Source organism: Suncus etruscus, chromosome 1 (assembly GCF_024139225.1).
Source record: "Suncus etruscus isolate mSunEtr1 chromosome 1, mSunEtr1.pri.cur, whole genome shotgun sequence".
Taxonomy (NCBI): Eukaryota; Metazoa; Chordata; class Mammalia; order Eulipotyphla; family Soricidae; genus Suncus; species Suncus etruscus.
Genome location: NC_064848.1, coordinates 189,213,475 through 189,331,769, shown reverse-complemented (window position 1 = coordinate 189,331,769; position 118,295 = coordinate 189,213,475). Strand labels below are relative to the sequence as shown.

Genomic DNA, 118,295 nt, shown 5'->3' with positions numbered 1-118,295 from the left:
GAGACCATACGGGATGCGAACCAATGACCTTCTGTGTGAAAGGCAAATACCTTACCTCCATGCTATCTCTCTGGCCCCACAACCTCATTTTTTAAAAAAACAAAACCAAAACCAACCGCAGCAGTGAGATGAAACGTCTATGGAACCTTCTTCCAGGTCATTATGAAGTTTTGTTTGTTAAGGAAGGAGGTTTATTTTATTTTATTTGGTTTTGGGGTCACCCCCAGTGGTGCTCAGGGGTTACTCCTGGCTATGCACTCAGAAATCATTCCTGGCAGAAACAGGGGACCATATGGGATGCCAGGATTAGAACCACTATCCATCCTGAATCGACTGTATGCAAAGCAAAACACCCCTACCGCTGTGCCTCTCTTCGGCCCCAAGGAAGGTGATTTAAATATAAAAATGGGCTGGACATTTTGGCAATTTGTTTTACCAGTTGGGTTGAGGGAGGCAGGGGCTTAGGGGACCATGTGGTACTAGAGATGCTAGGAATTGAATCAGAATCTGCTGCATACAAGGCAAGCGCCTTACCCGCTATGCTCCCTTTCCAGCCCTTCCCATTGTTAACTGTTTAGACAAGTACATGGGTACTTTGGCTGCTGAGCTAGGAAATGGTAGGGGTAGGCTTAGTAGCCCATGACAATAGCTGTTGTTTGTGGAATTTCTTCCTGCTCTCCCTGTCCCCCCCATATAATAAGCCCTTGCCTAAAAACTGAGTTCGGAACACACCACCCATGAACCAAAAATGTGTTTCAAGGTGAAATGGAGAATGTCAGCTGTCACCAATAGGCAGTCCCCCCTTGGGCCTGCTGACCTCATTCTCCTCCTAAAAACTAGAACATGTTTAAAAGAAGCCCCGAGATGCTTGAGAAGGAGAGTGGGCCTGAGGAGGGCTGTGGGGAGAAGGAGGGAAAACAGAAAGGGAGGTTGCTGCAGGAAAGGTTGGAAGGTGACTTGAAGTGTAGGTAATCAGGAAGGGAGCTGAACCCTAATCTCATCAGAGAGGACTACACCTCACAGTCAGGTGGGGGCCCAGCGTTATGCTGTGTGGGTATGGAGCCTCGGTTGCAGGAGCAGGTGGGGCCCAGCTGGCCAGGCAGTGGGCAGCACCAGGGGGAAGCCTGTCATGCCCTGGGACACCTGCATTCACCGTCTGTCCCGAGCAGCCACATGGCACTTTGTGGCCATCCCAGACTGGAGCCTGGATTAGCCCGAGGCTCTTGGTGGCCCAGGAACACACGCTCACACCCTTCTCCAGATGCAATGCGCACTCGCTTACTGCCACCGCCATGAACTCACTGCCACTAACATCCTTGTCCTGAGTGACTCCTACCTGCACTCCGGGGTCACCTTGGCGTGGCACCCTCTTCCATACCACCCTGACCCCTTCAGGTGCCTACAACAGAGCCAGATCCTCCCATACCCTCATCAGTGACTTGTCAGGTGACCCACCAGAGCTTGGCTTACTTACATGAGAGTGTGTGTGTGGGGAGAGGCAGAATGACACCCATGGAGGTGGAAGGGGATGAATATAGTGCTGGAGGCCTGGAGGCAGCGCTTGCCTTCCAGAATCCCCTGCAGACCTTACCTGTGCTTCTTTCTGCTGTTCCAGTCTCCTGCCTGGAAGCTTGTCGATGCCTACTTGCCTTCTGATTCATTTTTTTTTTTTTGGTTTTTTGGTCACACCCGACAGCGCTCAGGGGTTACTTCTGGCTATACGCTTCAGAAGTCACTCTGGCAGGCTGGGGAGACCATATGGGAAGCCAGGATTCAAACCACGACCTGCATGCCAGGCACCTTACTTCCATGCTATATCTCACGGCCCTGCCTTCTGATTCTTTTCTTTTTCTTTCTTTTTTTTTTTTTTTTTTTTTTTGGTTTTTGGGTTCACACCCTGTGGCACTCAAGGGTTTACTCTGGTTCTCTACTCAGAAATTGCTCCTGGCAGGCACGGGGGAACATATGGGATGCCCAGAATTTGAACCAATTGTCGAACTTGGGTAGCGCTTGCAAGGCAAAAGCCTACCACTGTACTATCTCTCCAGCTGACCCTTTTTTTTATCCTTTCTTTTTTTGGTTTCTGGCTCATACCTGTAGCACTTGGGGGTTCTTCCTGGCTCTATGCTACAGAAATCACTCCTGGCAGACTCGAGGGACCTTATGGGATGTTGGGATTCGAACCACCATCCTTCTATATGCAAGGCAAATGCCCTACCTCCTTACTATCTCTCTGGCCCCCATGATTCTTTTTTTTTTTAAGCTCTCTTCACTATTTCCCTGCCATTTCCCCTTCCACCCCCCACTGAACTCCATCCCAGTGTGGGGTCTCTGTTTCTTACTCTTTTTGTTTGTTTTGTTTATTTTGGGGTTTTGGCCCATACCCAGTGGCACCTCAGTGCTTACCACTGCTCTGTGCTTGGAAATATCCTGGTTGGTTTTGGGGGAGATATGGGGCACCAGAAAATCAAACCCAGAGTCAGCTGCATGCAAATACCTATTGTACTTCATTCCAGCCCCTATGCCTCTATTCCTTCTTTTTTTTTTTTTTTTTTTTTTTTTTTTTTTGCTTTTGGGTCACACCCGCAGCGTCAGGGGGTTACTCCTGGCTCTACGCTCAGAAATCGCCCTTGGCAGGCACTGGGGACCATATAGGATGCCAGGATTCGAACCACCATCCTTCTGCATGAAAGGCAAACCTCCATGCTATCTCTCCAGCCCCATTCTTTTTTTTATTTTTATTTTTTATGAGTGTATCACTGTCCTCTGTCTCTTTGTGACCACCCCCCAAACCACTCCCCATTTCTCTGCATTCTTTCTACTGCCCCTCCACCTTTATTGTGTCTCCCTGGCTCTCCATGTCTTACTCTCAGAAGGTGCAGCAGGAGGACAGGGCACCCACATATGTGGACATAAAGGTGCCAAGCCACCAGGGCATGGGGAGGGGTTCCCTCTCTGGGATCCATGACTGCAGGTGAGGATGGGAAAGGGGAAGATCAGGGTCTGTTTGCAGAGGGCAGAAGTTGGCCTGTATCCTCTGAGTTCCTCTGCCAAGATCTGGGGGTCTTTAGCCCCCCTAACTCAAAAATCTTGTTCTTTAGCGCTGAGGCCAGGATCACAGGAGGGGCATGGAACTGTGAGTTCACAGTGATGAAAGGGTGATGGCCCTTTGGACTAGCTGTCCAGTTTGCTCTGTAGGCTGGGGGGTTAGGTATCCTCTCAGAAGAGATATTGACTCAAGTGGAGCTGAATTGACACTTTTCTTTTTCCTCGAAGCAACCAAGTTCATTTTACCCACCCAGGCCTTGCTTCCTGCTCCAAACCACGATGGGGACCCCACCCTGTTCCAAACATTTCCGCCCTCTGCCCCCCAGCCAAGGGGCCTCTTCAAACAGCCTCTCAGCCCTGCCCAGGGCTGGCCTCCCCACTGGCCACACAGGAGCCCTCTGTTGGCTATTTGTTTATTTGACCAAGGTGGGGTGAGGACCGTCTCTAACTTCAGATGCCCTAGCAAGCCCTGCCAAGCCCCTCCATGCTCTGCGGCCTTCTGTGCCCTGCATGCGTCCACTACCCTTAGGCCTCCCGCCCCGCCTTCTCTACCCTCCTCATCTAAGGCCTGTTTGTTTTTGTTTGTTTGGGGGCCATCCCTGGAGGGTGATCAGGGCTTATTCCTGGCTCTGTGCTCAGGGATCACTCCTGGCAGGACTCGGGTCCATAAGGGGATTGAACCCAGGTCAGCTGCATGAAAGATAAACGCTTTCCTTACTGTATTAGTTCTCTAGCCCCCATCTGAAGCCTGTGAATTTAGACATTTGAATCCAGTTTCTCAATCCTCCATCCTGGGTTGAAGATGGAGCCAAGACATCCCTTCTTACTTACACCTCTAATCCTCATCTCAGAGAGAGGAAATACCTGGAGGTTATGTTGGAGAACATTTGACTTTGGTCTCCAGAATGTGGGTGATGAACTGGAGAGAGTTCAGTGGGCTGAGCACTGGCTTTGCTTACAAGAAAACATAGGATTTCATCCCTGGCACCACAGGGCCCCCCGAACATTGCCTGAGTGCCCCCCCCAAGCACATTACCAAAAGTAGCTTCTGAACATTGCCAACTGTGGCCCAGAAACAACTAGGAAAGTATAATGTGGCTGGAGCAAGAGTTGGAGATAAGACATTTGCTTTACATGTGGACCCCAGGAGAAGCCCCTGAACACTGCTAATATGTGACCCCAATAACCCTATTCCTTCAGAAAAGAATGTGGGTGAAGTTCTTCCTCCTTCCTCCCTTTTCCCTTTGACCAAGTTCTGAGGTGACCATAGAGTGAAATGTCAACAGAATCAGCTTTGTTTTTTATTTGGCTTTTGGGCCACAACCAGCATTGCTCAGGGTTTTCTCTTGGCTCTGCACTCAGGAATTACTTCTGGCAATGCTCATGAGACCCAATAAAATGCCAGGGATTGAGTTCAAGTCTGCAGCATGCAAGACAAATGTCCTACCCACTGTACTATCTCTCCGGCCCTGGAAGCAGTATTTCCGTTCTAATGGGGCCATGATCTCTTTGTGGCTCCATTCTAGAGTGGTTGCCTGGGGACCCCTGGGATCTTTTTCTCCAGAATGTCATCTGGAATCAAATTCTTATCGTCTAGTACCTGGGAGGTATTAGACAAGAGCCTGCTGGGCCTCAAACCCAGGCCTCTGTCCCCTCCTCAACCAGGCTTCTTCCTGGCCAGCCCAAGCTACTCCTTGAGCCACAGAGCTCATGGTGCAGCTGTTTCTGGGCTCTGGATCACATGTTCCTTACCCCACCCCCATCACTTCCATCTTTACCAGGTCGTGATGGAGCTTCCTGGTTTCCACATTTCCAGCAGGGAAGGGAGTGCTAGTTGCAGCGTCCTCATGACCCGATTCTGAGCGCTGCTGTCCTAGTTAGCAGCTTCCAGAGGAGACGAGGGGGTTCACCATTCTCTGGGTACCACTTGGGAATGGGACTGGGTCTAGGTTGAGGCTGGGGACAGCTATTCCGGGGCTGCAGGATGAGGTGTGGGGGTGGAGAGATCTGAGAGGGGGGGATCAGGAAGCTTCCCCAAATAGCCTGGCCAGCAGCCCAATGTGGGAACCAAGCCTTGAGATGGGGTTAGCCCAGCTGGGGAGCAGCTGGCCAGTTGGCAAGTGGGCCTAGACCTTGAGAGCTGGGCAAGGGGCAGGCAGAAGTCAGGACTGTATGAGCCCCTCTTTTCCCTCTCGATAGAAAGGGTTCCCCTGGAGCTTAGCTCAGGAGATGGGGAGACTGAGACAAAGTCCCTGTATCCTGGCTCCTCATTCCAGGGGCTCTGACTGAGTCATTCAACCCATGTTTATTGGGCCCCTAACATGCCCAGTGCTTACACAATCTGGCCCCAGAGTTATAGAGGATAAAACAGGGAGTCAGAGACTCCGATGAGGTAGTAGGAAGGAGCGGAACCTTCAAGAAAATAAAGGCCTGTTCTGGAGGTGAGAAGGCTAGAGAAGGGTTGCAGGATGCAGGAGGAGGGGGTGCTTTGGCTACAGGAGCAGGTCCAACTGGGAGTTGAACTCCAGGAAGAGAAAGAGCCCAGTGTGGCAGGAGGACCAGGAGCATGGTCAGGAGAGACAGAAAGGCCAGGGAGCCTGGGCATGTGGGCCAGGACCTTTTTCCCCCAAGGATGTTTTGAATGCAAACATTTTCATCCCAAACATACCAACACTGAAGACTTGTTCAGAAAATGGTTTGCAGTTTGAACTTTATTCATCAAGCTTCAGCCCTTCATCGACTTTTTCCACGTTTCCTCTTGGGTCCAGTAACACCAATTTCCATCTTATTTATTTATTTGTTTTGGGTCTCCCAAAGCAGTGCTCTGGTGGCCAGGAGGCCTTCTGATGATTATCCGCCAAGAGGGTTTACAGTTCAATGCAAAGATTTACAGTGTCAGGAATTACCCAGTGTTTCTTTGGGGCTTCCAGGGCTGTATCCTGGGGTGCTCAGGGAATATAATCTGCCAAGGTCTAACTGGGTGCTAATGTGTGCAAAGCAGCACTTTAACCCCTGTACCTACTACTCACACATTTTCTTTTCATTTCTTTTTAATTCCATTTTAGGGATGGAGCAATAGCACAGCAAATAGGACATTTGTCTTGCACACTATTTGGTCCCCAGCATCCCGTATTATCCCCCAAGCACCACCAGGAGAAATCCTTGAGCACAGAGCCAAGAGTAAGCCTGAAACGCAGCTGGGTGTGCCCCCTCTAAAAAATTAAATAAATAAAATTTTATTTTAATTTTACTGAAATTATTTTCATTGGCAACAATTTTGTGTCAGTTAGATGGTGGAGATGCAAGTCACCAGTCTCTTTGGAATTGCTCAAAAGCTCCTGCTCTTAGGGGCCAGAACAATAGTATTGAGGTGAGGTGCTTGCCTTACACAGAGCAGACCTGAGTTCAATCCCCTGCACCCTAAAAAAAACAAAAGCTCTTGCCCTTAGTGTCTGCTATTGTACAGTTGGGTAGAAGTTGTGGGAAGATTTAAATTTGTTGGTTTTATTTATTTAAGGCTTTTGATGGAGGGATGGAGGGGTTGAGATTCAGACATACCCTGTGGTATTCAGGACTTACTCCTGGCTCTGAGTTCAGGGCATGTCTCCTAAAGGTGGGGCCACATAGGATGCCAGTTAGGCTGCATGCAAAGCAAGCACTCATTCTGCTGTGTGCTCTTTTTTGATCCAAGAGGTTTAAATTTGAAAGAGGAAAGATGGTAGAACCTATTCGATAATATAGCTGGCAGGGCACTTGTCTTACATGTGGCTGACCCTGGTTCCATTCTTGGCATCCCATATGGACCCACATGTCCTGCTGGGAGAGACCCCTTAGCACCACCAGATGTGATCCAAAAACAACAGAAACAACAACAAAAGGGAGAGGGATTCACTGTCTGGAGTGCAGTTTCTTTGCATATGGGAGACCCAGGTCCACGCTTTGTCCTGCAGATTCTCCTGAGCCATCGCTTGGGAGCAAAAACCATTGGGAAGCAAAAACATTTAAAAGTAAAGCCATTGGAATCTTCTGTTCATGTCAGCCAATGACAAGTTTCCTCATCTCTGAGTAAAGCTGTTGATAGAGTTACCAGGGGCCACACCCAGCGGTGCTTAGTTCTGGCACTGCACTCGAGAATTACTCCTTATAGTACTTAGGAGACCACCTCGAATTCCAGGGATCAAGCCTGGGTCTGACTGACTCCATCTTTCATTTGAGGTGGACTTTAGCCAGCCAGAGGTAAGTGCTAGGGTCTGAGGATATGGAACTGCTCTGGCTTTGCAGTGCTGGAAGATACAGGGACCTCCTTCTTGGTGCTTAGATGCTTCCAGAGTAACCCCTTGTAGTGCCAGGGCTCCTCCCTAGTACTGGAGCAGGCACAGCTTACACCCCTGACCACTGAGCTCATTCCCCAGCACCAGCAAGTGCTCATAGGTGGGGCATCAGTTAATTTTCTGGAGAACTAGAGTCCTGCTGAAAGGCCTGTAATGCAAGATGGAGGTTAGAACCAGCCCTCTCAGGATCTCTAAGGTTATCCCAGAAGTGGTGGGGGAGCCGCTGGGGCTTTTAGGCAGGAGGAGGCAGGGAGGCCAGTGATGAGGCTGGGAAGGGACACAAACTGAAGAACATCCCAGGAGGCAAAGAGAGAGAGAGCAGTTGTGTCCCTGCCCTGCTCCCCATATCCCCTCATGTCTCTCCCCACAAGCACAGTGAGTGACCTCAGCCCCCTTAGTTCCCTCCCCTCCCTTCCTCCGGGGCCACAAACACCCCAGAGTCTGACCATAGGAATTTATACAGGGTGGAGACCAAGAACCGGGGTGTTTTCCTTGGGGCTTCCTCCTGTCTGGATGCTGCCAAAGGAGGGTCAGGGATACCGTGCAGGAGGTGTGGGCCCAACAGGGCAAGCACACGACTGGAGGCCAGGCAGACCCAGACACTGCCCACTTGTGTGGCATGTGGTTCTAAGCACAGGGTGTGACCCGGGCAGGGCACAAAGCGTTGTTTGTGCTGCGAGGTTCACAGTCCACCTAGGCAGGCCTGGCCCTCGAGGGCAGAGGGAGGTGAGGCTGAAGGGAGAGTGGAGATTCAGCTCCTCTCCTTGACCCCAAGTTTTATCACTTATAAAAAGGAACTTAGGGGGCCGGAGTGATAGCATAGTGGGTAGGACGTTTGCCTTGTGCGCGGCCTACCCAGATTCAATCTTTAACATCCCATATGATCCCCTGAGTCTAACAGGAGTAAACCCTGAGTGCTCCTGGGTGTGTTTCCCCCAAAATAAAAAGAAACTATGGGCCTGAGAGATAAGACAGTGGGTAAGGTGCTTGTCTTGCACATGGCTAACCTGACCTCAAACCCCAGCGCTCTTACCCTCTCCAGGAATGAGACATGGGCAAGAACCTGAGATCCACCATGGGTGGCTCAAATACACACACACACACACACACACACATACATTACACAATTTAATCCCAGGATGCACTGCACTGACCTACTGACAGTGTACCATCTATATTTATGAATTTTTGTTTGTTTGTTTGGGCCACACCCATTTGATGCTCAGGGGTTACTCCTGGCTACGTGCTCAGAAATTGCCTCTGGCTTGGTGGGGGGACCATATGGGACCCCGGGGGATAGAACTGCGGTCCTTCCTTGGATAGTGCTTGCAAGGCAGACACCTTATCTCTAGCGCCACCTCACCGGTCCTTATATTTATGATTTTTTGTGTGTGTGTGGTTTTTGGGTCACACCCGACAGTGCTCAGGGGTTACTCCTGCATCCATGCTCAGAAATTGCTCCTGGCAGGCAGGCACGGGGGGGGGGGGGCATATGGGACGCTGGGATTCGAACCGATGACTTTCTGCATGAAAGGCAAATGCCTTACCTCCATGCTAGCTGTCCCAATATATTTATGAATTTTTAACATTATTCAGGAGACACTTGTAGTAGTGATCATACTCATCTTTGCTAGATTCTTTTTAAATATTGACTCCTGAGCCTGAGAGATAGCATGGAGATAGGATATTTGCCTTGCATGCAGAAGGACGTGGTTCGAATTCCGGCATCCTGTATGGTCCCCTAAGTCTACCGGGAGCGATTTCTGAGCTTAGTCAGGAGTAACCTCTGAGCGCTGCCAGGTGTGACCCAAAAAAACAAATATTGACTCCTATAACTCCTGTACCAACTCTCTAACAGAGGCACTATTCATACTTCATTACCAGAGGGGAAACTGAGGCCCAGCAGGACCAAGGTCACCCTGGAAAGAGGAGAAGAGGCTGTCTTTGAGCTTCAGGAGTAGCATTTTACTGTGCTATTACCCAAAAGGGAGTCTTTGACCTTCATGAAGTACTTAGGAGCACCTCTTTCCCAGGGAACAGAACTGCATGGTGGGGCCAGAAAGATAGCACAGCAGTTAGGGTGCTTGCCTTTTACATGGCTGACACAGGTTTGATCCCCAGAACCCAATATGGTCCCAATCCCTGCCAGGAGTGGTTGATCCCTGAGCACAGAGTCAGGAATAATCTCTGAGCACTGCCAGGTATAACCCCAAAAACAAAAGAAAAAGAATTGCATGGTCTTCTCAGCATGGTCTTGGGAGTTGGAAAGGCCAACTCCATGTAAGAAATCCTGGGAAGTGGCCCAGGAGGGTAACTATGCAGCCAGCTTTGGGGCAGCCCTAGAGACCAGGATAGTTTGGTAATTCTCTCGTGAGCTGTTCACATCAAATGGGGTGCTTGAGGGTTGGAAAAGAGAAGCCCCAAGCCTGGGAAAGCCGGGAATCTCAGCCAGTTATGAAGCTTAGTATGGAACAGAGTGATAATGACTTTAGCCAAGAGACAGAGGGCATAGGCCTGCCATGCCCCATACTAACCCCAGGAGTACATGTGGCGGAAAGAGAGTGTGTCCCAGGAATGGGGCATGTGTGGACATGGCTGGGACAGTTCTGTGATCCCCTCATTCTCTGGTACCTGCCATTGAGATATAGTCACCCCATTTACTGTAACCTGGTAGCCTGGTTGGGGTGGGCGCCCTGGAGCTGGATTTGAAAAGTTCTCTTAATGGCCTGCCGTGGGCTCCCCCTCTGGGCCAGCCTGAGAGGAGAGCTCCTTGATGTGGTCAGCAGCCACTTCCGGTCAGAGTGTGGACTATAGTCACCCTACCATTTTGCCCCAGCCTCAGACCTCCTGAGCACTGGCTCTGTCCTGCCCCAGGTATTCTTAGCATCTCCTCACTCTTTCATTTCCGTCCCTCTAGGGTTTGGGGAAAGAACCTTAAAGCCCAATGAAGTGGGCAGAGGCTGTGGGAAGAGGACTCTGCTGGGCAGAGCAGCCGGAGAACAGCCTCAAGGAATGAAAGTGAAGGCCAGAGAGAGAGAGAGCACAGCTGGTAGGATGCTTGCCTTGCATGCAGCTGACCCAAATTCAGTCTCCAGCACCCCATTTGGTCCACTGAGCACTACTAGAGCCAGGAGTAAGCCCTGAGCACTGCTGGGTATGACCCAAATAAAAAAGAATAAAAAGAAATGAAGGGGGCAGAGAGAATCAAATATCTTCATTTCCTCAGGGGTGCTCTGACCCCCCTCTGGCTCTCTGATGCACTGCTGAATGTTTCTCTAGTGAATGCATCAGAGAGATGGAGGCCAAGGGACTGGGGACCCACTCACTCTGCCTTTCCTTCCCCTCTTGTGGAGCAGTGTGGTGTGGTGTGGTGGGGTCCCTGCAGAGAGCTGGCTTCCGTTAGACTGCTGCTGTACCTCATTCCAGGGAGGGGCACCCCTGACTTAAGCACTTCATTGCCTTGACTCCAGTCCCCCTAGGCTGATCTGCTCTGCCAGGCTACATTAGAAGGTTGAAATAATTTCCGTTGTGTTGGCAACAAACACACATTGGATCCAGCTTGGTCTAGACCAGGGGTCTCAAACTCGAGACCCACAGGCCGCAAATGGCCCTCCGTACAACATTTTGTGGCCCTGCCTTAGAGGAATCTCTTATTGTTTTGTTTTGTTTTAGTTGTTTGGGTCACACCCCCAATGTTCAAGGCTTACTACTGACTTTGCACTCAAGGATCACCCCGACTTTGCCTCCTGCGGCCCGCAGGTAAATTGAGTTTGAGACCCCTTGTAGACTCTAGAGAGGCTGGGGAAGGCCTGGCAGCCTCAGGAGGCAGGAAGGAGTGATACAATCTGGGGATGGGGATGGGGTACAACTGGGGGCTCCACTCAAGGCCCACTTTGCTTCCTGTTCCTTTCTTTTCCAATGTTCCTGTGTGAGGAACTTCTTCCTATCTCTCCTGCTGTTAAAAGATACAGTTTGGGGGTGGCGTGAGGGAGAAGATACCGGTTGTTCTCTTAGCTCAGGGGCTGCTCCCATCTCCTTGCTTGGGGGCTACTCCCTGTGATTCTTGAATTCAGGACCAGACAGAGAATAAATCCTAGGACTTTGGCATGCAAGGCATATCGTGACCCCACTTCACAGGCCAGAAAACTGAGGTGTGGAGAAAGCAGGTATGCTCCCAGCCATAGCTGAGTGCCAGTCTAAATGCATATTGATCTGACTCGAGTTTCTCCACTTCTCACGAGACTTCCAACTTACACTCCCCCAGCTACATGCTCGGCTACTATTCCCCCTTCCCTCTTGCCACCTCTCCAAGACAGCCCAAGCCTGGGAAGGTTACCCCATCTACACCCTGCCTGTCGGAGTTCAGGGGAGCCTCCTATGTGTGGCTGCTCTCTGAAGCTCCCCTGTGCACAGTTAAGGGGATGGTGAGGGTGGCAAAGTATGGGTAGTTAAGGTGTCAGCTGCTGCCGCGCCTTCATTTTGAGCAAAGACTATCAAAGTTTAATGTGATAATCTCAAACTAATTATGGCAAGAAGAGGCCCTCAGGCTTGCCCAAGAGCAGTTAGTTACCAAAGGCGAGAAGGTGTTGGTCCTTCTGACTGTCTCACCCTGGGTGTCTAGCATGCTGTTAAGGGCCAAATCTTACAGTTTTCTGTTGGCTTAATGATTCATTAATTTTGGTTTTTGGGTCACACCCAGCAGCGCTCAGGGGTTACTCCTGGCTCTATGCTCAGAAATCACTCCTGGCAGGCTCGGGGGACCATATGGGATGCTAGGATTCCAACCACCATTTTTCTGCATGCAAGGGAAACAAACACCTTACCTCCATGCTATCTCTCCGGCCCCGGCTTTATTATTTTTATCTTTTTTTTTTTTTTTGAGGGGATCACTCCTACTGGTGTTCAGGGTTTGCTCCTCCTTCTGTACTCAGGAATCACTCCTGGTAGGGCTCAGGGAGTGATCAAAGCACTCAAATTAAGTGCCCTACCTGCTCTGGTCCTATATAATTATTATAATAATAATAATACACTATTATTATTTTTCATTTAAAATATTTACTTATTTATTTTGGTTTTGGGGCCATACTTGTAGCATCCAGGAATTACTACTACTAACCAAGCTCAAGGGATCATATAGGGTGCTAGGAATCGAAAACTGTCTGCAAGGCAAGCACTTTACCACCCATATTGTTCAAGCCTTTTGTTTTTGTTTTTGTTTTGGGGACACACCCAGTGACACTCAAGGATTACTCCTGGCTATGTGCTCAGAAATCACTCCTGGCTTGGGGGGCTATATGGGATGCTGGGGGATCAAACTGTGGTCCATCCTAGGTCAGCCACATGCAAGGCAGTCACCTTACCACTTGTGCCACCGCTCCGGCACCTTGCTCAAGCCTTTTATTTTCATTTTAATTATCTCAACTTACTTCTTACTCTGTCCTTAAGGGTCTCTCCTGAACCAGACTTGGCAGGATGCAATGCAAACACTTTTACTTCTGTACTGTCTCTTTACCCCATATTTTTCTGTTTTATAGGAGATACACCAGTGGTATTTGGGGGTATTGTACTGAGAATTGAACTCAGTATCTTGTACATGTTGCACATCTGTGCTACCACTTGTGCTATCTCCCAACTCCTTTTCTTTGTGGCAGAGGGACCCAATGGTGTTTATTGAACCATTCAGGAGATCCAGTCAGCTCCAGGGATAGAATTCCAGGGTTCCCACATGCAGAGCTCATGCTTCATCCCTTTGAGACAATCCTGACCGGGCTCTGGAGATTATCTGCGGTGCTGGGGATTGAACCTGGGTCTGCTGCTGCAAGACAAGCACCCTGCCCACTGTAATATTTACTCCCTTCTTTTTCTTCTTTGCTATGAAGGTAGATCATGGTAGGGATGGTTGGACCTTCCCAGCTTAAGACCAGAACACAGGACCCTCATCCTCCCCTCTGGTATTGAGAATTTCTCTTCTAATGGACTGTGGCAAGGCTGGTCAGGAGGGGCCTTAGAAATCCCAGCTCCCAGAATTTTCCTGGTAGGGAAACTGAGCCCCAGCTCTGATGCCTCATGTCCTCCCTGCCCAGAAGTAAACCAGTTAGCACCACGTCTGCTGCTGCGTTCCCAGCGCCTGTCTCATTATTTGAGAATTTATGTCCCGCCAGGTCACCGGTCACTATGAAGGACAACTGTCCAGGCTTCCATGAGGGAGGGCAGCTAGGCCAGCCCAGGAGGTCAATGGTGGCAGGAGGTGGTGCCACCCTGCTTGGGGCAGGATGGGGATTTAATTTCAGGGGGATTTGCAACCAGTGGGGTGCCGCCCTGGACACATGGTAGCTCAGGGCTATTTTAGGAGGCAAAAGGCTGGCTCTGAGGGGGAGGGATCTGGGAGGGCTCCTGACAGCCCTTTGTGGGTCTCCTCTTCTGGTGGGAAGTGAAGGAACTGTGATGGGTTCATTTCCCCAAGGTTGGGTGTTTGCCACCCATCAGAATCATACAGACCCCCTGTCACAGCTGGCCTTGAGAAAGAAGCTGCTGGCCAGGCAGGGGTCTATGGCTCTTTGCCTGAGCTCCGTGAATTCAGGTCCTTTAGTGATCCAAGTATCGGTGAGTAGTTAGTGTCCCTGTTCTAGTATCTTTGGGGGGGCTATCGGGGCAGGCCACACCTGGCTGTGCTCAGAGCTTACTCTTGGCTCTGCACTTATCCTTGGGGTTCAATTCTGGCAGTACTTGGCAGCCATACAGAATGCCAAGGATCAAACCCAGGTCAGATCCATGCAAGGCAAGAGTCCTTCATGCTACATTGTCTTTCTAGGCTGTCTCCAGTCCTGGCAGGAGTGTTGCTAGGTACTGAGAACTGAGGTGCCATGACCAGGGGAGGGCCACCCTGCAGGCATGACCCACCAGACAGGCCTCTGTTCTGTGTGTGTCTCTCCATGCTACTCACGTGAGTTGAGACCTTTCTCATCTCTGAGTCAAGTCCCCGATCTTGACAGTGGGGACACCCATGCCCACAAATGATGCCCAAAAGATTAGTGGCCAACTCGGGTTCAATTTCTGGCACCCCTATAGTCCCCTGAACCCACCAGGAATCATTCCTGAGCACAGATCCAGGAGTAACCCCTGAGAACTGCCAGGTTTGGCCCCAAAACAAAAACCAAAAAGCAAAAGATTATTGGGTAAATATCAAGCCTAATTCTCTCTAAAGATGAGCTTCCAGCACCCTTCTTTATCTTTGGTCATTAATGAATTACTTCCAAACAAGAAGTCTAAAATTCAGGGCCAGATTAATACCACAGCTGTTAGGGTGTTTACCTTGCATGTGGCCAATCCAGGTTTGATCCCTGGCATTTCATCTGGTCTCCTAAGCATTACCAAGAGGAATTCCTGAGTGTAGAGCCAGGAATAACCTCTGGGTGTTGCCTTGTGTGGCTCAAAAACAAAAAAAATAAATAAGAAGACTGATGTTCAGAGAGGGAAAGTCACTGGCCTAAACTCACACAGCCGGGCTCAGTTACCCCAGGCACAGCTTCACCCACAGCAGAGCTGGCTCAACCCCCCAATCTAGTGAGTGGATTAGTTGATGTTGTTGTGCCAGGCACCATTTGCAGCTGAGGATTTAGGCGATCATGGCATGAGGCTGGCCAGCAGGACCAGGTGAAAGTCTCAAAGGCTTTATTTAGCCTAAGAGTCATTGTCTGTTGGGGTGGGGTGAGAGGGAGCAGGGCCTGACACCTTCACTGGAGGAGTTGGGTTGGGGGCTCACCAGATGGCACCCCAGCTCTGTTTCCAGGAAGAATCGGTGGTTTCCTTCCTCCATATCCATCTTGACAGGTAAAATGTCCCAAGCATCTTGGGCTCGGCCTTTATAGACTCATCATGTAGAGGCAAGTTTGGAATCAACAGGAATCAATCAGGGCCAGGGTGATTCTGCAAAGAGTTAGAGCACATGCCTTGTATATGGAGGCCCGAGTTTAATCCCCAGTACTGCACAAAGGAGGCCCCTCCAAAACTAAAGTTAAAAAGAGCTCAGCAGTGGAGGCCTTGAGTTATATGTATGAATTCCTGGGTTCTGTCTTCAGCCTCACCCTGTTTCTACTTTTGTGACCTCAGGCAGGTAAACCAGCCTCTCAGGATTACTAGGGCCATTAAATGTCTTGAAAAAGTGTGTGTGTGTTTGGGGGGGGGGTCATGGTGCAAAGAAGTGGGAAGAAGCACACGAATTAGGGCAGTGGTGACATGGTGCCTTAGGAACAGGCAGGAGGGGATACCTTGGAGAAGGTGGTTTAGTGGGGGGAAATGGCCAAGCCTGGCAAGATGGCAATGCAAAATGGTGGGCACCCAAGCCTGGGCATTAGGGGAGAGCTGCACACAGCCCCCTGTATTTATGAGGAGTCCATAACTGAGAACTGGATGGAATGTGCTTGCAGGAGGCCGTGAGTGCCCCCTCCTCGGCATATCAAAGCAGCGGCCAAAGGGCAGTTGTCAGGGATGGGATGACCTCTAAGATCCCTTCCAAGTCCAGAGCAACTGTCATGTGGACAGACAGACACAGGGTGCGCACTGTGAAGGAGAGAGGGGTGCCTAGATCAAGCGAGGGGTGGGTGCTGCAGCATGGCGAGGTGCCCCTGGCCCCTGGTTCCAGGTTTCCCCACCTCCGAAGCCAGTCGCTTCTTAGGCTCTGCTCTGTTGCTCTGTTGTTTCCCTTTGCACACCTGCAGTTCACTCCTGACCTGTGTGCTGTTTCTGGTGGATTTGCTCTTAGGATGGTCCAGACATCACCCATGTCTTCAACAACCATCTCTTGAGCATCTCCGAGACAAGAGCCCACTTTGTGCTGCTCCCTGGAGTACCTGTGAGGCCTGGGCCACATGGGGGAAACAGGTAAGTGTCCCAGCTAGGAGAAGTGCTAAGAGGGAGATTTACCAGTGGGGCCATGGGAAATGGGGCTGGGGAACGGCACTGGTGAGGTGACAGTGGAGCTAGGGGCAAAGTGGCAAAGAAAGAAAGTTGTGAAGGTCAGGTGCCTTCCAGAGGCTGGAAGGAGAGGATCAAAGGCAGGAAGGAGGAGTGAAGGATGGGGGTGGCCAGGAGGAAGTGCTACGGGGTGGGGCAGCAGCCCAGTGCCAGGGTGTTGGGGTGAGGTGGGCATGTCCTAGAAAGCCTGCCAGAAACAGGGCAGGAGATGAGGGCGCTACCTCCAGGCATCTTCTCTGCATGCAGGAACCATTTCTGCCATATCCTGTTCTGGCACCCACTCGTTTCTGCTCCCCAACAATGGAATGATATAGCCAGGTATATATACCCTCAGGAGATCATATCCTCTGCCCCTGCCTCCTGCCCAATCCTGCTTGACTTTATGCCACTGCCCACCATGTGCCCTTCACTATTCCCATTGACAAGACCTTGAGAGGAACCAGAAGTAAAACCCCCCACTGCTGTCACCCCTGAGAAGACTCCAGAGCAGGCACTACTCTGCCCCGTTGCTCCCCTGATTTGCAGAATGTTCCCTTGGAGCTAGGGGTTCACTTCCTGTGTGACCTAATATCCCCAATCCTTTATGTCCTGGTCTATAAAACAGGGTGCAAGTCCTTCCTAGCTTGTTTAGGAGAACCAAATGTGATCCCTGCTGGCGCCCATTGGACACTCCATGACTCTCAGCTTCCTCCACCCTGAGCTTCACCCCCCAAAGGGGCTAGTTTGTAAGGGGTGGAGGAGGTCACTTTGGGGTGCCCTCTCCCCAGCTCTGGGACCCCTGGACTCAGCTGGCTCTCAGACCTGGCTTGTAGGAGTAGGGAGGTTATAGGGTACTCACGGCTCCGCCAGCCCCGCTGCTTGCTGCTGCTCCTCTGGCCCGCGCGCCCCTGGCACCTGCTCTGCGCCCAGCCAACCGGCCGCCGCCCAGGGGCGGGCCCCCGGGTCGCCAACAACGGCTGCCGGACTGGCCCTGTGCGCGCCTCGGAGCCGCAATCCCGGTCAACCCGCCTGGCCGCCGGCGCTGGCGACTGGGGGCAACCCGCTTGCTCCAACGCGAGCCACTTCCAGGTAGGCGTGGACGGCACTGCGCCCCCCATCCCAGCCCCACTGCGGGGACGCTGTGGGGGTGGACCTATTGCTAAAACTCTGCCCCGCCTGGTGTAGGGGACACAAGAGCTCCAGCTCCCATACAATCCCTTGTCAGTACCCTGTGGGGCAGGATAATGTGGGGGCCTGAGACTTCCTACTTTTCTTTGGGTGTCTATAGAACTTATCTGCAAGGCCTAGGCCATCCCAACACAGAGCGTTTTTAGGACAAAGGCCAGGGCTTGTACGAGGGGGGCTTTCCTGTCTCCAGATAGCTCAGAGGCTGCCCATCAACCCTCCTTCCAGCTGGCAGGACTCATCCCTCCAAAACAGTGGGGGATGTCGTGGAAGTGCCAATAGAGGAGCCACCATGGCAGGAAGTATGGTCCAGGGAGAGTGGGTGCAGTTGAAGACGCCCATGAAGTATCTTGAGTTTGGGGTATAAGAGAGCGGCAGAAATATGCCTAAGTTGTATTCCTCCACCTTGCCTGGTCAGAGCAGAAAAGGGCTATCAGGTCCCCTAGCCTTGCTTTGCTGCTGAGAGCCCTGCAAGGAATCAGGCATGGAACATCTTTTCTGTGGAGGTGGTCTGGGGATCACTGGAGGAAGTCTCATTGCCCTGGAGAGGCAACCTTAATTTGGGGGCACTCAGGAAGGTGTCCCCAGGGATACCCCATCAGTCTTGGGTAAGAAGGGAGCAGATTAGGTGGCAATGCACCCAGACTTCCACCCCATCTGCATTTCCTTGGGTGAGGCTCTTGGGGTATTCAGTGGAGACTTGCCCAGTACCCAACAGCCCCAGGAATGGGCCTGTCTTCCTTAGTCCTACCTCCTCCTTGATGTACCCCACAACTCCCTAGGGAAGGTGGGAGCCCAAATCCTACCCAGACCCTGTGAAATTGGGATGGGGGCTACCAGGGTCTTTACCTGCTGTCCCCCCCCCCAATCAGACCTGAGATATTTGGCTCCAGTCACCTGCCTCTCCAACTCTGTACCCCAGTTTCCATTATGAGGCTCATGGGCTTGTTCTGAGGTAAGTTAGCACCAAAGGCCATGGGCACCCACCACCTTTCCCAGGCCATGTAGACAGTGTAGCTTGATATCCCTCAGGCCTCAACTAAGAGGCAGCTGCCTTCCAATCCTGCAACCATTGCCAGAGACTTTGGGAGAGTTAAAAGCCCCTAAAGAGGGGATAGGGAGACCCCCCCGCCAGAGGCAGGTCCTCAGGTTCCTTCTCCCAGGCAGGACCCAGATCCTGGTTGGGTGCAGTGAGGGTTATTGTGGGCACATGAGGGAACATGTCAGGGCGTCAGGGCTCATCAAGGATTTGATGAGGAAGCTGCTCAGGTCGAAGATGTAAGACAGGCTCAGAACCTTTCTCTCCTGTTCATTCTTTGGCAAAAGCATCTCCTTCTCAAGACCAGCTTCCTGAGCCTGTGACTGGAACACCAGCCTGTGGTGCATTCCTTGGTCCCTAACACCCTTTCCCACAGCCTTGCAGAAAGGTAGGCAGAGAATTCCACCCCCACAAGACCTGAGCATTCCACTAACACCCAGGACTGGAAGGTCCATTCACAGCCCTGCAAACAGTGATGGAATTGGGGCCTGAGACTCAGCCCAGAATCCCTAGCTTCCTCATCTCTGGGCCTTCTCCTGCTCCCTCTGGCTGGACACCCAGGCAGACAACCAACCCAGCTTTTCCTACCTCTCCAGCTCCCAGGATCCTGCCTGCTGGGAGGTTGCTTGCTCTTGGGTCCTGCTTTCTTCATGCCCTATGGCCTCAGCCCATCCCTTGGGAGCAGTCAGGCTGAAGGAGAAGTAGCCCCCTCCCGCATACATCAGTCAGCAGATACATCCATGATTCTCTCTGCTTCCTCTGTCACTTACTTCTCTCCCTCCACACATCTCCCTACTGCTAGTAGTGTAGCCCAATACCTCCCAGCTTGGTATTGTGAGTGCCCCCAGGAGCCCTTCTCTGCATCAGTAACTTCCACCACCACCCCCCCCGTCCCAGTGGTTCAGATATTGGGGTGGGTTCAGATGTGGGTAGTCTTGGGACAGGGCAGCAGAGAAGGCCCGGGGCTCCTGAGTCAGGCAAGCGTCAGTTCCGGTCCAGCCATGAACCTCTCGGATCTGGGCTCTAATCCCTGAAGTGGACTCTAGGTTAATAATAGTGCCCACCTCATGCACACAGTGAGCTCAAGCTTTTATTATCAAGAAGTGGTGGCCTGGGCAGCTGAAGAATAAAGGGGGAGGTGGTGAATCTTCTAGAACAGGGGTCCTCAAACTTTTTAAACAGGGAGCCAGTTCACTGTCCTTCAGACTGTAGAAGGGCCAGATTATAGTAAAAACAAAAATTAGGAACAAATTTCTATGCACACTGCATATATCTTATTTAGAAGTGAAGAAACAAAATGGGAATAAATACAATATGTGGCCCGCGGGCAGTAGTTTGAGGACCATTGTTCTAGAAGCAGCTCTTGCCCCGTGTGCTCTGCAGCCTGGCTCTGGGTCTTGGTTCCCTTTGTGGTCAGAGCGCGTGAGACCTGGACCCGTCCAAGAGCAACCCTGGTAGGCGTGAGTCATTCTGGTCCCAGACAGAGGCCACTGAGGAGGCGTTGACTAGCTGCTACTCATAGCAGGAGCCAGCAGACCTGGGGACCCTCAGACTTGTCTGCCCCTCTTGCGTTTTCTGGCTGGGAGGCCTAGTGTACTGGGAGCAGTGGGTTCTGAGGGGACAGCTGGGCAGGCTGACTCAGGCAGGGCGGGCCAAGGAGCCCGGCTGGGGGGGGACACAATTAGCAGCCGGAATCCAGGCAGGCTTGTGCGCCCACAGGCTGTATATCACGGAGCTTTAATCGGCCCCTGGCAGATACTTGTCTGCTCTCTTGAGCCATGTCTCCAGCTTGCATGTCATAAATTGCACCGAGGTTTCAAAATCCCCTGTCCCCTTGCAGGGGGCAGCTGTTCTTGTTGGCATGACTAGAAAAGTCCCATTCCATGAAACTTCTCCCCTGGAAAATTGGAGGCCCCTAATGCCCACCCCACCCCACCCCCCTGCCCTGCCTCCTGCTGAGAGGTGAGGAACACTCAGAAAAGCAGGAGGAGGACAGCCTTGATGGCTTCTTTCTAGATGGGACAGAGGAGAATACTGCTGGGGGCTAGTGCAGCTGGAGGGGGACTTCTTGGGTTATGGGGAACCTTCCAGCATAGCCCCCCCAAGTGTGAGCCCAGGATTCTAGACATGTTGCCCAGGAGCCCAGAGAGTATTGAAGAGGTGACCTAATTAATTTCCATGCCCCTCCAAAGGTGGAGAGGTGGGTTCAGCCTGCCCTCAGCAGAAACAGGGGTCTCCCCCCACTTCCCTTCCTGTTTACTCACAGCGCCACCTGGAGGCAATTCTTGGTACTGACCCCAAACTTCCTTGCTAGGGCTGGGCCGATAATGGAACCTTGAATTCACTTAAGTGGCCCTTTGAGTCAAATCTTTCAGGTGACCATTCCTTTTTTTTTTTTTTTTTTTTTTTTTTTTGGTTTTTGGTTCACACCCGGCAGCGCTCAGGGGTTACTCCTGGCTCTACGCTCAGAAATCGCTCCTGGCAGGCTCGGAGGACCATATGGGATGCCGGGATTCAAACCACCGTTCTTCTGCATGAAAGGCAAACGCCTTACCTCCATGCTGTCTCTCCAACCCCCAGGTGACCATTCTTAAGGACCACAAACCTGGGGGCCCAAACAACAGAGATCCAGATATTATCTTTCTCTCAAATTCGGAGGATAGAAGTATAAATTTAAGTTTAAGGAGCCAGGTACCTCCAAGGGTGAGGGTTGGGAAGAAGTCTCCTCTGGCGTCCTGGTCACCTGTGCCACTCCTGGACTTGGTAGAGCTTGCCTGTCCTCCTTCCCACAGTGATTTGTGTTGGGTTTATCCAAAGGTTGGCCCTTTGGATAAACATAACCACTAGTTAGTGGCTCCTTTTTCTAGGCTAGCTTCCTCTTTTCCAGTCACATCTGCAGTTTTTTGGTTTTGGGTTTTTGTTGGGTTGTTTGCTTTATTTTTATGGCTTTTTGTGCCAAACCCAAGTTACTCCTGGATGGGGCCGGAGAGATAGCATGGAGGTAGGGTGTTTGCCTTGCATGCAGAAGGCTGATAGTTCGAATCCTGGCATTCCATATGGTCCCCTGAGCCTGCCAGGAGCAATTTCTGAGTGTAGAGCCAGGAGTTACCCCTGAGTGCTGCTGGGTGTGACCCAAAACCAAAAAAAAAAGTTACTCCTGGTGCTCGCTTTGGCAGCACATATACTAAAATTGGAACAATACAGAGAAGATTAACATGGCCCCTACACAAGGATGACACGCAAATTTGTGAAGTGTTCCATATTTTTGTTTATACGCTTTAAAAAAAAAGTTACACCTGGAAGTACTTGGGGGAACCATATAGAATGTCAGGCATTGAACCTGGGTCAGCTGCAAGCAGGGCAAGAGCCCTACACACTGTGCTATCCTCACCAGCCTACTGGTCACATCTGCAAATACCTCATCTCCTCATGAGCCTGTATTCTGAGAGGCTAGAGATTGGAGTTACCACAGAAGATTTGGGAGGGGACACAGTTCATAACATAAGACCAGACTCAGACATTCATCATCATAGAGCCACAGAAACACTGACAGCCATGGGGGGTACTATTTCCTCTCTATAAGGGGGGCTAACAGGTTCTCACAGTGACACTAAGAGACACAAAAAGACCAGCTGAGTCTCTAAACTGGGACATGTGGACATGTGCAAATTAATTGCTGACCCTGAGTCAGGGAGATGGTGAAAGGGCTGGAGCATGTACTTATGTGGGTGTCCCAGGTTCCTTCCCTTGCACTGCATGTTCCCCTGAGCATTGATGATAATAACTGATACTCACATGACCCTGGGAAAGGGTTTGTATTATTCAGCTCATCTATGTGATCATGACTAAGGCAACATTACTTTTTGTTGTTGTTGTTGTTTGTTTTGAGGCCATACCCAGCAGTGCTCAGGGGTTACTCCTAAGCAGAAAACGAAAGTAGATGCCCAGATTCAGGACGGAAGTGAACTGATACAGTCTACTCATGCACACACAGCATTCACCCACATTTAAACTCACATGCGGGGCTGGCGAGATAGCATGGAGGTAAGGGGTTTGCCTTCCATGCAGAAGGACAGTGGTTCAAATCCTGGCATCCCATATGGTCCCCTGTGCCTGCCAGGGGCGATTTCTGAGTGTAGAACCAGGAGGAACCCCTGAGCGCTGCCGGGTGTGACCCAAAAATCAAATCAAATCAAATAAGCTCACACGCAATCACACACTCACATCCACACTGGTCCTGGCCCATGGAGAATACACATCATCTCTTCTTTCCAACTCACTTCTCTGAAACTGATATGCTGCCACCCTCACAGTGTCCATTTTTTTACTTCCTTCCTGAATCTGGGCACCTACTTCCGGTCTCTGCTTAGGTTGGGAGGGATATAGCAGGGCCTATATCCCCACTGAGAGCTGTTTCTTTTGTCTGAGTTTGTGAGTAAATGTGCATATGACTACAAGTGAGTATAAGTGTGTATGTGACTTGCATGAGTGAATCTGAGAGTATGAGTATATGTATATAAGTGAATGTGGTTTTTTTTGTTTTGTTTTGGTTTTGGTTTTGGTTTTCAGGCCACATCTGATGTTCAGGGGTTACTCCTGGCTAAGCGCTCAGAAATTGCCCCTGGCTTGGGGGAACCATATGGGACGCCAGGGGATCGAACCGAGATCGCGATCTTTCCTTGGCTAGCACTTGCAAGGCAGACACCTTACCTCTAGCGCCACCTCGCCGGCCCCGTGAATGTGTTTATGAATGAATGGGAACATGTTTGAGTGCATGTGTGTATGCTTATAAAAGCAGACAAGGTAACATCCCCCACACCTCTACCACAGCACCAACTGTGGCTGTGGCCTGTGTGACCAGGTCAGCAGCCTTACACACTACCACGCTTGTCAGTATTGCCAGCCAGACACCACATGTGGGCAAGTGGGGTTCCTGTCCCACACCCAATTCTGTCAGGGAGCTCATGCCTGCCTGTTGTGGATAGACCTGAACTTAGGATCCACAGTGTGTGTGACCATTTACTTGGCAACTCCCTCTCCCAGGGTAACCCTGGGCCTGCGATACCTCAGTCTTCCTTTCCAAGCATTGTTCTGGTCATGTCCCACCAGGGCAGCATCTGCCTCCCAGAGTGCAGGCAGCTGTGATGTCCCCTGTGTCTTACAAAGACCACCCCCCCACTACACATTCCCCAGAAGCCAGAGAGCTCCTGGCATTTCGGGGTCCCTCCACACAGCCTTGATTTATTGGTCTCCCTCTCTCCGTGTGCTCAGGCATGAAGCGACCACTGAGTCCCTCTCCCCTGGCTGAGACGGAGCCCCCCACATCTGGAGCTGCAGAGAACTCCCCGGAACCCCCAGAGCCCAAGGCTAAGCGGGAGCGGAAGCGGCCTTCGTTCACGCTGTGCGACGTGTGCAATATCCAGCTCAACTCAGCGGCGCAGGCTCAGGTGCACTGCGGGGGCCGGGCGCACCAGCGGCGGCTGCGGCAGCTCAGCCTGGGCAAGTCCCCCGCGGGGCCAGGTCAGTGGTCAGTGCTCAGACAGGGGTGGGTAGGATGGGGATTGCTTTACACCTACCTGGTCCACGCCCCTCTCTCTGTGGTCAGGACTGAAGTTCCTTGGTAGCCCACTTTGGTATCTGGACATCCTATCACTCCCCTCCTACGTAGGTTCGAAGCTCTCAACGAGATTCTTGGTCTTGGTGCTCTTCCTAAGAGATCTTTTGGGACCTTGGACTCCTATGCATCATTTAAATATACTATTACTTTAAATATATATATGAAGGGTTTATTTCTAAAGTTTTTTTATTTAGGGCCGGAGAGATAGCATGGAGGTAGGGCGTTTGCCTTGCATGGAAAAGGACGGTGGTTCTAATCCCAGCATCCCATATGGTCCCTTGAGCCTGCCAGGAGCGATATCTGAGCGTAGAGCCAGGAGTAACCCTAAGTGCTGCTGGGTGTGACCCAAAAAAACAAAAAAAATTTTTTTTTAATTTAAAGCACTGTGATCAATAGCTGTCCATAGTTGAGTTTAAGACATACAATGTTTTCAACACCAATTCTACCACCAGTGTCAACCTCCTTCCCATCAATGTTACCAGAATTCATCCTATACACCTGCCTTCCCCCTTCCCAACCTGCTGTCTTTTTTTTTTTTTTTTTTTTTTTTTTTTTTTGGTTTTTGGGCCACACCCGGCGGTGCTCAGGGGGTTACTCCTGGGCTGTCTGCTCAGATATAGCCCTGGCAGGCACGGGGGACCATATGGGACACGGGATTTGAACCAACCACCTTTGGTCCTGGATGGCTGCTTGCAAGGGCAATCACTGTGCTATAGACCACTGTGCTATCTTTCCGGCCCCAACCTGCTGTCTTTAACAGGCACTACTTTAAGTTTGGGTACTCAAGTTTGGGTCTCATAATTTCAGAGTTGTGACTCCATTGTTCGGAATCTTTAGTTGCTTTGAAACTTCCTTCATACCACCACTGCACCTGAGTCCCCTTGACTCCCGCCCATCCCCCATCATTTCATATCAATCTTTTTCCATTCTCTTACTCTATTTCTTCCTTCTCATTATACTCTGGGGCCAAAAATGCTCTAGGCAGGGGCCCAGAGAGATAGCAGAGCTGTGTTTGCCTTGCAAGCAGCCAATCCAGGATCAAGGGTGGTTGGTCCGAATCCCGGTGTTCCCATATGGTCCCCCCGTGCTGCAGGAGCTATTTCTGAGCAGACAGCCAGGAGGAACCCCTGAGGACCGCCGGGTGTGGCCCAAAAACCCCAAAAAAAAAAGATATGTTCTAGGCAACCCCCATTTAAACCATTACATTCCCTCATGCAACTATTCTAAATACCACATATATGTGATATCATCCTGTATTTATCCACTTTCTTCTGGCATATCATTTAATGTGTTATTTTCCAGATCTATCTATATCTTAGTGAAGTGCAATTGATTATGTCACTCCTTCTAGATATGTAGTATTCCTTTGTACATATGTACCACAATCTTCACGATCATAAGATCATAAGAGTTCATGAACATGGGGCTTGGAGAGATAGTACAGCGGGTAAGGGCATTTGCCTTGCAAGCAGTTGACCAAGGACAGATGATAGTTCAAATCCTGGCACCCCATATGGTCCCCCATGCCTGCCAGGAGTGATTTCTAAATGCAGAGCCAGAAGTAACCCCTGAGTGCCATGGGTGTGATCAGAAAAAAAAAAAAGAGTTTATGAACATAGGAGTTGATTCCGACTCTTAGCTATTGTACTAAGTGGCTGCAATGAATAATGTCTAAGCAGCAATTTTTTTTTATGCACAAGCCCCCTGGCAGGGGGGCTTTCAGATGAGCCCCAGTTGTGGGGTTTCTCAGGATCCACTGAGTCCACTGAGGTGGATAGGCATCACCCTTCTGCTGGGCTCCTGGCTTCTGGAAGAAATTTCCCAATTGGGGGTAACTGTGAGGGTGGTCTATATAAGTATTGTGCGGGGGTAGCTGGCTGCCATGTTGACCTCTGGAGAAAATGGGGTGAATACATCTATGAGGGTAATGCCAGCTGGTAGAGAAGCCACCAAGGAAAGCATGAGCCAAAGTATAGGCTGGCAGGGAAATAAACTCTAAACCAGGCCTTAAGTATGCAGGCAGATGACAGGCACCTGAGCCTGTTGGTAGGTTGGCCATTGCACCAGCCTCTCTGAAAAGTGCCTGTTTTTTGGGTAAATGTTAACATTCTAGACTCCTGGAGCACTTGGGCAGGGATCCAGACTTTGCAGCTTCCTTGCCATTAACTGAAAGGAAAATAAATGGGTGATCGGGTCTGAGGACAATAGGAAAGACTGGGGCCAGAGAGATAGCACAGCAGTAAGGCATTTGCCTTGCAAGCAGAAAGACGGTGGTTTAAAACCTGGTATCCCATATGGTCCCCTGAGCCTGCTGGGGGTGATTTCTGAGGCTCTCTGGAGCTGTCACCTAGATTAGGGGCTGTGGGCTGACAGGGCTCATAGGCAATGAGAGGACCTTCTCTGGCTCCACTCAAGACCCCAAGAAGACTGGATGGGAGATGGGGCTACTCCCTCTCTGAGCAGGAACCCTCATCTCGGGGGTCAAAGGCTTCCTTCCTCAGTGCCCCCTAGACCCAGTGTTTCCTCTATGGCACTTCCAGATGCTGCCATGTGAGGAGGCTCATTTCTTTCCCAGGACTGTCTTCAGCCAGTCCTGCAGTCCTACCGCAGCAAGACTGAACTCAGCAACCTGCAGGGGACAAGCCTCACACCCCAGAGACTAAGGCCCTGGGGATTCTGGACACTTTGCAGAATGTTGGCATCCAGCTCCGGCCTTGGGGTTGATATTGGGTCAGTTTAGGGCAGGAGCAGAGGGCTCAAGATATAGGGACAGGGCATAGGGCAGGATGCTGGGCATGGGGTAGGGCACTGGGCACAGGGCAGGAGCACAGTGGGTGACTGGGAGTATTGTGTGACCTTCTCCTTCTGAACAGGGCCTGCCATTCTGCAATTTGCATGGTTCTACTTTTTCCTTTTGTTTTCTTGTTTGTCTGGGAACATACCCAGCAGTGCTCAGGGGTTACTCTTGGCTCTGCACTCAGAAATTACTCCTGGGGGTGTCTGGGAAACTAGTTTATATGGGATGCTGGGGATCATACCTGAGTCAGCTGCATGCAAAGCAAGTGCTCTAGATTGTTGCTATCACTTGGCTCCTTTGCAAGGTTTTTCTGCACAAGTGTCTGACTGCTGTGTCCCTAGCAGTGTTCCTAGCCCTCCGAGAAGTCCATTGCCAGGCTCTCAGAGTAGCAAGACAGGAAGGAAGAACTCAGAGAGGACCCATTTCCATTCCTCACCTCCACCCCCAACTCCTGTGGCCTCTCTTGCTATAGCCTATTATCCTCAGCTAAAAGTGGGAAGATGCCAGCCACTTTTGATCTGTCAAGCTGACTAGGAAGGAGGAGGACATGACTCCTGAATATGACTGAATATGACTCCCCACAGCCATTCAATGCAGGGCCTGCCTGGCCCACTGTCCCTGCATCTGACAAGGGGATGGAGAAGGAGGTGTGGGAAGTGGTGGAAGCTCTGGCCACTAGGATGGGGAGAAGGGCATGGGAGGGCTATTCAGGGTTCACACTGGGGTGATCAGAAAGCTCCATGAATTTTATGGCAAGGACACCAGGGATGGTGCTGGAGGTGCCTTTACTTTCGGGGTATGGGGATCAGAGTGCCAGGTAGAAGCTGTCCCTGCCCCGTGCTGGAGGCCCTCCAGGGCTGCAGGCTAATTATCTGTTTCAAGTCCCAGAGATCAAAGATCCTGTGCTCGGGCCATGCCTGAGTTACCTACTCTATGATGGTGTGTGTGTGGAGTGGGGGATCCCCATGCCTGGTCCCCCATGCCCAACAGATGGGATCACTTCTGTCCCATCAGGAGGCCCAAGAAGCCCTCCAGGCTCTCCCCTTGGTCCCAGCTGCAGTACCTCAGTGGGCTGCTGGCTCCTCCATAGTTCCCCAAACATCCTGACTTGGTCCCCAAGATGCCTGAGAAGCCTGGCCAGTGCCTCCTGCTGCTAAGTGAAAGTGGAGAGAAGTCTGTGCCCCTCACAGCCATCTCCTTCCCTGGGGGTGAGCCTAACCATCAGCACCCCCTCCCAGGGACCACTATGGGAGAAAATTGCAGACTGAGCTCAGCCCCCTGCCCCTCAAAAGACAAAGCTCCCTTCTGTGTCTGGTGGGTTAATTACCTCCAGGCTCGAGTTTCCTTCCTCACCCCACACCACCTCATCCTTCACCCCCAGCTTCCCCTATCCTCTTCCTAACAAACCTGTTTTCAAGGCTGCCTCTGCCAAGCCCACCCTGGCCCTTCTTTGCAGCTCATCTCTGAGGTACTGGCTGGCTGTTCCTGAGATTACAGGTTATTGTCTGGTGGAGACAGGATGTGTTAGAGGGAGGGAGGAGAGGGGGAGGCAGCACTGGCACAGAGTTGGAATGTGAGACAGGACCCAGCCGTGGGCTGATTTTCTCCTCTCCCCCTCCTAACGCCCCCCTACCTTAGGCCACCAGGTGTGTGGGTGAGTGGGGGAGGCAGTTTCAGGAAGAGGAGGGGGAGAAGGAAGAAGCTGGAGAGGGCAAGGCTTGGGGAGGACTCAGCCCTTCTCACCCCACCGCCCAGCACTGCCTTGGTCGAACACTTTGAACACGGGGCAAAGGTGGGGCAGAAGCACCTTTCAGAGCCTCAGTGTCCCCCTCAGCAAAAGGAAGGTGCTCTAAGGGCACAGTGCATAGAGGATGGCTAAGATGGGGAAAGGGGCGGGAGAACTGGGTCCCCCCCACAGCAAGTTCAGAAGCAGAACTTCCAGAGGCAACAAGAACTTTCAGGCAAGCAGAGAAAGGACCCTTCCTTGTGTGAAGTTGGGGAAGAGGGAGGTTGGAGCAGATCTTCCTTCTGTGCAAAAAAAAGCACCAGGCGAGGATCCCAGGGCTGGGAGATGGACACCCTAGTACAGCCCACTGGGAGGTGGACACCCCAGTACAGCCCCACTGCACAGTCTTGCCCCTTGGTCTTCCTGGAGGGCACAGGGAGGGTGTGTGTGTAAGTGGGGTGTGCCTTGTGCTGTGTGTCTGGGCTGGGCGGGACTGGGGGGAAGTCAAGCCTGGCAGGCCCCAAGCTGCTCCCCCTTTTCCTCCCTGCAGCCCTCCCTCTGTCCCCCAGTCCCTCCCCCCCTTCTCTCTGTCACTCAGGCTGAGTTTCCTTGTACTCACTCGGCACTCCTCAGTGCCTTCAAAGACAGAAGATGCTCTTGGGTGAGTGCTGAGGACCCTGAGCCTCTCCCCTTCTTTTCTTGCTATTATACCTCCCCCCCCCCAGTTTTTTCTGGAAACTCCTGCAGTAGATTTGTGGGGTCTGGGTTGAGGGAGAGAGGCACTCTGCATTTGGGGCATGGTGAGTGTGTGGGGCCAACACCATTGCTGCCCCTCTGGGCCACCCCAACCTGCAACTTTCTCCAGGGCTATCACCTGACATATCCGCACACATGGAATTTCCTGGCCCTTTAAGGGGTATTTTGGGGGAACCCTTTCCAGGAGGGAGCGGCAGAACAGGGACTGCTATTTATTCCCCTAATGGGAGTGTGAGCTGAAGCATAAGGTCAGGATTTTGGAACATGAACCGGAAGTGAGTTAAGGGGTGGTCCTGAGATGGGTGTGAGAATCCTGACCACCACCACCACCACCCCTGCCACCCCATGTCCTCTGCCTTCAGGGTGTCTTTCTGGGGGTTCAGCTGTGAGAGAAGCTAATATTGGGAACCTGTGTGTCTGTGCACTCAGCTACACCATGATTGGGGAGAAGCAGTGACTTGAGGTTGTGTGCCTGTCAAAGTGATTTGGGTTGGGGGTGCAGGCCCTCTGGATAAGCTTGAACCTGTGGGACATTATGTGGCCAATATTTCCTATCTCTGTGGGGGGAGATTGTGCACGGAGCCGCCTGGGGCTGAGTGTGGCCTGTGTGTGCATGTGCAAGCAGGCGGCCCCCAGGCACTATATCTGAGTGGGTCTTTGTTGATGGGCCTGTCGGTGCCTGCCTGCCTGTTCGCGCATGTGTGTGTGTGTGTGTGTGTGTGTGTGTGTGTGTGTGTGTGTGTGTGCGTGTTGTGCTGGGCTTCAGGCCACCTCTGCCTCTGGGCTGGTGTGGCAGCCTATCTGCAGTGTCACCACACCTGCCCTTTTTGTGACCTCTTTGTGCTCTGGCATTCTCACTGCAGAAAAATTGTGGGCACCCTCGGAGAGTGGGGGTCGCCTGTATCTTTGTGTATGTCTGTCCCAGTGATGGTTCTGCTCTGTCTGTTATCCTCTCCCATGGGGGCAACTAAGGGGAAGTTGTTTCTTGAGACACCTGCTCTGTTCATGAGCCTGTTGGACCCTGGGGCATGGTCTTCTCAAGTTAGTCAAGTGTATCCATGTTTGTTATTTGTTTTTATTTGTTTTTAGATCACACCTGGCGTGCTTAGGGATCACTCCTGGCAGGCTCAGGAGACCATAAGGAGTGCTGGGGATTAAACCTGGGTCAACTGTGCGCAAGGCAAGCATTCTGCCCACTGTACTATCTCTCTTGGAGAGATATCCAAGTTTTCTCCCCTTTATAGTGTGTAGCCCAGTAGAACTTTCTGGAATGATGTCCAAATTTTTTGTCTTTATTTCTTTTTTTTTTTTAATCATTTTTTTAAGCCACACCTGGCTTCGCTCTGGACTCAGATCACTCCTGGCAGTGCTCAGGAGAACCCTGTGTGGTGCTAGAGATTGCCTTGGTGTGTCCAAGGCAAACATCCTGCCTGCTGTACTATCGTTTGGGATCTGTGTCAGCCTTTTCTCCCTGTAACACCTGTACAACCATCAGTGGCCACATACAATGGTGGGGAGGTAAAAATGATGGCAGATTCAGATGGTTTATTTCCTTCTGATCATTTCCCTTTAAGCAGCCATGGTTGGGTTAGTTCCTTTTAAACATCCACAATGGCCTGTGATGACTCCATTGGCTCTGGGGAGTTTCAGAACCCTCGCTCTGGGCAGCCTCCCGGAACCCACCTCCTCTGTGTTCTTTTCTTCTAGTCATTTCATCTCTCCGTAGCAGGGGCAGGTTAGCCCGCCTCTGGGTACAAAAAAGGCTCCCCTACACACCCACCTTGACTCTGCCCTTCCCACTCTAAGAGCCCTCAGGGCCTAGGCTCACAGATCCAGCTCTTGGAAGGAAATAAATGTCAAAGGCAGCTCTGGGCCCACTCCACTGTTCTCTGGCTCCTTGTTCATCCACCCACCAGGCCCCACATTGCCACCCCACACCTGCTGGCATTCAGCAGTCAGGCAGCAGCAAGTTAATTACCTTTCCTGCCCTCAGGGAATGTGGTGTGTGTGTGTGTGTGTGTGTGTGTGTGTGTGTGTAAGAGAAAGAGCTCACAAGTTCAAGATCTCCTACAGCGATAGAGCTGCAGAGAAAATCTACAGACTTGCAAAGCATGAGGAGTACGATGGAGAGAAAAATGATGAGAGGACAGATGGGGACTTTTGGGGAAAGAATAGTGAGAAATGCTTGCTTTGACAGGTGGGGGAGGGGGACAGGTAAAGGGCTGGGAGGGAGAATAGGCACATTCTGGAAGCAGGCACAGAACACAGCACGAGTGGAGGACCTGGGGGTGAATCCTGGAACTCTGGAAGAGCCAAGAAAAGGGCCATTGTATCTGGAGGGGAGAGGCATGTCAGAGGTCAACAGAGCTGGGCTCTTGGCAGGCCTCAAGAGAGATGGACAGTGGTGAAGATATTCAAGCAGGATGTGTTTTGGGGAGTGTTGTTTGGGGAACCATATGATACTGGAGATTGGGCATTGGCTGAGTAGGAAAAAACACCTTCACCTCTATAATGTCTCTCAGGTCCAGAATGAGTTTTTGAAAGACTCCTCTGGCTGTGCAGGGGTAAAAGAGAAAACTTAAGAGTGCCAGACAGAATCAGGTTGAGGCTAAGGTGAATGTAGCAAGTGTGAGGCCTCAAGTTTGATCTCTAGAGGAGGGAGGGAAGAAAAGAAGGAAGGAGGTAAGGAGAAAGACAGGGAGATAAAGAGAGACAGAGAGGCAAAGACAGAGAGGCAGAGAGAGAAAGAGACAGAGAGAGACATAAAGAAGAGAAGAAAGCGAGTCTGCCCAGGCTCCAAGGGTGAGTTGGGCTGTGTTGGGAGCATAATCCCTGGCCCTGTGTGGTGGGTGAGGGCCTGAATGAGGAAGAGGAGGGACTGGAGGGCCAGGCTATAGCCAGGTGACCCCAAAACAAAAACTAATAACAAAAACCAGAATAATAATGTTCTCACAGAACACTAGGAACTCTCAGCATGGGTGGCAGTATGCGGGAGAGATAATGGGAGGCTGGGTTGCCCCCTAAGTGAGACCACTGATGGGGGGGGGGGTGATGGTGATGTACTTGGTGGCCACAGGATTGTTCTGCAGCACCTAGAAGAGAGAGGCTCAGGCGGGAGAGCAGCCCAGAAATGTTTGGGGAAGTTCAGGCAGGGGGTAGTTCAGGCAGGAAGTTCAGAGGAGGAAAGCACTGAGGGGGTAGGTCATGGCTGTGGGTTGGAATCTTGGAAACTAGAAGTATTTCAAGGTGGGTGTGGGGGTCCGAGCCAGATGCCATGTGTCATTCATGACCCTATGAGTACCTCTACCCATGGCACTGAGCAACACTAAGCCTGGCCTCTATAAAAACAAGATTCTAGGGGCCAGAGTGATAGCACAGTGGTAGGGTGTTTGCCTAGCAAGCGGCTGACCCAGGAAGGACTTTGGTTCGATTTCTGACATCCCATATGGTCCCCCAAGCCAGGAATGATTTCTGAACGCATAGCCAGGAGTAATTCGTGAGTATTACAGGGTATGGCCCAAAAAGCAAAGGAAGGAAGGAAGGAAGGAAGGAAGGAGGGAGGGAGGGAGGGAGGGAGGAAGGAAAGAAAGAAAGAAAGAAAGAAAGAAAGAAAGAAAGAAAGAAAGAAAGAAAGAAAGAAAGAAAGAAAGAAAGAAAGAAAGAAAGGGAGAGAAAGAGGGAAGGAAGGAAGGAAGGAAGGAAGGGATGGAAAGTGGAAGGAAGGAAGGAAGGAAGTGAAAGGTCCGGAAGTCCTAATTTTAGCTGCCCGGCGCAAAGAAATGAAGAGGCGTATGAGTTCCAGCAGATGCTTTAAAAAGTGCTTTTAATACTGACCATTATGAATGGTCAGGGTCTATGAATTCCCACCAGAATCAAAGACCTCGTGGGTCCCTCGTTACCCCCTTATATAGGATGGGAAGTGGGAGGGGAAGAAGAGTCCTTGAGGGCTGGACTTCCGCTACGATAACACCAATGATTCGTGAGGTAGGGGTAGAGGTGGGGCCGAGGCAGTGACGACTTCCTTAAGGGGCAGGGCACCCACCAAGGTTGGTGGGGGGGGGGGCTGATTTCCCTTTTCAATCCCCACTTCTTGTACTGGAGGCTTCTAATCCTAGAAGCCAATGTGATTTTGGGGCCTTTACTTTCTGATATTACTGGTCATAATTATTTGCATGAGCTAACCCTGCATGGGCCAATGGCTACCAGAAGTAAAAAGGCTTAGGAGGGGCCCCAGTAGGAGTATTAGATAGGGGAGAATTCCATGCCATAAAGACCATAAGGGACCATTTAATAGCTTTGTATCTTGGCCAGCTACTCTTGATGGTGCTTGATTTTGTTTTACACATTTGAAATTAACTTTTGTGAGAGTTTGTTATTTTTGTTTAGCCCTGCTAGTTTTGCTTTTCCAGTTACCAATTTTCCTGCAACTTCTGAGCCCTACCAGTAGAGTGCTCAGACCTAGGAGTGCCTAAGAAATGTATGCTAGGCAGAGGGATGGGCTCTGTTCCTGGGATGATGTTAATGTTGGGGAGCACTAATGCTGGGATGCATAAGCCAAATTTTTACCACATATTTATATCCGTTTCGGAGGTAAATACCCTGGGCTAGAGGGATCAGGCAGGACTTTTGAGCACTGAGTACCTTCTACCTGACCCAGGGTTTACAGATTTGGTGCTGTTATGAATAGCAAACAGAAGATTTAAAGCTAAACGGGATTACCTTTTGACATAAGTACAGCTAGAAGAAGCAAAGGTTAGATTACCTAGTGAGACAGGGACAGCCAGAGGCCAATTCCCCCCACCCCCAAGAGGGAGTTAAAGGCTGAGGTTTTGCTTTACACACCCATTTCGGCTCCCCCAAACACACACATGGGAAGTAGAGGACCGGAGGTAAGCAGTTCGAGCCCTTCCTTAGCAAGTGCCAGGGAGAGCATTTTCAGAGTTAGTGAGTGCATTAGGGCTGAAGTGTGCCCGCCGGACCCGTATCTTGAGAGGATTCTCAGTGTGCTTCACTTTTCAGGTTTTAGATGGAAGGCGTGAACCCAGGAAGCATGCAGTTCACCTTGACAGCAGTTCTTCTCACATAGGCTGTGAATTCCACAACGAAAATAAGGAGGTTTCTGCTTTCTTTTCTTCATTTTTGCAACTTAAACAGCTGTTGGGGTAGAGAGCCCTAAACTCCAGTTGCCTTTCCTGCACTGGGTTAGACAGAGATGAAGAAATTTTATTTTTATTAATGACTGTTTTACTTTTTAACATTACCAAGAGAAGCATAATTTTTGCTACCTGCTTTAACCTCTGGGATAGATAGGCATAATGTTATTCTTAGTAGTTAACTTGGCTTATTAATTTCTGCGGCCTTTATTTTCCCCTTATAGTTTTTTTTTCTTTGATGACCATTTTGCTTTAGAGATTTCATTACCCTAGAAGTTATTAGAGGGAACGTGGTCGAAGATCAATCTTCTGTAGCTACTTCAGGCTGACAGGGGACTGCAGTTTCAATCTCTAGATAGGGTGAAATCTTATATTTCCCTAAAGGAGCAGTTAACTGGTTCACTTTTGCAGTTTTAACACCTGAAAAGGATTAGATTAATTATACAGGGGAATATTACTTAACCCACTCAGGCCTTGGAGCAGTAAATAGCACAACTTGAATGGCACAGCTGTTCTTATTGTCTGTAATGATAGCACAAATTAATTAACAGAAAACAAAGCATTATAGCATCATGAATAAACACAGTTTTGAGTTACTTTAGTTAGACTAACAGTAAGAGCATTTTTACATAAGTTACTTCAAAGAAGTGGGTTTTAAGTTAGGCCCACTAGAATTTTAATTAGCTACCAAAAATGGTTTTTCTCTCCACCTTTACCTTGTACCTTACCCGGTATTTGAATAACTTGGCTTTTTTCTTTGCACATATACAGCACTGTTGGAGAAATCTCCATCTGGGGCACCCCCATTACTTACAGAGCTTTTTTGAGGATAGGTTGTGGACACTGCAGGTTTTTCACAGTTACTCAGGTTTGGCTGATGAGTTGGTCGGTTCAGCATGAGGTTCTTCTGGCTGGGCATTTCACCCTCTGCAGGAATTTTAGAGGTGATTCGTCTGTTCCACTCCTCTCCAGGTTTGGAAGAGACTGACCTCGAATTTTCTTCTGAGCTTGAGGGAGAGAGCAGGGCCCACAGGCTGTGATAATCTTCTAGGAAAATTTTCAATTTCCTTACTCAGGCCATTTATTTCAGTCTTTCGCCGGTGCCTGCTTGTCACACCGCCTCAACTCCAATTATTCCTCTAAAAGAGGTTTTTGGGGTTCCCTTACTAATTTTTTTGATTTTCTGTTTGCATGAGGACTACTCCCCATGCAGAGAGAAAAGCCATTTGCTTGTATTCTGTGCAAAGCAACATGATGCCATGACATAAATGGTACTAAAAGGTTCTGGGAGAAGAGAAAAAGCAAATATTACTTAAATTACTTAGATAATTTTAGAATTTTTTTTTCTGCAACGAAACATTTTATACATTTTCAAATAAAACCATGACCAATTTTATAAAACCTCCTGTGATACAAATATTAATGTTCTTGGTAACATATAATGAAAAATTGCAAAATAATATTTTAATTATGCTTAATTCTAAATATAGAAATTCACTTAGTTTTCTAAACAGAAAACACCAGGAATTTACGTTACACAAATTAATGTTGAAAACCAGAAAGAATGAATACTTACTACTTTTGGTAGAACATGCTTAAAAACATTTACATTTTTTTTTAACCTAGAGACATATTAATAATTATTTAGATTGATTATACACATTTTTATTACACATTTTTAATTTTTTTACACCACTTTTCTTTCTGCATGCAAGGCAAATGCCCTACCATTCGGCTCCTCTTTTTCCTCCCTTTTTTTTTTTTTTTTTTTTTTTTAAGCTTTGCCACTTATTCTTTTGTAGTGGTTCCGCTGCTAAAAATTTTCACGTGCACCGAAAAACAAACAAAAATAACAACAGTAATTTGCAACATTTTCTTATTAATTTTTTTAAGAAACCTTTAAGTTAGAAATTTAAATGCTTAAAAAAAAATTTTTTTTTGACTTCCAAACCATTTGCTAGATTTTTCTTTGATATGTAAATGACCTACATTCCTCAGCCAGGTGGAGCTGGGAGGACAATAGTTTGCCCTGGGGCGTGGTGAATTTCTTCACCACGTGGTGAGTTAAAAAGCATTTTTTTTTTTTTTTTTTCGGCTAGAAAAAAAAACGGCCAGTTGCTCTTTTTGGCCTGAACGCATGGCAGGATAGTTGGGGAATTGCAAAGTTCAGAAATTCTCCAGGAAAATTTATTCCCGATGGCCATTTGAGAAATCTGGGATTTGCAATTTCCAACACCCCCCGCCAAGTCCCTAGTGTGGACCTTGCATGCGCCAGCTTCCTGGTTGGGTGGGGAGCGGGTTAGGCGGGTTTCGGGCGCCCTCTCGCCGCGCCGCAGGCAGCGGGGGTTGCGCGTTTCGCTGCTGGGACGACTGACGGGCGAGGGAGACGCGGGCTCACCGGCGGTCGGCCCCTTTCCCCAGGGGTCGGCCCTTGAGAGGGGGTCGGGCTTGCGTCCCGTGGTTAGACCAAAAAAAAAAAACATAGAACACACAGACAAGAAACAGACAGACAAACAGACAGCGTGGCGCCACAAATAACCAAGCAAAATGCGTTCAAGTAATCTCTGCATTCCACAATAAATCCTAGACAGACAACTATGCCAATGACCAAGTTCTTGAGCTCCAAAAATCACAGACAGACAACCTCTTCAGCAGCTCGGAACGTCTTCCAGCTGCTCTTACTAAACCCCTGGGGTACCACCAGGGTCGTGACCTAAGCAGCCAAAGTTCGTCAACCTCTTGCCCATCTGGTATACGCATCAGATGGGGAACCACACACACCTGGAAACGCATCAGGTGGAAGATTCCTTAGTCACCCGGGGGGACTTTAACCCCCCTATGAAACAAAGTCTGCTTCTACTCGGTTTCCACATCGAGCAAAGAGCTCATAACATTTGCCAAACCACCACAAAGCTAGCTTCCCACTGGACACAGAATACAACATAATCTCAGACTAAGACAGACACGAAGCAAAGCGTGCTCACACACACACATACACACATCAGAACTCACCAGACACCTTTTCATAGCTTTGTGCCGGGCAGAATGAGTGAGGACTCCTGGCTGGCTCGCCAAAATGAAAGGTCCGGAAGTCCTAATTTTAGCTGCCCGGCGCAAAGAAATGAAGAGGCGTATGAGTTCCAGCAGATGCTTTAAAAAAGTGCTTTTAATACTGACCATTATGAATGGTCAGGGTCTATGAATTCCCACCAGAATCAAAGACCTCGTGGGTCCCTCGTTACCCCCTTATATAGGATGGGAAGTGGGAGGGGAAGAAGAGTCCTTGAGGGCTGGACTTCCGCTACGATAACACCAATGATTCGTGAGGTAGGGGTAGAGGTGGGGCCGAGGCAGTGACGACTTCCTTAAGGGGCAGGGCACCCACCAAGGTTGGTGGGGGGGGGGGGCTGATTTCCCTTTTCAGAAGGAAGGAAGGGATGGAAAGTGGAAGGAAGGAGAAAGAAGAAAAGGAAGGAAGAAGGAAGAAGGAAAAAAGGAAGGAAGGTAGGAAGGAAGGAAGAAAAGGAAGGAAGGAAGGAAAGAAAGGAAGGAAGGAAGGAAGGAAGGAAGGAAGGAAGGAAGGAAGGAAGGAAGGAAGGAAGGAAGGAAGGAAGGAAGGAAGGTAGGTAGGAAGGAAGGGGGAGGGAGGAAGGCAGGCAAGATTCCAATATACTGTGGTTGGAACCAAGTGAAAGTTGCCTAGAGAATTCCTTAACATCTCTCTTGTACTGGAGGACAGGACCAGGTGGGGGCAAGGCAGCAAAAGGCTTGTCAGAGCTGCTCCTAGGAAGGACCAGACTTAAGGAGATGAGGAAGCTTCCAGGCACTGAGGGGGATAGCACTACCCACAGGAAATGGGTGGGGTATGGTAAGCCTTGGCAGCAAGCCGCGCAGAGAATGATGAAAGGCTCTGGAAGGGTCCTAGACCTTCACCTGGATGAGGAGGAAGAAGTGCCAGCGGAGGTAAGGGGTGAGGGGGGGGCAGCCAAGAAGCAGAAGCAAGAGAGCAACAAGTGTCAGCTTGCTCTCTGGCTCCTGGGTGAGGGGCAGATGTGAGAGGGACAGGCTTCTAAAGGAAGGAATTGGGTCATTCGGACAGGGGGCTCCAACTCAACCACTAACTGACTATGAAACTGAAAATAAAATGATGCCGCCATAGCGAGCACTTGTAAGAGGAATGGGAGGGACCAAAGTGTTAGTACAGCAGGTAAGTTTTGCCTTGCATGAGGCCAGCCCAGGTTCAATTCCTGGTTCCCCACATGGTAATCTGAGCCTGCCAGGAGTGATCCCTGAGTGCAGAGCCAGGAGTTAGCCCTGATCACAGCCAGGTATGGCCCCAAAACAGAAACTAACAACAAAAACCAGAGTAATAATGTTCTCACAGGACACTAGGGGCTCTCAGCATGGGCAGCAGTGTGCGGGAGAGATGGAACCTCAGTCTGAGGTGCCGTGGGCTGAGAGAGTCAGAGGCCACCCGCTGACTGAGGCCCTCAGCCCCTGTGCCACTCCTCTGGGCTCATGCCTTGTTAGAAGAGGAAGAGGCACCCAACCAGCTCATGGTCTTCAGTCTGGGGTGCAGACCCACAGCTGGGTGACCTGTCACTGACCCCCCAGTACTGATATACATGGACATGTGTGTGTACCTGTGTCCGTATGCCCTCAGGGAAAGGGAGTCCTGAGAAAACAAACCTCATTCTTTGAGTGGGATGGGGGTGCACAGCTCTGTGCTAGCTCCTTTCTGACAGATGGCTGTGATTTGTGGGTGCAGACAGGGCAGCCTTTGGGTGAGGGGCGGGAAGGCTAGAATGTTAGCCCCAACCCAGCCACATATTCTCCATGAGCCCCTTCAACCTCTCATCACTACCATGCTGTATAGTGGCAAACTCACCTCTGTCGTTAGTGGCAAAGATGCTGCCAGTCTTTCTGGCTCTGTGTGCTGGCATTGCTGTCCCTACTCAGTCCCCATCAGAGGAGCCTGGAGAAGCAAGGGGGCTATTTGGGATCCCTCTCTCTGCTCTTTGCATGTGCCTGTCCTTTCCTCATAGCTCTCTCCCACTTTTATTTTTTGGGGGGGTCACACCCGGAGGTGCTCAGGGATTACTCCTGGCTCTGTGCTCAGAAATTGCCCTGGCAGGCTTGAGGGAGCATATAGGATGTTAGGAATAGAACTCACGTTTGTCCTATGTTGGCTGTGTACAAGGCAAATGCCCTACCAGTATGCTATCTCTCTGGCCCCTCCTCTCTCACTTTGTTCAGGCCACCTCGGGATCCACTGATCCCCAGCAGATCTCTGACACTTTCTCCTTGTCTCTTTTGCCTCCAGTATCCCACTGGCAAAGCGGAAGTAAGCTTTCCTGACTCAGTTTCCCCTTTAGCCTAGCAAGCAGATGCCTCCCCTCCAACTCCACTTGTCCAGGGTGGTGCCTCCAGTGGGGAGGGTTAGGGAGGCTGGGGGAGGGCAAGAACTTTGGGGTAAATCCCTAAAGGGGCAGGCAAGGTGCTCCCTTGGAAGAAGACAGTCGGAAAATCCTCCAACTCCAATCAGCAACGCAAGCACTACTCCAGCAAGCACTGGATGGAGAAGTCCCCCTGGCTGCACTTTGGCTATAAGCTGAAACCAATGTTCTGTCTCCAGTGCCACCAGGCAAAGCTGGGAACGCCCTCACTTTGGGCAACAACAACTTAGAGTGCCATGCCCTGCTGTGTCATGTGACATCCACCAGGCTGGTGGATTGGGGCCAGTCTGTCCTGGAGGGCCAGGAGGAGGAGGTAGAGCCTGTCCTGCCTTCACGGGCCTCAAGGTGGAGGTGGGCATGGCCAGGGTGGCCCTGCTGAGCACTGTTTTTTGCTTGGTCAAGTAATGGGTGCACAAAGACCACTGTTCTGCCCTGCTGGAGCTGCAGAGATTTAGCCTGTGCCAAGCACTACTGGGCAAGGAGCAAGGTGATCACTACAGTCCCAGAAGAGGGAGGAGCATGTAGGTGGGTGGCCGCCAGAGGCCTGGGCAAGGCTCTGGAAGAGAGGACATCCAGTGGTCTGGGCAGAGCCCCACCTGGCAGTGGCCAGATCACTCCACTCATTCCTTCACCAATGAGCTGACTCTGCCAGACCTTGCTCTGTCTCATCACCACAGTGCAGAAGCCAATCCAGGCCAGCCTAGACCAGAGGGCACAGATAGCCTAAAGGCCTATCTGGCTTACAGATGTGTTTTGCTCCAGATTCTCACAATATTGTTTTGGTTTGGTTTGGGTTTGGGGCCACAACCAGTGACGCTCAGCGGTTATTCTTGGCTATGCACTCAGTAATTGCTCCTGGTTTGGGGGATCATCTGGGACACTGGGGATTGAACCCAGGTCGATCCTGGGTTAGCCGCATGCAAAGCAAATGCCCTACCGCTATGCTATCGCTCCAGCTCCTGTTTTGTTTTTAAGTAAAATGTGAGGCTGGTGAGATAGTCTAATTGGTAAGGTTGCTTTGCATGCACTGATCTGGATTTGATCCCTGGCATCCCAGTGGTTCCCTGTGTCCTACCAGGAATGATCCCTGAGTCCAAGAATAAGTAAGTCCTGAACACCGCTGGATGTGGCCCCTATACAAAAACAAAAAGAAAGTGAGGGCCAGAGAGATAGTATAGAGGTTGGGAATTTGTCTTGCATGCATAAGGAGAATGGTTCAAATCCTGGCATCCCATTTGGTCCCCCAAGTCTGCCAGGAGCGATTTCTGTAGCCTTCAGTCAGAAGTAACCCCTGGGCACTGCCGGGTGTGACCCCTCCCCCCAAAAGTGAAAAGTTTCTAAATTTAGCAAAATAAGATTATAGATAAGAAATCTGGGGTCAGGATGTGGTTCAGTGGTAGAGCACTGTGTGAGGTTCCAGGTTGGATTTCTGGCACTGCATGTTCCCCCAAGAACTGAATCAGAGTAAACCTAGAGCACAGATGGTTCACCCCAAATTTGGGTGATATGGTTGTGCGACAGGGATGTAGTTGAGAGGTTCAATGGTGAGGCTCAGTTGTCACAGGTTCACTTCTGAAGCACTGGGTTCCAACATCCCATGGAGGTGTGATATTTATACCTGGGTTGAAAACTCGCATGTTTTAGAAGTGGTGGGGTTAAAATCCTGGACTCCTCCATTCCTTTACCTTCTCCCTATCTACTTAGAGCTTCAAGTAACAAATGTGGCCCTGCAGACATGCCAGTTGCAGCTTTGCTCAGGTGCTATTAGGTTTGAGTTCTTGGGCTGGTGTGCAGTGGTGGTACTGGCTCAAATTCTCCAGAAAGATGACAGACAGAGCACACAGCTGGTGCTCTGAGTCCCTGGCCAGGAGCAGTGATAATCTCTGAGCAGGAGCATTGGAGGGAGACCCAGGAATAAAGGAGACTGGGAAGGTGCTATAGAAACACACACACAGGGCCCGGAGAGATAGCACAGCGGCGTTTGCCTTGCAAGCAGCCGATCCAGGACCTAAGGTGGTTGATTCGAATCCCAGTGTCCCATATGGTCCCCTGTGCCTGCCAGGAGCTATTTCTGAGCACACAGCCAGGAGTAACCCCTGAGCACCGCCGGGTGTGACCCAAAAACCAAAAAAAAAAAAAAAAAAAAAAACAAGAAACACGCACACTTTCTTTTTTTTTTTTTTTTTTTGGTTTTTGGGCCACACCCGGTAACGCTCAGGGGTTACTCCTGGCTATGTGCTCAGAAGTTGCTCCTGGCTTGGGGGACCATATGGGACACCGGGGGATCGAACCGCAGTCCGTCCAAGGCTAGCGCAGGCAAGGCAGGCACCTTACCTTTAGCGCCACCGCCCGGCCCATACACACACACTTTCTCTGCAGGACTTTTATATAATGTTGCCAACAAAATGTTAAATTTATAATTTACCGCATGTTTTGGTTATTTTTGTCTTGGGCAGTTTTCAGGGCCACATCTGGCTAACTGGTGGGAAAAATCATTCCTGGCTGTGCTCAGGGCCCACATATAGTGCTGGGATTGATCCTTGGTCTCCCTCATGCAAAGCATGTATGCAGACTGTTGAGCAATTTCTCTAGCCACCAAACAGTTTGGTTTTGGTTTTTGGGCTACACCCAGTAGTAATCAGGGATCACTCTTGGCTTTTTGCTCAGAAATTACTCCTAGCAGGTTTGGGGGACCATTGAGGTACTGGGGATTAAAACTAGGTTGGTTGCATACAATGCTAACTTCCTACCTGCTGTACTCCGGCCCAAGATGATAGTCTGTTAATTTTAGTTGAATTTCAGAGCTGAAGCTCAAATCTAGGTCTTTTTTATGGTTTTATTTGGGGGGGGGGGGCATACCTGGTGACGCATAGGGGTAACTCCTGGCTATGGGCTCAGAAATTGCTCATCTTCTGGACTTGGCCTAGATTTGGGCTCTACAAAATCTGGCGTGTGTCTAAGCTTCAGCGTAGAGGACCCTGTCTTGGGAGCTGAGTGCTGAGGGAGGGAGACACAAGTCCTTGAACATAGTTTGTCCTCTCTCCTAGCAGTTCTCTTCCTGGAGAACAGATGACAGCCTTGTTTGCATATGCTCTGTTCCCACACCGTGTCTGACTTTGTATATCGGCTCATAAATGTAGAAGTGCAAAAATAGTTCTACCCCTTTCTTTTTTCTTTGTTTTATGTCTTGTGACTCCCACTGGGCAGTGCTCAGGGCTTACTCCTGGTTCTGTACTTAGGGATCACTCCCGCCAGGGCTCAGGAACTACATGGGTTGCCAGGAATTGAATCGGCATCCATTATGTGCAAAGCTAGCGTCTTCCCTGCTGTACTTTTTTTTTTTTTTTTTTTTTTTTTTTGGTTTTTTGGGCCACACCCTGTGACGCTCAGGGGTTACTCCTGGCTATGCGCTCAGAAGTCGCTCCTGGCTTGGGGGACCATATGGGACGCCGGGGGATCGAACCGCGGTCCGTCTCCTAGGCTAGCGCAGGTAAGGCAGGCACCTTACCTCGAGCGCCACCGCCCGGCCCCCCTGCTGTACTTTCCTGCCCTACCATATCTTTCTTGGTGTCAACACCAAACTCTGAAAGGTCATCGTTAGATTTGGGGACCATACCCGGCTGAACAGGGATCATACGGGATGCTGGGGTTGAACCTGGGCCAGCTGCATACAAGGCAAAAGCCCTACCAACTGTACTATCGGTCAGGCCCCAATTTTCCACTTCTATTTCCCCTAACACAGGTTTTAATGGCCCTGGGCTTATCCCATGCTGCTTGCCATGCTCCCTGCCATGCTTGGGGAGACTATGTGGTACTGGGGATAGACCCAGTTCTCTCATGCAAGGCCCATGCTTCAACCCTCGGGGTCCAACTCTCTGGTCTGAAAAAGGGTTTATTTTTGTTTTGCAATGGCAGCATCCAAAAATTCCTGAATGTGCCCGATTTATTTCACCTTGTTTTCTTTTTTGAAGTCTGGCTGCTCCCCAGATTCTTATCTCTTCCCCCTGTCCTTGCCTCCTAAAGAAGGCTGTGACAACTATAGCGCTGATTTGTGCCTCTTGGGGAAAGTACCCCTCTTCAGCTTCCTGTGAGCCTCCCCTTGCTTGGGTCAGTCTGTGCCCTCACCAGTGTGGGGGTCTGGAGGGGGCAGTGAATGAGAGCAGGGAGACCTGCCTCTCCCTGGGTATCCTGGGTTTGGGTTGATTTTGCAATGAAGTGGTAACCACATGCATTGCAGCAAGCTGTCTCCATGGTGATGTGTGTCAGTCAGCCCTCACTGCACTGTCCCTGCCATGGCCAGGTGGAACCCTAGAGGGTGTTGTCTGGGCAGAGAGCTTTCTCACTTGAACTTTCTGCCTTTGTTTTTTGTTTGGGGCCACACCTGATGCTGTTCAAAGATTACTCCTGGCTCCGCACTCAGGAATCACTCCTAGTAGTACTCAAGGAACCATATAGGATGCTAGGGGTAGAACCTGGGTCATCTGCATACAGGAGGACAAAAGCCCTACCCACTGTGCTATTGCTTTGGCCCTGACTTCCTGCTTCTGTTTCCCCCAAAATGGGCTTTAATGGCCCTGGGCTTGGCCCATGCTACTTTGTTTATTTTTTTTTTGTTTGTTTGTTTGGTTGGTTTTTGGGCCACACCTGGCAGCGCTCAGGGGTTACTCCTGGCTGTCTGCTCAGAAATAGCTCTTGGCAGGCATGGGGGACCATATGGGACACCGGGATTCGAACCAACCACCTTTGGTCCTGGATCGGCTGCTTGCAAGGCAAACGCTACTGTGCTATCTCTCCAGGCCCCCATGCTACTTTGTAAGGGGAGGAGGGGATGGACACAGCAGTTTTGGTTCTGGCCTCACCCCTGAGAGCTCCCAGAGGCAGCAGAAAGGTGGGTATCTCCCCACATCAGACCCTCCCTTCTTCCTCCTGCAGCAGGCCCAGCCTCCAATGCACCCAGTCCCCTGCTGGCCTCCCTGTCCCTGCCCGCTCGGCCTCTGCAGCCCCCGCTGGACTTCAAGCACTTGCTCGCCTTCCACCTCAATGGCAGCGCCCCACTCAGTCTCTTCCCCAACTTCAGCACGGTAGGTGGTGGGTGCGGCCAGGCTGGGAGATGCAGGGGGCAAGTGGAAGAGAGGCTCTTGGCCCTCCAACATCCCCTAGAGTGAGTAGGTGCACCCCAAGAGGGGACCCCTGGACCCAACTTTCTCCTATGCCAAGGAACCAGGATGCTGCCACCCCTCTTGCCTGTAGTACCTGGAAACTGGGTTTTACTTGAGATTTTGTCTAAGGATGTTGGGGTGTCTGTTTGCAATCCCAGTGTGCCTGTCAGTCTCAGTTCGTGTTCCAGCTGGTCTTTGTTATGTGTGATTGTGAATGTGTGTGTGCCCCCATGTTGTCTGAATATGTGATTACCATGTGTGTTTGTGTATCTGGGAGGTTTTCACTTGAACTGCTCTGTGTGCCCACTTAGTGTGTGCATAGCTAGAGTGCTGGGTGATTGAGTCTGTGTGTTTGAATGTGTAAGCTTATGTGTCACATGTCTGAGTGTGTGCTGTGTTTCCACATGTGTAGGTATGGGAAGGCCAGATGAGAGAGCATGGGTTTCACCTCCCTACCTGAGCTGTCAGGAAAGCCCTCCCCCTCCAAAAAAGACATCAGATATAGGGCCAGAGAAATGGCTCACAAGACTAGAGCACATACTTTACATGCTGGAGACCTGGGTTTGATCCCTGGCACTGCATGATACCTTGAATAGTAGGAGTAACCCCTAACCACAGTGTCAGAGATAACCTCAATACTGCCAAGTGTGGCCCAAATTCCTTCCAAAAAGAAAAATCAAATGGAATCACTTATGCACCCTACCCCATCTGGCACGTTCAGTTTCCAGACATAGGGTCTCATAAATGAAATCCCTGACCTCTTGGTTGCAGGTTCCCAAGTCCTTTCAGGGACCCCCACACTCCAGCCTTGCTGTCCCCTGGCTCTCTCATGCTGATGCTGAGCTGATCAAAGCAGTCAGAGTTAGGCCACAGGCCCAGCACAAAGACTGGCTTCCAGAAGAGGAATTTCCAATGGATGATCCCTTACCAAAGCCACAGGCTCGAAGGGCAGCGAGAAAGGTCCAGGGTCCCCAGCCATGGGTCTGTTCTCATATGTGGAATCACATGGATGTCCCTTCAGGGCTGTGAGCTGGGACACTGTCCCCCCAAAATGATACTGTCCCCCCAAAATGACCACAGAATGATTGTGCCCTCCCTCCTCACAGATGGACCCAGTCCAGAAAGCCGTCATCAGTCACACATTTGGGGTCCCATCCCCCCTGAAGAAGAAGCTCTTCATCTCTTGCAACATCTGTCACCTGAGGTTCAACTCTGCGGTGAGAGGGGGAGTCGGGGTTGGTTTCTGGGGCTCCTGGGGTAAGGAGTTGCCCAGGGGTAGTTGTCCTGAGGTTCCATCTCTGGAGGCAGAAGAGGCGCCCCCAGACCTTTGTTGTTCCCAGCCTCTCTCCTCTCTGGATGTGAAGGTGTGTTTCTTTGTGTGAAAATAACGCCCCCTTTTTAAAATCCCTGTTTCTGGAACACACCCTGCAATGCTCAGGGGTGACTCCTGGCTTTGCAATCATCAGGCATCACTCCTAGAGGGGCTCAAGGGACCATATGGGATGCTGAGGATCAAACCTGGGTCAGCTTTGTGCTTTGTGCAAGACAAGCTCCCTACTATAGTACCCCCCCCCAACTGGCCTATTTTTGCTGAATGAGATTAATATGCATGTATGTGTTTGATACCTAAGCTCCTGCCCTTTGAACCATCTCGCCAACCTTACATTTGATTTGGAGGAGGAGACATTTCTTTCCTTTTCTTTCTTTTTTTTTTTTTTTGGTTTTTGGGTCACACCCGGCGATACTCAGGGGTTACTCCTAGCTGTCTGCTCAGAAATAGCTCCTGGCAGGCACGGTGGACCATATGAACCAACCACCTTAGGTCCTGGATCTGCTGCTTGCAAACACCCCTGTGCTATCTCTCCAGCCCCGAGGGGACATTTCTTTTAGTGGAGCTTATAGCTCTATTCCTGAGACCTTTATCCATTCCAGCATTTCTTCTTTGGAGTCCTGAACCCTTTCCCTCTCTAGTCTCCTCAGATATCACTGGCTCCCCCACGGTGTCTCTCTTCTTTATCATACAAGAGAAAAAGACTGCCTGCCCTTCCACTCTGGGTGTTAGGAGCTACTTACTTTAGCATCTCCTGGCCTAAAACTGACTTTCCAGGGGCCGGAGAGATAGCATGGAGGTAAGGCGTTTGCCTTTCATGCAGGAGGTCATCGGTTTGAATCCCGGCGCCCCATATGGTCCCCTGTGCCTGCCAGGAGCAATTTCTGAGCCTGGAGCCAGGAATAACCCCTGAGCACTGCCAGGTGTGACCCAAAAACCAAAAAAAAAAAAAAAAAAAAAAACTGACTTTCCAAACTTTTGCTTTTGGGTAACACTCAGCAGTTACCCAAACTCCTCCAAACTCTGTGGGGGTTCGAGAATATGTGGTGCTAAGGATCAAATCCAGGCCATCTGCATGTCAATTCATCCCTTTGAGCCTTCTCCTAGTCCCAGAGCTGGGGGCACAGACTGTGGTACTCATGGCTTAGTCCTGTATCTCTGCTTAGCATTTACCCTAGGCTCTGCACTCAGAGATTACTCTTCCGTAGGCTTCGGGGACCATTTGGGGTGCCAGGGATCGAACCTAAGTCAGCCGTGTGCAAGGAAAGTGCCCTAATGCTGTACTAACTCTGTTCCCCAGAGCTAAGACCTTAATAACCCAGGACTGTACTGAATGTGCTCTTGTCTGTCATCATCTTGTCAGTTCTCAGGGTGCCTCCCTGAGCTGGAGCGAGGGGCTGTGATTAGATTTTTTTCCAGAGGCGTGAGCAGCCTCGGGAGAGGTTAAGGGACTTCCTTGAGGTCACATGCCTGGATTTAGATCAGGCCTGGCTGACTGCAGGCTCCATTGCTTACTACAGGGCTTTCTCTTAGGTGTGGAGGGGCCTCCTCTGACCTCCCAGCAAAGGTGACTCTGGGGGGTCAGGACATGCTCTGCTGGGGATTCAGTGATGACCTCAGAGTTCATCTTTCTTACATTTGGGAACAAGCCAGGACAGTAGGTTCAAGGAGTGTTGGGACAGAATTGGAGATTTCTTTGAAGCTTTCAGGTTTTGTGAATCATACAAGAAATACTCTATCTGAGGGAAGCATTGCCTTCTTTCCTCCCTCCCTCTCTCCCTCCCTCCCAATTCTGTGCTCAGGGGTCACTTCTTAGGGGACTTGGGGACTATATACAGTGCCAGGGATTGAACTAAGGTTGGCAGCATACAAGCAAGGTTGGCATACATAAAGCAAGCACCTTTACCTCTATATATATACCATCTCCCCGGCACTGTGTCTACTTAATGCCTTGCCCCTGCAGCATGGTCCCTAGCAAAAAGGAGGTGTTTGTAACTATTGGGGGGAAAAAAGCAGTGAATGTTCTGGAGTACACATTTCTCAAAGTGCGGGACTACTGTGCTGTCTCACTGGTGCATTTTGAATCTTAGGAATGGATGTTCACTGAGTATCTATAAGATCATTCAGTTGCCCACTGAATTCACACCACCCAGTGAGGTTAGTATTGTAACTGCAGTTTGTGAGGGAGGAAATCAAGGCACAGAGAGGTGATGTGACTTGCCCCGGGATGCATAGCCTATTAAGTGGTGTCAGAGTCAGAACTGGAAGTCTGTGGCTGAGCTCACAAATGTGTGGAGCTGGTGATAGTATTGACGAGGACCCACCCCTAGGAGGGTCTATCCAGCTCAGGGAGGGGGTGACAGGGACTCAGCCAATGTTGAACCCCATACCCTCTTCTTTCAGAACCAGGCAGAAGCTCATTATAAAGGCCACAAACATGCCCGCAAACTCAAAGCCGCAGAAGCTGCCAAGAACAAGCAGAAACTGCCAAACCTGGCCCAGGATGGGGTGCCAGGCTCCCCAACCCCGGTTCCCACTAGCCGAGCCCCTGAAGAGTCGCAGAGCAAAGGTCAGTCTTGTGCTATTTATTTATGTGTTTTTATCTCTCCAGACAATGTCCTATATTCAGCCTGCAGGTTAAACTCACTCCCCAGCCAGCTCTAAGGCTCAGTCTTTTTTTGGGGGGGGCCACACCCGGTGGTGCTCAGGGGTCACTCCTGTCTGTCTGCTCAGAAATAGCTCCTGGCAGGCACAGGTGACCATATGGGACACCGGGATTCGATTCGAACCAACCACCTTTGGTCCTGGATCGGCTTCTTGCAAGGCAAATGCCGCTGTGCTATCTCTCCAGGCCCTAAGGCTCAGTCTTGAACTCTTGTCTCCTTCACCCCAAATCTGGCTTCTGTCAAGGAGTTAGGGATGAACAAGATATATAGATATAGATATAGATATAGATATAGATATAGATATAGATATAGATATAGATATATAGGATTTTTTTGGACCACACACAGTGACACTCAGAGGTTATTCCTGGCTATGTGCTCAGAAATTGCTCCTGGCTTGGGGGACTATATGGGATAACAGGGGATCGAACTGTAGTCAGCCATGTGCAAGGCAAACGCCTTACCACTGTACTATCGCTCTGGCCCCAGGAATGAACAAGATTTCTGCTTGTTCACTATTGTGCTCTTGGAACATTTTCCTATGCATGCAGCAAAAGACAGAGAACTTGGACTAAGTTCAGCCAATCCCCCACCTGAGCACATCATGCAGATCACAAAAGTCAACTGCACCTCAGAATCCTTCCCAAATCCTCTTCCCGGTCACCCCCTTGGGCTTCCCCTGGCAACAGAAAAGTCTTTCCTCACTTCTGGAGGTCAGAGCCTGTACCAGTGTCACAAAGTTGGCATGGATGCTCTGAGGTCTTATTTTACCTCTATCTTCAAGACGTTTCTAGTTATAGTTTCTGGTGCTTGCTGGTAAGTTTTAGCCCTCTTCGATCACCCCAATTTCTGTTGCTTCCTCACATCATGTTCTCCCCATCTGTTTTCATGTGTCTCTCACAAGGATGTCATTCCCAGGATTAGGCCTCTCCTGCCCCCCAATCTCGTGTGCCCTGATCTTAGCTGATAATATTTGGGGATCCAGATGAACAGAATCTCTGAGGTAATGGATTCGATCACCTATACTCCTCCCCCCAAGCTAACTATGATCCTGCCTTGTTTTTGGTTTGGGGCGACACCCGCTGTGCTTAAGGGTTACTCCTGGCTTAGGAATTAAGCCTGGTGTTGCTCAAGGGATCATATGGGATCCAGGGATTGAACCCGGTTATGACTACAAAGCTGATGTTTGGTCCTTGGGTATCACTTTAATAGAAATGGCTGAGGTAGAATCATCTTATCATGAATTAAATTGGATTGTCTGTGTGTAAGGCAAATGCCCTACCCACTGTACTCTCTCTCCAACCCAATCCTGCTATTTCTTAGCATGGGTCAGTTTCATCTGGCTTTTGATTATCCTTCTAGAACATTCATGAACATTCATGATAAGATTTTTCCATGTGTATGCAGTATTCTGTCCTTTTTCATTGTTGGCTGGCACTCTTCCATATAACTGCACTCTTTTATAAAAGTACATATATATAGGGCCCGGAGAGATAGCACAGCGGCGTTTGCCTTGCAAGCAGCCAATCCAGGACCAAAGGTGGTTGGTTCAAATCCCGGTGTCCCATATGGTCCCCCGTGCCTGCCAGGAGCTATTTCTGAGCACACAGCCAGGAGTAACCCCTGAGCACTGCCGAGTGTGACCCAAAAATTAAAAAACTAAAAAAAAAAAAAAAAAAGTACGTATATATAAGCACATATATTTATCTGTCCTGTTGATAGAGAAAAGTATCTAGTGCCTGGCTTTAGCATGTCCTCTAGGAATACTTTCAGCTAACAACCATAATAGTTAAATACAACTTACAGCTGTAGAATGTCAGAACTGTGAGGACTTTCTGAGACCAATCTTCCAGTTTCATATGGGGAAACTGAGGCCCAAAGAGTCCAAGGTTGCTACCATGAGTTGGTGGTAAAGTCTGGGATTCAGCTCGGGTCACCCCTGTACCCTGCACTCTTCCATGCCTCAAACCATGTGTGGACATCTCATTCATTGCCTTTCACCCCTACATATCTCACAGCTCCTGCCGCGCCCCCTGCTGGTTCCCCACTGCAGCCGCCGCTGACTCCAGAATCGGCTCCCAGGGAGCCCACCCAGCCAGACCTCCTGGACGCTGCCTCCTCTTCCTCTTCCTCCTCCTGTCCTCCCTGCTCCCCAGAGCCTGGGACGGAGGAGGATCCTGCAGGAGTCCCCGTGGGGAGCGGGGACAGCACGGGCAAAAAGGGGCGCCTCTATTGCTCGACGTGTAAGGTGACTGTGAACTCTGCCTCCCAGCTTCAGGCTCACAACACAGGTCAGTACACCCCACCCCAGCTGCAGCCAAGAGGTCTCAGGCTCTGCTCCTAGGGCAGGTGAGAGCAGAGCAGGGATCATGAAGGGTCGGGCCAGCAGGAAGGGGGTCATCCCAGAGAACCCAGGCAGCGTCCATCTCAGCATGGGGAGAGTTAGGGGGTGAAGGCCAAAATCCACCACCAGGAGGCCTGCCTGGAGGAGGTGGGTGTGGCAGGAGGCAGCTAGGAGATTTTGGGGGGCACAGAGCTCCTGTGGTTATAGGGCCACCATGCGCAGAGCAGCCCGGGTGAAGCGGGTGTCTCAAGGCCTTGCAGCCTTCACTTCCCTGCTGAGACTGGCTTGTCTCTCCCCCGCAGGAGCCAGACACCGGTGGATGGTGGAAGGCCAGCAGGGAGCTCCCCGGAGGAGCCGGGGCCGCCCAGTATCCCGCGGTGGGGCTGGACACAAGACCAGGAGAACCGCAGGGGGCCGGGGAGGCCGGCAGGGACCCAGCCCCCCCTTTCACTGTGCTCTCTGTCAGCTCCAGGTCAATTCCGAGACCCAGCTCAAGCAGGTGGGGGAACAGGGACTGGGTATGGGGAGCAGGGGCAGGGGGTAGGGAGTGGTGGTAGGGGTGTGGTACCAGTACCAGGCGAGGAGGGAGTCTGGGGGAGCAGGTGATCTGAGCGGGGTTGGTCTGAGCCTGGCATCCAGAGGGCTCCGGGGAGAGCCATTTCTACTTCCAGGGTAAGGCCAGCCCAGGGTACTTTTCTAGTATCTTCAAAGTCAGGGTAGGAGGGTAACTAAGAATGATGATGGGAGCCGGAGAGATAGCATGGAGGTAGGGCATTTGCCCTGCATGCAGAGGACGGTGGTTCAAATCCCAGCATCCCGTGTGGTCCCCAGAGCCTGCCAGGCGCAATTTCTGAGCATAGAGCCAGGAGTAATCCCTGTGCGCTGCTGAGTGTGACACTAAAACAAAAACAAACAAACAAAAAAGAATGATTGGGAGGGAGTGTGGTCCTTGGGTCTCTGACCCTGTTCCTAGTCTGTGTCCATCTGACAGCACTTGAGCAGCAGAAGGCACAAAGACCGCCTGGCCGGGAAGCCTTCCAAGGCCTGCAGCCAGCACAGCAAACTACAGAAGCAAGCAGCGCTGGCTGTGAGTATCCTCAAGGTATTTGTCTGCAGGCCCTGAGCAAGCCAGGGGTAGGGATAGGAGTTGGACACTGGAGGGCAAGAGCAGGGTTGGAGATTAGCAGGGCTGGGGAGTGGCAGGGCTGGGGATTTGCCCAGTGGGATTTCAGTGAAGGTGGGAAGGGGGGGCTGGAGTGGTCACCTTGGGGAGCTGGTGCTTGGAGAGTGTACCCCTTCCCACCCCTGCACTTGGTCTCTCCTGACTCCCCTCCACCTCCCAGGCAGGAAGACAGCTGCAAAGAAAACCCTTTGGAATGGAGGTTTGGGGGTGGGAAGAGAGAGGATTTCGGTTTGGAAGCCTCCGAGACACGTTTTTTCCTGCAGCCAAAGCCCCAGGCTGGAGCCCCAGGATGAAGGAGGTGGGATTTCCCCAGGGTCAGAACTGTCCCTTCTCTCTTCTCTGCAGTCGAAACTGGCCTTGCAGAAGCAGCTGACCAAGACGCTGGCTGCCCGCCTCCTGCCCAGCCCGCTCCCTGCCACTGCAGCCCTCTGTGCTCTGCCCGGGCCCCTGGCCCTGCGACCTGCCCCTGCGGCAGCCACCACACTCTTCCCAACACCCATCCTGGGCCCAGCTCTGTTCCGTGCGCCTGTGGGAGCTGTCCGCCCAGCTGGACCCATCCTCTTTGCCCCCTATTAGCCTCTTGAGGAGGCCGGGGCTGACTTCTCGGTGGGCTCCAGTATTACACAGGGCCTGGCTGCCTCCAACCCGTTTAAGAAGAGCTGGACTGGACCACAGGGCAGCTTGCCCTCCACCCCTTCATGCCACAGAGACTGGGCATTCAATACCACCCTGGGTCCAGGGTCCTGGTCCTGGGTCAGGACCACGCTTCCTCCACCTTTTCCAGCCTTATAGGACTGTCCTGGGTTCCTCCTGCATTTCCCAGCCCAATGAATGGGACACAACAGCAGTGAATCCCACACTTCTATGCAAACCCCACTGGTGTAGGGACTTCATGTTCCCCACCCAAGATCATTGCACTCACGCCAAAGGCCCTGGGAGTCTTAAGCCCGGGTACAGGTCTGTGATTTTTACCCCCATCTCCCCAAGAGACCATCCCCATTTGCTGGATTCTCTGACAATCTCTACAACTAAGGAGAGTCTCAAGTGGAAGTGAGGTCAGGCTGAGGGGTTAGGGGGAAAGAAGCAGAGGTGAAGGAGTTCCTGGGGCTGCAGGCTCCTGGAGCTTTCCCTCCCAGGATGGGGAGAATATGTGGGCTGGGGTTAGGACAGCCCCATTTTTAGAGACATCAATCGTCTCAAAGTTCTCCCCTTGTCTCCCAATATCTTCCCTTTTTTTTTTTTAGGGAGTCATGGGGTCTCCCTCAGACTATGGTCCTTGCTAATAGCCCCCTTCATCAAAAGCTTGCACCTCTGGCTCGCCATTTAAACAAGTCCCTAGCACCCCTGCATTTTTCTTCCTCCCAAATAGCCCATGGTCCCCCCTGCCATGCAGCTGAGTTTGGAGAGCCTGTGTTGATCAACCCAACACCTATTTTTATGCTGTCAGACCCATCGCCTACCCCTACCTAGCTCTATCCCACACCAGCCCTTCCCCCCTCCCATACCATGGCACTTTGCCTGACCCCATCAATTTTTTTAGGAGTCATTTCCACTGGGAGAAAGAAGGGGAGGGAAATTTTTGATAACAGTTGTGGTTTTATTCTGTCCAATGCATCAATAAATGAACTTTACACCCGAGCCTGCGTGTGACCGGACTCACCCAGCCCCAGGCTGCCACCCCGCTCCCCCATCCCGGCCTCATAGAAGAGGGGTGAGTGTCTGTCACCAGCTTTCTAGACTCTACCACATAGGTCACCGGAGGAAAGAAAGAGCGAAAGGAGCACCATGCCCAGCCTCCACCTGGACAGCAGGCTCAACTCTACACTGATCTAAAGAAACACAGCTACTTGCTGAAAACCTGAAAACCACCACAGCAAAGGTTGAAGTCCACCCTCCATGACTGCTGGCCCATATGGGTAGCAGGAGGCCGCTCTGGGGTGAGCAGACAGTGTGCTTCTGCCCCCTGGTGGTGGGGGGAGGCAGTGTCCCCGCCGCAATAGCACCTTGAAAGGGGAAGAAGGAAGATAAGGGCAGAGCCAGCCAAAAGCGGTTGGTGTGTGGAACGGCACAGAAGGGGAGGCCCTGAAAGATCATCTCAGCGACTCCCATCACTTTACAGATGAGAAAACTGAATCCGAAAGAGGGCGAGGGCCTGGCGGGGGCCCAGAGTCACAAATGACTCAGCACAGTCGGCAAACGAAGAGGCCCACGAGTGGCTACCTGAGCAGGAAGGGGAAGAGCTGAGAGAGCAAGCAGCATCCAAGCTGACTCCTCTGAGTCCTGCCACAGTCCTGGCACGTGAACACCATCCTGGGGCACCCTGCTTCAGGTTAGGGTTCGAATGTGTCACAAACAAGAAGCTCAGAGTGGGACCCTTGAGGGTAGAGCTGACCCCCCTCCAATAACCCCTTCAGAAGTCACCTGGGAACAGAGGGGGTGGAAGTGGGGTGACCTGCAGTTCCCAGAGCTGGGAGGAAGCAAAGGTGGCCAGGTATAACCCGGCTGCCTGCCCCAGTGGGAGCACCACCCCATGGTTGATGACAGCCCAACTGTTAGCTCTGCCCTCTCCTGGAAACCCACTTCTGGAGGCCACCCAGGCTGGATGGGGTCTAGGACAGTGAAATGGTGACGACAGTTCCTCAGCCATCCAGGGAGCCACTGCCCTTGTTTTTGCGGCTCAGGGGGAAGGCGGACTTGCTCTGGGGCTGGGTCATCTTGCTGGCCAGGTAGATGAAGGGCTCCAGGAGGGAGCGTCGGTCCGCCACGGACACCTCCCAGAGTTTCACCTTCTCCGACTTGGCCCAGTGCTGCGCCACATCTGGGTCAACTCGGCGCTGCTCCTGCAGGTCACATTTGTTGCCAAGGACCACAATAGTAACCTGAGGGAGAGGGACAGAGACGAGGCCTGTGAGTGAGTATACTGTGGGCCGTAGGCATGGGCTCAAGGTTGGTTCAACTCCTGGCACTGCCTATTCCCCGAAGCAACATCAAGAACAATCCCCTAGCTAGGGTATCTACAAGCTATGGAGCACCAGTTCAGTATGGTCCAAATCAAAATAAAAATAAAGTTTAGGGGGCCTCGAGGTGGCGCTAGAGGTAAGGTGTCTGCCTTAGAAGCGCTAGCCAAGGAAGGACCGCAGTTTGATCCCCCAGCGTCCCATATGGTCCCCCCAAGCCAGGGGTAATTTCTGAGCGCTTAGCCAGGAGTAACCCCTGAGCATCAAATGGGTGTGGCCCAAAAAACCAAAAAAAAATTTTTTTTTTAAATGAAGTTTAGGGGCTGGAGCAAAAGAAAAACAGGTAGGGTATTTGCCTTGGACGCAGCCAACCCAGGTTCGACCTCTGGCATCCCATATGGTCTTTCAAGCCTGTCAAGAGTGATTTGTGACGCAAAGCCAGTAGCAATTCCTGAATACCACCAGTTTTGTTTTGGCCCCAAAACAAAACAAAACAAAACAAAACAAAACAAAGAAAAAGAATTCTATCCCTCAACTCACTCTCCACCTGCCCATTACTAGGAGCTAGGTATTTTTCTTTTTTCTTTTGTTTTCGGGCACACCTGGCTCTGCACCCTGGAGTCACTTCTGATGGTGCTTAGGGGACCTTATGCGATGCTGGGATGGATTCAAGGTTGGCTATGTATAAACAAATGCCTAACCTGCTGTACTATCATTCTGGACCTTAGCAAGATAGTTGTTGGCTTCCTTCAGTAAGTGGTCCAGAACACTAGTTTAAAGGAACACTTGGGGAAGAGGGGGCAGAGAGTGAATACAGAAAGTAAGGTGCCTACTTTGAATATGGCCAACCTGAATCTGATCCCTGACATTCCATATGGTCTTCCAAGCACAGCCAAAAGTAATTCCTGAGCACAGAGCCAGGAGTCACCCCAGAGTATTGCCTGATGTGGCCCCAAAATAAAAATCAATAAAGGAGTACTTGGGCCCAGGGAACATAACTCAAAGGGCTAGAGCAAGGGTCTTCAAACTACGGCCCGCGGGCCACATATTGTATTTATTCCCATTTTGTTTCTTCACTTCTAAATAAGATATATGCAGTGTTCATAGAAATTTGTTCATAATTTTTGTTTTTACTATAATCTGGTCCTCCAACAGTCTGAAGGACAGTGAACTGGCCCCCTGTTTAAAAAGTTTGAGGACCCCTGGGCTAGAGCATAGGCTTTGTAAGTGGGAGCCCTAGGTTTGATCCTGGGCACTACATGGTCTCCAGAAAACCTACATGGTCTACAGAAAACCTACATGGTCTACAGAAACCCCCCACCCACACTACTAGGAGCTCCACCCAAAAGAAACAAACAGAAAATAAGAAAACACTACTTGGGACCTCCTAAGCTGTCTCAACATGGGATCTCCTGTAGGGGTCAGGCACCCTTGATCCGGGGGGCCCCCATCCTGCACAGATCCCATCCTATATCCTGGAAGTCCATGAGGAATGCACAGGGTAAATTTACCCCCCCAGCCCAGAACTGTGCTTGCCAACCCCCCACCTCCCCAGACCTCTTTCTTGTCCTTGGACTTGTCGATCTCCTTCTTCAGCATCTCCACACGCTGGAAGGACTCCCGGCTGTCTGTGCTGTAGACCAGGACAAAGCCATCCGTGCAAGAGAAGCAGTGTCGGGGCAATTCGGCCCCATCACGGAGTCCCCGTGTGTCATAGAAGCGCACCTGCTCTCGCACCCCCCGGTCAGTCTCGATGGAGCCCACATAGATGTCCTCCTGTGTCTCAATCATCTCAGAACCTGGGAGAAAACCAGAAGAGCATTAGCATGGAGGGAGGGAGGTGGGAAATGCGAGTGACCAGATGGTCCAGCAGACACAAAAAGGAAGGAGTGTAAAGGGTCGCAAGTTCAGATATCAGCAGAATTGAAATGATATGAGGGAAGCTACATAAATCTCTTGCTAACACAAAGCACCAATGGCTGACCTGGAAGTTATACCTCCCTGCCTCCAGCATTGGCTTTCCAGATATGTTCAGTGTGGTTTGGTGGGCAGTTATTAAGCAGAGTTTATTCTCTGGGAATCTGAACACCACTAGAAGCCGCTTTCAGCCCTTGCCTGCTGGAATCCATATGTCCCCCTCCACCATAGCTTCACAACACTCACCCACTACATGGTTCCCATACAGAAGCTGCTCCAAGATTGATGTTTTGCCCACGGAGGCCTGGCCACACACGACCACTTTGCAGCTCTTCCCCATGCTTGGTTTGTGGCCTGGAAAAACAGAAGCAAAGGCGATGAAGGGAAGGAAGTGCACATCAGAACAGAACTGACCTCCCAGAATAGAGCCTGAATGAGTAGCCTCAGATGTCCAGGGACCATTCTAGGTGGGGGAGGTGCTACATCCACTTTTGGGCAGTGAGATGAATGTGAGGCCAGTAACTGGATCTCAGTAGATGTGGCCAGAAAAGGGGAAGAGAGCTGCTGATTTAAAGTCCTCTCTGTTCCTTGGGGCCGGAGAGATAGCCCAGTTTTAGGGCGTTTGCCTTGCAAGCAGCCGACCCAGGACTGGTGTTTCGAATCCAGCATCCATATGGTCCCCAGTGCATGCCAGAAGCGATTTCTGAGCAGAGAGCCAGGAGCAACCCTTGAGTACCGCCGGGTGTAGCCCAAAAACAAAATAAACAAAAAAGTCTTCTGCCCCTGCCTTTAAACCAAGAGATTCCTTTCTGTGCATTGGGGAATCAAGCACCAGCTGCTTCCAGGAGCCCACCGAGGAATAGACAGGAATTCTATTTTGTGCACTTCTGTCTTAAGTTACTTTTCTTTTTTTTTTTTTTTTTTTTTTGTGGTTTTTTGGTCACACCCGGCAGTGCTCAGGGGCCACTCCTGGCTCCATGCTCAGAAATTGCTCCCGGCAGGCACGGGGGACCATATGGGACGCCGGGATTCGAACCGATGACCTTCTGCATGAAAGGCAAACGCCTTATCTCCATGCTATCTCTCCGGCCCCTTAAGTTACTTTTCCTGGGGAAAAGCGAACAAAGAGGGGACTATTCTGCTTTCCTGTACCATTTATTCGGACAATTCTATTGACTCTAAATCACAGCCACGCCCATAGTTCAGATGAAGGACGTGAGCCTAGGAAGGAAGGAAGAAATCTTAGGAGTAAAAAAGCCTTCAGCAAGATCATACTTGCTGCGATTCATCTGGGAGATCATGGCGCCAAGTAAGGCTCAGATCCAAAAACCCCAGAATCAAGAGAGAGGTCCCTGAGTTCGGAAGTTTACAGAAGTCTCAGAAAAGTAGCCCCAGACTACGCCCTCCGCCACGCCCTTCTCCCAACAGTGATGCAAAAAAAAATCCCAAAAGTCTGCAGCGGGCATTTGGAGAAGAAAACGCCTCCTGCAGAGCTCCCTCCCGCGCTTCCACCAAGGAGCATCCTGCCGGGAGCCCAGCGATGACAGAATGTGACAGCCCAAGTGACAGCCATGGGGATCTCCACTGATTTCCCCACCAGGGAATCCGAGGCGGGGGAGACCCGCCCCCCAGACGCGGTGGGCCGATCGCAGCTCCCCAGCTCCGTACCTCCCCGAGGGGGTTCCCGCAGCACCCCAGCCGGGCCCCTGGAGGTGCGGCGGGACCCCTGCAAAAGTAACACGGCCACAAGCACTCGGGTGTCCCTCCTGGGTCGCTGCCGGTTCGACCCGGCCCCGTCCCGGCCACTTCCGCCCAGCGAGATGATTTCCGGCGGCCTAGAGCGGGCGCCGGTCTCACAGCGCCTCCCAGAGGCCAGCGGAAAAATGGACGGGTTGCACTCTAAAGCCAGAGGGCTGGCTGTGGATGGGGAGTGGGTGGGTGTATTTAGGGATCACCTGGACCAGGGTGTTCTGGTGTTTCTGATGTCCAAAGTTTCTTCGTCGAAAGACTGTCATGGGAACACTTCGTTGGTTCATTCGATGTCTTCTGAACCACCTACGCTGTCCTTGCTTACTGAACCGCACCAGAGGTGATCTCAACTCAGAGCTGGCTTTGCCCCCCACCCCCCCAAAAAAAAAACATGAAATAAAATAAAAAATAAAACCTTTGGTGATAAGCTAAGGAAATCAGGAAAGAAACTCAGCCTAACATCTCTTGTTGAGGGGTGGGGGAAAATAATTCAAATATGATCCATCCGTCTCCAAACGTTGGAGACTTGTGAAACTTGGAAACTCAAATTCAGAGAGGTCTGGGTAATCACAACAGCTGGAACCATCCAATAAAAGCTGTGGGAAAAGGTAAATAGGGCTAAGTGCAGAACTGGTCAGGAAGCTGGGTCAATGCAGGTAGGCCTCTAAACATTCGATTGTAGATAAGCCATTGTTTGGCAAGGCAAGCTGGCCAGCCTGTTCCCTCAGGCCCAGCACTAGGAGAGAACTACAGAATTATAATCTAGAGAACTGATCGTTCTCTGTTCTCTCCTCCTATGGGCTCAGCCCTTCTCTCCGAGCTCATCCATCTATCTGCAGTTGGGTGTGGTTTCAGTGGGCCGTAGACCACTGCGTACATATATCAGTGCTTCTCAAATAGGTCAAATAGTGGGGCGCAGCCCCCCAAGGGGAGAGCGAGGCTCCATATAGGGGGGCGCGTTTGACCTCGGCAAACACTGTCATAACAAGCTAAGCCCCGTGTTGATGTCTCTGTATGTCTCTGGAGCTGAGAGTTGCTGCGTCCTGCTTCAAACCCCGTTTCCAAAGCTATACATTGCAAGACGTGCTCATTGGAGCCATTAATCCAGACATCACCTCTGATTCAAAAATCAGCTCAAATTATGTTATATATTTTTGTTTTACAGGTTAAAGTGTTTTTTTAAATATACTATTTACAGTGGCGCGAGGGGGGCGCGAAAAATGTTTTCTACTTCCTAGGGGGGCATACAGAAAATAACTGAGAAGCACTGCCATATACTGAGATACTAGGGCCAATCCTAAAACGCCCTCCTCCCTTTTCAGTTCTGTGGCCTTGACCTATAACCTCCAACTCCAATTTAACCCTCAGAGAACCCCAAGTGTCACAGAAATTATTGGTTTGAAGCAGATGCTATAAAAAAAATGATGATGATGTGGTGCCCCGGCCCTCGATGCGTTTCCAATCCAGACAGCATTCCGCAAAGCCAGTGTGCTACCCAGGACTTTTTATAGGAGTGGCAGGAGACCTTGGGGACACTGGTGCTGGGAGGCGGGGTGTAAACCTCACCCCAAGAGCTGCCTTATAAACTCTTGGGCAGGGTCTGGGGCACCAGGCCATCCACCTTAGGCTTCATGCTGAGATGGCATGAAAACTCCCAGACAGACGGCTGACATGAAAAGCAAGCCTCATCAAAGAACCAGCGTCATGAGGGTGATGAACCAGTTGCATGCTTGGAAGATCCAGGAGGGATGAAAGGCGGCGGGGTGAAGACGCCCTGCGTTCCCCTGGCTTGGTTGGGCAGGGCTCCCAGGGGCCTGATGAAAGCTGGGGGGGACCAGGCTCAGAGTGTTTCTTCCTGCCTTTCCCAGGCGTCAGCTGTAAGCACACAGCGAGGTTGGTTGGCACCAGAGCAGCAATCAGCTGGGACATCTTGCCCTCTGCACTTGCACCAGCCCGGGCCCAACCACCACTTAGCAACTAGCAGCTCCGGCGCCGGAAGAAAGATTGGCAGTTGCTATGGCAACGAGGCTCTGGGCCTACTGAAACGAACTCAAGGCCTAGAGAGGCCAACACACCCCTCCGAGACCATCCCTTCCACTTCCGACCCTCGGGGAAAGTGGCGCCCCCTACGTCGAGGAACCGTGCCTGGGTTCCCGCCCCGGCACGGAGACCACCTTGGAGGACCACCAGCTCCGGGGACGGGAGGCCGCTCTGGCCCCAGGCGGACCCACTCCTCGCTGGTAGACGGGTTCCAAGGAGCCACTCTGGGCGCAGCGCCGCCGAGCCGCTCGATGCTCCGGCCGCCGGAAGTGCTCTGCCCCGCCGGCCTCCCACCCGGCTCTCTGGTCCCGGCGGTAAGATGGCGGCGGCCGCGGAGTGCGATGTGGTAATGGCGGCGGCCGAGTCGGAGCTGCTGGACGCCGATGGGGCCAAGAGGTATGCACCCCGGTGCAGGGCTAGTAGAAACTGGAGGGGGGGCTTGCTCCAGCTCGGGAGAGCTCCGGGAAAGCCGAGCTTGCAGCCTGCCAGGAGGATGCAGCAGCCCCCCTCCCCCACACCCGGCTGCCCCGCCCCGCGACCCCCACTTTCACCCCGTCCGGATGGGGCCCCTGCCCGGGGGGGCGCCCTCCGGGGTCGGCCCTTCCCTCCCGCTTCCGCCCGCCGGGCTGGCGGAGATGGCCCGCTGTAGGCCCGGAGGGGAAGGTCGTCCAGATCGTTGGGGCCTAGACACTCAGGGATTGGGGGGTCTGTTGAGTATTGGGGTGCGTTGGCTGCGACGATGATGATAATGATCATGATAACGACCTTCCTCCCCTCTGGCTCTGGACCCCCTCGACTCATTCACACACACACCCCTGTCTGTGCTGATCAGTTCTGGGGCAACCTTCTGCAACTTCCAAACCCTCGCTCCCTGCACCCCTTCTTCCCTCGGAAATGACATGTCACTCCAGGACCCTCCAGGATCATTGCACCCCTTCTTCCCTCGGGAATGACACCCTCCAGGGTCAAGGCCCCGGGGTGACTGCGACTGGAGATTCGTGACCTGGTGGGGCTCTCCCCGATTCTTGAAGTCGTTTAGGGGGGTTTACTTAAGGGGATCTTTGCTCACTCTGACTCACCACGTCGCACCCTCTCTCCTTCCTGCACCCCTTCCCTCGGAAATTACATCTTACTCCAGGACTCTCCAGGATCTAGGCCGTGGGGTGACTGTGATTGGAGATCCGTGACCCGGTGGGGCTCTCCCTGATTCGTGAAGTCGTTTAGTTTAGGGGGATCGGAGGTTTGCTTAGGGGGAATTTTGCCCAGTCTGACTCACCATGTCGCACCCCCCCTTTCCTTCTTGCACCCCATTCTCCCAGTATAAGGGTTCGTTCAGGTCCCTCCAGTCTCGGAAGGGGCAGCTCGCTATGTGTCGTTGGGCTAGGTCTCCCGGGACCTTAGCTGGGGCCGCTTTTTCAGAAACACTCTGGATTCCGGTCTCACATTGGTGGGGGTGGCACCCTGGGTGCTGCGTCCTCTATATCCTTATACTAACCCCCAAACAGTGAACAGAAAGAGGTTTGGACGTCGGGAACCTCCACATGGTGGTTTCTGTTTTGTTGGGGGTGCCTGCAGTTGCCCCATCTGGCGCTCACCCGGCAAGCTTGGCTGGGGGAAAAGCAGAGGTGGGGTGTCTCGCTTGAGGCCCAAAATCAGAACGGCTGAGATTACCGGGAGGCCTGCTCTATGGTTACCCCGCTGGGGGCATCTGTGTGTGAGACTGCCCCCAGTTCCCCAGCTTTCCCCCACCCCTGCTGGGGGCCCAGAGGGTCCACCAGGGAGAGCCAGGCCAGAGGGTTGGAGAAGACAGCATCCGGTTTAGCTTGCTCTGCTTTGCAGTTTTCCTACTTCTGCGAAGGTCTGGAGAACAAAGCATCTTCCGCATCATTAGGATTTTACAAATGGGGTGTCTGGAGGCCCTTTGCATCTTTTGGGTGGCCTTACCTCGCCTACTTGACCCATTGCATTCTGCTGCCTGTCTGGTTGGTCAGGTATTGGCCAGAGGACCTCATGAAACTGGAAGGTTGCCCAAGTGGTAGAAGGTCCTAGATTTGATCCCTGGCCACCGCCACCACTATGCTGTCCACCCAGCTTGCCTGGCGTAAACCCCACAGCAGTTGAAACAGTTGTGCAAATCAGAAGAAAAAGTACAAATCATGAGGCGCTATTTCTCCCAACATGCGGTTAATTGTGAAGATTTATTTCACTTGGGTGTAGAAAGACTGCGGGGGGGGGGGGGGTGTCTTTGTAATGTAAAATGGGAACTGGGCTGATAACTTCTGGAAACATCCTCCTCAAGCATAAATCTCTGATCCAGGAGTTGCCCCTATTTAGGTTTTTTAGGTTTTGCTTCAAAGACTACCTAAAAGGAAATATTTTTTCCTTTCAAAAAAATCATTTTGCGGGCCGGAGAGATAGCATGGAGATAAGGCCTTTGCCTTTTATGCAGAAGAACGGTGGTTCAAATCCCGGCATCCCATATGGTTCCCTGTGCCTGCCAGGGGCGATTTCTGAGCATAGAGCCAGGAGTAACCCCTGAGCACTGCCAGGTGTGACCCAAAAACAAAACAAACAAAAAAAATTATTTTGCATAATCCAGAGACCAGAGATGCAGCTCAGGTAGTGGCCAAGCAGACACCTTGAGTTCTGACACGGTATAGCCCCCTGAGCTATGTCTGGTGTGGCCTTCACAGTAATTTTAAATAAAAACAAAGAAAAGTCTAGCTAAAGTGTATATTCTGTCGTAAAATTAGGGTACACGAACATGATATATTAAGAAATACAAAGTAGTGACCAAAGCGGTGGTGAAAGCAGTAAGGGATCTGCCTTGCCCGAGGTAGCCTTGGACCAGGGGTCCTCAAACTTTTTAAACAGGGGGCCAGTTCACTGTCCTTCAGACTGTTGGAGGGCCAGATTATAGTAAAAACAAAAATTATGAACAAATTTCTATGCACACTGCATATATCTTATTTAGAAGTGAAGAAACAAAATGGGAATAAATACAATATGTGGCCCGCTGGCCGGAGTTTGAAGACCCCTGCACGGACTGGTTTCAACCCCCGTGTCCCATATCCGCCAAGCTGGTCACACCCATTAGCCCTTAGGGGTTACTCCTGGCTCTATGCTCAGAAATCGCTCCTGGCAGGGTCAGGGGACCATATGGAATGCTGGGATTCGAACCACTATCCTTCTGCACGCAAGGCAAACACTACCTCCATGCTATCTCTCTGGCCCCAGTAGGTGAGGTCTTAACTGGCCACAAAACCAGCCTATTAATTAGGCTATTTAAATAAGCGTAGCTCTGGGCAGGGTCAAAGTGGGTGCTTACCTTCCTGTGATTGACCCAGGTTCAATCCCTAGCATCTCACATGTTGTCAAGCAACCCCAGGAGTAAGCATGTGTGGCCTCCCAAAATTAAAAAAAATAAAAATAAAATAATGAGGTAACAGGGACCTGGAGATGGCTCACAGACCTGTAATGCATCCCACCCTGGCATTACATTGTTTCCTGAGTACCCCTGGGAGCTGTCTGAATCCACTCCTCTTTTCTTTTTTCACACCTGGTGGAACCATATGGTATGCTGGCAATCAGATCTCATCAACCAGGTGCAAGGCAAACTTCTAGTTATACTATTACTCGGACAACTAAAATGTAGTCTTACCTGCTTCTAAGAAAAAAAAATTATAAATAAATTTAAATAAACTTGTGGTCCTGCTCCTCCCTTCCTATTTTACATATTTATAGAAACCCCTTTCAGACATTGTAAAACAGATATGTTATCACTTATAATGGGAACTAATTAAAAACTGTTTTGACTCTGTTATCAAAGACAGCCAGAGGTGGGCCAGAGAGTTGGTCCTGGATTAAGGCACTCACCTTTTCTCCCTCTGACCTTCGTTTGAATCCTATACTTGGTGTATGATTCTCCAGCACTGCCACTGGTTACTGCTGAGTACAGAACCTGGAACAACCCTGAGCAGTACAGAAACAAAAAAGATAGTTTAGGAGGATAAGTATCTGTAAGAAATGCCTTGAAGTTCTTTGTTTGTTGGGGTTTTGATGTTTTTTGTTTTTTGTTTTGAGCCATACCCAGTGATGCTGAAGAAGTTATTCCTAGCTCTATTCTCAGGAATCACTTTTGTTTGTTTGTTTGTTTGTTTGTTTTTGGGCCACACGGGGTGACGCTCGGGTTTACTTCTGACCATACCCTCAAAAGTCGCTCCTGGCTTGGGGGACCATATGGGATGCTGGGGGATCAAACTGTGTTCCGTCTTAGGTTAGTGCGTGCAGGGCAGACACACCACCACTCGGGCCTCTCAGGCATCACTCCTGGTAAGATTTGGAGGACCATTTGGGATCCTGGGGTGAACTGCTTCTTGCTATACAAGTGACTTGTCCACTGCTCTTACTGTTCCAGCCCTATGTACGGTTTTCTTTTTTTCTTTCTTTTTTTTTTTTTGTTTGTTTTTGTTTTTGTTTTTGGGTCACACCCAGTAGCGCTTAGGGGTTACTCCTGGCTCTACACTCAGAAATTGCTCCTGGCAGGCTGGGGGACCATATGGGGGATGCTGGGATTTGAACCACCGTCCTTCTATATGCAAGGCAAATGCCTTACCTCCGTGCCGTCTCTGGCCCATCATGTGTGATTTTTTTTTTTTTTTTTTTTTTGGTTTTTGGGTCACACCCGGCGATGCTCAGGGTTACTCCTGGCTGTCTGCTCAGAAATAGCTCCTGGGAGGCACGGGGGACCATATGGGACACCGGGATTCGAACCAACCACCTGTGGTCCTGAGTCGGCTGCTTGCAAGGCAAACGCTGCTGTGCTATCTCTCCGGGCCCTCATGTGTGATTTTCTGATGCTGAAAATGGTGTGGGATTTAGAGGTTAGAATGATTATTTTACACTTTTTCTGTAACCCAGAACCCTCCTGTGTAGCCAAAACAGAGGGCAAGGGATAGACTTTCTTACGAATGCTTCTTCCTGTCTGACTTGGTTAGTCATTTGTCCAAGTTTGTCTTTTGTTACAGTGTCTGTCAGTTCACTTAGGGACAGGGGAGCTGATGGATCTCTTGGGCAGTTTTTGTGAAGTCCAGTAGATAAAGGTGTCTTCCTTTCCTGATTCCAGGGTCAAAGGTATCTGGTATTTTGCTGCAGTTTGCAGAGTTGTCACAGTCACATAGGGTTGAATGGGGGCACTTTCGGGACACTGGTTGCAACATTTTCAGTGACTGTTTATATCCTCAGACTCCTGTTTCTGTTGAGAAAGGAAATGGAAAGTCACATGTCCTACAATTTTTTTTTCTTTTTTTAATTTATTAATTGATTGGCTTTTGGGCCACACCCAGCAATGCTCAGGGATTACTCCTGACTGTGCTCAGAAATCACTCCTGGCGAGCTTGGGGGACAACATGGGATGCCAGGAATCGAACTGGGTCTGTCTCAGGTCGGCCACATGCAAGGCAAATGCCCTACCACTGTGCTATCTCTCTAGTCCCTATTGTACAAAATTCTGAAAATTAGCCACATAGTAGCTGAGAGGGAAACTAAAAATGTCTTAGTTGATATTCCAAAATAGATTAAAAGTTCTGTACATGAAGATCATTTCCCTTTGTTCACCAGAACAGATTAAAAGCTGCTTAAGAGCCAAGGGTTTTATTTTAGAGGTTTTTCATTTCATTTAGTATAAGCCTTGTATTTCTGAGTGGTCTTTTTTTCTTCTTCTTTTTTTTTTTTTTGATTGGTTTTGTTTTGATTTGGGGTTTGTTAAGTAATTACTTCCTAGCTCTGCACTCGGGGATCACTCCTGGCCTGGCTTTGGAGAACTTATAGCATGCCAGGAATCAAGTCCAGTTCAGCTGCATTCAAGGCATGCATCCTTATTGTTCTAGCTCCTTGGTTCTTTTTTTGGAGGTGGGGGTTGGGACATACCTGGCTTACTCTTTGACACTATGCTCAGGGATCACTCCTGGAGGTGCTCTGAGGAGTATATGGTACTAAGGGTGGACCCAAGTTGGCTGCACACAAGGCAAACTTTTCACCCTGAGTGCTCTGGCCCCAAGGCCTTCTGTTTTCCAGGAAGCTGCTGGCAATTTTACCTAGTATATGAATACCTATTTGAGTGAAGGCTCTGGTCACATTTCCTGGAGGGGGTAGACCTTGGCCTTAGTCTCTATAACTAGTGTTTATTGTGCTAAAATGGAAGGATTTCAAGTTTCTCAGTAGAAGAAAATTCTGCTCCATATGTACTGCCTGTTGTGATTGGTTGGTGAGGTCTAAAAGAACCCGTGTAAGCTGCATGTTTAGGACCCTGGGGACCTTACCTGAGTCCTTGAGCTCTGTTTTCCAGATGGACAGAAACAGCATAGAGCAGGAGCAATAGTAAAGAAGGTCTACGTTTAGCTTACCCAATGGTCAACCCAGGGTAGATCCCTGGCACAAAAAAACAAACCATATAGTTTGATCCTTTGTACCTAGATGTTATAAACCCTCTGTAAATTAAATTTGTCTTTTATTTCTTCAGTTGGTTTTTGGGCCACACCCAGCAGTGCTCAGGGCTTACTATGGCTCTGTACTCCTGGGTTACTCCTGGAGGGATTGAAGGACCATACAGGTGCTGGGGATCACACCTGAGTCTGTAATGTGCAAGACAAGCACCTTACCTACTATCAGGCTCACCCCTACTTTTTTTTGTTTTGTTTTGTTTTGGGGCCACCCCCCTAGGTACTCAGGTACTCATAGCAGATTCAGGTGACCATCTGGGATGCCTGGGATCGAACCCAGGTCAGCCACATGCAGAATAAACGACCTACCCACTGTGTTACCACTGTGCTCCAGGCCTGCCCCCCCCTTTATTTTACCTTTTTTGGGGAGTGGAAGCTACACCCGGTGATACTCAGGGTTTACTCCTAGCTATGTGCTCAGAAATCACTCCTGGCTTGGGGGACCTATGGGATGCTGGGGGATTCATCCTAGGCTAATGCGTGCAAGGCAAAATGCCGTACTGCTTGCGCAGCACTCAGGCGTTACTCCTGGCTCTGTGCTCAGATAGCACTCCTGGCAGGCTCGGAGGACCATATGGGATGCTGGGATTTGAACCACTGACCTTCTGCACGAAAGGCAAACACCTTACCTGCATACATGCTATCTTAACTCCATGCTATCTCTCCGGCCCCACCTTTTATTTATTTTTATTTATTTATTTATTTATTTGGTTTTTGGGTCACACCCGGCAGCGCTCAGGGGATACTCCTGGCTCTATGCTCAGAAATCGCTCCTGGCAGGCTCGGGGGGCCATATGGGAATGCCGGGATTCAAACCACTGTCCTTCTGCATGAAAGGCAAACTTTTTGCCTTACCTCCATACTATCTCTCTGGCCCCTACCTTTTCTTTTCTTTTCTTTTCTTTTTTTTTTTTTTTTTTTTTTTGGTTTTTGGGCCCCACCCAGCAGTGGTCAGGGGTTACGTTACTCCTGGCTATCTGCTCAGAAATAGCTCCTGGCAGGCACAGGGGGACCATATGGGACGCTGGGATTCGAACCAACCACCTTAGGTCCTAGATCGGCTGCTTGCAAGGCAAACACCGCTGTGCTATCTCTTCGGCCCCTACCTTTTATTTTTTAACATGTTTACAAGCACTTAGATTTTGAACTTACCCTAGCTCTAGTTTGTTTTCCTTTGTCTATAGTCTACCATAACTTCTTAGAGCTTTTGGGGAGGGTATTTCTCTTAACTCTGTTCAGTGGTGCTCTAGGGATTAGGAGATTGAAGGGAAAGCTCTTGTATGCAGAGCATACACTCAACCTGTGGACCATCCTCTTTTCCTTTTTGGAACAGTTGGAAGTTGATGACCTTACTTACAGTTGGAAGTTGATGACCTTACTTAGGTCCCTTAATCTTTCTCTTGAAGTTCCTTGGAAGTAGCCTGCAAAGTACAAGAGAATTTATCTTTGAACTCAAAGAAGTGAGAAAGAACTGTTCTCAACTCAACTATCATTTTTATATACTTTTAGTAAAAGGTCAAAGACATGAGACTAAGGCAAATTGGTCATGGTTAAAGGAAGAGAAAAAAACTAGGAATAAGAATCCAGAATTTCAGTCAGTTAGCTAAAACTTGGCTAAATCATGACAAAATTGTTACTCATAATTGAAGCAAAGATAGAGTCTGTCTCTTCCTTCTTTAACTTGGACCTACCTTTGGCCAGGGTCAAAGTTGTCTTTTAATAATTTGTTGGACCAAGTGAGTGACAGTTACTGTAGTATCTAGGGTATTCCTAACAGCCAGAACTCTGATTGGCTTAAAGCCCAGCCTTATGTACATTCCAGCCAATCGCTGAGTAGTTTAGTCATTGAAGCTGGTGTTTTGATTTTTTTTAAAAACTGAGTACTGGGCTCTTGCCTTTGCTTTCTTTTTCTAGGACTTTAGAAGATTGGAGGACAATGGTCAGCGGCTGCCTAGGCACCTTGTCTGATGCAAAATCCCTCTGAGAGTCCATTTCTCTCTTACTCCACTAATGTTTGGTTCCTTTTCTCCAGTGCTGAGTGATGTGGAAGTTGCTTAGAGGTCGTTCCAGGTATTCTTTTAAACTGTCTGAATTGGGGCTGGAGCGATAGTACTGATAGCACTGGGGGTAGTGTACTTGCCTTGCATGCAGCCGACTCAGGTTCAATCCCTGGCGCCCATGTGGTGCTCTGAGCACTGCGAGGGTATTTCCCAAAACGCCATAATAACCCCCCCCCCCAAAAAAAAAAAACAATTATCCAAATTTCAGTGTAAGAGCAGGTAGAGTACAATTCATTTATTGGGTTGTATTAACAGGTTTTTTTTTATGCTCCAACCAGCTCAAAGCATCATCTGTGTTATCCAACCATTGGTTGAGGCTTTTGATAGTGGTAAAATCAGGAGGAATATTTCATTTTTAAATCCTGATCCTAAGACCCAAGGTTCTATTGATGTGTGACTAGAGATTTGTACAGGGAAATCTAGGTATCAAGTGAGCAGAGTAGTTTCTTTTGTGGTGGTTTTGGTTTGGGGGGGGTTGTTTGTTTGTTTGTTTGTTTGTTTTGGGGGGCGGTTTGGATTTTTTTGGGGCCACATCGGGTGACGGGTTACTCCTGGCTATGCACTCAGAAATCGCTCCTGGCTTGGGGGACCTTATAAGATGCCAGGGATCAAACTGCGGTCCATTCTCAGTCAGCCACTTGCAAAGCAAACACCCTACCATCGCTCTGGCCCCTTTATTTTTATTTTTTATAAAATAAATATGGAACGCTTCATGAATTTGCATGTCATTCTTGCACAGGGGCCATGCTAATCTTCTCTGCATTGTTCCAATTTTAGTATTTAGTATATGTGCCGAAAAGAGCACATAAGCAGAGTGTTAACCATCTCATATGACTAACAGGCTTTTGGTGGAGGGTGTGGAGGCCAGCAGGGTCCTCTTAATCTCCTTTGTGTCCTGAGAGTTTTTTCTGGGGTAGTTTGCTCTGGGATCATCCATCACCTGTTGAATTAAGCCACCAAAAGAATTTTGGCAGCAAAATACCAGCTAACAATCTAGTCTCCTCACTCTATTTCCCCCCACCCCCAAAAAAGAGCATTCTTTTTCTTAGAGTTCCTCGATTCTACTTTTTGTATTATTTGGAAGTGGGAGAGGCCACACGGCAGTATTCAAGGTTTCTGGCTCTGGGCTCAGTGATCATTCTTGGTGGTACTTGAGGGATCATATGGGATGCAGGAGATCAAACCTCTACTTTTTTATGGTGTCTTCATGAGGGTGGCGGGAGGACATGACAGAGAATGGAGAAGCATGGTATGGAAAATGGTAGCTTTTGGAGTGGGGGTAATGGTGGAAAGCAGTGACTCATATTCTCCAAGTGGTTTTAGGGAAGCTTAATTCTCAGAAACAGCTCTATGCTTGGGTCTCTTCTCTCCAGAAGTAAAGTGTACACGGTCCATATTCTATCCCTGGCATCCCATATGGTCCCCTCAGTCCTGAGTACAGAGCCAGGAGTAACCCTGAGCATAGTCAGGTGTGTCCCAAAAGCATAAATTGTGTGTGTGTGTGTGTGTGTTGTGGGCCATTTTTGGTAGTGCTCAGGTGTGTGTGTGTATGTATGTGTGTGTGTGTGTGTGTGTGTGTGTGTGTGTGTGTGTGTGTGTGTGTGTGTGTGTGTACCCTGTGTTTTGGAGGATAGTTTCCAGGTCAGCCACATGCAAAGTAAATGCCCTGTCCTCTCTACTCCCCAGCCCCCTAATTAAAAGGTTTGGGGTTGTTTTTTGTTTGTTTTGGCTATTCTCAGTGGTACAAAGGGCTCTGTGCTTGACTATGCTTAGGGATCACTCCTAGCAAGCTGAGGGGATCATCTGAGGGGTTTCAGATTGAACCTTGGCTGGCTGCATGCAAAACAAGTGCCCTCCTATCCACTATACTATCTCTAGCCGCCCTAGCATAAGTTTTTCACCCCAAGTTGGACAGTCTTCTGCTTGTTCCCTCGTGTTGACTGGTGGTTTTTCCCCACTGAATGAAACTTCACCACCTCCCTAGTGCTGTCTTTCCCAGCTCGAGCGGTAGAGAGTGCTGCTGCCTTATGTAGGCTTCTCTCTGACTCTATCTGGGACTCTTGGTCCCTTCTGGCTCTGTCTCTGTTGAGGCTTCTCCCTAACATCCAGAAAGAACAATCTAATCTGGCTTGTCTGTGGGTTTTCTTCATCTTCATCTTTTTCCCTCTTTTGGAGGGAGGATGAGTGTTTCCATTATGCTTCAGAGTGAGTAATTGGGGAATCTGTAGGAAATTAGCTACAGGATGCTGGGGAACACCTTTTATCAAGTGTTCTCTGGACTACTATGAAACCTATAGATGCACCCAGTACTCAGTCACTGGCATTTAGCAAACAATCTGGAACATAAAGGATTTCACTTCTCTGGTCTATGCAGATCTTAAATTGTGTCCCTAGAATAAGTTCAAAGATGAATAAGAAACACTATTTGGTCTTTGGTTTGAAAAAAATAAAAGGAAGAAAAAGAACAAAGCAAGGTCCCTAGGCCTTCTTTACTTTATTCTCTTGTGAAGGTCAGAAAAAGTACAAGATGAAATGGGCCCTGTGACATGCCTTTGGGGACAAGAAGTCTTGGACTGTGGGGAGGAGGAAGGAATTTCTACTCAGACTGGCTAAGATCCCATGGATTCTGAAGGGCGGAGGATTTTCTAAATCAACAGGACAACTAGTAAATTTGGCAGAATAACAAAAGTGGGTGCCACAATCGTGGTATTTTGGACATAGTAAATACTGTAGCAACACATAAAGAATATATGACTTTGGTAGTGTAAAATATTAAATTAGCTCAGAGTAAAAACAAGAAATAACTTTTTCCTTAAAAGATTCTTCTTGCCGATCAGATAAGCCTTCAAAATCAAAGACCCCTGAACTCTGCTTTCTGACAAAAGAAATCATTTTGTTCTGCATTGTAATTTTAGCAAAAGTAGATTTCTTTTCTTCTATTTCAGAAGTAGCAGATTAAACAAAGAAATAGTATGAGAGAGCAAAGCAATAGTACAGCGGGTAGAGGGCACTTCCCTGCACTTGATCCCCTCCACCCCAAATGGTCCCCTGAGCACTGCTGGGTGAGACCCAAAAACAAATAAGAAAATGCTGGGGCAGGGGCCGGGCGGTGGCGCTCGAGGTAAGGTGCCTGCCTGCCTTACCTGCGCTAGCCTAGGAGACGGACCGCGGTTCGATCCCCCGGCGTCCCATATGGTCCCCCAAGCCAGGAGCGACTTCTGAGCGCATAGCCAGGAGTAACCCCTGAGCGTCACCGGGTGTGGCCCAAAAACCAAAAAAAAAAAAGAAAATGCTGGGGCAGAGCAAACTAGCACAGTGAGTAGTGAGTAGAGTATTTTGACCCGGGTTTGATCTCCACCATCCCAAATGGTCCCCCATGCGCCATCAAGAATGACCCCTAAGTGCAGAGCCAGCAGTAACCCCTGAGCACCTGCCAGATGTGACCCAAAAACAAAAAAAGAAAAGAAAATGCAGAGGAGGGAAAAAGGACTTTATTCTAGCTGCTACTTCTAAGTTATAATAATTATTAAATTATCGTTAATGTCAGAAGAACTGAACTTTATTTAATCCATATTATTCTAGGCGAGAATAAAAATAACAAAATAAGTTAAAAATAATTAAAAGCTATATGGCATGTGTTTTGTAAGAAAAATTTAAATCTGGGCCCGGAGAGATAGCACAGCGGCGTTTGCCTTGCAAGCAGCCGATCCAGGACCAAAAGGTGGTTGGTTCGAATCCCGGTGTCCCATATGGTCCCCCGTGCCTGCCAGGAGCTATTTCTGAGCAGACAGCCAGGAGTAACCCCTGAGCAATGCCGTGTGACCCAAAAACCAAAAAAAAAAAAAAAAACACACACAAAAAAAACTGTCATCTAATGAATTCTGCCTTGGTGAAGACTGACTGAAATTTCTGAATGCTTTTTTTTTTTTTTTTTTTTTTTTTTTTTTTTTTTTTTTGGTTTTTGGGTCACACCCACCAGCGCTCAGGGGTTACTCCTGGCTCTATGCTCAGAAATCGCCCCTGCCAGGCTCGGGGGACCACATGGGATGCCGGGGTTCAAACCGCCGTCCTTGTCCTTCTTCATGCAAGGCAAATGCGTTACCTCCATGCTATCTCTCCAGCCCCTCTGTATGCCTTTTAATTGTTAAAAGAGAGTTGAGCCTAAGGCAAAAATCCTACTGAAGAGTTCAAATTAGAAGAAGTATTTTGAGTAAGTGGTTTTTTTTTAAATAGGGCATCTAATTTGTGGCACTTTGCAGTGTCAACTGTGGTGTCTTAATATTCTTTTAATTTAGTTGAGTTGTAAATGTGCAAAGTTGGCTGGTGATCTTAGTCTAAATTATTGGATATGATGCTGAGCCCTGCTAAGATCTGTGTAATATCAAATAATTCCCTTGGCAGTGTTAGAGTAATTAGCATCTGTCATGAATGGTGCTAAAACTTGGAGAGACTAAAACTGCATGATAAATGTGCAGGCTTTTTGGGGGTGGGGGACCAGGGGTGCATGGCAGTGCTGGGGCTTACTCCTGGCTCTGCACTCAGGAATGCCTCCTGGCATGGCTTGGGGATGCCTGGGATCGAACCTGGGTTGGGCACATTACAGGGCAAGTGCCCTACCTGTTGTACTACATATAGGTCCAGCACAGACACAAAGGTTTTTTTCTTTTATTTGCTTGTTTTGTTTTTTTGTTTTTATTTTTTAAGTTTAGTCACCCTAGAATTACACAGTTACTCATGATTGGATTTCAGGTATACAATACTTCAAAGCCAATTCCTATACCAGTGTCCCTCCACAGGTACCCCTTACTTGCCTCCCACCCACCAGTCTGCTGCTTCCAGAAATACTTTTTTTTTGGGGGGGAGGGTTGGGCTACACCTGATGGCATTCAGGGGTTACTCCTGACTCTGTACTCAGAAATTACTGAGTACAGTACTCAGTAATTATATGTATGTATATGTATATATTAATATAAATTTTAATAAGGTTTTGCAGTGTGGTGTACAATACTGTTGCTAATAGGGTTCACACATAACACTTTACCACCTTTCGGCACCACCTCCTTCTCCCGGTTGAATGCTTCCCTCCACCATAGATGTTACCCACTCATTGGCATGTTTCCGGCTGAATCCTAGCTCTCATATTCTTTGTTTCCATTGCCTTTGGTATTCATTATTCCAATCATTAGATTTCTTTATTTTCTGCATATGAGATACATCATTCTGTGTTGTCTCTCTCTCTCTCTCTCTCCCTCTCACTAATCTCACTCGGCCATATGCTCTCCAAGTCCCTTCATGTAATAGCAAATCACCATGTAAGGGAGCAGGTTTCTAGAGCAGCAGGGGAATTTTTTTGCTTTTTGTTTTGTTTTTGTTTTGGGTCATCCCCAGTGGTACTTACTCCTGGCTTTGCTCTCAAGGATCACTCCTGGCAGAGCTCAAGAGATCATCTGGGGTTTCAGAATCTAACCCAAGTCAGTCACGTGCAAGTCAAATTCCTACCCACTGTAATGTCTCTACCCCTTGAAAATGGCAGGGGTTTTGTTATATTTGTGCTGTACCTGTCTCAAGGCTTACTCCTGGGTGACTCAGGAATCGCTCCTGACAGTGATAGGGGGACCAGTTGAGATTCTGGGGATCATACCTTGGTTTGGTCTTCTACAAGGCAAGGGCCCATCCTATCCACTCTACAGTCTCACCTCCGACCTGGATATTTAGCATAGTGCTTATGGTCTCCTCCTCACTGTAAGCTCCGGAATTACTCCTCACAGGCTTGGGGACAGTAAGAATGCCGGGGATCAAACCCAGGTTGGTCACGTACAAGGTAAGTGCCTGTACTATTGCTCTGACCCCTTGAGTGAACCTCTTAACCCTAAATCTTCTCTGTACTAAAGTATTTCAGTTGCTACATATTTCAGACTTTTTGGTTACCAAGTGAATTGGCCCTGGCAGTGAATAATGAACGTCTTGCTTCCAGTGTGAAGCAGCTTCTTTTCCAGTCCCAGGCCTTTGGCGTCTCATCTTTCATCTTTGCTAAGAAGGGCCCCTCAAGACTCAGACTTGAATGGATTTGGCCCTGGAATTGTTCTACAGCCTTGTTCAGTGCTGGTTGCTGCCATGCTAGATTCCAAAGATCTTTGCTTTTCTTACCACTGAGTGTCTTGCAGGGCTAGGCTCATTGTTTAAAGCTTGTCTTGGGTAGTGGAGGGCTGAAGAGATAGCTGATAAGGTGCTTGCCTTGCAGGTGGCAGACCTAGGCCTGAGTCCCCGGAGCACTGCCAGGAGTGATTCCGAAGCATCATTGAGTGTGGTCCCCACCCCCATTTTTACTATTCTTTTTTTTTTTTTTTTTTTTTTTTTTTTTGGTCATGTAGGCCCAGAGCAATAGTAGAGCGAGTATGACACTTGATTGCCTGTGACTGACCTAGATTTAGATTTGATCCTTGGCACCATACGGTCCTCCAAGCTCACCTTTAGTGCTGTCAGGTGTGGCCCAAAACCAAAAAATAAAGTAGATTTAAAAAAAAAAAAAAAAAAAAAAAAGCTTGTATTTGGTGGGAAGTTCAGAAATGAAGGAGGGACTCTACTTTGAGTATTGGTCCTGGAAGGGGGGAAAAAAAAAAAAAAATATATATATATATATATAGCATTCGGGCTAAAAAAGCACTAAGTGCCCATTGTTTGGGCAGCTGTAAATCAACTATGTTTCTATGAAAATAAGTCCTTTTCATGGGGCAGTTGTGTGGGAATAGCTAATTCTGGCCTGATACTGTGCAGTGTGAAGTTAAAAACATGGTAACTTGTCACAACACAATTCTTCTTGTTCTCTCTGCTGTGGGCTGACTCTACATTACTCGCTTTGTTTGCTCTAGAATGGAATCTACTCACCATTTACTAAAATGAAATGCATTTCTTGGGGGAGGCAAAGTCCAATTCACTAGGTCTTGCATCTTAAAGAGATGCTCTCTCCAGAACCAATGTTAGGAATGTCCTTTGGCTTATTTAAACCCAGAATTTCTGCTTTGGGGTTGGATCTTATGTGCTGGGGCTAGCTTCTATCTTAGTTGAAGAAAATCACACTTGTTGCCTGGGTTTTGTTTCTAATTAGAGATTTGATAAGACCTTAGTTGGTAGGTGAGATTTAGGCATAATAGTGTAATGTGCACAAGCTCTGGAATTTGACCATAATTGAGTTACATCATCACTCAACCTTTTTATGGGTTTTTGTTTTGTTTTAGGGTCACACCCAGCAGCGCTCAGGGATTATTTCTGGCTCTATGCTCAGAATTCACTCCTGGCAGGCTCGGGGGACCATATGGGATGCCAGGTTCAAACCACCGTCCTTCTGCATGCAAGGCAAATGCCCTACCTCTATGCTATCTCTCCGGCCCCTTGGTTTCCTTTTTTTTTATTTTTGGGCCACACCCGGCGGTGCTCAGGGGTTACTCCTGGCTGTCTGCTCAGAAATAGCTCCTGGCAGGCATGGGGGACCATATGGGACACCGGGATTCGAACCAACCACCTTAGGTCCTGGATCGGCTGCTTGCAAGGCAAACGCCGCTGTGCTATCTTTCCAGGCCCCACCTTGGTTTCCTTTTTAAAAAGTGGAAATGGAGGGGGCAGAGAAATAGCACAGTGGTAGGGCATTTGCCTTGCATGCATCTGATTTGGGACAGACGGTGGTTCGATTCCCGGCATCCTATTTGGTCCCCTGGGCCTGCCAGGAGCGACTTCTTCAGAGCCAGGGCCTCTGAGCGCCTCTGGGTGTGACCCAAAAACCAAAAGATATACCAAAAAAAAAAAAAATGGAAATAATTGGGCCAAAGCAATAGCTTAGTGTATAAGGCATTTTGCCTTGCATGTGGCCAACCTGGGTTCTATCGCGGGCATTCTACATGGTTCCCCAGGCCTGCTAGGAGTAATTTCTGAGTGCAGACCTAGGAGTAACCTGTGAGTGCTACCAGGTATAGCCCCAAAACAGGAAAAAAATGGAAATAATGGAATTCACTTGATTAGTTAATGCATAGACAGTACCTGGCCTCAGTAATTATTAATAATTTTCCACATGAGTCATCCTTTTGCATTTTTACTTCTAGCCAGTGCTGAATGTACTCATTGTCATTGGAGTTCGTTTCTTTCAGGAAAGAAGGGGTGCCCTTGAGCAGCCCTACAGATTGTTTCACGACTTACTAGCATGCTTTAATACAGCTGACACAGCCTTTCTCCAAGTCCCCAGATGCCTTTGGTTTCCCGCCAGGATTTGTGTATTCTTAGCCACTAGCCCACTGAAGAGAAAGCTAGATCTTCTCAGATATGTTTTGAGCTTAATGTTTCCTTTGGTTTCATTACTACATCTCACAGCAGTCTGACACAACTGCTGGAATCTAATGTTGGGGAGCCTTTCCTCAGATCTTGTGTCAATCTGTCCTTTCTGGAGTGTTCCTTAATTTATTTACAGAATGGAGCGCACCATGTAGGAAGGTTACAGTTGATCCTCTAAGTCTCACAATTGTGAACAGTCTCTAGAGCATTGTGATTATCAATATAATAAATACATTAAATTGCTCAGATCGATTTATATTCATTACAGTTTAACTGTCAGCATGTATAGATTATTTTCATTTTCTTTTTCCTTCTGACATATTTGTGGATTTTGGTTGATTTTTGGACCATACCTGGCTCAGGGCTTACTCCTGGCAGATTTTTGGGGATCATATGTGGTGCCAGGGATTGAACAAAGACACAGGCAGTAGGTGTCTTCCCCATTGTACTCTCTCTAACCCCATCACACTTAGTTGAGACATGCAGGTTAGAATGGTAGTGCTTGCTGTAATGTTGACACATATATCTAGCTAAAAATTCCTTGGTGCTCCTTTAGGCAAGCTGGGATCACACCCCTTTATATGGTGCTGGGGATGACTGAAAGTAGGGCAGGCAGGCTCGGGTAGCATAGTAGCCACAATTGTGCTTGATTTGTGGTGCACTATTGACTTAAACTCCTGGCTATATGTTGCAAGGTCATAGGTAGATTTCCTAAGCACTGTACTAAGAATTATCTGGGTCACTTTAGTTGGATAGTAGAATGTTTGGAGATCTTTGGTAGAGGATACTATGTTTGTTTTTGTAAAACATTGTTGGTGTAGGGGCAGGAGCAGAGTGATAGCACAGTGGTAGGGCATTTGCCTTACACATGACTGACCAGGGGCCACATAACCCCTGAGTGCCGCTGGGTGTAGCCAAAGAGTGGGGGGAAAGGGAGGGAGGAAAGGAAGGAGAGAAAAGGAAGGTAGAGGAGAGGGAAAGAAGTAGATCTTGGTTTGGTCAGAAATTATGATAAAACCTACTTTCTGGTTTTACAAGCTAGGTCGAATGGCAATGGGGGAACAAAAAAATTTGTTAACTACTTTGAAAGAGAGAAATACCAGCAAATGGTGGTTCTCACAACATGGTACTGCGAGCCTTATCTTGTCTCTCCCTGTCACAACCAGTGGTTTTTTTGTTTGTTTGGTTAGTTTGGTTTTTGGTTCTGTTTGTTTCGGGGCCACTTCTGGTAGTGCTCAGGGATTACTCCTGGATTTCTCGGAAATCACTTGCTGAGGATCTTCAGGTTAGACCAGGGGTCTCAAACTCAATTTATCTGAGGGCCGCAGGAGGCAACATGAGGTGAGGCAGGGCCGATAGGGATTTCGCTTACCAAATATTCTCAAAAAAAATCGCATTAAACATTCGCATACCCCAAACGGAACTGCTCGGGGTATGCGAATGTTTAATGCGATTTTTATTGCAATTATTCGGTAAGCGAATAATCGCAAATACTGCGATATTTGAAGGCCGGCTTCGGGCCACAAAATGTTGTACGAGGGCTGCAAACCACCTGCAGGCTGCGAGTTTGAGACCCTGGGTTAGACACAGGCAAGGCACCCAAAGTACTTATCTCTTGCCTCTTATCCAAGTTTCTGCTGTCACTCAGCTCTCCATCTTAAACACCATCTTAAAACCAATATATTATGCTTTTTTCTTTTTTGACTTTTGGTTTTTGGTTTATACCCGGCAGTGTTCAGGGGTTACTCCTGGCTCTACGCTCCTGGAAGGCTGGGGGAACCATCCTTCTGCATGCAAGGCAAACGCCCTGCCTTCATGCTATCTCTCCAGCCCCAATATATTATGCTTGAACTCTCTTTGCTACCTGCTTTTTGCTCACATCCTTACTATGACAAAAGGCTTGAGCCACTTTTCAAGAGATTAAGTTACTAAAACTATTGAGAAATGAGGCCATAGAGTTATTAACACAGCAGGTAGGTCACTTGCCTGACGGACCTCAGTTCGATCCCTGGCATCCCTTATGGTCCACCAAGCCAGGAGTGATTTCTGAGCACATAGCCAGGAGTAACCCCTGAGAGTCACTGGGTATGGCTCAAAAAAAAAAAAAAAAAAAAAAAAGTTAATCCGAGTTTGATCCCCAGCATCACATGTTTCCCTGAGCATCATTGAGAATGATTCCTGAGTGCAGAGCCAGGAGTAACCTCAGAGCATCTCCAGGTGTGACCCCCCCCCTCCAAAAAAAAAAAAATCTCTTTTGAGAAATGAATTGCTCCTGAAGAGAATTTTCTGTTTTTCTAAGTTTGCTCAAGAGACATATCGTACTGTAGAGGATAAATACAAGGTTCTGTTTCTGGGAGTAACCCTTTTCTATGACTGGTCAATCATCAAAAGAGAATGACTGAATGGGAAAGGCAAGACAAGGCAGGCAAATGACAGAGGTGTTCTTAGTGCTTGAATGTGTCTGTGACAACAAATCACACCTAGGGAGCTTGAGTTCTGTTAGTAGCACCTTCTTTAGTCCACCAAACTATGAGTCAGTTCCTTCAAGTATCACACTAATGTCTGCTCAGTATTTGTAGGGACTTAGATCAAAGATTGCTCCCTAGGTTTATACCCTAGGTAATACATTAACAAGGCTCTTTTTCTCTATCATTTTTCAGGGAAGCAGAGACTTTCAAGGAACAAGGAAATGCTTACTATGCCAAGAAAGATTACAATGAAGCTTACAACTATTACACAAAAGCCATAGGTGAGAAGGATCTAACGCTTATTCTGAAAAATAATTTGTCAAATACTTTTATAAATAGCTCCTCTCCAAGATATGGTCTTTTCCTTAGTGTGTTGTTAACTGATTTTACAAACTCCCTTAGGTAGATGTATTGATTTTATTTAAGCTCAAGTCTGTCGCTCTTTTGACAAAGTAAGGGCAGAAATCCTAGATAATGGGCTAAAAGCATAGGTACCTAAGGGCATCTCAGCAATTAACACTCCATTTACTATCTAAAAAAGTAAAAGGGGGCTGGAGAGATAATACAAGATACAAGCACTTCCCTTGCATGTCGCCTTCCGTGGATCTAACCCCAAAATCCTCTTTGGTCTGAGGTTACTCCTGAACAACAGAGCTACAAATAGCTTAAGGCACCCCTTTTCCCCCACACAATAAAAGGAAATGAACTTTGTAGATGGTGTCAAACCTTCATTATCTCTATTCTCAACTTACTAACATTTACGTATTTATTTTTGGTTTAGGGCCTCACCCATCAGTGAGGAACCATGCAGTGTTGGGGATTGTTTCTGGGGTACCCACCTAAAACATACATTCCAGTACAATGAGCTGTCTCCCTGGCCCTTGCTGGTATATTTTATTTTATTTTTATTATTTTTTTGTGGGGGCGGGGGGGAGTTACAGCCTGTGGTGCTCAGGACTTATCCTGTCTTTGCACTCAGGGATTGAACCTGGGTTGGCCATGTGAGACAAGTGCCCTATCCTCTGTGATTTATCACTCCAGTCTCTGCTGGCATATTTTGATCCCTTATTATTATTTTTCTCCTCTAACTTGTTTATAGGCTCTCCTCCCCCCAATTCAACATGAAATCATTTTCATGTCTTGGGATTTAAAAACACAGGTCATTAAAAAGATAAATATACATGGACTGGAGAGAAAGTACAGAGATAAGGCACTTGCCTTGCATAAGGTTGAACCCGGCTTAAATTCCAGCATTACATCTTGGTCTCCTAAACATCAGGGGGTCTACCCCCATACCCCAGTCCAAAAAAAATAAATTGCTCGCTTTCTCCAAATAATCTCTGTGCTGCCTCTTTTTTCTTCTTATTGGCTTCTGGGCTACACCTGACAATTCTCAGGGTTATTCCTGATACTTCCTGGGAATCACTTTTGAGGGGGTTTGGAAGATCAAATGTAGTACCAGAGATAGAACTTATGTGCCAGCTGTATGCAGGGCAAATGCCCTGCCCGCTATAATAGTGCTCTGGCCTCAATAATTCCTGTGCTTTAAAGATAAAGTTTTGTTTCTTTATTTTGGATAGGAAGCAGGATCAGGGGGGGAGGAACATCTCTGATGCTTTCAGGAATATAGTGCCCATCATTTATTTGTCCAGAAGTTCACAGTCAGGGATCTGACTGATTCTGCATCCAACTGAGATATGTGACTTTTCAGCCATTATCTCTTTAAATGTACCCATGCTCAACTTGATAATCCCTTCGTGGAGATGAGGGGTAACCAATAATTGAAATATGGCCCTGCCTACGGCCTCAGTCTTGTACTCCTTGTTCTGCAGCTTGGTGCAGCTGAACTTGATGACTTGACTCGTAAACCCTGACCTCATGCCCTGGGACTTTTCAAAGCACATATTTGTAGCCTAAGATTGGGACAGCATAAGGTTATATATGAAAATCTATCACAAAGCGCTGTTGCCAATGTCCCTTAAACCACCTATCCAAACAACAGGCTGTAGACACTACCATGAGGACTGCTCTCTGCAACCATTGCATGCCTTTTTTTTTGTTTCGGCACCACACCCTGTGATGTTCTGGGGCTACTTCTGTCCCTGCACTGAAGAGGACCATATGGAATGGTGGAGCTTGAAGCCAGGTCAGCCCCATGCAATGTTCAAGGGGTTATTCCTGGCTCTGCACTCAGGAAATACTCCTAGCAGGGCTCAGGGAACATTAATGGTTACCAAGGATCAAGCTCAGTCCAACTATGTGCAAGGCAATCTCTCTACCCACTGTACTATTGCTACAACTCCTGACTCTAAATTTGTTGCTTGTTGCTGCTGTCATTTGCGCGGAACATAATTCAGAATTTGTGACTTAACTTGAGAGCGTGTTAGCATTCTTTTTTTTTTTTTTTTTTTTTTGTTGTTGTTGTTGTTGGTTTTTGGTTTTGGGACCATACCCAGCGGTGCTCGGGTTACTCCTGGCTATCTGCTCAGAAATAGCTCCTGGCAGGCATGGGGGACCATATGGGACGCCAGGATTTGAACCAACCACCTTTGGTCCTGGATCAGCTGCTTGCAAGGCAAACGCCACTGTGCTATCTCTCCGGCCCTGCGTATTAGCATTCTTAGGTTGCCTAGTTATAGTTCTGATGGAGATAGCCCCAGATATTTGAAGCTGGGTCAAAGTTTTGTGTGTTTGGTTTTGTTTTACAATCTTTTGCCTTTCTTGTAGATATGTGTCCTAAAAATGCTAGCTACTATGGAAATCGAGCAGCCACCTTGATGATGCTTGGGAAGTTCCGGGAAGCTCTAGGTGATGCACAGCAATCTGTCCGGTTGGATGACAGCTTCGTCCGGGTATGCTATCTGGCTCTTTGAAGAGGACTGAAATTCTGCAACTGAGTTCCTGTAATTCAGGATTTCTCTTCTCAATACTGTTGATATTTTGAGGCAGAGACCATTCTTTGTTGTCAGGTTTTCTTTTTTATTTGGTTTTTGGGACACACCCGGCAGTGCTCAGGGGTTGCTTCGGGCTCTACGCTCAGAAATTGCTCCTGGCAGGCTCGGGTGACCATATGGGATGCCAGAATTTGAACCACCTTCCTTCTGCATGCAAGGCAAATACCCTACCTCCATGCTATCTCTCCGGCCCCAGTTCTTTTTGTTTGTTTTTTTTTTTTTTTCCTTTTGTGCCATACCAGGCAATGTTCAGGGATTACTTTTAGCTCTGTATTCAGCAATCATTCTGGCAGTGCTCGGGACTATATGGGATGCATCTATGACCATTAACCATTATGTGTTGGTGACACCTTTTCCTCCCCAGTATGTTGGACAAATATATCTCCAATGTTGCTAAAAAGTTCTGTCAGGAGCAAATTCATTCCCAATTGAGAATCAGTGGTGCAGCCATTTTATTTTTTGTTTGATTTTGGACTGCATCGGACAATGCTCAGGGCTTACCCCTGGCTCTGAGCTCAAAGATCACTCCTGGAGGGCTCATGGGTGTGTTAGGATTGAACCTGGTTTGACTGTATTATTGTTGTACTATTGCTCCAGCTGCTTTTCAGCTGCTTTGATCATATTTTAATTTTGTGTGATGTTCATTGCAATTCTTGATTACTCTGCCTATCCAATCGTACATATCCCTAATTCTTTCCTATTTGTTTTACCTTTAGGGACATCTACGAGAGGGCAAATGCCATCTATCTCTGGGAAATGCCATGGCTGCAAGTCGCAGTTTCCAGAAAGCTCTAGAACTGGATCACAAAAATACTCAGGCACAGCTGGAGGTAAGATTCTGATCTTGTCTATCAAAAGAAGAGTTTGGTTTATTAGGGAGAAAACATGACTTGAGAGTCAAAACCGACATCTGGCCTTTTTCTAGCAGCTGCACTTGGGTTATTCTAGGCAAGCCTTGAAGTTGCTTCCTTATCCGCAAAAGGAGTTTGAACATGGTTTACAGCTTTAGATAAGTGTGAGAACTGGGGATTACAGAAATATCCCCCAAGGTGCTGAGGAGAAAAACATGCTTTAAGGAACTGATTTAAGTTGAATATTTCAAGGAAATTCACATCCTGAATAAGTTGGTAATAGCTAAAAACATCAATTTGTTCCATTTCCATAAATATCCAATTTAGGCATGAATTAACTAGTAAGAATCTTGAGCCTTCTGACCAGTTCCTGAAACATGTTATTTTATGCACACTAAGGTGTGATTCATGAATTTCTGACTTTAAGTTCAAACTGAGGGTGGAGGGTAGGACCTAACAGAGTCTTTTTTTTTTTTTTTTTTTTTTTGTGGTTTTTGGGTCACACCCGGCAGTACTCAGGTTATTTCTGGCTCCAGGCTCAGAAATTGCTCCTGGCAGGCACAGGGGACCATATGGGGCGCCGGGATTGGAACCGATGACCTCCTGCATGGAAGGCAAATGCCTTACCTCCATGCTATCTCTCCGGCCCCCTAACAGAGTCTTGACCTTGTCTGCTATCAACTTAATGTGGGAAATATCAATAGTTTTGATTTTCTTGAAGAAACAAAGTGGTTAATGACTACAATTTAATTAAAGCTTTCTTTATCTGATTTTCTGGCATAGTTCAAGAATGCTAACGCAGTCATAGAATATGAGAGAATAGCAGAAACGGATTTTGAAAAGCGGGATTTTCGAAAGGTAAAGTACCACTAGGAATTCTTACTACACTTTTCTCACTAAGGGGGTGTATGTGTATGTGGGAGGTTCAGAATTAGAAGTATATATAGAAGCTCTAATACTTAAATTATTAACTTTAATTTAACTTTCTTTAATCCCCCTTTTTAAGATTATTACAGGTTCTCAGCAAAGTTAAAGGAAAGATAGTCACTTCTTTATATTCTTTATACGTGGTGCCCTGCCCCATTGTTGTCCTCAATAGAGATACACTTGTTAGAATAAAATTTTTGGCCATTTTTGAATAAAGTTGCTTTAAATAATCCTGCTTGGGTTTTTTGTATCGTCATAATTTTGCAGCTCCTTACTCAGCAAGTACCTGGAGGTATGATTTTCTGGAAATGTGGTAGTTTAAATCTTGTTTAGTTTAGCAAGAAATGAACAATCTATTCCAAAATGGCTTATTCTGTTTTTCGTTTAACATTGAGTGAAATTCCCTATTGCCCTATGTCATCAACATGTAATTTTTCTTTTTTCTCTAAAGTGTGTATTTCCACAGCGGTAGGGCATTTTTGCCTTGCATGCAGAAGGACAGTGGTTCAAATCCCGGCATCCTATATGGTCCCCCGAGCCTGCCAGAGGCAATTTCTGAGTGTAAAGCCAGGAGTAGCCCCTGAGTGCTGCGGGGTGTGACTCAAAAAAACAAAAACAAAAAATGTCTGTATTTCCATATATTTAGCTTTACAATATAAAGTAAAACTAGTTTGTTATCTATATTTATTTTTGCTTTTCTTTTCTCTCTTTTTTTTTTTTTGGTTTTTCGGCCACACCCTGTGACGTTCAGGGGTTACTCCTGGCTATGCACTCAGAAATCGCCCCTGGCTTGGGGAGACCACATGGGATGCCAGGGAATTGAACCAAGGTTGGTCCTGGCTAGTGCATGCAAGGCCTAACGCCCTGCACCACTGCTCCGGCCTCCTTGTTTTTCATATTAAATGATGGCCTCTAAAAGTGTGCTGATTCCAACACCCAGTTGGAATTAAATATTGGCTTTAGGCAATCTTTTGTTTTTTGATTCAGGTTTTTGAGCCACACGAGTGCTGAGGGTCTGCTTACATCTTCTGTGCTTGGAAGTTGCCCTTGGCAGTGCTTCTCCAGGCCTCCTGCACACAAAACCTAAACTTCAGCTTATTGACCAGTTCTGAATAATCCTTTTTTTTTTTTTTTTTGTTTTTGTTTTTTTTGTTTTTTGTTTTTTGGGCCACACCTGGCGGTGCTCAGGGGTTGCTCCTAGCTGTCTGCTCAGAAATAACTCATGGCAGGCACGGGGGACCATATGGGACACCGGGATTCGAACCAACCACCTTTGGTCCTGGATCGGCTGCTTGCAAGGCAAATGCCACTGTGCTATCTCTCCAGGCCCTGAATAATCCATTTTTTATTTGAATAATGAGAACTAGCTTTATCTTTTTTCCATCATACTCAGTGATACTCAGGGGACCATTCAGTGCAGGGATTGAACCAAGCCATTCTTATGAAATTTGTGCCTGAGAAGCTTGTTTAGGCAGTGTACATCAGTGTTTCTCAACCTTTTCTTTGAATGTGACCCCCCTAGTCTCCTGCTGTCCCCCTCTTTTGCAGTTTACATGTGGCCCCCAGTTGTGACACACGATGTATATAACCTGGCAGCACTCCCTTTAGACGTTAGAGCTTTCTACAAAAACCCACTACTGTCTCATTCAACTTCACTACATAATAATGTCATGTCTGAGGCTAGAAATAGTACAGCAGGTACTTAATCCCTGGCATTGCATATGGTCCTTCAAGCAGTGTTAGCAATAATTTCCTGAGCTCAGAGCCAGGAGTAATCTCTGAGCACCACTGGCTATGGCCCCAAATCAAAATAAATAAGAGCAAAAATTTAAAAATTCCCTTCTGGGGCCAGTGGGGTGGTGCTAGAGGTAAGGTGCTCAGGGGTTCCTCCTAGCTCTATGCTCAGAAATCACTCCTGGCAGACTCAGGGGACCATATGGGATGCCGGGATTCCAACTACTGATCTTCTGCATGCAAGGCAAATGCCCTACCTCCATGCTATTCTCTCTGGTCCAGATACTTTTTGTTTATGTTTTTGGGCTACACCCATTGACGCTCAGGAATTACTATTGGCTATGTGCTCAGAAATCGCTCCTAGTTTGGAGGGGACCCTATGGGACGCTGGGGATCGAACCTCGGTTTGTCCTAGGCTAGCACTTGCAAGGCAGACACATCTTACCTCTAGCGCCACTGGCCCAGCCCCGGCAAAATCTTTTAACACTGAACCACACATTCTCTAGACCCCAAAGAACCACTTTTTTGTTTTGATTTGATTTTGGGTCACACCCAGCAGTATTCAGGACTTACTCCTTACTCTGTACTCAAAAACTGCTCCTGGTCCAAATGGCATGCCCAGGATCAAACCACAGTCAGCCACATATAAGGCAAGCACCCTACCCCTGAGCACTGCTGAGTGTGACCCAAAAACCAACCCCCCCCCAAAAAAAAGAAAAATAAATAAAAGATTTTTCTGGGGCTGGAGAAATAGCATGGAGGTAAGGCGTTTGCCTTCCATGCAGAAGGTCGGTGGTTCCAATCCCAGCATCCCATATAGTCCCCCAAACCTGCCAGGAGCATTTCTGAGCATAGAGCCAGGAGGAGCCCCTGAGCGCTGCTGGGTGTGATCCAAGAAAAAAAAAAAGAGATTTTGTCTTTTGGATTACAGGTTTGATCCCTAGCACAATAAAAACAAAAATGTGTGTGTGTGTGTGTGTGTGTGTGTTGTGTGTTTTGGAAAGCAATTCTGCCTCCTGTCTCCTGTGTGTGTGTGTGTGTGTGTGTGTGTGTGTGTGTGTGTGTGTGTGTGTGTGTGTGTGTGTGTGTGTGTGTGTTCTGGAAAGCAATTCTGCCTCCTGTCTCCTTTTTGAGTTTGCATAGGCAAAAGCTTTGTCTCAAAAGTTGGTCTTTTGGGTTTCTTTTTCTTGTACCCATTCTGGAGCCAGAATCCCCAGTTGGTGACAGAATCCTCTGTTTGTGACATCCCACCCCCTCTTGCCCCGTCCCCCACCACTGTAGCACACGGTGATGTCACAAATGAAGAATTATGATCCTGGCAGGGGAGAACAGATGAACTTGGAAGAAACAAAGATCTTCTTTGCCTGCAGCTGTCCCTAGTCATAGGGAGATGGGGGTGGGAGTGAAGCAGAGTCTCCGACTGACTGACGCTCCCCGTGAGGAGCAAACCGGTCTCTGCACAGCCTGCGCAGGCTGAGTGTGGCCGCATACATTTCACTGACTACTGCCCCATCTTTTCTATTTAAGTTGGAAAGTTCACTTCATGTTTCCTTTGTCTTACCTGAATTTGTATATTGCTAGAACTTCAGGCAGGACTTTTATGAGTGCCTCCCCCACTTAGGCATTTGGGGGATACTGCTGGTGGTGCTCATGGAGCCGTGTAGTACTAGAGATCAAATCCAGGCTCTCAGCAATGCAAAGCACGCATGTCAGGAGCCAGGAAGGTAACTCAAAAGGCTGGGGCCCATTCTTTGCTTGTGAGGACCTAGGTTCAGTCCCCAGCTCTGCATAGAAGTAGCCCTTGAGCATTGTTGAATATGGTCACTCCCAATTTGGGGGAAGGATTGAGGGCCTCAACTCTTTAGTTAGGGGTCATTCTGGGCAAGGATAAGGGAACCAAATGGCGTATGATCAGATCATGCTCAGGTCAGCAGTGCATGCAATTTCCTTATACATTGTGCTATGCTTCAGAGGAAGCCCCCCTAATTTTTTAGGGGGGTTACACCCGGCTTCGCTCAGGGGTTACTCCTGGCTCTACTCTCAGAAATTGCTCCTGGTAGGTTCAGGAGACCATATGGGATGCCAGGATTCAAACCACCATCCTTCTGCGTGCAGGGCAAATGCCCTACCTCCATGCTATCTTCCCTCCACCCCATTTTTTTTTTACCACATTTGGTGGTGCTCAGGGGTTACTCCTGGCTCTGAGCTCAGAAATTGCTCCTGGCAATGGTCAATAGACCATGAGATGTCAAGAATCGAACTGGGGTCCATCCCAGGTTGGCAGTGTGCAAGGCGAACGCCCTACCTCTGTTCTGTCACTCCAGTCCCACCCTCCTAGTTGTTTGAAGTTTAACCCTTTGATCAAGCTCCCTATCACTTTCTCTTATTTAATTCAAAATTGTATCTAATTTTTTTGGTGGGGGGGGTCACACCCAGCGGTGTTCAGAGGTTACACCTGGCTCTGTGCTCTGAAATTGCTCCTGGCTCGGGGGACCATATGGCATGCTGGGGACCGAACCCGTGTCAGTCCTGGTATTGCACGCCCTACTGCTGTGCTACCACTCTGGCCCCTTAATTCAAAAGTTTTTAGGGGCACCACACCTTAAGATTCTCACGCTCCATTCCTAGCTGTTAGGGGTTGATGTCAAAGATTAGTTAGGGACGATTTGGTGCTAGAGATCAAATTGAGGGCTCCAGAATACAAAGCATGTGTTTCAGCCCTTCGAACTATCTCAGCCCCTAGATTCAAATTTTCTGGTAGGTGCCGTTTGTGGTGCAAAAGCTAGAATGTGGGCCCGGAGAGATAGCACAGCATTTGCCTTGCAAGCAGCCGATCCAGAACCAAAGGTTGTTGGTTCGAATCCCGGTGACCCATATGGTCCCCCGTGCTTGCCAGGAGCTATTTCTGAGCAGACAGCCAGGAGTAACCCCTGAGCATTGCCGGGCGTGGCCCAAAAAACAAAAACCAAAAAAAAAAAAAAAAAGCTAGAACGTATAAGCAAATATTTGTAATCAGTGTTGCCCCAAACCTGTCCTCTATCTCCCTCACCCTACAGTGCAGTTACTATTTTCATTCATTTTTCTTCTAGTTCTGTTCTACATAAATAAGTAAAAATAAATACATTTTCCCTTTTTGCACAAAATGTAACAACAGAATTCTTGTGAAGTTTTATTTTAAATAGACATGGAAGTTTTTCCACGGTAGTATATGAAGAGCTTCTAGGGCACATGATAACTCGTTATATCATTATTTACCTGTCCCCTTTTGCAGAATTTGAATTACTTTTGCTTCTATTTTTTTAATTTTTTTTTTTTTTTTTTTTTTTGGATTTTGAGCCACACCCAGCAGTTCTCAGGGGTTACTCCTGGCTCTGCACTCAGACATTGCAGCTGGCGGGCTTGGGGGACCTGGGATGCTGGGAATCGAACCCAGGTCTTTTCTGGGTCTGTGGAGTGCAAAGCAAACAACCTATCGCTGTGTTATCTCTCCGGCCCCTGCTATAATTTTGGATTTCATCCCCACAGGTAGATTCTTAGAAGTTGGTGTCTTGTAACTACAGGTTTCTTCTTTTTTTTTGTTTTTTTTTGTTTTTGGTTTTTGGGTCACACCCGGCAGTGCTCAGGGGTTACTCCTGGCTCTCTGCTCAGAAATTGCTCCTGGCAGGCACGGGGGACCATATGGGACACTGGGATTCGAACCAACCACCTTTGGTCTTGGATCAGCTGCTTGCAAGGCAAACGCTGCTGTGCTATCTCTCCAGGCCCTCCAGGTTTCTTCTTTGGGTCAGTTATGCATGAAGGAATAGCTGCTAATGTGAAATTAAAGGTAAAAAAACAGGCTTGTGGAAAGAGAAATGAAAACACATGGAGGGCCTTAATGAAGCTGAGACTGAGTTATTCCTTTTTTTTGTTTGTTTTTGTTTTTCGGGCCACACCCGTTTGATGCTCAGGGGTTATTCCTGGCTAGTGCTCAGAAATTGCCCCTGGCGCGGGGGTGGGGTGGGGGGATCTAACCGTGGTCCTTTCCTTGGCTAGTGCTTGCAAGGCAGACACCTTACCTCTAGCACCACCTCGCCGGCCCCTGGACTAAGTTATTCTTAATTTTCTCTCTCTGCCTACCCCACCCACTCCTGACTATCGAGACCTGGCTTTAGTTTTCTGTAGCAACATAATGGGTATAATAGATGAATATTTGGGACAATTTAGACTGAACTATTTTATTATATATGTCAATTTACTATTTTGTAATATATTTCTGTATTAAAGTTGAAAAAATAGAATGATTATCAAGTGAAAGAGGAAGTCATTGTTACAGGAAGAAGGGTGCTGAGCTGGGCTGTGGAGTCGGAGTCGAAGGAAATTTTGGGTACCTGGAGTCGGAGTCTACCGACTCCTCAGCCCTGGTCCTGAGCAATTCCAGAGTGGGGAACATTGATTTTGTATCAGGTTATTTTGTTATTTCCTTGTATTCATAGGTTAGGACTAATAAATTAAACCAAATAACAGTGTTTCTACTCCAGAAGAATATGGGTCATTCTCATTACTGTGACTCTGGATCTGATCACTGTCCATGGAGGCAGCTTAACACAGAGTATTAGTGTCTAAGATTAAACCCTGTTTCTACCACTTACTAACATTGGGTAACTTGTAAGTTGCTTCATCTCTGCTTCTGTTTTCTCATCAGTAATAAGGGTATTGCTACTTACTTTATAAAATGAATGTATTAAACAGGTTAGTGTATAATGCATTCAACAAATACGGTCATCCTCACCTCCATCAGCTGCTTTCATTTCAATAGTTTATTCAGATGAGCTAGACATGTTCTTAAACTGATTTTACTTCTGTTTGCTTCTCTGTCTGGATCTGTCTCTGACCAAATGAAAGTGAAAATGTTTCTAGAGTCCAGGAAGAAGAGTCTTACATGTTTTCTTCCTTCCCGTAGGTTGTTTTCTGCATGGACCGTGCCCTAGAATTTGCCCCTGCCTGTCATCGCTTCAAAATCCTCAAAGCAGAATGTTTAGCAATGCTGGGTCGTTACCCAGAGGCACAGTCTGTAGCCAGGTATGAAGTCAGGCCTGTTCTACATTGAAACACAGATGATTGGGCAGTGCTGCCTGACAGCTCTACCATAGGGACTGGCCTCATGGTCAGTAGGGAGGCCAATTTGGCTTCATCAACTTTCAAGGACTTTAAATTTTATTGATTGATTGATTGGTTTGGGGGCCACACCCAGAGGCGTTTAGGGGTTAATCCTGGCTTCTGCACTCAGAAATTGCCCCTGGCAGGCTGGGGGACCATATGGGATGCTGGAAATTGAACCAGTTCCCTCCCAGGTTGGCTGCATGCAAGGCAAATGCCCCACCACTGTGCTATCTCTGGCCCCTATGTTTTTTAAGTGAATGTTCTGTTCTATTTGCTTTTAAAATGTTGTCTTTATCCTCACCAGGAGTTTGCAAACTTCATAAGGGGCCAGATAGTAAATGAATTCTGCCATTAGAATATTATATGGCTGGGGCTGGAGAGATAGCATGGAGGTAGGGCGTTTGCCTTTCATGCAAGAGGTCATCGGTTCGAATCCCAGCGTCCCATATGGTCCCCCGTGCCTGCCAGGAGCAATTTCTGAGCATGGAGCCAGGAGTAACCCCTGAGCACTGCCGGGTGTGACCCAAAAACCACAAAAAAAAGAAAGAAAAAAAAAAAAAAAGAATATTATATGGCTATAAAACTAGGTCAGGTTTTATTTCTCAAAGCCAGTGGTGGGCAGAATTTGGCTCTGAGGGTTTGTCAATGTCTGTCCTAAGACAGGAATTGTGAAATGCAAGAAGTATATTCAAGATAAATATAGGTGGCTCTTGGAGAAGCAGGTTCTTGAGAATCTGCCCTAAAATTTTTTTTCATTCTATACAACATGGTCAAGAAATAAAGTAACCACAAATGATCAAAATGGTGAGATCTCACCCATACTGACCATACCCTTTTCTGCCTATCACAGTGACATTTTACGAATGGATTCCACCAATGCAGATGCTCTCTATGTACGAGGGCTTTGCCTTTATTATGAAGATTGTATTGAGAAGGCGGTTCAGTTTTTTGTGCAGGCTCTCAGGATGGCCCCTGATCACGAGAAGGCCTGTGTTGCTTGCAGAGTAAGTTCTAATCACAACATGAATGGGACAGAAAGATTTGAGTCTGATATTAGAGTATAAAAGAGTTTTAAGAGTTGGTTTTTTTTTATGGATTTGGGATTGGGAGGTTGGGCCACACCCAGCTATGCTCAGGAGTTAGTTCCTAGTTCCTATTTTGTTCAGGAATCATTCCTGGGGGTGCTTGGGGACATTTTGGGATGTCTGAGATCAAACCTGGGTTAACCACATGCAAAGCAAGTACCCTATCTGCTGTACTTGTTCTTACCCTATAGCAATGATGGCTAACCTTTTTGAGCCCGAGTGCCCAAATTGCCACACGATGCCCGGTCCTCCCAATGGCCAGTCTGGCCCTGTTGCCAGGTGAGCTGCAAAGCAGACACTGGCACACTCACCTCCCGCGCCGCATATCTTAATTGCGGACCCCTTTCCGAGTGCCAGCTGCAAGGCCTTCGCGTGCCATAGGTTCATCATCGAGGCCCTGTAGAATGAAGGTTTTAAAATCATAAGAACATAACCACCTCCTCTTACCTTGCCAGAATATTTTGTAAATGTGATCCAACGGGGTCAGAATGTTTTCTTTTCTCTTTCCTTTCTTTATTTTGGGGGGGTGGGCAAAGGGATTCCACTAGCAATTCAGGGTTTACTTCTGGCTTTGTGCTCAGTTTCATTCTGGGCAGTGCTCAAGGGGATTATATGTAGTGCTAGGGCTTGGATTAGTATTTGCTGCTTGCAGGATAAGAGCCTTACTCCTGGCCCGGAGATATAGCACAGCGGTGTTTGCCTTGCAAGCAGCTGATCCAGGACCAAAGGTGGTTGGTTCCAATCCCGGTGTCCCATATGGTCCCCCGTGCCTGCCAGGAGCTATTTCTGAGCAGACAGCCAGGAGTAAGCCCTGAGCACCGCGGAGTGTGGCCCAAAAAACCAAAAAAAAAAAAAAAAAAAAAAAAGAGCCTTACTCCTGTACTATCTCTCTTTAGCCCACAGAGTCTTTTTTTTTTTTTTTTTTTTTTTTTTTTTAATTTTTTTTTTTGGCTTTTAGTTTTTGGGCCACACCGGTGACACTCAGGGGTTATTCCTGGCTATGCACTCAGAAATTGCTCCTGGCTTGAGGGACCATATGGGATGCCGAGGGATCAAACCGCAGTCTGTCCTAGCTAGTGCACTAAAGGCAGATGCCTTACCGCTTGCGCCACCACTCCTGCCCCCCACAGAGCCTTTTATATCTTTTTTTTCCTTCTTACACTGAAGAAAAGCTAGTAGTAGTATCATGGGCCGTGGAAGTAAACAGTGGGGTGACACAGGTGTCATTGGTGTTGTCTGTTATAAATACTGTTTTCTATGTCCATTCTCTTAGAAGCACTTACAAACACAAATAGCCCAGCGTGTATGTTGGGATGCGGGGGGGTGGGGGGGGCGCTGTATGATGTTAAACATACTGGCATTTGAGAAATGGAAAATATATTCTCTATCTCTGCAGTTGTCTGAGTCTCTGAGTTACTAACCTCTTGGCTTTTCCTCTAGAATGCCAAAGCACTTAAAGCAAAGAAAGAAGATGGGAATAAAGCATTTAAAGAAGGAAATTACAAGCTAGCATATGAACTGTACACAGAAGCTCTAGGAATAGACCCCAACAATATAAAAACAAATGCTAAACTCTACTGTAATCGGGGTACGGTTAATTCCAAGGTAAGTGCTTGATTTATACCTCGGGTTTTATGGAGATTTTGTTTGGGGGCCACATCTAGTAATTGGGGTTACTCCTAGATTTGTACTCAGGAATCACTCTTGGTGGTGTTCTGGGGACTGTATTTATAGAGTGCTGGGTATTGAACACGAGTTGGCACGTGCAAGACAAGTGCCCAACCTGCTATACTATCTCTCTGGCCCTCTTTGAAGAGAGATTTAAGGTACATCAAAGAAGTATGGGGAACTATACCTTTGCCCAGTGAGAGTAAATTATAACAGGAGAAAAGCCTTGGATCTCAACTTGTTTCCTTCTTGCTACGTTTTTGCCTAAGCAAGTGGCTCTTTTTTTTTTTTTTTAATGAGCAATTGGAAGAAAATTTAAATACCAGGCAGGCCTCATTTTCTCTATCATAACTAATAATCACCATGCTAACTTGAAAATGGTATGTTTCCTTAAATCATAAGAAATGAGGGGGGTTGCTCACTTTAGCAGCACCTATACTAAAATTGGAATGATACAGAGCAGATTATTATGGTCCCTGTGCAAGGATGACATGCAAATTCGTGAAGCATACCATATATTTTAAAAAAGAAAGAAAGAAATGAGGGGGGCCCAGGAGAGAAAATCGCCTGCAGTACACTTGCCTTGCATTGAGCCAAATAGCATTCGATCTCCAGCTCAATCTATGGTTCCCTGAGCATAGCTGGGTATGGTCCTAAAAAATAACAAAAATTAAGTGGAACCAGTGAGATGACTCAAAGGGTGAGAGGCTTGGTTTACATGCAAGAGACCAATGTATGATCTCAGGGTAGGGTTCCCTGAACACTGCTGGGAGTGACCCAGAATTTTAAAGAAAGGCGTGTGCTCCTTACAGAGATTTGTTATTTCTGCCTTTGTGTCACTCCTGCTAGGGCTTAAGAGAAAATATGGGGTGCCAGAGATCAGGGTTTGAACTGGATTAACTACATGCAGGGCAAGCACTCTGCCCACTGTACTATCTCCTACACCACCCTTTCAGATATTTAGTAGAAAAATAACGGGGCCGGAGAGATAGCACGGCAGTGTTTACCTTGCAAGCAGCCGAATCCAGGACCTAAGGTGGTTGGTTTGAATCCCGGCGTCCCAGGAGCCTGCCAGGAGCTATTTCTGAGCAGATAGCCAGGAGTAACCTCTGAGCACCGCCGGGTGTGGCCCAAAAACCAATAATAATAATAATAATAACAACAACAACAACAATTCTGGTTAATTCTGCTCCACTAGCCTCTGGAGAAATTGAGGAAATGGATTCATGCACCCTTATTAGTTTCGTGTCTTGTTCAGGCACTAGCCTAGAATGGAAAGGGTGATTATATTTGCAGATAAGCACACCTTGTTTTCATCATTTAGAAAAGAAACCAGTTTTGTTATTTGGGTGGGGAGGCCCACTCCCAGTGGTGCTCAGGGTTGGCTCCTGATGGGCTTGAGGGACCATATGTGATGCCAGGGGTCATACCCAGGTTCTCTGGGTGTAAGTTGAGCACCCTACTTGCTGTTCTATCACTCTGGCTCCATAGGTTTGTTTTATTTGTATGTATGTATGTATTGTGCTCTTCCTAGTAAACTCTCTCCAGCCTAAGATACTTGATCCATCTCAGAGGGCTAAAGATTGTAAACGAATGTGGAGAGGGTTAGCTGGACTGATCTCGATAGGAATGTATTTTACCTCACAGTCATCACCTCTCCATAATTATCATACCTTGTCTTTTTCAGTATTGCCTATTGGCTCATTAAAAAAAAAAAAGTCCAGGGGGCCAGAGAGATAGCATGGAGGTAAAGTGTTTGCCTTGCATGCAGAAGGACAGTGGTTCGAATCCCAGCATCCCATGTGGACCCCTGAGCATGGCTGGGTGTGACCCAAAACAAAACATAGCAAAAAAAAAATTCCATAAAATTTACATTCTACTTACTGGGGTAGGGGTTTGGCCCAAAATGTGCAGTGATCATGCAGTGCAGTCGGCAGTTCTGAAGCTGGTTTGTGGTTTCTGGGCTCCCCACCTCTCCAAGGATGTGAGAGTGACTACTTGCTCTCTCCTGAAGCTTAGGAAACTAGATGATGCGATAGAAGATTGTTCAAATGCGGTGAAACTCGACGACACGTATATAAAGGCCTACTTGAGAAGGGCCCAGTGGTAAGTGCCTGGTGGGACAGGAGGGGTTGCTTGCCGCTGCCCACCAAGGGAATCATGTTGTGGAGCCAGGGATGGTGTGAGGTCATTCAGTCCTTCCCCTGCCTCTAGGTGGGATTGCTCCAGCCCTAGACCCTCTTTATAGACTGGCCTCCAGCTCCCTCAGTCTCCCATGCCTGTGTCTTAACACCCCTCACGGTCAGTAAGTGTCTTCGGATCCTGACCCAAATTCCCTTTGTTAAAATGAAGTCCAGGGCTGGGGCAATAGCTCAGCAGGGTGAGTGTTGTACGCTTTGCCGACCAGAGGCAAGGTTTCAGGCTGCCGTACCAGATATGGTTCCCTGAGTGTTGTCAGGAAGGACCCCATCACCCCCAAGCACTGAGCTGAGAGTAATCCCTGTGAGCACCACTGGGTTTGATTTTTCTTTTTTAAGGTTCAATCCATTTCCTTTGGAGATTTCCTATTGTGTGCTGCACCTGTTCTAAAATGCTTGGTACTAGAAGGTACCAGATTCAATAAATAGTCAAATGCATGTGCTTGGTAGAGCAAAGAAGAATCTGGCAGACAGTTGAGAATTTTATTTAACTGTTTCTTGGTTAAGGAAGATAATGGGGCCGGCGCAGTGGCGCTAGAGGTAAGGCATCTGCCTTGCCAGCGCTAGCCTAGGACGGACCGTTGTTCGATTCCCCGGCATCCCATATGTTCCCCCAAGCCAGGAGCGACTTCTGAGCGCATAGCCAGGAGTAACACCTAAGCGTCACCGGGTGTGGCCCAGAAAAAAAAAAAAGACAAGTTTGGGCCGGAGAGATAGCCTTGCATGCAGAGATTGCCTTGCATGCAGAATCCCAGCATCCCATATGGTCCCCTGAGTCTGCCAGGAGCGACTTCTGAGCATAGAGCCAGGAGTAACCCCTGAGCGCTGCCGGGTGTGACCCAAAACAAAAACCAAAAGAGAAAGACAAGTTTCTTGGTGTAAGTGGTAGGGTATTTGCCTTGCATGCACAGACCTAGTATGGATAGCGGTTCGATCCCTCGACATCCATATGATCCCCCAAGCCAGGAGCAATTTCTGAGCCGCATAGCCAGGAGTAACGCCTGAGAGTCACTGGGTGTGCCTTCCCCTTCCCCCCCCCAAAAAAAGCACAGGTTTTATGGTTAAAAGGGTTTTCATCCCACGTGGCCTTGGCTATATGAGGATCCCCCTTTGGTGAGCCCAGGCTGAGTGGGTGGTTTATGTGCCAGAGTAAACCCACATCCAGTACCTACATTCGCCTCCCTTTGTTTACCAGACTCTGGAATCTACCCAAGGAAGGTCAAGGAAAGATTGCTGAGTTTTTTCTATCAGAATGACCTTTGGGAAAAGCCCATAGATATCCTGGTTACTATGACAAATACTCCAGCACTCATTTCAGTTTGTATTTTGAAAGATCATCTTCAAAGACTCAGTGCTGGGACAAATATTGAAGGTTATTTATTTATTTATTTATTTATTTGGTTTTTCGAGCCACACCCGTTTGATGCTCAGGGGTTACTCCTGGCTAAGCGCTCAGAAATTGTCCCTGGCTTTGGGGGGACCATATAGGATGCCAGGGGATCGAACCATGGTCCTTCCTTGGCTAGCACTTGCAAGGCAGACACCTTACCTCTAGTGCCACCTCGCCTGCCCCATATTGAAGATTCTTTAGCTTAGTGTCATCATGTGGTACAAAATGTAGTTTACTACCTGCCTTGTAGTTTTTCCAAAAGCATCTACTCTTCTTTTTTCTTTTTTGTTTGGACCACCCAGCAGTGCTCAGGGGTTATTATTCCCAACTCTGTGCTCAGGGGCTGTTACTACCTGCCCAGGGATTGAACCAGGGCTGGATGCATGCAAGGCAGATACCTTTTTTTTTTTTTTTTGGTTTTTGGTTTTTGGGTCACACCCGGCGGTGCTCAGGAGTTACTCCTGGCTGTCTGCTCAGAAATAGCTCCTGGCAGGCATGGGGGACCATATGGGACACCGGGATTTGAACCAACCACCTTTGGTCCTGGATCGGCTGCTTGCAAGGCAAACCCCACTGTGCTATCTCTCCAGGCCCAAGGCAGATATCTTAACTGCTCTCCGAATCTAGGTTTTGTTAAAGAATGGGGAAAAGTGCTACTGTGTGAGTGTTTGTGTGTGTGTGTGTGTGTGGTTTTTGGGTCACACCCGGCTACTGTGTGTGGGGGGGGGGGTGTGGGTGTGGTTTTTGGGTCACACCCGGCAGTGCTCAGGGGTTATTCCTGGCTCCATGCTCAGAAATTGCTTCTGGCAGGCACGGGGGACCATATGGGACGCCGGGATTCAAACCGATGACCTCCTGCATGAAAGGCAAAGATACTAGAATTACATTCTGTATTTTGTGAGTTCACCTGTCAGTTATCTTCGGAGACCAGTAGCAGATATTGGACGTGTTGAAGGATGGATGAGTCCCCTTTGTCCCAGCCTGATTTATTTTAACAGAACGTTCCACACACAATGTTCCTTGTATACATAATAATAAGAAAGAAAAATCCTCTCTCTGGATACCTGATGTTTGTTCACGTGCTGGAATCCTCTGAACATGGAGTGGGAGAGAACAGGAAGTTCTTGATGCTTGAACAATGGGATGAGGGATTATTTTCTTCTTGTGTACAATAACACAAATCAGAGATCACTTGGATCAGACCAGACATAAATCAAGATGATTCCAGAAAGTCTGAGGTGCCTAAGACAGGCTTTTCTCTTGCCAGCCACATCAGTGGGTGCCCCTGCCCTGGCTTCGAGCCTGGTGGGCTCTGAAGTATCAGGGAGCACCGCATGCTCACCTCCTGCTCCCCACCTGCCTGTGTCTCTGCAGCGCCAGCCCTATTCTGCCCAATCAGCGGGCCAGTGTTTGAGCAGTGATTTTACCAGCATGTGGAAAACAATTCAGGACTTGGGTGTATCAGTCAAAAGAGACATTTGGGGCTGGAGCTGTGGCACAAGCAGTAGGGAGTTTGCCTTGCAGTGCTAACCTAGGATGGACCACGGTTCAATTCCCCGGTGTCCCATAAGGTCCCCCAAGCCAGGAACAAAAAAAAAAAAAATGATATTTGAAAGGTTTACGAACAGCTTAATAAGCTAGTTCCCTCCCAAGTCCTACTGAGCCTCCTTCCCCCTCTCTCACACTGTCAGGGTAGGAGCATGTCTCCTTTTCTTTCGCAGCTTAACCTGCTTCTCTGGGGTTAATGGTTTTAATAGAGCCTGACCTTCTAGGCTCACTAATTCCACTTCTTTGCATCTGGATAAGTTTCAGACCTCTACCATACCCATTTACTGCTTGATTTGCAGTGTGGGGGAATCACTGTGAGATACTCAGTTGTGAAGTTGTTGATGGTTAAGTTTCAGTCTGATATGGTTCCAGTGCCCATCCCTTCACCAGTGTCCATTTCCTGTCGCCAATGTCCTCAAGTTTCCCCTCCCGTATCCCCCAGCCTTTCTCTGTAGCAATCTCTCTCCTCTCCTCTTTCCTCTCTCCCTCTGCCCCTTCCTTTGAGGGTATTCTTCATATCACTACCTCCTATCAGCACCCACTTCTTGTGACTTGCTTTTCTTTCTCTCTTGTGTTTGAATCTCAGCCCATCAAATCTTACTTTCATGTTGCCCTGCTGAAGACAATTCCGATGCCTCTTGGTAGCTCTTTGTGAATCACAGTGGACTTTCTGTCCTTGCTTGCTTCCGGCTTAGAGCCGAGTGGCATTTTGCTGGTGGAGTGTAAGTGCCGAAGGCCTGTCTCTTTTCTGAAGAAACATGTCAGTTTTCTCTAGGTTCAGGACACACGCCTTTTTGCATACAGCATCACAGCCAAAGCATGTGCTTCTGACTTAAGCCATGTTGTACCCCTAGAGTGATACCAGAGGCCTTTGCACTGTTACGTCTGAGCACTGTGCTGCCCTGTATTTCCTTCTCAGTTACATGGACACAGAACAGTTTGAAGAAGCAGTGCGGGACTATGAAAAGGTGTATCAGACGGAGAAAACAAAAGGTAAAGGGGTTCAAGAGCATTGTTTCCCAGGAAACTGTGCTGTCTGACTTGTCCACCCTAAGGAGGATGTGGGAGCAGTTTGATTCTGGGCTTGGGTATATCTGGTGCTTATTTAATCACCAGCTAAAAGGAAGTGAACTGAGCTCTTGGGTTTGGTGCACGCACCTGATTTCTAGTTTCGCTCCTCCCTCTTTCGCTTCCCTTTCTTTATGGTGCAGCTGCTGGTAGGAACTTAGGATGAATAGTGGTCTTCCTTTCCAGAAGGTATCACTGTTCGGCCCTTGGTAGGATTCTGACTCCAAGGTAGAAACTTTCCTGATCGGGCCTGTGACCCATTAAGGGAAACCAGATTCATACTTGCCTGTTGTCTCTGGATAACTCCCTCTAGAACACAAACAGCTTCTGAAAAATGCACAGCTGGAATTGAAGAAGAGTAAGAGGAAAGATTACTACAAGATACTGGGAGTGGACAAAAACGCCTCCGAAGACGAGATCAAGAAGGCATATCGAAAACGGGCCTTGATGCATCATCCAGGTAGAATGGGGAGGGGGGACAGGGACTTGTGGGGAGGACCAGCTAGACAGACCGGTGCTGTGGGCAACTTCTGTCCTATAGCTCCAGTTGGACTTCAATGAATCCCGCTTCAGAGAGTGGGCACTAAAATGGACCGGCGTGTGGGAAAATATTGAAGAAATGATACCCACACAAGAATGTATAGGGACACAGGTTCCGGCAAGCATGTGACGACTTTAATCTCCATGCTAGGAGTATATAAAGGAAAAAATGACAGTCTTAGGCATGAAAGGAATTTTCTTTTTTTTGTGGTTTTTGGGTCACACCCGGCAGTGCTCAGGGGTTATTCCTGGCTCTAGGCTCAGAAATTGCTCCTGGCAGGCACAGGGGACCATATGGGACGCCGGGATTCGAACCGATGACCTCCTGCATGAAAGGCAAACGCCTTACCTCCATGCTATCTCTCCGCCCCGTGAAAGGAATTTTCACATTGACAAAGATCGTGAGTTTGGAAAAACAGAAACATTAACAGTAGGCCTGTTAGTATATACATATCTAACTAGTAAGGCTGCTCAGGTGAAAAGGATGTTATCTAGGAAGTCTTGGACTTGAAAGGAAAATAATAAAACAAAAGGTGAAAACTGCTTGGCTGCTATTTGGGAGCTGAGCCTGGAATGACAGGCTCTGCAGCTAGCAGTAAAAAAGTTGCTTTTGGGGCCAGAGAGATAGCATGGAGATTTGCCTCTCATGCAGAAGGTCATCAGTTCGAATCCCAGCATCCCATATGGTTCCCCCGTGCCTGCCAGGAGCAATTTCTGAGCATGAAGCCAGGAGTAACCCCTGAGCACTGCCAGGTGTGACCCAAAAACCACACCAAAAAAAAAAAAAAAAAAGTTGCTTTTGAGTTAGCAGAGGGCCAGGTTAAAGAAATGTAAATTTTGTATCTAGCTAGGAACTTCAATGACCTGGAGCTAAGTTCCTGACTTGGCTTTTAGATGTAAATAGGGCTGAGAGAAGCAAATTGTCTTAGTTTCCTTTTTGGTACTGAGAATTCTCTGGGCAAAAGAATTTAATTGAAGCCATATTTCAGCCTGTAAATATACAAGGGAGAAAAAAGCCAAATAATATGAAGGGAATATAATGTCAGTACCAAAACATGAATTTCAGAAATATCTCTTTGGGAATTCCTCAACTCTCTACACCGGGGCAAAGCATCCTCAGTGGGCCTTTTGACAGGATCCCTTGGGGAATTTCAGTTCCCCTTGCCAGGAACATTCAGACTGGCAGGTTACTGAATCCCTCCCTATATTTTGAGATACAGAAATTGTTGTCAGTGTCGTAGACAGACAGGCCCACACCAAATCTCATGGTATGCCAAAGCCCAAAATCGCACCCAAAGGTGTGTGAGTAAACTTTTTGCTGAAGAGAGCTCACAGGGTTAGCCCAAAGCCCAAAATCGCACCCAAAGGTGTGTGAGTAAACTTCTTTTCTTTGCTGAAGAGAGCCCACAGGGTTAGGCCTGGGTTCAGACCCCTTGGTACCACATGGTTTCTGAGCATCGAATTGGGAGTAATTGGGTCCAAAAATGGACCCAAAACGAGAATGATAAAACTTGGTTTCTTGAGACTCTGAGTTCTCCCCCATACTCCTCCCGTCAGATCGGCACAGCGGAGCAAGTGCTGAAGTTCAGAAGGAGGAGGAGAAAAAGTTCAAAGAGGTTGGGGAAGCTTTCACCATTCTCTCTGATCCCAAGAAAAAGACTCGCTATGACAGTGGACAGGACCTGGACGAGGAAGGCATGAATATGGGTGGTGAGTCTACCCACTGTGGAATGTTCAAAGTTTTCAGAGGAAGACGTACGTCATCAGTCAGTGATGTGCAGTGATTTGTAAAATCATTTGGTGAATAATGTGTGAGATATTGTTGACTGCTGATAATTATGGCTGAATCCATGGTTCATGACTTCAAGAAACCCTCCAGTCTAGGGATTTTCACACTCTGGCCCATAGACTGGAGATGGTTCCTGACATCTGATGTGAAATCCAGCAAATGTAATTCAGTGTAGCAGGAGGTCTGTGCAGACTTGAGTTCTAAAATGCAGGGTACGCTGGAGCGATACCACAGCAGTAAGGCATTTGCTTTGCACATGGCCAACAACAGGACGAACCCTGGTTCGAATCCCAGCATCCCATGTGGACCTTGAGCCTGCCAGGAGCGACTTCTGAGCACAGAGCCAGGAGTAACCCCTGAGCGCCTCCAGGTGTGACCCAAAAAAAAAAACAAAAACAAATACAAGGTGCAAAGTGAGCAGAAGGAATGGCAGGAAGCTAAGCACCTTTGAGGAGCTGTAGGAGCACAGAGAGAGTACTAGAATCAGACTAGAAAGAGAGGCAGAGCCATAGGGCAGGGGGCAAGTTGCTTTCTTTGTATGTATCTGGCATGAGTTCGAGTCTCCAAATAACCACAATGGTCCCCTAACCACCTCTAGGCTAGGCCCAATTTTGAAAAAAGGAAAAAAGAAGGAACTGAATCTGACATCAGGCCTTTTCGGGGCCTTCCTAAGTTGTTTTCCTATTGATGCCCTTCTCTTTCACCACAGCATATCACATCTCTGTAAGTCCTAATGCCAGTTTCCCCAAAGAAACAGTAGTTCTGGTGTCACGGTTTCTCTGAACTCCCTGGAGGGGAAAAAAAAAGGGCCTGGGGCTGTAGCAATGGCTCAGATGGCAGAGCACGTGCTTAGCACATGTGGGGGGCCCAGAGTTTGAACCCTGGCACCTTGTGACCAGAGAACCATTCTGAGTATTTCTCGAAGCCCCCAACACTGATCGGCCTGAGGGTCACTGAGAGTGGTCCTAATCTCAAGGGTTGGAAGATAAGACAGCTCAAATGGCAGAGCACATGACTGTACAAGACCCCAAGTTCCATCCTTAGAACCACTTGTCACCTCAGCACTGCCGGGTACATTCTCCTCAGGGCCTCAGAGCACCGCCCAGTCCCATGTAGTGAAGTCTGCCAGGAGGGGCCTCTTAAGGAGAACATTCTCGGCTCTCTGCCATGGCAGCCATTTATCTTCCACTCTGGAAGTCTACTTCATGTAGATTGAGTAAATGTGAATTGTGTGTGTCAAAGCATGACTGAACCCAGATCCTTCAGTACCACATATTCTGTAGTGCACCACCCAGTGTGACTCTTCAGGCCCCAAAGGCCCTACTGGCATTTCCTACTCCCTGAGCACCTCCTAGGGCAGTGGTCCTCAAACTATGGCCCGCGGGCCACATATTGTATTTGTATGTTTTGTTTCTTCATTGCAAAATAAAATATATGCAGTGTGCATAAGAATTCGTTCATAAGTTTTGTTTTTACTATAGTCAGACCCTCCAATGGTCTGAGGGACAGTGAACTTTCGGTCCCCTGTTTAAAAAGTTTGAGGACCCCTGTCCTAGGGCCTTCTCATCTCTTCCCCCCACACCTAGCGCAGTCAAGAGGCCACATTTCCCTTGGGCAGCAATTCAGTGATCACGTAACTCAGTTTATTGTTCACAGCTGAGCATTTGGGGGGTGTCACTGAGGTGGATGCCACTACCAGTCCAGGCCTAGCCACATGGGTTGAGACTAAATAATTTTTTATTTGGTGGAGCCTCACCTGCCAGTGCTCAGGGGTTCCCCCTGTTCTATACTCAGTCAACACCCCGTCAGCCTCAGAGAGCTACACGGGATTCAGGGAGTGAACCTGGGTCGTCTGTGTGCAAGGCAAATGTCATACCCTCTGTATATATCACTCCAGCCCCTAGTTAACCTTCCTAAGGGAGAAGGGACACAACCTAGGAGAAGGGCCAAGTGTGAGTTTAGCCTGGGCAGGGGCAGGTTTGAAACCAGCCTCTCGTTGGAAATTTGGGGAAAGGAAATTTTCTGGAAATTTTCTCTTCTAATCTTTGTTTTTCTATCCTTTTGTCTCTTACCTGTTTCTTGCCACTCTACAGATTTTGATGCAAATAATATCTTCAAGGCATTCTTTGGCGGTCCTGGGGGCTTCAGCTTTGAAGGTGGGTGTGACTCCTGCTCTTGGGAGTTTCTGGATTACAGGGTAAAAGACTTCCCCACTAGTAGCTTCGATTGGGGGCAAGACAGCTCTAAGGCTGAGCCAGGCTCCCCCTGCACAGACATGTGTGTTCCATATCCCCTTACTCTCTGTGGCCCCAGGCTGCTGGATGCTTTGTGCCCAGAAAGCCTTTGCTGTTTGAAGCAACCCTTTCAGGCATCTCCATACTCTGACATGCCGGTTAAACACAGCCAACTAACAGGCTTGTCTTTTCTTTTCCAGCTTCGGGTCCAGGAAATTTCTTTTTCCAATTCGGCTAGTGAAGGGAAGTGAGCCAGACCCAGAAAATGCAGACTTGCTCAGTTTAACCATGAATGTGGACACAATTCACCTGCTCCCTTCATCATGACTCCATGTGCTAGAGCAGTTTCGTTTTCTCAGTTGGATCCCTGTGTCTGTGAGTGGGGTGCAGGAGAAGAGCCAGCGCCCAAGACTGCGGGGAGGGGAGGGAGGCGGGGGGGGCGGACAGGGAGGCAGCTTGTGAATTTTTGTTTTACTGTATAACTTTATTAAAAAAGAAAAAAAATAGTAAAGAGAATAAAAAATGTTTTGACCATTTCTGGCACTTTGCTCTGGCAGCTGCTTTATGTCACTGCAGAGTCAGTGAGCCAGAGCCAAGTCCCCAGCCAGGAACAGAGATTGAGCTCAACAGACGCCCCACAAGTGCTGAGGACACCCCACCCCATTCTCGGTACAGGTGGATGGTGCCATTCCCACAGATGGCAGTTACGGACAGTTATGGGAGTGGTTCAGCAAGCAGCATATCTTACTGTGGGGCACATCCTGGGTGGCCTAGTCAAAGCTCAGTCAGATGGTGACTAGCAGGCTCAACTGGCCTTGGGTTTTAGGGGTGGAGAACATGGGGCACATCCAGGGGTGCTCAGCTCTTCCTCCTGGCTCTGCACTCAGGCATCACTCTTGGTGGGCTCAGGGGGACCGTATGGGGTGCTGGCGAATAAACCCAGGTTGGCCACATGCAAGGCAAGCGCACTACCTGCTATGCTTCTCTCTGGCCCAGATGTGGGAGGCTCACGCAGGCTCTCGGAATGTGCCCTCCCTGGCTTGTGGAGTGAGAAGAAAACCAGTCCTGACTGAGTCACTGAGTGTGGAGGTGACCCCATTTTTCCTTCACAGATGCCTTTTGCCTTCTCATTTGTTGTTCCTCCGACATGGGAGGTCAGCTGGGGGCTTGGTCATGCTGTTCAGGTCACGTTCAGTAGCTCAGTAATTGTGGGGCAGTCTCAGGAGCTCCAAAGAGTGCAGCTTTGGCTACAGCTGAGATCATTGGGGCTTTTGTAGCAGAGATGGCCTGGGAAGACCCTTTCTTTCTGGTGTCCCTGTTAATGTCAGGGCCACTGTGAAGTGACCCATCAGGTGCAGGAATGCCCAGAGGGCTGAGGGGGCTGAAATAGCTCAGAACGTGGCCTTGGTAAGAAATTCTGATGTATTGGGTCAGACACCTGAGCAGGCTGGTTGCTGCCATTGATGGGGTTGACGGGCTTGTGCTGCAAGTCCCTGCCCCCAGCCCACTTCTGTGTCTGAGACCAGCCTCTCCTTTCTCATGAAAGCCAACACTGTTCAGCTGCCCCACCTCACCGCAGCAGCTGTGCCCAGCCAGCGAGGGGACAGGACCGATGGCCCCAAGCTGGGGACAAAGCCAGCCCTAATCCACGCAGCAGGGCAGAGGGGACAGAGACTGCACTGCACACAGCTGGGATTAACGTGGTTTATTTCATTATCAGCCCTACATGTTGCTGAGGTTGGGCAAAGCCAGGATAGTAACTTCCAAGCATTTGTCGAGTGACATCCCGATTAGCAAAAAGGCCCTGTTAACTGAGCAGAGTAGTGGGGGCGGACAGCACCCCGGAGACCACAGCATGTGTGGCAGTGTTATGCCCCTTCCCAGAGGCGCCTGGTGAGGCTTGGCCAGAACACCTGGAGTCCACTCCATCTGCTCCTGCTACCCACTGACCCCCTTAACCGGAGGCCCCAAGGCCTCCAGAGGCACCCAGGAGACAAGATGGGCTGGGCAGACAGCGAGGACGGAGCTTCCCCAGGTCATACCTCTGACCTTGATCACCCCGGCCACAGCGCAGGAAGGAGCCTGGGAGTGAACCTGGTTTTTCTGACAGTTGAGAAGCAAGGAACAGGCACTTAGGACCAGAGGGGATGGGGCTGGGGGTCATGTAGAAACCCTGGCAGATAGCCCCGCCTTCCCCGCACTGTGCTGATTGGGAAATGGGGTCAGAGCCCAGGCACTCGCCTCAGCCTCTCCACTGAACTAGTTCTCCATGGCGATGAGATCACCATGTGGGACCCTGCAGCTCTGACCAGAGTGGGAGACGGGCAAGGAAGGGGTTGAGAGCACGCCAGGAACTTGAAGAGGGCTCAGTGCTGCCCATCTCGGCCTGGCCTCATCAGCCTGGGTCTAGGTTCCTGAAGGACGTCAACCCACCCCCCACTGTGCGGATAGCTGAAGATTCGTGTGGGAAAAGGGAACAGTTATTTCTCATATTTTTAACGTTATGGGAAGGTTAACTGAGTAACAAAAAAAGAATCTGCAAACAGCTTGAACAGGGTGTGACCCCGTCCTACAGAGTGAGGAGCTGGAGGTGCCCGCTCAGAGGATGGCACAGGACACCATGGCATGCCCCTTCTGGCCACCGTGGGTGGGCACAAGTTTGCCCTTCCCGTAATAGCCCGTGAAGATGGCCCTCACCTCCATCTTCTTGGCCAGGGTCAGCATCCAACGCCCGTTGCCTAAGGAGTAGAGCTTGCCCCGGGCCAGCTCGCCCACCTCCTCGCCCCGGTTGCCCCCCTTCTCCTGCCGAACAATCTCCAGCAGGTCGATGCCTGTCTGCACGGCTTCCGAGTCGCCTGCGCAGCCCAGAGTGACGTGAGCACGGCTGCCCCGAGGCAGGTTGTCGGTGGGAGTCAGCTTGTCCACGTCACTCGGCCACAAGAGCAGTTGCTGCTCGCTCAGCTCCACGCGGGCTCCAGTGGTCTTGGGTGTCACAAAGAGGGCCGAGATAGTCATCGTGAAGGCCTTGCTGTAAGACTTCTTCAGCACCTACGGGGTGAGGATGAGGGGGGTGGAGCTGGAGGGGGCCTTATGGCGGGCACAGGCCAGTGAGTGCCACTAAACAGCTCACAGAGGTACCAGACACGCAGGTGGCTGAGGTAAAAGACAGGTGCCTGGGCCCGGAGAGATAGCACAGCGGCGTTTGCCTTGCAAGCAGCCAATCCAGGACCAAAGGTGATTGGTTCGAATCCCGGTGTCCCACATGGTCCCCCGTGCCTGCCAGGAGCTATTTCTGAGCAGACAGCCAGGAGTAACCCCTGAGCACCGCCGGGTGTGGCCCAAAAACCAAAAAAAAAAAAAGATGCCAGGCTGGGTTAGAAGCCCACGTGCAGACCAGAGACCACCCTGTTGGGGGCAGCAGGCTGAGCACAGGAGCTGTCTCCTCTGCATTGCACAGGGCATCATAAAATTCCAGTCATCCTGTGATGAAAGGCCCTGGGTGCAAGCCACACCCTTGAGGACAGCCGTCTGTGCCCGTAGTGGACATTCCCCTTGTTGGCTACTGGGAAAATCCCTGCCATCTGGTATTATTCCTGGTCTCCTCTGCCCATCAGAGGTGCTGTGAATTCAACTAAATGAAAGACGGGATAGAGACAGGCCTGGGAAGGGTGGGTTCCCCCTTCATGTGCTGTGCTGGGTGTGAGGGCTGTAGAGTGTAAATACACTAGAAACACGCACCCTCTGGGCCCGGAGAGATAGCACAGTGGCGTTTGCCTTGCAAGCAGCCGATTCAGGACCAGAGGTGGTTGGTTTGAATCCCGGTGTCCCATATGGTCCCCCATGCCTGCCAGGAGCTATTTCTGAGCAGACAGCCAGGAGTAACCCCTGAGCACCGCTGGGTGTGGCCCAACCCCCCCCCCAAAAAAGAAAAGAAATACGCGCCCTCCTACAGAGACAGTACAGCAATTAAGATACTCAATCCCTGCTGGGCGGTGGCGCTGGAGGTAAGGTGCCTGCCTTGCCTGCGCTAGCCTAGGACGGACCGCGGTTCCATCCCCCGGCGTCCCATATGGTCCCCCAAGAAGCCAGGAGCAACTTCTGAGCGCATAGCCAGGAGTAACCCCTGAGCGTCACAGGGTGTGGCCCAAAAACCAAAAAAAAAAAAAAAAAAAGATACTCAATCCCATTTAGATCTCCAGTACCCTTAACACCTCCAGATGTGCCCCCATATAAAATAAATTGCCCTGGGGCCAGAGAGAACAAGGTAGGGTGCTAGCTCTATAAACACTTGCCTGCAGGGAGCTCCCACTTGAGGGAGAAGAGACCAATTAATAAAATAGGCTACGTAGGAACTGGAGACAGCCTAGAGTTTGTAACCCTACTTAGCACAAGGAGGCCTAAGTTCAACCCACTACCACAGGGGCCTGTGCTCTGGGAGGGACCTAAGCACTACTGGGTACAGCCCCCAAATTGACCAATGACTGCATTTTCTACCACAGAGCAGGGTAGGCCTTGCTGAGAGGTTACCTGGAGACTGTAGACAGCCACTTGTGCCCAAGAATACACCTGGGGTCTGGCTTTAGTGTTTAAGAACCACAGTGCAGTGTCAGACTGGAGGCTGCCAGTTGAGAAACGCATGGGTTTCTTATCCTGCCATACCCTTGTCCCCCCCTGCAGGGTACCCCAGGGGAGCACTCACGTCCTGCTGGGCATACTCCTCAGCCCCAGCGGCCTTCCCATAGTCGCAGAACTTGGTCGTGCAATGCAGGACACCTGGGGGTTTCTTCCCAAAGTAAGTGACCAGATCAATCTTCTCCCTGGGCTCATCCCCAGAGATGACTGCAGGGAAAGAGGGAGGCAGTCAGGGTGAGGACATGGAGTACCCCCCACATCTACCACCATGTGATCATTGGGTACCCAGAGGAGAAACTGGACATAAACTTTTGTTTTTGGTTTGGGGGTTACTTCTGGCTATGAGCTCAGAAATCGCTCCTGGCTTGGGGGACCATATGGGACACTGGGGGATCAGCCGCATGCAAGGCAAATGCCCTACTGCTGTGCTATTATATAAACTCTTGAGCATTCCAATATCCTATGCCTTTGCGTGTCCATCAAATGAGTAGCAACTTCAGCGCCATGAAAAAAATATTTCAATTCGTTGCCTTTGTATTTGCATGTTTCCAACTCAGCCTCCGAGATTGAAAATATCCAGGCATTTGGTAGGGGCTGGTGAGGTGGTGCTAGAGGTAAGGTGTCTGCCTTGCAAGCGCTAGCCAAGGAAGGACCACGGTTCGATCCCCCGGCATCCCATATGGTCCCCCCAAGTAGTAACCCCTGAGCATCAAACGGGTGTGGCCTGAAAAACCAAAAAAAAAAAAAAGAAGAAAAGAAAATGTCCATAGGCAGGCCACGGGGCCAAGAATCAGATTCATCAGTGTATAAGAGAAGTCCTGGAAAGAGGTGGGGACAATCCGAGCCAGAAAGGGCAGTCAATATCTAGGTCACTCAGGGAACTAGAGCAAGTGCTGGCCTTTGTCTGCCAAGTACAATTAGTGTGATCCTTAAACCTACAACCACTGGGCTCCTACTAACAAGGGCCCCCCCAGGACAGAGACAAGAAGTTACCCAGCCACCATCAACATGACTATAATGGGCAGCCTAGAAAGAGTAAGAACGTAGAAAACACCAGATGTGGGAGGGCCCCAGGCCACATGGTGCCACAGGCTGCTAGGCGTGGTCTGGGCTATCTGTGGTTTCAGTTTCCAGATCCCAAGCCTTGGCAGAGGAGGAAGATGACCCCCTGCTCCTGGCACAACTTTCTGGGCTTGTTTTTGTTTCAGGGCCACACTCAGTGGTGCTCAGGGATTACTCATGGAAGTGCTCAGGGTACTGGGGATTAAGTGGTACTTTATCTCTAGCCCCTCTAGTTTGTTGTTGTTCAGGCCACACCCAGTGGCACTGGGTTACTCCTGGCAGGCTTGGGGGAATGCCAGGGATGGAGTCTTGAGTTGGCCACGTGCAAGGCAAGCACCCGCTACCTGTACTATCTCTCCAGCCCCTATAGTTTTTTTATCTTTTTTTTTTTTTTTTTTTGGGGGGCACAACCGTTTGATGCTCAGGAGTTACTCCTGGCTAAGCGCTCAGAAATTGCCCCTGGCTTGGGGGGACCATATGGGATGCCGGGGGAATCAAACCTCGGTCCTTCCTTGGCTAGCGCTTGCAAGGCAGACACCTTACCTCTAGCGCCACCTCTCCGGCCCGTGTTTTTTTTTTTGTTTTGGGTCACACCTGGCTGTGCCCAGTGGTTACTCCTGGCTCTGTGCTCAGAAGTTGCTCATGGCAGGTACAAGGGATCATATGGGATGCCAGGATTCAAACCATTGTTCGTCCTATGTTGGCTGCATACAAGGCAAATGTCTTACCACTGTGCTATCACTCCAGCCCCACCCCTCTAGTTTGTTTTTGTTGTTTTGTTTTGTTTTTGGGTCATATCCGGCATCTCTCAGGAGTTACTCCTGGCTCTACGTTCAGAAATCACTCCTGGCAGGCACAGGGGACCATATGGGATGCTGGGATTCAAACCACCGTCCTTCTGCATGCAAGGCAAACACCCTACCACCATGCTATCTCTCTGGCCCCAACCCATCTAGTATTTAATAAAAGCAACTCGATGCAGTGAGTGATGAGGGCCGAGTCCCCGGCTCTGAGCAGGAGCAGTGCTACTGTTCTCACCATCTGTTCGGAGGAGCAGGTCTCATCACAGGCACTTCTGCTCCAGCTTCCCAGAGCAAGCCATCATCAGTGTAGAAAGGCACAAATAAGGGCCTGAGCAGTAGCACAGAGGTAGGGCATTTGCCTTGCACAAGGCCAACCTGGGAGGGACCCGGGTTTGTTTCCCAGCATCCCATATGATCCCCTAAGCCTGCCAGAAGCAATTTCTGAGTGCAAGGCTAGTAATAACCCCTGAGCATTGCCAGTTGTAGCCCCTCCCAAAAAAAAAAAAGACACAAATAAGTTCTCAGCAACACCATGAAACATGGATGGGGGTAGTTAAACTGAAGCTAGGGACAGCATGATAGTACAGCAGATAGGGTGTTTGCCTTGCGCAAAGCCAACCTGGGTTCATCCAGTACCACATAAGTCTTCCAAGCACTACCATAATTGATTCCAGAGTACAGAATCAGCACTGCCAGATATGACCCCAAAACAAAGTAAACTGAAGACAGGTTAAAACTGGGGAATAGGAAATAAGGGTGGAGCTCAGGTAGCCAGCATGTGCACAGATTGTATGGGCCCTGAGCTCCATTCCTAGGGGATACACAGAGTCTGAAGTTGGATTTGAAGACTGGAGAGAACAGGAGTTAAAGCACCTACATCTCATCCCACCAACCTGGTTCAAACACCCTGACACCATACAGTCCTTGGACACCACCAAGATGACTTGAGCACAGCCGGGAAATACCCGCTAAGCACTTCTGGGTGTGACCCAACATCTCCCAAATAAAATGTCATACAGGCATGGATAGATTAGGAGTGACAGAGCCTCAACAGGCCAAAATAGGAGCCTCAATAGGAGAAAGTGCCTCAAGGGCCTGTATCTTTGTGGATCTGTGAGTAACAGCCCAGCCAGGAAAGAACCCAGCATCCCAGCAAGGGGAGGCCCAGCTAGTCAGAGCAGCTGGACTCTCAAAGCGTACTTGGTAACCCCAGAACCCTGAAAACGATTTCCCATCTGCAAGAATAAGGGGCTTGGTATAAGACAGTCTCAGGGCCCGAGAGATCACATGGAGCTAGAGCATTTGCCTTGCATGCAAAAAGACTGTGGTTCAAATCCCGGCATCCCATATGGTCCCTCCAGCCTGCCAGGAGCGATTTCTGAGCATAGAGGCAGGAGGGACCCCTGAGCGCTGCCTGTTGTGACCCAAAAAAGAGATTGAGACTTATGTTCTCTGGAATGACACTGCCAGGTCATCTGGGAACCAGCCAGGTCTTCACAATCCCAGTGTCAGGCTGGGAGCTGGGGTGAGGAATGAAAGGGAAGAAACATGTGAGGGGAGTTTTCAAGAAATCCAAACTCCCCAAGTCCCCTTCCTCCAGTGCCTGTATCCTTCCACCTACTCCTCTGTTCGCCCTGGGCACACAGCACCCTGGGTCCAGCCAGCCAGGGGCTTGAAAACGAGGCTAACCAATGGCCAACACCCGCCACCTACAGTGTCGAAGCTCCTTCTTGAAGGCCTTATGGTTCCCCAACTCAGACAGGAAAGCCTGGCCGGCCTTGCGGAGGGCCTCGGAACTCTTCTTGGTCAGGAACCAGCCGAAGTAGAGCGGCAGGAAGTCCTTCTCCAGCCCCGGCTTCAGCTTCTTGAGGTCCTCGACCGACAGCTGCCACTGGTTCTTTTCCGTGAGCTGGGCACAGTCTAGCCGCCACGCCGTCTTGGGCTCCACCAGCACCACCTGGTACTGGTACTGGTCGGCGATTTCAAAGAGCTTCTCCAGACGCTCGCGCTCGTGGTTGGTGTCATCCAGCACCAGGACGTGGAGGTGCCGGCGGCAATAGGCCGCCAGGTCCTCGTCCAGCTGCTTGTACTGCTCAGAGAAGTCCCCCCGGACGCCGGGGGTGATCTTATAATGGTCAGCGGACACCATCCTGGCGCCGTCCCGGTAGCGATCCACGATGAGCTGAGCCAGCGTGGACTTGCCGCTGCCTGGCAGGCCGCGCAGGATGAAGAGCGTCTTGCATTCGTGCAGTGTGGCCACCGTCTCCTCGTCCTGCAGGAAGGGGAACTGCAGCTCAGGCTTGTCCTTGGCTCCTGATGAGGACATTTTGCGAAAGAAGATCTTGGGCAGAAACGTGTGGCTCTTTCGAGAGATGCCTCTGTTCTGCAGGAGGGGAAGAGCAGGTCAGTCCCAGGCCCTTGCCAGTCGGTCTTACCACCCTTCTGCCCCACCTTCTCTTGCCTCTGGGCTCCCCAGCTGCACTCAGCCCTCCAACCTGACCCATTGGTGGTGGGGTGGGGGACTCCTGCCTACCTGTCCACTCCTGGCCACAGAGGATGAAGGGGAATTTTGTTCGACTCTTACTTGCCTAGATTGGGGTTGGAGCCTCCAGAAGCACCTGTTGCTTCTTTCCAGGAAAGGGACCCAGGGACTGTGGTGGCAGGGCAGGCAGCTGGACCTCAACTTTTATATCCTTTGCCTGCGGACTAAGGACCACCTCTTGGGAGATGGGTCTCTGGGCACAGCCGCAGCTGCCCTGGATGTGAGCGTGCAAGGAAGGCGTCGGGGAAGGGTGACCCGAAGACCGCCTCCCTTCCCCCAATAATGGCAGCAACAGATAATACTCTCAGTGTCTGGGATGGGGGGACAATGGTCTCACAGAAGGGTGGGTGGGGGCAGGGAGGGGAGCTGTGGACAAAGACCTCATTCACCGTGCCTGCCACCTCCTCCGCGGCTCCGGGGGGGCCCCCCCAAGAAGTTGAGGTCTTTGTGCCTGACCCAGGATTGGGGCACAAGGCACCTGCCTCCACCGTCAGGCTCTGCCCACCACTCTGCCCTGTGTGTCCCTGACACCTCTCTGGGCGTTTGACTCCCAGCCTGCTAGAAGCCACAAGAGACAGCAGCAATCTGGGGCTCCAAAGCTCTAGCCTCCTCTCACCCCAAACTCGCGCCATTCCGACACGGAGCTCTGGGATTGCTGGAAGGCAAAGAGCTCCACAGCGTGGCAGCTGGATGGGCAACAGGGCCAGATCAGGGGCATGCTCCTCCAGCCCCCAGCCCAGGCCATCTAGATCTCTGCGTCTCCTGGAGTCTCTGACCCCTCCAGCCAGGCCTTGCCCCGTGTCCCCCCACTCCCCCCTCGTCTCCCCTACCTCGAGCACAGCCTTGAGACTTTCTGGGGCTTGCCACTTGCCAAGAAAAGTCTCAGTTCTTCTGCAGAGGCTGGAGCATCATTTGCATGCCACTTCCTCCCCAATCTCTCCCGGAGCGCCTGTTTCCGCTCAGGGGCCCCCCTCCGAGCCCGGCCTCCGTGGCCCTCCCTCCAGGCCTCGCCGCCGCCACTCACCATGATGAGAAGGGGTCGCCTTCGCCGCCGCCGTTCCCGCCTGGGCAGGCACTAGCTCCCCGGGGCCGCCCGCCTGCGCGGAGGGACACCGAGTGCACGCGCCGCGAGCGCGCCCCCAGCGCCTTATGTAGCCCCGGGGAGGGGCGGGCCTCGGCGCAGGCGCAGGCGCGGGGAAACGAACCCGAAACTGACACGCCGACCGGACGGACGGCCACGCGCCGTCGCCTGCTCCCGCGAACAGCTGCGCGCGGCTGGCTTGGCAGGTGTGAAAGTGGGGACTGCTGCCGGTGCAGGCCTGAGAGTCCCACTAAGTAGAATAATGAGAAAGGCTTGCAAACTTCTCGGTATGCAAATAGGAAGCCTTTTGAAAGCCCTTGAGATGTTGAGATGCATGGATTTTTTTTTTTGAGATGCATGAATCTTTGCAGTTATTATTTATTTTTATTTTTGTTTTTTTTTTTCCCTTGGGAAGGTGTGCTGGGTGGGAGACGGGCCATTTCCAGAAGTGCTCCCAGAAACTGGTCCCGGCGGTGCAGGGAGCGAGGCGTATTACTACTACTCTGAGGGGAACTGATTCTAGGCCCACACAAGCAAGACAGGCTCTCTGCCACCTGAGCCACACACATCCAAGGCCCTTGTGTTTTATTTTCTTATTTTCTTAGGTGGGTGGGCGGGCTCATCCAACAGTTTTCAGGGCTCCTGGCTCAGCGCTCAAGGATCATTAGGGGACCATATGGGGTGCTGGGGATTGAAGCTAGGTTACCTGGCCTGTGCAAGGCCAGCACCCTCCCTGCTGTACTATCTCTCCAGCCCCAAGTTCTGTTGAATAAAGATATGAAGGAGGCCAGAGCAATAATAGCACAGCAGTGTTGTGTATGTAAGCATTTTAATGGGATTATTATGTTACTGACCCTATCCTGATCGGTGATTGTGCCCTACCCTAAGGTGTGACCTGGCATTCTGCTCCTACCCTAGGGTGGCACCTGATTTTGCTCCCACCATTGGGTGGTATCTGATCCCACCATTGGGTGGTACCTGATTCTGGGGGATAAAAAGCAAGGGTCTGTGGAAGGCGGGCTTTTTTCCTGGGCCTATTCTTAGGCCTTTTGGCTTCAGCCTCTTCGGAAGCCTGACTGCCTGTTGGCTTTCTTCCCGCCGCATTCACCTCAGAACCACCGACTGAACAGGGTAACAGACGTGTGGTCCGAGCTGGAGGAGAAAGGCCTCATCCTCCATCCCTCCATCAGTCAACCTCTTCAGGGGCTGACTTGCAACACAGCAGTAGGGTGCCTTGCACGTGGCCAACCCAGGACAGACCCCAGTTCGATTCCCAGAATCCCATATGGTCCCCCAGTCTGACAGGAGCAATTTCTGAGTGCAGAGCCAGGAGTAACCCCTGAGGCCCACCAGGTGTGACCACCCCCCAAAAAAAAATCAGGGGCCAGAGCAATAGCACAGGGGCAGGGCATTTACCTTGTACGCAGCCAACCCAGGAGGGACCCAGATTCGATTCTGACATCCCATATGGTCCCCAAACCTGCCAGGAGCGATTTCTGAGCACAGAGCAAGGAGTGACCCCTGAGCGCCATCGGGTGTGGCCTAAAAAGGTTTGAGGACCCCTGGAGTGAAATCCTAATTCACAAGGGGGTGGAGCAATAAATATCACAGGGACTAGAGATTTTACTTGCACACCATTGACACAGGTTCACTCCTTGATATGCTATTCCTTTGAGCCTTCCAGGAATAAAATTTTGTTTTGTTTTGTTTTTGGGTCACACCTGGCAGCCCTCAGGGGTTCCTCCTGGCTCTATGCTCAGAAATCGCTCCTGGCAAGCTCTGGAGGACCATATGGGATGCCCCGATTCTAACCGGATTCTGCATGCGAGGTAAACACCCTACCTCTATGCTATCTCTCCGGCCCCAAGGAATTATTCTGAGCACAGAGCCAGGAGTAACCCCTGAGTGCTATCTGGTGTGGCTCAAAAATAAAAATAAATAAATAAAAATAAATAAAAATATCTTAATTCACCCTGTGAAGCAGCTGCTTTGCCACCACCTATTTTTGTTTGTTTCAGTGAGGGTTTTGAGCCATACCTAGAGATGCTCAGGGGTTCTTCTGGCTCTGCATGCAGAAATTATTCCTAGTGGTGCTGGCCGTCATTGGGGATCTTATGGGATGTCTGGAATTGCACTAGGATCAACTTCATGCAAGGCAAGCGCCTTACACCACACTCTCTACAGCCCCTCCACCACCGCCTCTTCTATGCAGCCACTGAAGATCGGGTAGGAATGGCAAAGCCCTGCGTCTGTCTGGTGGTGTGCTGGACACTTCTGCCACTCTCTCACCAACAC

The 118,295-nt window shown here is 49.2% G+C and overlaps 4 protein-coding genes, 2 non-coding genes and 2 pseudogenes across 13 annotated transcripts; 4 read left to right on the top strand and 4 right to left on the bottom strand.

Moving 5' to 3' along the window:
* The first annotated feature begins 21,715 nt into the window (after nt 1-21,715).
* LOC125996961 (U6 spliceosomal RNA) lies at nt 21,716-21,822 on the top strand. The gene has a single exon (XR_007491611.1). It is a non-coding gene; the product is annotated as a U6 spliceosomal RNA (small nuclear RNA).
* A 2,006-nt stretch (nt 21,823-23,828) lies between these two features.
* ZNF385C (zinc finger protein 385C) lies at nt 23,829-53,426 on the top strand. Of its 6 annotated transcripts, none has more exons than XM_049779674.1 (8): nt 23,829-24,075; nt 44,996-45,141; nt 46,326-46,436; nt 48,953-49,118; nt 51,234-51,506; nt 51,862-52,058; nt 52,551-52,661; nt 53,088-53,426. In XM_049779674.1, the coding sequence occupies exons 1-8, from the start codon at nt 23,829-23,831 to the stop codon at nt 53,316-53,318; spliced, it is 1,482 nt and encodes a 493-aa protein (XP_049635631.1). In that variant the 3' UTR covers nt 53,319-53,426. The 6 variants fall into 6 exon arrangements, with proteins under 6 accessions (XP_049635631.1, XP_049635648.1, XP_049635639.1 ...); XM_049779691.1 differs by having other exon boundaries at nt 44,993-45,141; nt 48,959-49,118; XM_049779682.1 differs by having other exon boundaries at nt 44,993-45,141; nt 52,551-52,646.
* Nucleotides 53,427-55,138: 1,712 nt separating this feature from the next.
* Nucleotides 55,139-59,390, bottom strand: NKIRAS2 (NFKB inhibitor interacting Ras like 2). The gene is made up of 4 exons (XM_049781390.1): nt 59,285-59,390; nt 57,863-57,970; nt 57,257-57,498; nt 55,139-55,621 (listed from the first exon to the last, which is right to left on the bottom strand). Exons 2-4 carry the CDS (start codon nt 57,954-57,956, stop codon nt 55,382-55,384), a joined length of 576 nt encoding a protein of 191 aa, XP_049637347.1. The 5' UTR covers nt 57,957-57,970; nt 59,285-59,390; the 3' UTR covers nt 55,139-55,381.
* A 2,323-nt stretch (nt 59,391-61,713) lies between these two features.
* On the top strand, nt 61,714-106,405 carry DNAJC7 (DnaJ heat shock protein family (Hsp40) member C7). Of its 2 annotated transcripts, XM_049779620.1 has the most exons (15): nt 61,719-61,801; nt 69,820-69,975; nt 80,945-81,033; nt 83,480-83,604; nt 84,423-84,536; nt 85,341-85,415; nt 92,161-92,279; nt 93,211-93,364; nt 94,886-95,050; nt 97,128-97,219; nt 101,169-101,242; nt 101,631-101,777; nt 103,415-103,567; nt 105,740-105,802; nt 106,081-106,405. In XM_049779620.1, the coding sequence occupies exons 2-15, from the start codon at nt 69,947-69,949 to the stop codon at nt 106,116-106,118; spliced, it is 1,437 nt and encodes a 478-aa protein (XP_049635577.1). In that variant the 5' UTR covers nt 61,719-61,801; nt 69,820-69,946; the 3' UTR covers nt 106,119-106,405. The 2 variants fall into 2 exon arrangements, with proteins under 2 accessions (XP_049635568.1, XP_049635577.1); XM_049779611.1 differs by lacking the exon at nt 69,820-69,975 and having other exon boundaries at nt 61,714-61,801.
* Nucleotides 70,660-70,772, bottom strand: LOC126027881 (uncharacterized; annotated as a pseudogene).
* LOC126030411 (uncharacterized) lies at nt 82,713-82,860 on the bottom strand (annotated as a pseudogene).
* On the top strand, nt 95,528-95,634 carry LOC126028035 (U6 spliceosomal RNA). Its single transcript, XR_007502366.1, has one exon. It is a non-coding gene; the product is annotated as a U6 spliceosomal RNA (small nuclear RNA).
* A 1,165-nt stretch (nt 106,406-107,570) lies between the features above and the next one.
* CNP (2',3'-cyclic nucleotide 3' phosphodiesterase) lies at nt 107,571-115,977 on the bottom strand. 2 transcript variants are annotated; one of them, XM_049780090.1, is made up of 4 exons: nt 115,944-115,977; nt 114,091-114,760; nt 110,580-110,719; nt 107,571-108,928 (listed from the first exon to the last, which is right to left on the bottom strand). In XM_049780090.1, exons 1-4 carry the CDS (start codon nt 115,944-115,946, stop codon nt 108,479-108,481), a joined length of 1,263 nt encoding a protein of 420 aa, XP_049636047.1. In that variant the 5' UTR covers nt 115,947-115,977; the 3' UTR covers nt 107,571-108,478. The 2 variants fall into 2 exon arrangements, with proteins under 2 accessions (XP_049636047.1, XP_049636055.1); XM_049780098.1 differs by lacking the exon at nt 115,944-115,977 and adding an exon at nt 114,911-115,150.
* Between the last annotated feature and the right edge of the window lie 2,318 nt (nt 115,978-118,295).

Bases quoted from the DNA above. Each gene is read 5' to 3' on its own strand.
- DNAJC7 (XM_049779611.1), top strand. From the start codon at position 61,725: ATGGCGGCGGCCGCGGAGTGCGATGTGGTAATGGCGGCGGCCGAGTCG. The intron at 84,537-85,340 runs GTAAGATTCTGA...TTTCTGGCATAG, and splicing joins ATACTCAGGCACAGCTGGAG to TTCAAGAATGCTAACGCAGT. The intron at 103,568-105,739 runs GTGAGTCTACCC...GCCACTCTACAG, and splicing joins GGAAGGCATGAATATGGGTG to ATTTTGATGCAAATAATATC.
- ZNF385C (XM_049779665.1), top strand. From the start codon at position 23,829: ATGAAGCGACCACTGAGTCCCTCTCCCCTGGCTGAGACGGAGCCCCCC. The intron at 24,076-44,992 runs GTCAGTGGTCAG...TTCCTCCTGCAG, and splicing joins CAAGTCCCCCGCGGGGCCAG to CAGGCCCAGCCTCCAATGCA. The intron at 46,437-48,952 runs GTGAGAGGGGGA...CTCTTCTTTCAG, and splicing joins ACCTGAGGTTCAACTCTGCG to AACCAGGCAGAAGCTCATTA.
- NKIRAS2 (XM_049781390.1), bottom strand. From the start codon at position 57,956: ATGGGGAAGAGCTGCAAAGTGGTCGTGTGTGGCCAGGCCTCCGTGGGC. The intron at 57,499-57,862 runs GTGAGTGTTGTG...GTTTTCTCCCAG, and splicing joins GTATGGGAACCATGTAGTGG to GTTCTGAGATGATTGAGACA. The intron at 55,622-57,256 runs GTCTGGGGAGGT...CCTCTCCCTCAG, and splicing joins AGTCCAAGGACAAGAAAGAG to GTTACTATTGTGGTCCTTGG.
- CNP (XM_049780090.1), bottom strand. The intron at 110,720-114,090 runs GTAGGTGGCGGG...CTTTCCCTGCAG, and splicing joins CAAGAAGGAGCTTCGACACT to TCATCTCTGGGGATGAGCCC. The intron at 108,929-110,579 runs GTGAGTGCTCCC...CTCACCCCGTAG, and splicing joins AGGAGTATGCCCAGCAGGAC to GTGCTGAAGAAGTCTTACAG.